This window comes from Zootoca vivipara, chromosome 2 (genome assembly GCF_963506605.1).
Source record: "Zootoca vivipara chromosome 2, rZooViv1.1, whole genome shotgun sequence".
Lineage (NCBI taxonomy): Eukaryota > Metazoa > Chordata > Lepidosauria > Squamata > Lacertidae > Zootoca > Zootoca vivipara.
In genome coordinates, this window is record NC_083277.1 from 71,425,775 (window position 1) to 71,569,953 (window position 144,179).

At 41.7% G+C, this 144,179-nt stretch overlaps 1 protein-coding gene across 2 annotated transcripts; it reads right to left on the reverse strand.

The window, feature by feature from the left end:
- Positions 1-578: 578 nt before the first annotated feature.
- On the reverse strand, positions 579-59,468 carry NR3C1 (nuclear receptor subfamily 3 group C member 1). 2 transcript variants are annotated; one of them, XM_060271693.1, is made up of 10 exons: positions 59,053-59,468; positions 58,092-58,265; positions 55,554-56,738; positions 29,182-29,345; positions 26,484-26,600; positions 22,596-22,874; positions 21,211-21,355; positions 12,170-12,300; positions 10,735-10,892; positions 579-10,250 (listed from the first exon to the last, which is right to left on the reverse strand). In XM_060271693.1, exons 3-10 carry the CDS (start codon positions 56,726-56,728, stop codon positions 10,098-10,100), a joined length of 2,322 nt encoding a protein of 773 aa, XP_060127676.1. In that variant the 5' UTR covers positions 56,729-56,738; positions 58,092-58,265; positions 59,053-59,468; the 3' UTR covers positions 579-10,097. The 2 variants fall into 2 exon arrangements, with proteins under 2 accessions (XP_060127676.1, XP_034961248.1); XM_035105357.2 differs by lacking the exon at positions 58,092-58,265.
- Positions 59,469-144,179: the final 84,711 nt, after the last annotated feature.

Sequence of the window (144,179 nt, forward strand, 5' to 3'; positions counted from 1 at the left end):
TTACACAGCAGTCCCCATACAAAATCTATTGAAGTTGAACAGTGTCCCCAGATTCATTTGTGACCTTCTTTTAAAGCAGTAATGGCGAACCTGCAACTCTCCCATCTTACCCAAACCAGCATGGCCAATAACCAGGGAAGATGCGAGTTTTAGGGCACAGTGAACACACTGGCAAAAACGACCTTGTTCCCAAATATTAAAAGAACCATGAAGCCCACTGCCTTATCAAGGGCTAATTATAATGATTGAATATTTATTTAGCATGGCAAAGGTGCATTAGTTGCTGTACTCAAAATGGAGCTGGCAGATTGCATCATAATTTAAGCAGCCTTCAGTTGCTTTTCACGGGGCCTGCAAAATTCAGGACCCAACTCCTCCAAAGAGTGGAATGAAAGAGCAGGGCTTGGGATGCCCTTTCTTCCAGCAGGCAGCCTCCCTTCCATCTCTAAACAAGCTGAGCCTGGTGGAAAATGTAACCGAAGAAGTACTGATGAGCTTATTTGTTGTCCTTAGTTTACGGTTAAGTATTTCCCCCCCCCAAAAAAATGCCCCTTGGTGGTTTTTTTTTTTGGGGGGGGGTAAGAGGATTTGAACTTAAATAAAAGTCAAAGTTCAGTAGCAGCCCCAGCTGTGCGAGGAAATGCAGTGTAGGAAGGGAGAGCGGAAAGGAACACACAGGTCATGCTTGCCTGGAGTAGCTTGTTGGACTCTGGCTTATTGTTGCTGAGGGTGTGGCCTTTTAGGATCATTGACACATGGATTGGATGAAGATTCTGCCTTGCCTCAAACAAGAGGCTTCAATTTAGGGCTGCAGCTTAGTGATAGGGCATCTGCATGGTATTCTGAAGGTCCTCAGTTCAATTCCTGGCATCTCCAGGTAGGACTCAAGAGAGCGTTGAGAGCTGCTTCTAGTCAGTGTAGACAAAACTGAGATAGATGGATTAATGGCTTGACTAATGTTGATACCCAATGAGCATATTTTTAAAATGTATGACTGGTCTCCTGGATGATTCTTATTTCAAAAATATTTTTTGTTTGTTTGTTAAATGACTGCAGCTCCAGTCAAAATATTCTAAAGATTGGACAATGCTCATGACCCGTATTCCAGAAAACCTGTTTTCAAAACTAGCCCTGACAAAGTGCCAAAATGCAGCTAAGAGGGCCAAGTACATGGAATTTGTTTTAAAAGGGTAAGGTTGAAGGCAGCTTTTTGTATTTTATACTTGTTTTTAGAACAGGAATGCGGTTTAGTTATGATTGTCTGGTTCATCTACTAGGGTGCAAGTCTTCGGCTTTTTAGACATACCATGCTAGGCAGAAGGCACATATTAGCTTGCATGTTAGCTGTACTATTCGTGTTTGGCTTAAATGCTCTATCAGCAGGCTTCTCTCAAACCATTCCATCTGGTTTTAGATAAAGAATCAACAAGTCGTCTTTTCCTGGAATGAGTCAGCTCTTCAGTTTGCATCTCCACACACCCTCCTCTCAAAGCCTAGTTAAGTTTTGAGAAACCACTCCTCTTATTGCAGCATGATGTTTGAATTTGTAGCATGCTCTACAAATATTTCAAGGATCACTAACAGTTCTTTAGCTGACCTGATAGTTTTTTCTGGGGAGGGGGGCATGACTCCAAAATATTACAAAAAGAAATTTAGAATTCAAAAGGAAGCATTCCAACAATAAAAACAGCCCCTCCGCTTATATCCTCTTCCACTAAAGACTTGCAAGATAAATATTTTTATCCGTTAAATGTATTTATATCCCACCCTTCCTGCAAAGCAGACAATGGTGGCCAACATATTGATAAGAAAACATTACAATTGAAACTTCTAAAAAGAGTTAGAAACTCATAAAAGCAATCGCCTACTATCATAACTCATCGTTTCAGGGTGACCAGGGTCTTTCAGCCTTCAAATGCCTAGCCCAGGCATAGGCAAACTCGGCCCTCCAGATGTTTTGGGACTATAACTCCCATCATCCCTAGCTAACAGGACCAGTGGTCAGGGATGATGGGAATTGTAGTCCCCAAACATCTGAAGGGCTGAGTTTGCCTATGCCTGGGCTAGGTTAACCGGAATGTTTTGAATTTATGGAAATAGCAAAAATTATGAAGGTGCCTCTAGGAAAGAAAGCAGCAAGATTTCAGGAGGTTGGATGTAGTGGTTAGGAAGTAATGGTGAATGGGAAAAATGGGACACAAGCGACTCATAATGCTGATTTGAGAGGAACAATTGTGGCACATGGGCAAAAGGATTTGAATGTCCAGCATTTTATAAACAAGCTGTACTTGCAAAGAACACAGAATAGACGAGAACAAGATGATACGTCACTTCAAGAATATTTCCACGAAGCATGGGGATTGCAGACCTGGTAGAATCATTCTAATAAAGAGCTAGATGGTCACCTCTTCACACCACCATGATGTTTGCCTAATAGGGCGATTTTTGCCAGCACACCTTTTGTTTAGATTTCGAAACATCTGAATTGGCCTGAATCACTTTAGAGGTCCCCAATTTCCGTTCTGGTGGTTTGGAGAGATCCCCCTTCAGCTCAGACAGGCCCGAAATTTGTCCAAAGTGCCCCCACTTTTTTTGGGGGGGGGGAAATCTGTCTGAATCTGCTGCACATGGCTGTCCTTTACATGTCATTGGGTCTGACTCCCAGGTAAATGAAAGCCACTGCAGAAATTTCTGTGGAGGATAAAGCGAGACTTAGGCTGCAGCCCCAAAATCTCACAAGTTAATAGAATTTTTCTCATTTCTTTTTCTGCATTTCAGTGCAGGTGCTGCACCCAATTTAAATGCAACATTAGCAAAGTTTAAGGCAACTGTTTTATAGATTTCACCAAACTATTTCATTAGAAGCGCAACTGCATTTGTCCACTTGTTTCTTTCTAAAACAAATTAAGTTGTTTTGCCAACTCACTTAGGTCATTAGCACGGTCTTTCAGCAGCTTTGGTTGCCTTGGTTCCAATCCATTAATTTAAAACTGTGGCTTCAGTGAGATTATCATTTGTGACTTAATGCTTTTTTTTAATCCAAGAAAGTCCTTTTTCTTATTCTGCAGTGAACCCCGCTGCTTTAACCCTGACCCGGAGGTTTTGTTTCACTTAGCTGGCAATGGAGCTCAGGTCCTGTCATTCACACACATTTCTTTTAAAATCCTGTTGCATGCCTTCCTCATTTAGTGAATTACTGAATTCTCAGGAGGCTATTTCAGGAGCAGAAAGCGCTCTATTTCTGTTCAATTTGGGCAATAAGCAGAATGGTTGTTCATCTTAATTCCTGGATTCTTCATCTGCCCCCATTGGGATAAAGAAGGGTGGGTCAGGTCACTGCCGTCATATTTAAAAGGTATTAACTGCTCTCAGGAGATATAAAACTGTTCTGTTCGTGCTTGTTCCCTCAACCCTTTTGGAAATTCCAAGAATCTGTCACCACCCTGATAATTCGGAGCGGGGAGGTGGGGAGAAGATGGTGGAGGGGTTTCGTGCGCAAGATAAAAATAAATTTTCAGTAAAGTTTTGGCATGCTTCTGCTTGTATTATTTTCACTGACAGTACTCTAATGCAATCACACACAAACTCCCAGATAAATGTGTATAGGATTGCAGCCTTAATTTTTGTAGGTTAATAGAAGGCTGAACTCTATCTGCGACACACTGTACAAGAAACAAAACAAAACGAAAAACCCTACTTCAAAAGGGTATTTGAACATGTAATGAAAAAGCAGGTTTTTATTATGTCATTTTGTCCATTATTCAGCATTGCTGTAAATGGCTTACATTTACTGCAACTTCTGTACAGACGTGTGGCTTCGAATTTAATAGAACAGCAAAATTTAAAATGAAAAATAAATGCTCAACAGTTCCACACAAGATTTTACAATCCAACATTTCACTGTGTAGGTGAAAAGACATGGTTACTACAGAGTTATTCGGCATGAATAAAAAACTACAACTTTTTATTTTTAAACAGGAGTCACTTGTTTTAATTTTTTTTACACTGTTTAAAATTACTGTGATAAAAATAACAAAAAAGCTTTTTAATAATGCCATACACCAGCATAATATAGGATTTGTCCCCATTATATATCTTTTGTATAATATACAAAATAGAACGTTGACACACTATTGAATCCGTGCTATTAAGCCTGGGCTTGTATGGTTTTGGGGGGGTTGGGGAGAAAGGAGGCTATTTTCACACACGCAGCCTTTTTACCAGCAAACAAAAGCCTCAAAAAGGGCCCTTCAATGTTTTCCAATAATATTTCTTGCTTGAAATTATGGTTCCTACATTGACAGCAGTAGCATAAAAATGTGTGTACATTCAGGGCAATTGTGCCCAATTAGTTTTAATATTGACCAGGCAGTGGTGGATGAGGCTCAATTCTGAAAGAGGCTGGAGACTCTGGTCCCTTTCCACAAAGTACTTAAGCACATACTTTATCTTGCAGTGGGTTCAAAATGGGCCTTGCCACCCATTCCCTTGGATGTCTCAACCCTCCTACACTTGAGGGGCCAGAATTGGCCCCGTGGGCTAGTCAAAACATGCAAAAGTCCCCCCCCCCGACATCTATTTCATTTGCCATGCATTTGCTGAAAATAAGGGGAGCCTGTTGTTCTGTGATGTCTAAATACCACCCCATGTTTCTATGTGCGTTCCAAAAGGATTCGCTGACATGTCACGGAGGGCATAAACAGCTCCATCATGATAAAAGCTTTATGTAAACACCACAACAGCAACTTAGTGCTGATGCAACAGTAAAGCTAAGGAGGCATGAACTACTCAAGTGCTTTTTAGGATTTTAACTCTTATGTCCCAAAGCTTACACAGCACCAGGGAAAGCATTTGTGTAACAGTATGTCAGGTAGGTTCTATAAAAGTTCTCAGGCTTCTGCTTGACGAAGCGGAAGAACATCTTTGGATTTATTTTCACTTTACTTTGGCACAAAAGTATATAACACTACTTGTCAACAGAGGACACCTTCTGCAGACACAACTGTAGCTCTGGGCCCAACTTTTCTGTTGGGGGGGAGGAATGCAACTCAAGAGAGATGTTAAGAGCTGTAGAAATTACAGACCTCCCCACCTCACCAGCTACCATCCACCTGTACTTATACCCCTGTATATTTAATATGGTTTCGTTAATAGTACTTTTTTTTTAAAGAGGTTTAATTAAAACGGGTTCTGCCTGACAGCATTTGATTTTGCTCATTTTTTGCAAGTGTAGAAGGGTTAAGTTCTTTGCATAATCAGCATCGGAATACACACTATGTTGAAGAATTAAGGCCCCACTGAGTTTCTGCATGCTGAACAAAATGAAAATGTGCTATCCTATCTTGTGAGCCTGCACATTTGTAATCGCCCCATATGATGTGCGTATATGAATATGGTAAATGGAACTAGCCTCGGTTTTCAGTTCTCCACCGTCTGCTTTCTTCCCACCTCCGTTCCTCATACACTGTTATTTTGTAAAGTTAAGTGGCTGTGTTTCTAAAGGTAGGCTGGCACTTGTTCCCCTAGTTGTGCGCACTTTCTCAGTCTCTGCTGTTTTCAAGGAAACTCAATGCTGTATTTTTGGTTTAATACGGTACGGCTGGCAAGATTGGCAAACCAATCCTAAGCACATTTGCCTGGAAGTCAGTCCCAAAGATTTTATAGGACTTACTTCAAAGTAAGTGTGCTCAGGCTTAAGGCTAAGGCTCTCAGTTACTTTAGTGGTGTATAAGTGATAAAATTTCCTCTCTCCGTTTGCATGCCCTAACATATCCTATGAAAGGCCATTCCTATTAGTTTCCAAGTGCAATTCTAACATACAGCATGCATATCTGGGGCTACCCATGTTATTTCTGTTAGCATGTTGTGGCAAGGCACTGAAGAGACAGAAGTCAGAATATTCCCTGCTTTATTTGAAGTGCTGATTTTCCCCAGCATGAAAAAAGACTAGCCAGACAAGAAACAACACACCTTTTGCTGATGCTTATGTACTTTAAATGGCTTGTACTTATATTCTTAACAGCACATTTAAATTGAAAGTTCTTTTTCCAGAATCAGCATTTTTAAAAAGTGAAATCAAAGTCCAAAAACTGAGCAAAAATACATGAAATCAAAAGAATTAGAGCCTCTTTTTTCACCGCTGAAGTACTTGTTTGCACATAGTCATAATATTGATTTTGGTATACCTCACTTGTATAGGTAAACCACCACACATACATTTGTCCATGGATGCAGTGCTAGCTTCCTTAAACTTGGACTAAAATGTATACTACACATCACTTCCCAAGTTCAACTTTCCAAATTTTCCTTTGAAATAAAGACAAGGTGTCATGATTTATCTTTTCAGGAACCTTTTTGAAACCAAATACTTGAGTCTCTTAGCATTAACTAAAATCAGGCAGAATACATTTTCATCCCAATGGTTTGCAAACTAATGTTAAAATACTCTCTGAAGCTTAGATTAACTGTTAAAACATACATACTTTAAAGAGCTTATTCAAGAAGAGAGACAGGTTTCTTACCTGTTTCTGGTATCCTTTGAGTGGTCATCTGTGCATAACACAACTGTATTCTATGCAGAACATGTTTAGAACCTTCTAGAGCCCTAGCCAGGGAGCTGGTGCTCCTGTGGAAAAACTTAGAGAGACGCAGGCAGCACATTCTCAAGGAGGTGGCGCTTGCCCTATCCCCACCCCCCACCCCAGATAATTGCAAAGAGGCTCACAGCACGAGAGGATGAGTTACTTGACAAAAGCTCTGTAAGGTTCTCAAGATGCTATGCATAGGCGCAGCACCCAATTGTAGGACTGCACAGAGATCAAAAAGAATGATTACTGTTATTAAAAGGTAGTATTTTACTTGAAAGTAGCTGGGGATTTCCATTTATAAACCTAAAGTTTGTTGTTGGTTTTTTTTAATAAAAAAAGATTTAAAAACAGATAGTTCAGGTAAAACTCCTATTTTACCAAGAACATTTTTGTTGAATAATTAGAAATGTATTTAGTAGACTGTGAACAACCTATGTTCTATTATTTACATATTGCTGGTACCTGTATGCATTTTAACTGCCAAATTTGTCTCACTGTTTTGTGGTGCTCTGTGAGGCTATATGTGAAAGTAACCCCATACATAGAGAAGTGTGGACATACGAACACACTACTTTATTTTTTGGGGAGTGGGGGTGGGATAGGGGGAAAGGTCAAATAAACCTGCACATCTGCTGCAGGTTTAGTCCTGGAATGTGATGGGACCAAGCGCATGGGCTGGGCACTTAAATTCAACCTCCAGCTCCCATGTTTTTCTTACAGTGGACTAATGGATTTAGGTTTCAGCCCGAGGAACTCCCACCGAATATGGGTAAGTGCCTTTAAAACAAAAAGGAAAGCAAAAGGAAAAGGATAAAAACAAACAAACGATAGAAACACACCAAGTAAAACTAGAGTACCTCTTTAGATACTTCTGAACAATGCTGCCAGGATTAATACTTCCAGACAAACCACAATTTGTATGGGTTACCATTTAACACATTTGTGACCCCTAGAAAAAATATATCACATGTCATGATAAAGCAATCTGTCATCTAAAAACCATTCTTATGATACACTATACAAGCTATTTTACAATAATTTGATAAATTCCTTTTAAAGCTGTAGTAGCCCTTCCTTCCTTTTCAAACTCTACCAAATGATATCTATTTGAAAATATAACTAAAAAAATATTAGTAGCATCATATTACATTTTGATTGTTAACTCCTGTTAAGTAAGTAAACCCCCATTAATTTCTTTTTACAGAAATATTCAGGCCACTTTGAACAAAAATATTTTTTCTTTCTTTCTTTCGAGTGGCATAGCATTTACAATTTTCTGAGAATTCCTAAGGTGCTCAGAGGATAGGCTACTACAGCTTGCAAATTGTTTTAAAATATAAATCAATGATGACAAGGAAAAATTCACAAGACTTACATGGTTGTAAATTCACAAGACTTATATGGTGGTTGTTTTTATGGCACACTAGTAGTTTGATGCAGAAGGGTTGGGCGACGTACAGAGACAAAGCTCTAGTCTACACCACTAAATCAGTAGCGGAATTTTCGTGTTCTCCAGGAAACAAGATAGGATTGTTTGGGTGACGAATGATGTGAAAATGGGTGTGTAACAACACAAGTTTAGGGTTTTTATTTTCCAGAAGAGATTTGTTTCTTCCTGTAGTTTGGTCTATTTTATTTTCTGCATAAAGGTAAAAATCTTACTTGAAGTAAAATCTTTTAAGAATCATTATAATACTAAACATAATATATACTGGGCATACTTATTTATTTTTTGTAATTCAATGATATTTATGTATATGTATTTATATAAAGTACGTATACGTGTATGTATATACACATATAGAGTTCCTGACTATTGAAGTCAACAGAAATTAACCATCAACTTAAAATAGAGTCAAGATTTTGCCCAATCCAGGGAGTGATCCACTAGCAGAAACTGTCTTCTTTCTACTTATTGTTCTGCTTTACTGGGGTACAAAAAGCTGTTGCAAAGGTAGGCTCGGGTGTGTATGTTCAGGACTCGGGGCACTACTGCACTGGTGAGGCATAAGCCACAGTACTATCATCTCATAAGGCAGCCTTGCCATCCTCCAACCCCTTCCCAATAGGTTATAAGAAGTGGCAGTGCCAATCACATCTTAGGTTGGAGGGAGCAGATTCTCTGGAATGGCAACACTGGCTGTAATCCAACAATTCTGAGAAACCCAGAGAGGCAATTGCACAGCTTTGCACTTGATGTGGAAAAAAAAGATGAACTGATCATCAATACTGTCCTCCAAATAATTTTAAAAAGCACAGGTTTTGCTACTTTCTCAGTTATGTCCAAGGAGAACAGCAGACATGCCAAGTTTGGTGCACATCAGTTTTGTTCTGCGTTATGACAGCTGCTCTGGATTGTGGCCACTGTATATATAATATACACTGATGCACACAGAAGTACACACTCATATGGCAATAGACTGAGTATGGGAAAAGTTAATTTTTCCCTGTAGAAGTAAACTTTTAAACAGTTATGCATATTTTCCTGAAGGTTTCCTGATGGGCAGTCAAGACTGATGATTTTACTGTCAATCCAGCCCAAGAATCTTACAATTATGGCTATCACATTAAATGTAAATATCTAGTATGCTTTGTTTTTTTTTTAAAAAAAGTTTGTGTTGACAAACCTGTTTAAGACAGAGCTAGTTTGCAAGTAGCTCACAGAATCTTTGACCAATATCAAAAGTATGCATGTCCAGTATTCAGGTTAGATTTGGATTACATTTCAATCCCTCCCACCCCACCCCCGCCACTGAAGAAAGCTGACTTTATAGGCCAAATTTAAAAGGTGACATCTAAAATGTGACTATGACAGTCTTGATCAGGTTAGAAAAGTCAACCTATATTCACATGAGTATACGTAAAAGATTAATATCTAGAGGTCATTAAGCTATGAGCTGCCCCACTTTAAAAAAAACAGCTGTACAATAGGCATCTTGACGTTTTACAAAAATTATGTAAGAAAAAAAATGAGCAAGCTTAGTTCACTGTATATAAAGTTAAAGGAAATTGCTAAAACCAGACAGTAATAGCTATAAAAGGCACAACTTCCCTTTTCCGATATACAGTTGTAAACTTTCTTCATGTTACATGCATAAACCAAAATGCTACCTTAACTATACAAAAAATCTATACCGAAACAAAAAACCTAGAAAATTTTATCCAGCCAACTGCAGAAATTCCTAGCAGAATGTTGACAATGTAGATTCTGAACTTGACACTGCTGTTTTGGTATATCCTATCCTGTCAATATGATGGTGTATCTGGAGGGAAAATCCCAAATCATATTTCCTTCTTTTCCTTCTTCCTGTAATCATTCAGTTTGAGGCATCTGCTTCTGAAACCTAGGTCTTGGCCCTCTGTAAACCACATGTAGTGCATAATTACAAAACAAAAACAAGAACACCCAATATAGTTGCAAGGACAAAATTAACAAGTCTTTTAGTTTGTAAAAAAAGAAGCTATAATTGACTTTTTTTTCCTTAAGGCATTATTTCTGTATTAAGGCAGTCACTTCTGATGAAATAGGAGTTTCTTGATATTCCCATTTGAATATTTTGGTAACTGATTGCTGATGATTTCTGCCAACATTTCTGGAAATTCAATACTCATGGATTTATCCAAAAACGTTTGGAAGCAAAAGCTTAGAAGATTCTCAACCACCTGCAAATGATAAGAGAATAATTTCTTAAAGGAAGCCTGAATTATCAATACAGTGTAGCATATATAAAATGCTGCAGGACGTTAAATATATCACAGCACAAATTAAACTGACAAAAGAATGCTGGCTTAATTCAGATTTCAAAGCTGCTTATGAGTAAAACTCTTGTTATAAAAATCCACAATGAGCAATATTGACATATAAAATGCCATCAGGATCCTTCCCACAGGGCAGTTGGTGGCAGAGTGGCCCTGTGAGGGAGGCACTGATGTCTTCTTTGCCTGCATCCCTATTTACTGGGATACTTTACAATCAATGGCCTAGCAAGGACAGTGGGAATCCAACCGGAGTAAGGTACCTTTCTGAAGAACCTTAGCTTTAGAATCAGGAAAGCTGTGCCTAGATGGCTTTTTCATTGGCCAGGTTTCATCCATATTGTTACTATCATCAAATTGCACAGAATCAATGTATGGAAGCAAAACTTACATCATGCATGGAGTCCAAAAGTTTCGTCAGTTGATAAAATCGCTGCCAGTTCTGGCTTGAGTTTCCCTCTCTCTTCACTATAGCTTTCCCCAGTTCTTTGATGTAGGTCATACGGATTTCATCAAACAGAGCCTGACTCCTTAAGCCCTCCTTAGGAACTGAAATATTGAGATTAGTTTTTAGATCACCTTAGTTTGTAAGCAACAGGATGTTTCTATTTACCATAAACCAAGACAGGAGAAGTTAGAATCATGGTTTTAAATCGGGGATATTTATACAGAGAACTGCAGAGAGTTCAGAGTCTCTGCATAAAATAAGTATTGTGAATAACACCATTAAAAGGCTGTTTTGGTTTTGTAGTCTGCGACAGTATGTAGCACAAGGAAAACCAGTACCCAGACTTGTACACAAACCTCTCAAATTACAGTGGTACCTCGGTTTAAGTACACAATTGGTTCTGGAAGTCTGTACTTAACCTGAAGCGAGCTTTCCCATTGGAAGTAATGGAAAGTGGATTAATCTGTTCCAGACGGTCCGCGGAGTACTTAAACTGAAAGTACTCAAACAGAAGCGTACTTAAACCGAGGTATGGCTGTATAGGAAATTCTAGTGACCTTGTCCATAGACATAGTATGGTTGCAAGATTTCGCACCATGGAGATAAGTTCGCATTTTTGTTTCCTGGATTCATCCATTTACCATGTCTCCATTTGATTGTATTTCCAGGAAGAAATAAATGGCTATTGATTCTCTGTTTATTCTTCTAGTGTACCTAGAAAAGTAAAATTCCCTTATACTGAAAAAGCTTCTGCAAATTTCTCTTCCATAGGACACTACTGGGCTTAGATCACATCAGAGACTCATACTTATTGTCAGAGTCAACTGAAGTCTGAACAGAGCTTCCTTGTCCAAGCATTTACCGTATATTCTGGCGTATAAGACGACTGGGTGTATAAGACAACCCCCAACTTTTCCAGTTAAAATAGAGTTTGGGATATACTCGCCGTATAAGAAATATGACCCACGTATAAGACGACCCCCGACTTTTGAGAAGATTTTCCTAGGTTAAAAAATAGTCTTATACGCAGGAATATACAGTATGTGCTAACCTCCACTTTCATCAGTTCTCCAGCTACCACAAAGCTTGAACCCCTTTAAGAATTGAACATTTTAGTTATTTCTGGTGGCAAAATTAGTTTGGTCCACTAGATGTTGTGACAAATTTTTAATTTCAAAATAATTTTAACATGCTTTTTGCACTATCAATTATGAGGTGCACAAATGCTGACCCAAGACTGGCAAAATGTGATGGCCACAGAACTCTCTAATAAAGTGGACCTGAGAGTTCTAAATTCAGCTCCCAGATCAGTGTTGAAGGAGAACTCTTTAAAAAGAAGTTGTTTTTTAAAAAAGAGGAATTGCCAATGTTCACGTACTTGTAGAGAGAAGCAGCAAGGTTTTCATGCAGAGATATTCCTCATATGAAACTTGAAGACGTGCTAACTCATTAGTAACCATCAGCAAACGCTTACATTGTTCATACATACAGGGTAAATTCATTCTCTGCCTGAGGAGTAAATAGAATATACACATCGGAATCAGTACAAAAGAAATCAATTTGTACCTTGTTTACCAGGAAGAAGATGCCTCTATTTACATGAATTCCAGAAATTATAGGCTGGTAAGATACGCATAAATTTTCCAAATGAAGTTGCAAAGCAATGCCTTTAAATAAACTGCAGTTTTAATACTAGTGTGAAAGGTAAAATGGTATTTTATCATGAAGGTAAAAATAGATATTTACAGAATTTCCCTTCTGATCTTTCTGCTGTATAAGTATACAATCTTTTCCTTTTAAAACTTACTGCACTTATGGATGCTCCTATATTCCATGCTTTACAAATTGTCTAGACCAGGCATCCCTGAACTTTGGCCCTCCAGATGTTCTGGACTACAATTCCCATCTTCCCCAACCACTGATCCTGTTAGCTAGGGATTATGGGAGTTGTAGGCCAAAACATCTGGAGGGCCGAAGTTTAGGGATGCCTGGTCTAGACATAAGTTATTAACAAGGCAACAAAATAAATACAACTAGGCTCGTAGTCATAGAGGACCAGGAAGGAATTCCATACTGATGACAGAGTGAGTTGGCAGAGGAGGAACAAAACCATCTACTCCTTCTCTTGACAATTCACGGGATTGGGGATGGCTTTGAAGGAAGGAAGCCAGTTTATTAGCGCTTTCCCTTATCTACTAGCCTGTTGAGAAGATATTTGAATTTCCAGGCTGGCCACAAAGGAGAAAGTAGGTTACTACTGTAAGCTTCTCTCCTTTGTCTCTAGAGAAAGTTTAAGCCAGGCCTCCCCAAACTTTGGCCCTCCAGATGTTTCGGACTACAATTCCCATCTTCCCAGACCACTAGTCCTGTTAGCTAGGGATCATGGGAGTTGTAGGCCAAAACATCTGGAGGGCCGCAGTTTGGGGATGCCTGGTTTAAGCCAATTCTTAGAACTTTATTTCACCTTATGAAATGTTTGGGCTGGTTATTTTATAAACTGGCTATTTTTAATGGCTAAGAAAAGAGCAAGATCAGTTCAATTTTAGAACTGTGTTTGTTGAATTAATATTGCTACTTTTTCCATTTTCAAATTTATATCCCCTTTTCACTTTGACAGCGGGGTGTAGCTAGCAGAAAGGCCCACACCCCGTGATGTGTTTCTGCTTGAAGATGATGTGGGGCGTAGCTTTGAGACTCAAGATGTGCTAAGCGGTAGGTCATATTTTAGATGCTCTGGAAGCCTGCAATTTTAGAAACCTGTATCATTACTTGCCACAATTATCATGCAGTGCACACTTTATGTGAGAGCTAGTATGACTCCTCCCCAATACAAATGAACAGGGTGTGGTACTAGCACTTCCAAAACATGGGGGTGATATCCATCCCAGTTAAACTGTTCCCACCATAGCTGCCAAGTTTCCCGTTTTTCACGGGAAACCCCCCGGATTTTAGTCTGTTTCCCGCAGTTATCCTGAATAGAAAAAAATCCCGGAAATCCCTCGGATTTCCTACCTGCCAGGGAGGCTCCATTTTGGGTGCCTCTCGAGGGTGGCGGCTGCGTTGAGAGACTCTTCTGGTCTCCCCCTTTCTAACAGGGCAGTTTTGCGGCCCCAGGGTGTGTGTGGCTGCGGAGGGAGGCCCTGCGGTCGCTGCCTGCTCCCCTTGAGATATGGCGGGCTCAGAGGCCGTTCCTGCTTTCACTGGCGCTCTGTTGTGGGAGGCACTGGGCCCACTGGCCATTTCCCGCTAACCGCGGGGGTGGCATAGCGGCAGAAATTGGTCTGGATATGCGTAGAAGCGACTTCTGGTACCGCTCTGCCCAATTCAGGTGCTCAGGCATGGGCAAAGCGGCACCGGAAGTCGCTTCCACACATGTCCAGACATGCGTAGAAATGACTTCCGGTGCTGCGCCGCTGCTGATCCCGCATTTTTCAGCGGGAGACTTGGCAGCTATGGTTCCCACTATACCTTTCCTTGGTTCAATCCACCCAAAGCTGCTCAGACCATTGAAGATCCTATCAGCCACAATAGCTAAATAGAACCTCTCTGTTCAGAGACAGCAGACCTATGAATACCAGGTGCCAGTGGCATCACTGCCATAATGCCTTGCTTGTAATCTGCCCAGGGGCAATTTTCTGGCCACTATTGGAAACAGACTGCTGGAGTAGATGGAGACAGGTAACTTGCATTGAACTTATTTAGTGGTCTTGGGCAGTTACCCGTAGATACTCAAGTATAAGCCAACCCGAATAAAAGCAGAGGCACCTAATTTTACCACAAAAAACTGAGAAAACTTATTGACTCGAGTATAAGCCTAGGGTGGGAAATGCAGTAGCTACTGGTAAATTTCAAAATGGCTGATGATATTCCAGAATGTGATGACATGACTGTTTGCATAGAGCAGCCTGTGTTAGGGCTTATAATATACACACTGCGTTGTGCACGCACTGTGTACTGCACACGCAGCGTTACCGCATATGTATGGGAAGTACTAATGGGTCCAGATAACGGTTAATCAGAAAATAAAAAATAAAAAATAGTAGACTAAGTACCGTAAATAAACGTACTGTATATCCAAGACCAGAGATATACTGGTACTTGTATTCAGCAATGCTTGGGCGGAGCAAGGGGGTGTGACCAAGCACGGGTAAGACTGTAATGGCTATGTCCTTGGTCACAGCCCTGGAGAAGAATGGGAGAAGAAGAGGGGCCGCATCCGACACAGAGGCTGCCGGCGTGCAGGAGAAAAGAAGAGCGGTGATATCAGCAATCATCAGACCACCCACAGAGGTCGCAGATGAGCAGGAGAGACCAGAGAACAGGTAAGCGGACCCCTCACTCGAGTATAAGCTGAGGGGGGCTTTTTCAGCATAAAAATGTGCTGAAAAACTCTACTTATACACGAGTATACACGGTACTTATTTCAGCATAGATCAGCTGTTTGGAGCATGGTGCTGATAACAACAATGCTGCTTATTCGATCTGTGTACGGGACAGCTGCATATTCCTGCATTGCAGGGGGTTGGACTAGATCCCTTGCAACTCTAAAATTATTTGACTCTGTGACCCCCCCATTTGCTGTGACAGGAGCTGCTGTGACCTCCCGATCCTGGACACATTTTCTGGCTCTGCCACATGGTTCCATCTGAGCCCCAAACATAAAATCCACAAATAATTTCCCTTTCCAAAGTTCCAACTACTGGCCCAACATACGTTGTACTTTGTGCTGAACTGTGTTTCTAATCTCAAATCAAAGTGCTCATTAATATATTTAAAGCCCCAAACAGATTAGGATAATATTACTCAAAGAACCACCTGCACCCATGTAGTGGTATCTTAAAATCTAGCTCAGAAGGCCTGCTTCAGCGCCCACCAGATGGGTGAGCGTATGAATTGATGGTAGTTAACTGGGGTAGGGCCAAATCATTTCTGTGTTGTGCTGGTGGTTTTAATGTTACTGTTTATTCTACTTTTATGTATTTTTGACTGCAAGAAGCTCCAGGTGGCATACATAACCACCAGAAGTCAGTTATAACCAAATTCACCCAGTAAGCTTCATGGCTGTTTACAGAAAACTGATATACCAGGTCCTAATCCGGCACTTTATCCACTACACCACACTTAACTGTTGCTTTTTAAAGAAAAACTTTTATGAAATATGTAAGCTGCTTTGTGGAGGATTGTCTCAAAAAGCAGAACAAGCATATCTCCAATAAAATAAATAAAATATCAGATGCTAAGGACAACCAACAGAGAAAGCCCATTTCCTTCATGACCATCTTATGAGTTTCCAGAGGCATCAGAATAGCTTGTCATCCTTTCCAAATCTGATGGTCTCCAGATCTTTGGCTCTCCCAACTCTCATCAGCTTCAGTCAGGATGGCCAATAGTCATGGATGATAGGCTCTGAAGTGCAAAATACGGGGAGGACATCAGCTTGGGAAAAGCTGGCAGCTAAATTTAATGGGTAGCTTTTGTTTTAATGAGTACTTTGAATTTGGGGATGTGTTTGATTATTGTTAAGTTTCATCAACTAATGTTTCCTAGCCAGTTGATATTGACCATTAATTGTGCAATTAAGGAGCACGGGGAATAGGGGCTGCTTGTAACTATGGCCTGAAACTGCAGAAGTGAGAATAATTATATAAAATAATCATGAACAGTAGTAACATTCCTACAACTAACTTTCCCTTCTAGGAAAATGAATAATTAGTAATGATATGGTGCGATAGCAAATCTGCAGTGTAATTACATTATAACTACCCTGCAATTACAATTCCCACTTCCTCCCTGTGGTATATGTTATGTGAATACACTTGCTCCTATTCAGAGTATGCATATTTATTTTTGAATCGCTCAGACTATGGGGTCCTAAGCAGAGCTATCTATTCAGAACATAAATATAATCTTGGTGGCCCAATTTTTCATTCTACAATTGCCTTTCATCTGCTTCAGCTAACTTGCTATAGCCACAGGTTGGTAACCTACCACTCAGATTACTGCAATGGATTCTACACAGATCTACCCTCGAAAACAGTCTAGAAGCTTCAGTTGCTCCAAAAAAGGTTGTCTAAGGTTGGGGAGCTGCCCAGAGTGGTTTGGGGCAACCCAGTCAGATGGGTGGCATATAAATGAAGTAGTAGTAAAAAAAAATATGAATGAGTGAGTGAATGAATGGTACTGGTAAATATAATTAAATCATACCAGTGGCTTGATCATCTATAGTACCTTGCAGTCAGTTTCCAGTTCCAATTCAAAGTGCTGGTTTTAAATTTTAATAACCTAAATGAGTTGGGGCAAAGCTACTTCTGAAATGCCTCATCAGAGGTCATTCTCCAGGTGCCCCTACGTAATGAACTGAGGCGGATGGCTACCATGCTGGCTCTTTGAGTAATTTTAGTTTATGCAGGCTGCAGCTTTTTTGGTAGAATAGGTTATATAAAGCCCTGTATATTCTTATTTTGCTAGGTATATTACCTGAAATTATTATTTGCTTAATAGATGAGAGGTAATAGATAATTTCCTTTAGTAAAGTTATTAGTTAACCAATAGTTATACATAGGTGTGAAATTAAATTAGCAAATGGGATGTGGAAAAGATTTATATCGCTACTAATGAGAAATTTATATTGTGCAATACAGAATTTATGCAAGTCAGGCTGCACTACATGCCATTTGTAAGTCTCATAGGATACAGTAGCCGACCAACTTGTATTTCCTGTTTCTCTTATACACAAACACATGCATAGAGCGAGCGCTTTGTTAAGGGATTTTAGCAAACAACACTTGGTTAGGAGATAAGTTCAGGTATTGCATCCATGACTGATTAAAGCAAGAACTATTATGGAGGAATTGGGAGTTCAGAAATAGCCACATTTTCATTGTGCAATTTATACCTTAAACCAGTAACACTGGTTAAGAAAACTGAAATGCTCAAACATTCAGGGAAATGATCAGCATTCCAAGGAGTAAAAATTACTGGAAAACTAGATTACTTCTTCCACAGAGGTCTGCCCCTCCTCCCAAGCTCAAATGGAAGTGCCAGCCAAAACACCTGAACTAGTGCCAATGCATTTATTCTGCTATCCCATTATAGTGAAAGTTTGAAAAGGCGGATACCCTCCCGTAATACACAAACTACTCTGAGAAGCACCTAGATTTCTCACAACTTCACTTATCAGATGTGTTTCATTTAACCTCATTAAATGAGACTGAAAGTGGTGAATCCTTAATTCATGGATCTCTCTCACTCATTCCCAGACCTTCACTTCAGAGAAATAGAAGTGCATAGATACCCATCAAGCTGCATAACAAGGACTATCTATGTGGAGTCAGCAAAACAGCACAGGGCACCATGGAGCTGACTAAGACTACAGTCTCTCTGCATGCAGTTTCCTGTCAGCTGGGTAAGCAGCACCTCATAGTCTCTTGTAAATGTAGATGCTGACTAAAAGGCTGCAGCAGTATTTTCTTGGAAATAATGTTAATGAAAGGTGGTGGTTATTTTTTGTAGAGTTCATTTATAGATAAATAAATGCCCCCCCCCATTTTATGATACTTCCTGTTATTTAACCTTTTATGTGTTTTTGTAGTATAATATATTCCTTTTTGTTTGAAGTTGCTACCTTATCAATTTTATATTGGTGAAATCCTTGGTATTTGCAGATGATCATGTACTTTAAAACTATATCCCTGTAGCATTAATGGGTGGGCAGAAAAAGTGGATTGTGTTAGCTCATATGGTGGCTAAGAGACTTCTACTTTGAGACTGCAAGGACAAAAACCCACCATCTATTACACTATGGTCTCCTTACAGGCATCACTCTTCTGTGGTTACCTATTTGGAGGGTTTATATTAACTTAGATGCTTTATTTAAATGGCATCTAAGTTATGAAGTTTATCCTCTGAACTGCCCTGAGCAGGTATATGGCGGTATATAATAATAATATAAATAAATATCATTTTGATTGGTATAGGCAGGTTCCTATATATGGAAGGGGACACCCGCCTAGCCAGCCAGATCAGCTGACTCAACCCTGGCGATCAATGGGGTGACAGATGTCACAGCCAGATCACCCTCACATATATGGTGGATTAACCAGAAAACCTCCTTTCATGAAATGCAACTAGAATAAAATAATCAGAAAGAGCACAGTATATCTCAGTAAGCTACTTTTCCAGCTTCCTTCCCAATCCACATAACAGAATAAAAAACAATAAATTTAGCTATGATGTTTTATCACTCAGGTTTTTTTTTATAAAAAAAATCACTGTTTGCATTCAATACAGGGACTGATATAGAATTTCCAAGTATACAGGTGGTTGTAAGCAATTTCAATCCGATGCATTATTTCTTTCAGGTCAAGATTGGGTTAAAAAAGGATAAAACAGTCAAAATGCACTGTAGCAAGAGAGAAGCAGCCTCATACTAGAAGAAATTATTTGTCCGCTAAAGCAAGTAATGAGCACAAAAGATTGTACATTATAGTGAATTCCAGGAGTATTTCAAAACTAAGCTTTACAGATGAGAACATAAAAGAAATCACAGTGCTAAGGTCAACATGCAAGACAGGCTTCTTCAGGGAAGAACAAAGTCATTAAGGATGAGATCATAGTCTATCTTTTTAGATTGTAGTTGCTCAATAGAACTTGATACAAGTTTTCTATTTGGGTGAATAGAATAACAAAACACTTGAGAAAGCTTTTATTTTTTTATATAGCCAGGTCAAGTTCTGTTCATCAAGATCCTTGTAGGGCATTGAGGTTTGCCGTAAACTGTATCTACCTATGTTGTTACAGTATGTAATCTTTTCATGAAACTGCAGAAAGTGGTGTGAACATCCTACAACTTCTGATATTCTGGCCCTGCTGCAGAAAATATCTACCAAGATCAGAAATGTTACAAAAACGCAAAAAGGCTTATTTTGAGGAATAAATATACAGACTCTCTGGAAAGCAACTGCTCTCGCACAATATTAAAATACAGAAATAATAGATGTGTTAAGATTTAGCACTTAGTTGCTTATTGATTCAGAGCTTTTTTTCAATTGTGCAATGTTACAGTGCCATGCAAATACCATTACTGTGTTACGAGGATTCTGTGCTACAGTATCACATGTATTAGCAGTGTCACCATTTATTATGTGAAACACAGTCTGTAAAGGGCATATGAAGGGAAGAGTTTATTTGAGTGGAAGGGACATTTAATGCTCTTAACATATTATGACAAAAGGATTCACATATGCAAAAACAAGGTCAATGTAGCCAACAAATAATGTTAGACAGAGGTATGATAATGAAACTATTTGTGCTGTCAGTAAGCTAGCATTTCAAAATTAGAATTAAACAAGACAAATCATGCACTATGAAAGATGGCAGTTTTAGAATGTGAGAAGCGGAGTCTGTGAAAAAATCTAATAGGTCAAAAGGGAAGAGAGAAATTAGTCTCCAGAGGAGTGTATCCTCTGTGGCATTCAGCCTTTATGAATTTGTATAATTTCAGTAAAAGGTCAATGTTATGCCACTGCAACCCGGCTATATTATCCGTTCTACTGTCTGCCTACCCAACCCCATTTTGGATTCTCAGCACAACTGTGCATAGCATCCCTACTTTAACCAATTATTTCATCTAATAGTGAAATGCAGGGTACCCAAATAGCATACTGCTATAACAAGCAAAAATAAAAGCCTAAACAGTAACAAACAAATCTAAATATATACTTTGCTTAGTTGAATATTAATAGTAGACAGGCACTCTAATAGATATATTTGACCAATCCATTGAATTGTGACCTAACCCTAGTATTTTCACAAAAGTAACCCTTTTAATATATTCAAAGCATCGTAATGTGGAGATGGATTGTGCATATATTCTAACAACTATTTTACCGGGAGACATATTTTGTGTAAAATATATTAACATATTTTGTGTGACCCTCCCACCCCAGACTACTACCATCTTGCTGCGGACACCATCACAATGCAAAACTAACCTAACTAACCCTACTCATCATTCCCCACCTCACCTTTGGCTTGCTTCTGATACAGTAATTTAAATTTAGCCAAATTAGGATGCCAACTAATATATGCACATTAGGGTCTCCTAATGAGCTTCACTGAACCTGGGTACGCCTTGTCGTAGTATGACACTTCCTAACTATTGCACCACAGTGGCTCTCATCCTGCCAACCTGTGTTGCACAGGAAGAACACCACTGTGATGTTATCATTTTCAACAGACAGATGTTATGCATTATTAAAGTAAAAGCAAAAAGAGCTGTTCAAGTTACTGAAATATTCAAAAATAAATAAGGAATTGTTTTAATTATAGTACTAATTGTGCACCTAGTTATAAGAACACATTTCTAGAAGTCTAGCTGAGCTTTAGAAACACAGAGAGAAGGACTTCAATACTACTTACTCATTAATGATCAAATCTGGTGCAAAACACAATAAACTTCCATTAGCTTGTTTATATGACCTCCATCCTAGGGCAAAAGCCATCAGAAACATCCACGAATACTGCAGAAGAGTCATTTGGTCATCCAGATGCAAGTTTCTGAAACCTGATTGGAAATAAAAGGTACAAGATCGAGGACATTTCCTGTTGTAATTAAAGTACAGCTTGTCCAAAATGTTATTTTGAATCTTAAAGTTCAGAATGACTTACTGAGAGGGTCCAGAGTCAAAATGCATCAAAAATTCAAAATAGTTTTATGTAATAGTAATGCTGAATGGCAAAAAAAGTTCTACAAATACATATGCAAATTACAGTTGATAGTGCAGTGAAATGTAACCAAGCGTTCTCCTTTGTATAACACTCTTTGGAAGAGGCGATTTCCACTGGAGAAGGAACATTAAGGGAAAAGAGTGTTTAATCTTTTCCCTGCCAGGGAAGATGTCGAGGAGACTTTCCAATCCTAGTATAAGTTCTTGTTTCATTTTTCCCCTTTCATGGCAAGCCACAACAATTAACAGTAAGGGAGTAATTTATCTCTGTGTCATTTTGGAGGTAGAAGTGCAACCGATATGCTGTTACAAAATGGGAACCAAGAAACCAAACCTTTCTCTATGGTGTAAGATAAGAAGCCCATGATTTAGGGCTGGGCGATGGTTTTGTTTTCAACATCGCAATCTGGCGATAAACCACAATTGTGAACTATGGTGCACCCACAGGGTGAAAACTGCTGCAGCTCTTGCCATGGGAGCCAAGGTACTTTCACCCCAGTGCCTCACGGGCAGGGACAACTCAGCTTGTTTGTGCTGCTCAGCTGGGCCCCCCACCCGTGCAAGCTGGAGGCCTCTTTCTCCTGCTTGCCCCAAGATGGAGGGAGCCTTACAGGCTCCGTTCGCAGGGCTCCCTCAAGTGTAACAGAGCCCCAACCTTGCCTCCAGCTTGTGCGAGCTGGAGGCTCCTTTAAACTTCTCCATTCAGGGGCAGACAGCCACTGAGTGGAGAAGTTTAAAGGAGCTGCCTACCTGCAAGGGGCAGCTGAGGGAAGAACAAGTTGCATGACGGCCAGAGCGCAATGGCTGATTCACCTGGCAGTATTTTGTAGGTGAAATCACCGCTGCTGCAGAGACCCGCTATGGCTTGTTCCTCCCTCTCACGCTGGGTGCTGATGGCAGAGGACTTGGCAGCAAAATATACCACTGGGTGAAGCAGCTATCGTGGTCTAGCCCTCATACCAGTCCTGAGCAATGTATTGATACATCGCCCAAGCCTACCATGATTAGGAGCAGAATGTGGCCTTGCAAAACACATTAAGAAAGTATAGTCTACATTCATGTAATACATATACAAACCTGGTATTGCCTTTGCCCATTTCACAGCAGCAACCACTTGCCTTCCTCCTAGCATATTGAGAGTTGACATAATACGCCAAGTTGTGTCCGGTACTGTGCTGTCATAGCCTGAAAACATCACTTCTGGTTCAATGACTTCCAGTAGGGAAACCAGAGTAGGAGTTAGCTGTGGCAGGGAGGCAGGAACAACAGCCTTATTTGTAGGACTTTCTGCAGTCTCTCTTCCTGCAGCCACACTAGATTGCTGGATTCCTTTTATCTTTTTCTTTGTCTTTCGTGCTAGAAATTTTTAAGAAAATAGTGTCAATATTAAAAAATAAAACCAGAAAGCGTTGCTAACACAATCAATGCAATCTTCTATGCTGCAGGCATACAACAGACTCCTTATGGCAGGGAATCCTGTAGCTTCCTAATCTTGTTGGAACTGCAACTCTCATCATTCCCAAACAATGGCCATGCTTGCTGGAACTGAGAGGAGTTGGGGGCCACAGAGATTTCCTGCCCTTTATGGTTTTATTTGTATGAACAGAAGATGAAACCTTGGATTAAATGTGAAAAGGGGGAAAAAAGCAGTAGTACACATGGGGGAAATTGCTAAAAAAACTTATTCCATCTACAGCTTTGGAATGGAATGGTTTCAATGAGCCCTTTGCATTGCACTTAAACCAAGACAACAGAACTTGGCAATGGATGAACAAATATACATATACACCATGGAATTATGCCTACATGCACATAGAATCATAGAATGCATTACTAGACATGAATCACCATTGCCAGGATTTTTTTTGTTTCTTCTACAGCTGCACCAAAAAAGATATTTTTTTCTGACAACTGCTTGCCATTATAATTAAAGTATGGAATACATATGCTAGATGAACTGCTTAAAATACACTTCTCCATATACTGTTTTTATTCATATTTCCACAGTATCTATGCTGCCTGCAAGCTTTTTTACTTATACGAACCATATATCCTGAAAATTTTGCAATACTGTATATAAAATCTTATCTTACAGTGGAGTTACAAAAATGGACAAAATAGAGTACCAAATCTATGAGTAGCAAAGAGCTGTAAAGCACTTAGCCAGCTGGGACTTTGAAAAGATAGCAAAGGGCCAGATCACTTGCATGCAGCAGTGCTTCCATGTGGTGCTGTACACTCGATGCCTCCAACTGCAACAGTGCTTTTGGCAGCGGCTGCCGTTATAGAAATCACAGCAAATGTAAATCATGGAGGCACTTGTGAGCTTACCAGTGATCCTGCCTACTCCACACCTGAGTCAGCACACAATTAGAGATGTTTTTGGAGACACATACATGCAATAACATACAAATCTTATTAGCTATTATAGTATTGGCTGCCTATTAGCTACTGAGATCGAGGTGATGTGATTGATATTTAAAGTACTAAACAACTTGGGACTATTATACCTAGCAGACTGCCTTCCCCAGTACAGACCAAGTTGATCTTCCAATGAGACTCTGCTAGTTGCTCCACAACCACCAAATTGTCATTTGGTGACAATGTGGAAGTGCTATCTTGGTGATAGCATCCACACTCTGGATTGCCCTTCCTTAGATATTTTGTAAGACAGAGACAATAACAACCATTAAAAGACAAGCAGCCAAGTATTTTAGTTGTTTGTCCAATTAAATTTGTTATCTGCAAAGGCCTAAAACATACTGCCTCTAAATTAAGTTTCTGGTAAAGACATTCTATTGTTAGACATAAGAGCTTAAAATAATCAAAACACATATTTCAGGAGCCTCTAGAACAGGCATCCCCAAACTGCAGCCCTCCAGATGTTTTAGCTTACAACTCCCATGATCCCTAGCTAACAGGACCAGTGGTCGGGGAAGATGGGAATTGTAGTCCAAAACATCTGGAGGGCCGAAGTTTGGGGATGCCTGCTCTAGAATTATATAGTCACAGCATTATTATGAAATTGCTATAATAATTAGCAATGTTTACAAAATTTGAATGTGAGGGGGGGGTTAAAAATGGAGCAGCAGAGACAGATCACAATGCAGGCTTGATTTCTACTGAGCTAGAAATCACAGAACTGCTGGGTTGGAAGGAATCCCGCGGATCATCTAGTCCAGGGGTCCCCAAACTACGGCCCCCGGGCCGGATGCGGCCCAATTGGCCTCCCAATCCGGCCCGCGACGACCCCCGCCGCCCGCTCTTACGGCGCACGGCGGCGATCTTCAAAATCGGCAAAAAAATCGCCGAAAATCCTTTGTGCGCATGCGTATGGGCCTCTCCCGACCCAGAAGAGGTCATTTCTGATGCACTTCCGGGTCGGGGGAGGCCCATACGCATGCGCACAAGCGATTTTCGGTGATTTTTTTCCGACCGTGTGCGTGTGCGCATGCGCACGGGCGCGCACTCCCCCGCCCTCCGGTCCGCTGCGCGCGCGGTTGACACAGCGGGCACCAGCCCAAAGGCCGGTAAGTCTGGGGACCCCTGATCTAGTCCAAGCCCAGCAATGCAGCACCTGCACTGTGTCTAATGGTAAGGCCAGGTCAGAGTTTTCCTATCACACAAGTGGAAGTCTTCATTCTGCCAAACACCACTAACATTGCCACTACAAGACTTCCTGGATTGCAATGACAAGCCTGCAGCAGTTACCCCTTCTCAGCCAGAAAGGAGCAAACATGTGAGTTTGCTCATTATGAATCTGCCATACAGTAAGCTGTTACTGAATGTTATCACCTATCCATACTTTAAATGTTTCATCTTGTTGACAATGGATTGCACTCATTCAGGTGCTACTCAGAGTAGACTCACTGAAATTAGTGAACGGAAGTTAGTGATGTTGATCAACTTCAATGGGTCTAACTCATAGCCGTCAACTCCTGGATTGAAAAATAAGGGATCAGCAGCGGTGTGGCACCAGAAGTCGCTTCTACGCATGTCCAGACATGAGTAGAAGCGACTTCCGGTGCCAGTGCTGCCCGATTTCCGGGGCCCAGACATGGGAAGAGCGGCCCCGGAAATTGGTTCTGCACATGTCCAGACATGCGCAGAAGGAGCCTCCCTGGCCGGTAGGAGCTGCTTTCTAAATCCGGGGGATTTACGGGATTTTTTTCAATTCGGGATAACAGCGGGAAACGGGTTTAAATACGGGGGTTTCCTGCGAAAAACGGGAGACTTGACAGCTATGGTCTAACTCTGAGTAGAATTGGTATAGAATACCGCCCGATGAGTCAACATTGTTATTTCTTCCTGATTTGCATTCAAGCTGTCGTACACTCCAAGTGTGGGGTTTTCCCAACCACAGTATTTACTGAAAAAAGGAGTGCACAAATATGTGAAATCGGAAAGTGAAAACACAAAGAGAAAGGAAAAAAAAAAGAAATTAGCATGCACACTTCAGTGCAAAATACAGTTCTTGTGAGAGTCTGGGAAAGATTTGGAAATGCATTTTGAAAGAAATCTAAGTTCTGCCAAGAAAGACGTGCATATGTTAAACAGTGATAAATAGTTATTCAGAAAACATTAGAGAACTGCATATATTGCCACTAACCCACTTCATGCATTATTCCAGTGATGGGATCAATGTGTAGAATGAAGCAGACGGACTAGGCCACTGGTCCTGCACTCAACATCATGCAGCTTCCCCCATCCCTGATGTTCACATATTAGGCATGGATTTCTGAGTCTAAGTGCAAATATATTTATGGGTACATGCTGCCATCACAGCTGCACATCATAGGAATGACCAAGAAAAAGATGTGTGGCATTGGATGCAACATGTCCCCACTGTCCTTTTCTATATTTGGGACATCTTCATATGAGTAATGTGTAAAGAGGCTTTCCATCTTTTAAATACGCAAAAATAAAGGGTTTTCTAGGTTTCAGCTTTAAAACATTTCAAGTTACCTTCCAGGTTCATGCCAGCTTGAAGACATTTCCTATAGCGGCAAGCTGGGCAGTTTTTTCTCCGAATTTTGTCAATAATGCAGTCATTTCTTCCAGCACAGAGATAATTGTGCTGCCCTGTATTTGCAAACAAAACACAACACCTTTATAATTATGAGCATTTAATTTCTATCATGCACTCATTGGGTTGGGAAAGAGAATAAACAAATGGACTTATCTATCCTATCCGTGTACATCAGGATGGTCTAACGCAGGCATTCCCAAACTTTGGCCCTCCAGATGTTTTGGACTACAATTCCCATCTTCCCCGACCATTGGTCCTGTTAGCTAGGGATCATGGAAGTTGTAGGCCAAAACATCTGGAGGGCCGCAGTTTGGGGATGCCTGGTCTAACGTGTGGTCTGAGAGCCACATGCAGCCCTCGAGGCCTTTTCCAGCAACATTTAATAAATAATAATAATAATAATAATAATTTATTTATACCCCACCCTCCCCAGTTAAAACCGGGCTCAGGGTGGCTCACACCAATACAATTACAATAAAACATAAAAAGCAATTAATTAAAATACAGTATTAAAATTTAAAATGCAGCCTCATTTTAAGTAGTCCATAAATCCAAGCCATGATGCCCCCGGCCCTTGTGCTGCCTTCCTAAAGCCAGGGAAGTGAGGTGCTGGGCTTTGGGAAGGAGGGATGAGAGCTCTGACAGGTTCCCACCTCTTTCCCAAAATGCAAACCCCCTCCTATTTCCCTTTTAAGACCCCAATATCAGTGAATTAAAAGGGAAGCAGGAAGAGGTTTTTTAAACCATCTACAAGTCTCCCACTCCCCTCTTTTTTGCTCTGAAAAGGGGGGGGGGTTATGCAAGCCTTCTGATCAATTTGAAGAGTCGGATGATAAGTATTGGAGAGGGAGTGGAGATAACATTCTATAGGTACATGTCCATGAAAATCTGAGACAAATGAGACGGAAAGAGGCTGAACATCTGCAGCAGAATGTCAGTTGCTAGGAAAATCAGTCTGGAACTTGAGTACTTTTTATGACCACTCACATTTTTATATCAATGTATATATCCAAGTAGCCATTTTATTGTACTGTATAATTTCTCCAACACAGAACTTTTTGAAAAAAGTAAACTGCTTTTTCAAAAACTCGCTATGGAATAGTTCACTATAAAATGTCTATCCATACTTTTTTCCTGGAACAGAATTACGTATTCTCTGCATTTTTTAGGTTAAAGTTGGTACCACCAGAGCAAGCAGCCAGTAATCCAGTTTGAGAAATTTTGTTTTGAAATACTGCTTTAGGATATATTGATTTTACCACTTTAAAAGAACAGGGAGGAAACTATTTGGTTTTTGGAGCTTGTGAAGTAGGCAAACTAAATCCTTTGGAATTTTTATGGAACCATAGATCCAAGTATAAGCAAACCTTGGAAGCAAAGTAAAGTCAACTATAACTTTCAAAGAGCAGATTCTTTCCATATTGAATTAAATAGCAGTGTTAAACATGAGGAACAATGGGAGAACAGTGAACCTTGGTAGATCTATTTACCAGGGTCTATTTACTAGAATCTATTTACCAATAAAATCAAACCCTGAAAACAACTTGACCTAAAACTTGTCAAGATATAAATGAAATCAGAAGTTTAAAGCAAACATACATAAAACAATGAAATAATAAGTTAGCATTACATGCCTGGCTTAGTTTGCTGTAAACCATACAGGAAAAGTTCCTGCTTAATATTAATCATGTGTGTTTGTGTGTGTGTGTGTGTGTGTGTGTGTGTGTGTGTGTGTGTGTGATTCCAATGCCTAGTGTGCAAGGATTGTAAACAACACTATGGTGTGGTATCTTGGAGGTTGGGGAAGCAGTTACACTGAGAATCTTCTGGCACAGAGTGGGGCCCTCTTTGTGTGGGCAGACAGAGGAGAGAGTGGACTACCATTAGTGAAAAACAGGGTGGGAACTTGCTAAAACCATTGGTTGTTTAAACTGTTTGAACATCTTGTGTTTGCTTTTACCTTGGTATTTGGTTAAATTGGAAATTTTTTATTATTATTAGTGTAGTTTTGCTTGTTTTTCTCATGACATAATTGTTGAGTTTCTATTTCTTGGGCCTGTTTATATGTTTGTTTGTTTTTGCAATATTGTATATTATTTTTCTCTGTTTATTTTTATTACTTTGCGCCATGCTCTGGGGATTGCAAATATTCAATGACGAGTGGGCTATACCATAAATGAAGAATGGGCTGTATTGTAAATAAAAATAAACAAAACAGCCCTCTTTGGCTGTTCTTTCTTTCATGTTAAGTAAATACATGAAGAAGAGTTAGGAGAGCAAGCTAGTTCTGGCTCCAAACACATCACCATCCATGATTTGGAGGGTGAAAATCTGAAGAAGGTAAGCTCCCACTTTAGAAGTCTGCCCTCCAACTTGTGAAAAGCAATGGAATGGGAACCGTAGGTAGAGCCAGAAAACTTATTCCCCCCAGCTGCTTTCACATGCTTACTTAACACACACACACACACAGAGAGAGAGAGAGAGAGAGAGAGAGAGAGAGAGAGAGAGAGAGAGAGAGAGAGAGAGAGAGAGAGAGAGAGAGAATGGAAATGAACACCAATAACCTTTGTAAAAACCCAAACATCTGAGGTGAGATATAGACTATACATTTTAAATAACTGTAATATATTCTACCTTCCACAGCTCTTTTGAAGAACACTTTGCAGCTGCCACAAGTTAGGACACCATAATGACACCCAGAAGCCTCATCTGAGCAAACAAGGCAGAGCTTGGGAGGTGGTCCCGTAGTTGTTGAAGAGGTAGATGGTGAAGTGCTTACATCAGATCTCACTCCAGGGCTAAGGAAACAACAAAACACAGACCAAACTAAAGAAAGGAATAAAAGTATAGAAATACCTAAGTTACTACAAACACAATGACTCTTACTCTGCTCTATTAACCGGAACCTAAGAAAAGCATCATGAGTTTTTGCTGAATTCATTATACTCACAGTAAAGTACTTCACATTTTAAAACCATAAAAAGAAAGTGCTATTACAGTAATACTGAAGGCAGAGCCTGGGATTTTAAAAGGCACAATATTTAAAAGTATGTTTTCACCCTATTTATTCCATAATTGTAAGAAAAAACAAGTAGGGAAATGCATTGTGGATGCATACTATGTACTTGTGTTTAATGTATGCGATTTTTATTTCAATAAATGGTGCTTGGATGTCAGCTGGAAGTCAGCCTAGATGCTCTTTAAAAGTATTATCTTGAGGCCATTAGGATCAACCATTTTTTAAATGCTTCATTTTGCACACATGATACTTTCAATGGGATAAAAAACACACAACACTTTCTGAGGGATAAATGATTGGCCTAGTCACAACTGGAACTAAGCTTGTTCCTGATGGAAGTTTGAATCTGTGATGCAATTGAATCTTAACATTTGAGCTTACACAGCAAAATTGAGCAAAACAAGGTGCACACTTTTGAGATCTGCTTAGGGTAACTGAATCCTAAGCTCAAAATGAAGACCTGATGCAGGGCTTGTTTGGACTGCAACCAAAAACAGAAGCCATTGTAGGTCTATCCCACTATGTGCTACATCCACGAGCCACAAAGTTGAGGCCCAGGCCAATGTGGATAACCAACTTTCACATAGGCACTTGGTCTCATGGGCGCAAACAAATCCATTTCATTTCCCCTTCCTTGGAGAAATTGGTATAAGTGCTCAAACCACCAGCAGAACACCCCTACAATCCAAGTATGAACTCCACCACTATCCTGCTTGTTGTCCTTCATATTTATATTTAGACTTTAGCTAAACCAACAGTCTTAGTTCTGTTTAGAGATGGTATTGCCTCTGTGCACTTTCAAGATCAAACTCCAGATACCCTCCTTCACTTAATTAATCTAACCCCCATAACGTGTAAAAATTTACTCAATTAACTTTCTTAGGGCACATGGTAAAGGTAAAGGGACCCCTGACCATTAGGTCCAGTCACAGACGACTCTGGGGTTGCGGTGCTCATCTCGCTTTACTGGCTGAGGGAGCCGGCATACAGCTTCTGGGTCATGTGGCCCGCATGACTAAGCCGCTTCTGGCGAACCAGAGCAGTGCACGGAAACACCGTTTACCTTCCTGCCGGAGCGGTACCTATTTATCTACTTGCACTTTGATGTGCTTTCGAACTGCTACGTTGGCAGGAGCAGGGACCGAGCAATGGGAGCTCACCCCGTCACGGGTACTGAAAGCTGTTGAGGTCCAGGAGAACTAACAAGGTTCCTCTGAATACTAAGGAACTGACACCAGATCTACAGATAGGCAGAAAGCATTTTGAAGTAGTTGTACTGATGACCTAAGTCATATCCTCATTCTAAGCAGAGACCTCGATAAGACTGCCAGTTAAGCCTGCAAGAAAATCCCCAAATGGCTTCAGCAAACCATCCAGATCCATCAACTTCCAGGGGGTAGACCAAACCAAATCTGATCAGTTAATGATCTGTACATACCAATGGAGTTGTTTCTCTCACACACCCACATATTATTTCCCTCTACTTCTGTAGAGAAACAAGATCCAAGGTACACCCTGCCAAGTACTGGTTCAGATCTTGAGACAGTCCATGGTTGACATGGCAGCTATGAAATCCTGAGCTGCCCCTGAGAAGACAGCATCAGCATGAACATTTAAGTCCCACAAGACTTGAAGTTGTCAACACAACACTCAAGACCACAAGTTCAGGGAGGGAGATAGGATGAGGGATTCTCTTAGCACACCGTCTTGAGAACCCAGCACCAGTTAGAGACACTCAAAGCTGATTGTTGGACTGATGACAGAGAATGTACCCCTAGAACAAAGTAACCCCTCCTCCAGTTGTCTGAAACTATACAGCAGGCATCTTTAGACTGCGTGTAAAAACTAGGCTACTGTGCAAAGGTGATATTTACTTTTTTTTTAAAAAAAAATATTTTTATTAATTTTCCAATTAAAACCAATTATATCACATTCAATATTTCAAATTATACACATATATATATCAATCAAACCGAATGTTATGCCAAATCATCTAAATAATTTATTTTTGGGTTCCCATGCTTCAAGAAATTGGGAATTCCTCGCAACTGTCCACTGCCGTCTTATTTCTAAAGTTCAAATCGTCCTCCAAGCTCATAATATTCCAAATCTTCCCCTTACAGTCACCTAGATGTTTTCCACTTTCATCCAATTGTTCCAGCTGCTGAGATAAATGTCAAACGAAGTTTCACAGATGTTCTTTCTCCTGTGTGAGTTAATCAGTCCAGCCTCCCCATAAATCTTCTTAGTGGAGCTCCCTGTTGCGACGGAGTAGCAGCGCCATCTTAAAAGGCTCAAATCACTTTCATTTTCTCTCATAGCCATGAAGATTTACGATTTATTTATCTTTATAGAATTTACAGCTTTTTCAGGCAGGAGACCCAAACATCCAACCATGAACTCTTGGTAAATTAATGGATCTCCTTGCCCTATAGCTGAACTTAGCTTCAGGTCGCTGCTCCAATTTAAAGTGCGTCACAGCTCATAAATCCTCCGAACGCGTCCAGAACTCCTTCCGTCTGACTAGGGGGGGGCTTTTCTCATCGGCAACTTCACATCTTTAAGAAATATGCTCGGTAACAACAGCTATAAAGTTCAACTCACACAGTCTTTTGCTTCTCTTTCACTCCAAACAAACCAGGACATCGCGTCCGGGAAGATACGAGGCAACAATATGAAGAAAAAATAAAAACTTGCTTCCCTTATCGCTCCGTCCCCATCAATCCTTCTTCCAGATGCCGTACATTCTTTGACTCCTCTCGCGCAAAGGTGATATTTACATTAATTGCTCCACCCACTTTTGCCTCTGTTCCCAACCCTCACTGGCATGTGTCCCAAGGATGCTATTCACAAGGGAATACAGCCCATGGTCTGAAAAGGTTCCTCATCTCTGAATAAGTTTTAGCTTTGCTTCACACCCTTTTAAAATGCAATTCAGCACAACAAAAATGCTTCACTGCAGTGATGCCCACTGCTAATACTTCCCTTACAGTCCATTTTTTATTTTAACAAGTTGAAGAGTAAAACTACTTTTGCAAACACAAAGTTAGAAGTGGGAGACACGATTTATCAGATTTACAGCCCATGGGTAGAGAACTAGGCAGATGAAAAAATGCAGCACTTATAAAATACAGGTGTGTCAGGTTGTTAAACGCCATAATTATTATCCAGTGTTTAAAATGGTTTTTACCTTTTATTCTCAAAAAGCAGGTTTATACCCCATTATAAAATAAGTGTATTTACTTCCAGAAGGCAAAGATAAGGGTCCTCTGAAAGTTCAGAGGACAATTTCTGTTGACAAACCATGTTACCCAACCTAATTTTGTTTATTAATGATTTGCCAAAGTCTTTCACTCAAGCACAAGGTCCAAACTTACATGTTCGGAATAAATTGTCTAATATTACACTAAAAGGTAGGATTCAAAAATGCTATTTTTCAGTGGAACACGCATGCATAAAATGAAAGGAGAAAGAACCGAAAGAACTCAGTACAACTGGGAGGAAGGTCTAAACAACAGATAACATTATAGCTAAAACATAGTGTGCAAGTTGTATTGAACATAGTTGCACGCTAACCTGATAACTCTGTATTAGCTTGGAAAGTTTTCAGGAAGTTGCAACAGAAGAAATTTCTCTCATCTACCAACAAGCCTTCAGCTTCACCATACTTTTGTGCTAACCATCATGTAATAAATTCTGCCCTTCTTGTTTTCTGTACCACCCTGCCCCTTTTAGTCAGTTACAAATATTGTGCTACAGATGCTTTATTCTGTATTTCAGAACACATTTTTGCATTGTTTTTAAAAACAAAAGCAAGCTTAGGATGCCTGTTTATAAAGTAAGTTGAAGGTCTGAAAGCTAAAGGTTAAGATTCACAAACTTTCTGTCGCAGCTCAAGGGTCTGACTGTATCAAGTTTCCAAGGCTTGGTGGAGAATATTTAAACATCTGTAGAAGAAAATATTCAAATTATTTTATTTCTGGGACAGCTGATATAAACGCTAAACTACAGGGTGGGAGAGGGGGTGGAGGAAGAAGAGAACTGCTCCTATTTTGGCATTATGAACTCTAATTGCTGGTTTATGAGTTCTTCCTGTTTCATTAAATGAGATGGCAATGCCTATGCAGAATTTGAACTGCAGTTCCACTTCAACTACAAGAAGAAACTGCCAGTCTTGTCCCTAATGCTCCTAACATCTACATGAATCTGATGGATATGTCTGCTAGAGTGGGGCTGGAGATCATATTCCTTTACCAATGATAAATGACAACCAATGGGAGAAAGAGGCATGCCCTTTCTAACAGTAATCAAAGGGTAGTGGCTGCATGGGGTCATGCAGTGCACAGAGATTAAGAAAGCTACTCTGAGTGGAGAAATGTCATTAGCATCATGTGTTTATTTGTATGCTACTCTTCCACAAGGGATGTGGGTGGCGCTGTGGGTTAAACCACAGAGCCTAGGGCTTGCCGATCAGAAGGTCGGTGGTTCGAATCCCTGCGACGGGGAGAGCTCCCATTGCTCGGTCCCAGCTCCTGCCAACCTAGCAGTTTGAAAGCACGTCAAAGTGCAAGTAGATAAATAGGTACCGCTACAGCGGGAAGGTAAACGCCGTTTCCGCGTGCTGCTCTGGTTCGCCAGAAGCGGCTTAGTCATGCTGGCCACATGACCTGGAAGCTGTATGCTGGCTCCCTCGACCAATAACGCGAGATGAGTGCCGCAACCCCAAAGTCGGTCATGACTGGACCTAATGGTCAGGGGTCCCTTTACCTTTACCTTCCACAAAACTATGCCCGCGGTGGCTCACAATATATCAAATGAGTAATAAAAAATATAACAAAAAAAGAACAATTTAAAATTATGTCAATAAAACCTAACCTGAACAGAAAATAATTGTGCCATACAATCTACAACATATTTTAGAAAATGCTTTGTCTCTCTGTTGTCTATGCGTTCAGACACCTCTCAAGATATCATAACCAAACTTGGCAGGAGGATTCCCAAGGTGGGAGTGGCAATCTCCGTTGATGTTTGGATGCTGGCCACGATTTTGAAACAAAGTAGTGGACCAAAACATCACTTTGGCCTGATTTTGGCTGTGTTTTTTGGTTGGCTTTCGTTCTAGCTCATTCTTCATTGACCTTCCCCTCCTTCAGTTGTGTTTTTTGACATACAGTAGGTTTGGCTGCCTTTGATATATCACTGCCAAATACAGCACAACAGAGAGACGGACATATTTAACTTTTGGATGCCAAGCAGAATCCTAAGTCATATGTTGGTCAACTAACAGTACTGAAAAACAACTGATACAGATACTAAAATTATTCACAAAGACTGAGGCATTAGCAGGGAAAATCTATTACTATCGATTTTAAAAATTCTAAACAAACATCCTTAAAATAAAAAGACTGGAAACTGAAGTTTTGAACTTCCTGTAAGATTCCAAAGAAATCTTATTTTTAATAACAATTGCACTCCAAACCAGTGTTTCTCAACCAGTGTGCCTCCAGATGTTTTGGGACTACAACTCCCATCATTCCTGACCACTGGTCTTGTTAGCTAGGGATGATGGGAGTTGTAGTCCCAAAACATCTGGAGGCACACTGGTTGAGAAACACTGCTCTAAACCACACCCCTGAAATGCCCAACTACATTTCTAACTCTTATCGGATTACGGTACATGCGAAGCAAAAAGAGTTGTGCTGCATAAATGTAAAATTCCAGGAATAACATTCCAGCAATTCTTAAGAGACTCACTTTTATTGTTCAAATCACTGTTTTAAAAAAATCACAGCAGCTTGTGAGGGAATTGTGAGCTAGTATTATAATATTGCTGCCAGAGAGAAAGTAATTTTGCTTCTACATTATTTTTAACTCTCATTTTTATAGATATTGCAAGAATATGATTATTTTGAGATTAGGTAAAATGATAGTTGAGCATTTCCTCAATGTTCAAATAACACCTCTTACTGCCCTGCCATAGGCAAATGACCAATTACTGTAATGGGGCTTTCCTCATCTAGGAATGTGGTATAAAGGAACACAAAGGGTCTATCATGCAGGTTGTGCTGCATGAACTGTAATTATTACTGTCTTAAGCACTCTGCGTATAGAGTCCCTGCAATAACGAAAGGCTCTTTCTACAGTACAGATGACTCCCCTATTATGGGAAGGTTATGTTCTGGGCCCCCACACACGTAAGTGAAATTGAGTAAAGTGGGGTGCACCTCTAAACACACTTTGTATCTTTATTTTAGATTACATAGAAATTGTTCAGTTTGGTTGTGTATTTTTTGATGTTTTATTTATTTATTGACTACTTTTGTTATGCTGAAGTTATGTATTTTTTTTCTTGTTGTAAGCCGTCATGAACATGGTTTGAACTGTGGAAAGGTGGCGTGCAAATAATATTATGTATGTATCCAGGTACTCAAGAAGGGACATTTCAGAAAAATGGAATAAAATATAAGAATGATAAATACTGTATACAATGCTTAGAATATGACAAGCAGACAAACTAATTTGCACCTTTCCTACTGACTGAAAGAAGACAGCTATGCCTGTAATTTAGTACGTATTAATAGCAGCTTCATGATTTATGCAATTGCTGCAGGTACACTGCTATTACACAATACATAAAGCAGGGGTCGGCAAAGTTTTTGTGGCTTGGGCCGGTTCACAGTCCTGCAGATGGTGGGCTGGAGTGCACACACACACACGCAAACACTATTTCTGGTGCTCCTTCCGGCATGCAGGAGGCGTGCGCAGCTTCCCATTGGCTGCAAGAGCTTCCGGCCAGCGTTGCAGAAGGCAGTCCCCACTCTGCTCCACGCCGGTTTAGAGCGGCGCACGGGAGCTGACCGGGCGGGCGGCGGGGGTCCATGGGCTGGTTAAACGAACCCCATGGGCCGCTTGTGGCCCATGGGCCTTAGGTTGCCGACCCCTGACCTAAAGTGTGAATGAGCAACATACACATTTTATAAAATTTACATACCACTTGATTGTACGTGGAACCTCTAAACAGTTTACATCATCTAACCTCCATCTGAAAATGGGAGTACAAAAATTAATTCTAATGCTAAGCAGGTATGCTACTGGTCTACTTCAAAGTATGATCAGTCTGTTCTATCAACCATGATCTCCTGCAAAGCCTCAAGGGTGAATTTCTTCAATTCTGTTCTTTTATCAGAGTTTAGGGCACTAGAACAAATGCAAATATTCAAAATGCCTCAAACACATGTCCAATGGCTTCTGTGTGTGCACCCAGGTCTGCACATATTTTAACTGCAATTCCTCATGCTGAAAGCAAATTTTCAGGGAGTGATTTTTGTGGAGGCACTGGGGAATGGGGAAGAGGAAGAGGTTTTGCCTATAGAGTGAAGCAGAGTTTATGTCACTGCCCATTCTAGATAAGGCAGGCATATGTCGGATAGTTAACTCTTTATTGACAAGAGAAACATATACAGTAGCTTCCATAGTACTCCGGATACACACACAAACACGCTTCTAGAATCTAGGCAGCTGTCAACAGGGTCTGGGCCCTATGGAGCAGTTGCAACAACAGGGAAACCCTGCCCCTCTGCCGACTTATGTACCCTCCCCTGACGGGCTGCACACCTGCAACCTAAGATTTCTCCTGTAGGTGCTACTGCTCTTCCTGCTTCAAGCCCCTCCTGGTTCGAGGAGGCAGCAGGGCAGAGGAAGGTGGGGTGTCTACTGACCCATCTGTCTGCTGAACAGCCTCTTCTTTCCACCACATACTCTCCACCTTCCTCCATCTCAATCTCCCTTGACTCTCCTCCTTTCCCTGGTTCCTGTATTGGTCCCATAAATCTCTGGTCCCCTCTTCTGGTTCCCTCCTCTGGTTCCATCACACACTCTTCAGAGCCCTGCCAGTCCCTGCCAGTTTACTACTTTTCAAACAAGGAAACCAACAGGTCTTTATTCATGAAGATCATTTATATAGAACTTGCTTAGGAGATCACTCTCTTATTATAAGATAGCCCACAGGAATCTTAGACATTGCACATTCTTTGTGCAAGTATGTAGAATGCATTTAATATAAAACTACTGTCTACTTGTGTTACCACAAATATTTAAAAGTGTAACAACTGAAAATGGGTGTGATTTAGTTTTATTAAAGCAGCTGTGTAGCATGTTTCTACACAATGCCCTTCTTTGCAAGATGCTAGAAGGGATGATTTTAAACTACAGAAATTCATACCAGCAGTCAAAAGTAGCAGCAGTGTTTTTGACAAAATAATATGTCTTTGAAGAAAATACAAGAGGTAAATGGCTGCATATCTCTTAGAGCAGCGTCGATCCCCGTAAGGCTGCAGTCGATCCCTGTTGGGCTCCTTTGCCTTTGCTTTTGTCTAAGAGCACCCGGCCCCGGCCCCTCTCCTCTCCCTGCATTTTATCCTGTTCCAAGGAATGAAGAACGGAGTTTTTTCAGTGATATTTTGGTGAGCAAGTAATCCCCTTGTCCCTGAAAGTTAGGTGGCCCCCCAAAACTGAAGTTTCTAACCTGCACCCCCAAAAGCAGGTTATAAAATGGGTCATTCCCCCTCTCTAAAAGAAGCTCAACAACTTTGACCCGAATCCCAATAAAACAGGGGTAGATCACCTCCAGTTTATAACTCTGCGAGTAGATCACAGTCTCCTGGAAGTTGGCCACCCCTGTCTTAGAGAAATGATTTTCTTTCTAGACACCTTTTTCCTTGTCTGGAAAAATCAGAACATTTGACTCATGCAAAGCCTTTCACAGGGTATTTTTACATTGCCCTGAACTGAACCACTAGTTCGATGTCCTTGACGTTTCATCACACTGGGGCAATATTATGATTTGTGATCTCTATTGACCCCGAGACCTGCTGCATCTTTTCCTAACTATATTTTGCCATAGAAGCTAGTAGACCATATTATTTTCAGACTGTACCGTCTCAAATATTTTCAGGAAATACTTTGAAGTTTTCAGTTACTAGTCTAGATTAGAGGGATTAGCATATTAAAGGGAAAGGATCAAAGTGAGAGGGGTAAAGATTGAAATTGGGAGTTGGAGTCAGGTCCAAAAAAACTATTCCAAGGTTATTCTATAAGGTTAGTAAAATTTGAATGAGGTGAGAATAATGGTTTTCTGCTGTGGTCTTCCACATCCAAAGCATTTGGAAACCCACTGAACTTTTATTGAGGAAAGTGATCAAACAATGTAGGAAGCTGTTAGTGTTGGAAAGCCTAATGCAGAAGATAAAGGATGGTTTCCAATTATGTCCCTCTAGTGACAGAATAGAGGGACGTGGATGGCACTGTGATCTAAACAACAGAGCCTAGGGCTTGCCAATCAGAAGGTTGGTAGTTCGAATCCCTGTGACGGGGTGAGCTCCCGTTGTTTGATCCCAGCTCCTACCCACCTAGCAGTTTGAAAGCACATCAAAGTGCAAGTAGATAAATAGGTACCACTCCAGCGGGAAGGTAAACGGGTTTGCCAGAAGTGGCTTAGTCATGCTGGCCACGTGACCCGGAAGCTGTCTGTGGACAAATGCCGGCTCCCTCGGCCTACAGAGCGAGATGAGCCCACAACCCCAGAGACATCCGCAACTGGACCTAACAGTCAGGGGTACCTTTACCTTTAGTGACAGAATGCTCTTCGATCCTGGTTGGGATTCCATGAGGAAAAACAAAGGATAGCTAGTTGTAACTAGTTTCCCCTTTTTTTTCTGCAACCACCTTGAAAGGTCCCAAAATTTGTCCCTGTGGAACAGCATGGTGGAGGGGGACTGCAAAAGGAAAGGACATTCTGCCATCTGTATTTGAAACTCCCATTGTTCTAGGCACATTCTACAAGAGGGCATTTCATTAGCGCAAACAGTTTCTGAGCTCTGGGTGCAGTACTGCACCTAAGATTTCAGATTAAAACTGTGGAATGGAAGGAACAGAGGACCTTTTCCTGCCTCCCTACTTCCATCTATTTTCTGAAGACTGGAGAAGAGACCCTCTCAAGAATATTAAGGGGGTGGGCAGGGGAAGGACTAGACCATGTGAAAAATGAACATAATATTTTAGCTGCAATTCATTCATTTTCAGCTTTGTATTCTAGTTATAAAAAAGTGTGCCTACACATTCCGTTGTTGTGCCCATAACCTAGGTTTAAGGTACCATTTAGCTCAGGCATCCCTAAACTGCGGCCCTCCAGTTTTGGCCTACAACTCCCATGATCCCTAGCTAAGAGGACCAGTGGCCAGGGATGATGGGAACTGTAGTCCAAAACATCTGGAGGGCCGAAGTTTGGGGATGCCTGATTTAGCTCTTAAATTTCATCTCTCAGTTTCTAGCACTACCTGCTAGCAGAAGGACATAATTGGATACAAACCCTTAGATAAAGTTAAAACAAAAAAACGTTTGTGCTTAGGCGGTTAAGAAATTCCTCATTCTCTCCTAAAAGCAAAATAACCTTTGTTCGCCTCAGACCTTATACAATCCCTTTAAGACTAATCTAGCTTTAAGAACACACAAGCACGTACAATTATGCCTGGTTTGTGTCAAATTTTGCTAAAAGGCACAGTCTTTGAAGTAATGACTTAGAAGCAAAGGTATGATGATTCTGTTGTACCACTAATTTTAAGTTTCATCTCAGAAATATTTAAAAAATGTCAAATTGATAAACGATAAAGCCTGTGGGTAAAGAACAAAGCAAACCATGCTACTAGGCTTAGCTCCTTGTTTCGGTAAGCTCTTATTAAAACCTGTGGTTAAATGCATGTTTCTAGAGGGATTAACACAGGAACAAAATTTATGGCTTGCTTTTAGCGCAATGGTAAATTATGTGAATATGTATTCCTTGTAAAACTCCTGTCCTGGTTATACCCACAAATAGCATTTCATCATGTAGGGTTCCACACTCAAATACACCAAATGTTTAATTTATGCAAGCATTTATTTACAAGTTCTTGCACCTTCTTTCAGGCACAAGCTCTCAGGGTGGCTTACAACGTTAAACAAAAATGGTAACAAGTTTTTAAAAATCAAAATATAAGCAATGATGTAAAACAGTATACAACAGAAGAGCAGTAAAGCACAAGATAAAACCAAAGAAAAGTGAAATATAGAAACAACAACAAAAGCAGCAATATAAGTATTCAAAGTGCTGGAAGTTCTGGAAAAATCAAAAGGTCTATATCATGCTTCCTCAATCTTGGCCCTCCAGATGTTTTTGGCCTACAACAGGCACCCCCAAACTGCGGCCCTCCAGATGTTTTGGCCTACAACTCCCATGATCCCTAGCTAACAGGACCAGTGTTCAGGGATGATGGGAATTGTAGTCCAAAACATCTGGAGGGCCGAAGTTTGGGGATGCCTGGCCTACAACTTCCATGATCCATAGCTAGCAGGACCAATAGTCAGGGATGCTGGGAAATGTAGTCTCAAAACATCTGGAGGACCAAGGTTGAGGAAGCCTGGGTCTATATTCTGGTGCTGAAAACCCAAAGCTAGTACCAGGCCAGCCTCCCTGGGAACATGAATTGGCATAAGGAGTGTTCCAACTAAGAAGGCTTTTTCTCTGGTCACCCCAACTTTTGAAGGGGGGGGGGACAACGACGACGACACAGAGAAGGTCATAAGGAATATAACACTTGGGCACATCCTTCCCAAAGGTGGTCCTTCAGATGTAATTAATTGAAATTCAAATAGAATAGAAATAGAAATTCAAAGTCCTCAAAATGTAAGGATTTTCTTGCTGGATTAAATTATGGTTCACATAGTCCAGCATTCTGATTCCAACAGCAGTCCAATACCACTGGAGAAACTCACAAACAGGATGCAAAAAAGATCCTGTTCCCTACTGTTTGTCCCTGGCATCTGGATCTAGTGTTATCTAACGCTTGGGTGCAAAGTTTTAGAGTCAGGGGTGAGGGTTGGGACTGTAAGTAGAAGGGTGTGTGTGAATACCCCCTGCATACAGCCCTACTGCATTCAAGTTTTGGTATGTTCAAGAAAGACAACTCTTACATCCTTCTAAACACAAATGCACAATTTCTGGCTAGCCTAAGCTGCAGGTCAAAACTATCTCTATGTTCCTGCCTCTTCTACCTTGTCTGAGGCTCAAAGAGGGGGTTCAGAGCACCCCTTTGTCAAGGAACAACTTTAGAAGCTCCTTACATTTGGTGCTATTATGGTGAAGGTTCCCCAGGCACCTTGGCCTTGCAGTTACTGAACCACCTCCCAAGTTTTCATCCAAGCTGGAGAGAAGGTATGGGCTGCTGAGTAACTGCTAGGACAATTCTCATCCCACTTTGGAATTTGAAAGTTGGTTGCTTATCATAGGACAAATGCATAGTTGGCAAGTCAAATAAAAAAGTGAAAGTAAATTCATAAGCACACCAACTACGTACACAGCATCATTACCATTTCTACATGCTTGGTTGGTATACAGCAGGCATCCCCAAACTTCGGCCCTCCAGATGTTTTGGACTACAATTCCCATCATCCCTGACCACTGGTCCTGTTAGCTAGGGATCATGGGAGTTGTAGGCCAAAACATCTGGAGGGCCGCAGTTTGGGGATGCCTGGTATACAGTATAAAGAAGAAGCAATGATACTAACCTGCACATTTTGGTGGTGTGATATTCACAAGTGTTTCTATGAAACTGATTATCTGAAAATAAACTAATCGCATCCGCATGTATGGTAGGCCTCACACACATTGCAAGAAGCATGGTGTTGATAATGGCAGGTATGTGTGCATCTCAACACGTAATTCAAAATACAAGATATATTATCATATATTCACATATTTTCTGCACACATACATATTATGATGAAATCTTGAATTACATCCTGATTTAACCACAATATAAACTGATTTTAAATGTTTTAAATATGTTTTATTGTATTTTTACTTATACTGTTTTACTTATATTTTGCTGCTCTGTTGTTTGATGCTCTGAGCTCCTTTGGAAGGAAAGGTGGGATTAAATTTAATGAACAAACAAATAAATAATCTGTTGTTTTTTTAAGTGTATGATATATTTTTGTGGTTGGTTTTTAATGTAGTTGTTTATGTTTGTCATTTAAGAGCTTTTTTATTTAAAAAGTGGTTTAGTAAATTTATAAAATAAAATTTTTTTATTATGTCATAACTGGTACTGTAGGAGACTGAATAAGTTTTTTATTTTAAGAAACCATGATCCAGAGGGAGGGTAGGGGAAAGAGAAAGACCCTTTTTTTTGGCAGACAAAATATGTAGCACCTGGGCAAGGTATACTTTTAAAGGTGTAGCAGATCAAGCGTTTTGACATAAAATAGCAAATTACCAGAGTATACACTATATAACCGATACATTTAACTGTACTGTAATTGAGATTTTTGCATGCATGACAAAGCAACTATAGCCAAAGCAAAAGAGCTTCTTTCTTGGAACCACCTTAAAGACTAGGTTAAAAAAAAAGACAAAGACATTTTTCTAACCCAAAGTACAAGTCACAAGTTCCAGGGTAGTTGCATGCCAGCTGGCACAAATCTTATTTACAAGTTCACTTGCTGTCCAGCGATGGATCCACAAACTATATGTCCAAGATTCTATGGCATGTAAAAGCCACTCATTAAAATGAGTCATGAAATTATTTTGACTTTCTAAAAATTAAAGCACTGAAGAAGCAGAATGTCAGAGTTTGCTAGAAAGTGAACATACGCAGACCCTCTAAGATGTTGAGCAAATTGCTGTCAAGTTCAGAACAGTACACTATTGAAACACAAGAACTTTAATAAAAGTTATCCATGTGCAAAAGTTACTTGTCTGAAGAAAATTAAAGGGCTGAGGAATTAACTCACATCTGTAAAAGATCTTATCCAATTCCCATATGCTTGCAACACTATCTTTATATTAAAGTAGAAATTTAATGGCAGGTGTTGTTATGCATGTTGTTTGCTCTTGGCTAGAACAAAAACAGCAAAGATGGACAGAACAGGGAAAGCAGATGCCACCACCTTTCTTTTATAATCTGATCAATCGGCCTCGGTCCAATATACCTGAAGGAGCATCTCCACCCCCATCGTTCTGCACAGACACTGAGGTCCAGTGCCGAGGGCCTTCTGGCGGTTCCCTCGTTGCGAGAAGCCAAGTTACAGGGAACCAGGCAGAGGGCCTTCTTGGTGGTGGTGCCCACCCTGTGGAACGCCCTCCCACCAGATGTCAAAGAGAAAAACATTTGCCTGACTTTTAGAAGACATCTGAAGGCAGCCTTGTTTAGGGAAGCTTTTAATGTTTAATAGATTATTGTATTTTAATATTCGGTTGAAAGCCGCCCAGAGTGGCTAGGGAAACCCAGCCAGATAGGCGGGGTATAAATAATAAATTATTATTATTATTATCATCATCATCATCATCTGAAGGGTCATATGAATTTCCAAAATGTGTTGTTCACAGAACAAATTTGTAAACAGTGTTTGTTACTATTATCCCATTTGGTAATTCACAATGTCTAACCATAGCAAACCATGCCCTCATTGCTTGCATTGATGAAACTATAAATTCTCTTACCCGGTTGGAAGGGGAAGAAAAAAAAGGGTTGCAATTTTGAACTGGGTCACTGGCCTGATCCAGCAGGGCTTTTCTTATGCTGCTTAGGCACTTTTATCACTGTTAATAAAACCAATCATTGTTAATAAAACCTCACTATATATAAGGGTCTGGTGACTTCTGTTTCAGTGTATCTGAAGAAGTGTGCATGCACACAAAAGCTCATACCAATGACAAACTTAGTTGGTCTCTAAGGTGCTACTTGAAGGAATTTTTTTATTTTGTTTCAAACAAAATATGGTATGATGTGACAAAATTCCATTCCTCAGAACAGCCATTTTCATGCAGAACTGAAGAAAACATCACAGACTAAAAAAATATATGTTTTAGTATGCCTCAAATTCTCCAAACCGATACACACTTTCAAAATGAAGATGCAAATTTAGAGATGTTTATGCCCATGACAATGCACTCACGTATATAGAAAAAAAACTAGAAGAATGATGTACAACAGTTTCCTGTGGCTGACCCAACTTGACTGATCAACATGTCCTAAAACCGGCCTTTGAGAAGTGACTGGTGTAACACCTTCAAAAGGGGGGGGGGAGAGGATACAGAGAGATTCAAGGAAAATACAGGCAGATTAGCTGAAAGCCTGTTCCAGGTAAATTGGTGCAAAGCACTGATTAAAGATAATAAGTTTGCTGAGGAATAATCAACATTGCTTCTGCAAATGCAGGTCCTATCTTATGAAACCTTTAGAATTTTTGTGCGTGCTGGGGTGATCCAGTAGATGCTGTTTATTTGGACTTTCAAAAAGCTTTTGACAAAGTCTCTTACCAAAGACTCCTACACAAACTTATGAGTAATAGGGTAAGAGAAGAACAGGAAGGAGAGTAGAAGAACTGTGTGAACATTATTCTCACAATGGAGGGATGTAATTAGTTAGGTCCACCAAGCATCTGTACTGGAAACAGTACTTTTTAATTTGTTTATACCTTAGTCAAATAAAAGGAAGTAATTTTCTTTGTATAAACAAGGTAGGTACTATAGTTGGAAAAAATGTCCTATCAGTCTCCCCCCCCCCACCTCAATTTTAAACAGTATGATATTGCCAGTATGATATAAAACAACCGTGTGTGTCTCCTCATGAAAACCTTGGATTGTAACATTACATGTTGTTTGGAAAGGTGAGCTAGTAAAGGTCTGGCAAACCAGGACAAAGGTGCCTTGGAAGTTTCCCATAAAAAGCATCTATTGAAATGGACAAAAAAAGACTCCACCCCTCTCCATACCAGGACTGGATCCCAAATACCCCCACTAGCCAATATTTGGGCTGGATGACCCATCTGTCAATTGTGTCATGTCATGACAGCAGCTGATTAATGGTGAAAGCAACTGGTGGTTACAAGGAATACCCTAGTGCACCTGATCCCAGCAGGACTCTGTCAATGCCGGTTAGCTCACTCTAAGCTCCCGGATTGTTCCTTTATATCTGCGCCTGCATCTGTCCTACACCTGATCTGTTTGGAAGGTGGGCATGATTTGGGTGGGCCAAATTAGAAGCAGCGGGCCTAATTGTTTTTGTTAAGCAGAAACAGGACCATAAGATTTTTTTTGTGCACCTAGAAATCTCAGTTCCATGACCACACTACTCTTTTTTGAATCTTTGTAATTGCCCCAGAACTAAGTGGAATGCCAGAATATCAAAGTCCTCCAAAAGTCAGACTTGTCCTTCCCAGGATTTCCCCTGCACATTTTTTGTTAGCCACAGTGTCTGCCAGCAAAACTAAACATTTATAGACCCTGGATAGATGTCCATTCTTAAATCTCTGAATCCCTAAATTCCAGGTGGTTCTGAATGTACACCCTACAAAGACAGACTCAACCTGACTAACCCTGGTCTCCCATCTGACTGTTCTTTGTCCACATCCCTACTCTGGATTATGTCCAGTAAAGTACTGGTATTGGCATAGCTGAGGGAAATCTATTATTTTGACCGTCTTTCTGGATATTACCCCAATGTTAGCATTCTTCATTCCCACTTCCAGTGTTTCTTTTTCTTTTCTTTTTTTACAGCGTTTAAAGAAGAAACGTTCTCTGTCTTATACTTCAGACTGCTTCCGAAGCCAAGCAGATCACTACACAGCCTCTGTGGCTGGCAGCCATTTTACTAATCCTCTGCTCTCTTCCCCCCAATCCCTGGATCAGCCTTAACAGTTAACTATTAAAGTGACATTGTTATAATGTACTTTCTCAATAAACCTCAACTTCTGAAAAGGCTGTGACTGCATCTCTCTTGCTCTGCAATGTATCTTGTGAAGGCATTTTGCTACTTCGACTAAACAATCTGAAGTTAGTCTGCTGTAAATGAAAGCCAGTACTGGCGTGAGAAACTGCTCCTCTAGCATAGCTGAGCTAAATTCTCTCAAACTATTCATATTTTGGAATGGCTTATTCCCTAAACGCAGAGAAATAGTTCGCAGATGTGTAGACACATGTTCCGAGTAAGTGTGGTAACAGTGAGTAATGACTGTAACTCTTCTGGAACAACCCTGCCCATATGAAGCAGGAAACAAACAAACAATATATTTGGGGGATCTTCACTACTTGCATTTTATGCAGGATGGTAATGCCAATCAGTTAACTCAAATCTATGCAATATACTGTAGTAGGTGAACAGATCAAGATCTATAGTGAAATAAAACACAGTGGAGTCTCACACATACTCTGTACTTGATGAAGCTGTCAGCAAAGAATAACTTTTGTGGGCGAATGAGCCAATATGTTGTCTCATGCTACATATAGAGATTTCACATCCCCTCAAACACAGAGCTTCTTTGATAATTTTGAGATATGTTCTTGCTACTACATGAAGAATGTAAGCTTTAAACCAGTATCATCTCAAAATTTATGAAGTTTTTAACTTTGAACTATGGATATTAGCTATGAAAGAATGACCAGAAGACAGAGGCTTAGTTGCACACTTTCTCCCTTAGAAATTGCTTGGCAGTTTAACTGGCACATTTGCCAACAGGGTTTGAAATTCTGAGAATTAAAACAAGTGTGCACAATCCACCAAAATGTTACTCATTAATTGCCTCAATCAAATGGAACGGTCAGCTGCAGCTATGCCCCACTCCACTGCCTTGACTGTGAGTCAGTCAAAATTTTGCTGGCTTATATTCAATGTCACTGATTTCTTCCTCCTTCCTGCAGAAATGTTTCTTATCCTTCTCAGTGCTTAAACATACCAAGGCAATGGGCAACAGAAGAATTCTCCCTTAGGTGACTGGCATTTTGCTTCACACCTTGCAGGAGATTTCCTTCAAATCTCAAACCATTTCCAATCATACTATTTTTGTACACCTCTGAATGTGTAGAATATTTCAATGCTAGAAATATTGTTGGCACCTGTCTGCTCCAGAGACAATGCAGTAAGCACTCTGGGGGTGAAGTCAAACAACTGTGTTAGCAGTATCAAAGTGACCTCCCCCCTGGGCAGTGTGTATGAAGGTCCTGGGCTACCCAGATGACAAAAACCCCTCCCTCTTGGCCTTGCTGATGTAGTCCAAAGGAAAGCAGGGCAATACATTTGGCAGGAGCTCAGCTGCAGGAGTTGCCAGAAGGAGGCTGTAGTCTGGTGACTCAAAATCTCACCAGAGTGCTGGAGCCTAGCTCTGATTGGTTCCCAAGACAGCTGGCTAGAGGGGGGTGGAGCAGCACTTTGGAGAGGGAGGAAAAGAGAAGCAGTTTCTAACGGAGTTTTTTAGATAGGGATAGAAAAGGGAAAGCTTTAGTTTGAGAGATAGGGCTTGATTTGAGATGGGAGACAGTGTGATTAGGATAGAGTTTGTCTGAGAGAATTGGATCTGATTTGAGTTGAACATATTCTCTGAGATTATCTATAGCAAGAGGAAGAGAGCCTTGCTGCTGAGATAGGAAGACCAGGTTGTATGTCTGGGGAAGGTATACAGACACGAGTTAACTGTAGAGCTGAATCTGAGTCAAGAGAAGTATGAAGCTGTTGGAATACAGATTACCTGGGTCTCATTCCAATCAGAAGGGGAGAATTGTTCTAGGAAAAGACGACTCCCAAGCCAGTAATGAGAGGTGAGATGTTAAACTAATTGAAATACCTCAGGAGTGGGATTGTTAAGAGAGTGGGTAACTGACAAAAAGTGCCCCTCGCTCATAAACCAAAGTATTAAGCTGGGAAGGAAGCTGTGCTGTGTCAGAAGTATTTAACTGTAACACTGTCATAATAACTAAGTAAAGGAATGAAAGTGAAGTACTGTAACAGAAACTGAATTAAGCATTTTACCACCTATTCTAGAAACCTGAACATCTACCTGAAACAAAACAAAAAAATCCTTCCAGCAGCACCTTAAAGACCAACTAAGTTTTTTTATTTTGGCATGAGCTTTCGTGTGCATGCACACTTCTTCAGATACACTGAAATAGAAGTCCCCAGACGCTTATATATAGAGAAAGGGTGGGGAGGGGTATCACTCAGAAGGGTGGTGGAAATGGGTGAGTGGAAATGGGTGACACGGCTACCTACCTGTAACATCTACCTGAAGTTTAACAACTGGTTTTTAGCAACGGAAGTTTAAGAAAAGCTGTGCATATACCACTGTGTTTAAGCCTGTGACATCTTTATATTTGTTTTAAGTAATAAACTGATTTCTACCTGAAAGAACACATCTCCTGACCCAACTTTGTTCCACTTTTGTAAATAATACTTTTCTTCATTGATCAACCCCTCCTGGGACTCCCTGAATAGAAGTTTCCCTCCCACAAGATAGCCTGTGGTAAATTGTATAAATTGGCTTAATTGGTGTACTGTGTAGGGGTCCACTATATTTAAGTTGGGGGCAGTTACAGGGCTGAGTCTGCTACAGACATACAAGGCGCCATCCAACCATCTTAGGGACTCCACTGCAGATTTGTGTAGGCTTTGCTTCTTAGCCTTATATTCCCCTGAAGATATCCCACAAGGCAGCAGAGGTTTAGGATCAGTTTTTTCCTTCTCCTAGATGGGCTACCCATTTGCCCCTCACTTCCCTTGCAGTGGTGTCCAAACTTTTTTCAAAGAGGGCCAGATTTGATGAAGTGAATGGCTGTGGGGGCTGACCAAAGTTGTTGACCCTTGAAGTTGTTGAGGTTTTTTATGATTTTACCCCAAAGTTGTTGAGTTTTTTTAGGATTGCAGTTGTTTCGTTGAGGGTTTTTTAGGATTTTACCCCAGGAAATAAACTGCCACAGGGGCTGGAATAAACCATCCGAAATGGACTTTGGGCATGCCTGCTCTAAAGCATGTGCAGAAACGTCTTCTTGACTATTCGACCCACTATTGGTGTCACCCAAACAATCTGCTGGAGCATGCAGGGGTTTGAGACCCATCGGCTACTCTCACCTGGTTTTATGTAAAATTAGTAAATGAGAATTTTTTTCTCAGTGTATGATGAACATGCCTGAAAGTCAATAAATCAATGGCTAGTGTCATGAAACATGTATCAACTTCACATCATTATTAAAAAGTATCAGAAAGAAAACTGTTAACTAAATTTATACCTAACTCTGGGTGAACAAACACTCTACCCTCCTGATTGTAATGATACACCCTTGCAATTTCTCAAAAACCTATGCTTCAGAGAAACAGATTAGTAGGTTGCTGATAAAAAGAAGCAGTGCTTTCTATTAGTTGTTATCAGAACAAACAAAACAATAACACAAAGTTATACTGTAGGCAGCTCCTACATATAACACATACCTCACTTATTTCAAAGGTAGAGCCATGGTAGAGCCTACAGGATTAAGTACAGTGGTACCTCGGGTTACAAACACCTTGGGTTACAGATGCTTCAGGTTACAAACTCCGCTAACCCAGAAGTAGTACCTCGGGTTAAGAACTTTGCCCCAGGATGAGAACAGAAATTGCATACCGGCGGTACAGTCGCCCCATTAGCTACAGTGGTACTTCAGGTTAAGAACAGTTTCAGGTTAAGAACAGACCTCCGGAATGAATTAAGTTCGTAACCAGAGGTACCACTGTATAAATGTTTGATTAAATGAATTTGGAAAATCCAGTCACAATCTCCAAACGAAAATTATTAAGTGCTTAGCTTTGACAGGCAAAAAGAATATTCCTTCATATCTCCAGATACCAGAATGGTGTTCCCCATAGTAAAACAAATAGTTTTAGTTTGTCTTTACACAGGAACCACTCTAGTATCCACTACAAACCTTCAGATTAGTTGAAGCCATTTTCAGGCAGTTGTCATGCATAGAATACTACCTTGGGAAAAGTTTGTGCCTCTTTCACATAGCAGTGCACATTCCATCTGCACTAATTTGTCTCTCTTGTGAATCCTTTTGTGAATTCCTGGCAAACAAAATAGCACATCTAGAATACAACACAAATAAAAGGCTAAATGCAAATCTGTACATCCTAGGACTTCCATGAAATAATTTTCAGCTGCTAAAACTAGGCAATACCAATCTGGTATTAAGCTTCGGGTATTAAATGGATATTAATGATACTGTTTTGAATATAAACACATATACTTGCTTATTCTTCCTAACTCTTTCTAAGTGGTATTGAATATTCTTCTCCCAACCCTGGTGCTCTTCAGTTATTTAGCCACCCAGAGTGGCTGGGGAAACCCAGCCAGATGGTCGGGGAATAACAACAACAACAACAAAATAAATAAATATTAACTACTGGGGCTTATGGAAGTTCTGGTTAAACAACATCTGAATGATGCTGGAATGGAAATGCATCTTGAATTTGAGTGTTCTATACAGCCCACTTCAGGCTTTATCATGCCATGGGGTAACATGGGTATAACACCGACAACTCTTAAAAGAGTTCAAATGGCTAACAACTGTCATGAAACCTACTATAGCAGTTACTCTTGTTGCTTTACCTACAGACTATGTAACAACTTCTCCTAGGGCACTCATGTCTGTAATAGCCTTTGCAGTATCAAAAGACTGTTGTTTTTGCTAAAAGATTTATTGTAGCATGCACACAGTCCATGAATCTGTATCATTTTTTTTTAAAAAAATTAGGCTTTAAGGTGCCACAAGAGTCTTCATTTAGATTTAGTTATGGCTGCACTTTTATTTGGGAGCAAGACTTAATTCAGTGACATGTGTATCGTGGTAGGAAAAGCTCCAGCAACTCTCAGGCTCATGCATGTTTCCTCCCCCTCCAGTACAACTGCAAAGAGGGCACTAGAAACTTGTGTCACAGTTTTAATTAACTGCTATTTGTTTTTTGTGCAAAACCAGCATGATGATGAAGCTATGGTTTGTATGAAACAAGTCAACGTCAGACTGTAGGTTAAGATTAACCATAGTCTAAAACACATTTTAGGGTTTAGACTGAATATTAAACTACAGTTAATCAAAAACACATACTGCAGCTCTCAGTCTCATCACAGCTGCACTGAAAGAGAAAAGAGTGTCAGAGACCCTAAGGGTTGTTGCAGTTTGTTTCTGCCTGAACTGGCCGGGTCTTCTGAGAAAGCATGCATCTGATCAGGTTTCACAAGGACTCCAAAATGAATCTGTCAAAGTGACTTTTACAAGAGAAATGAGATGTGGTTGGATAGGAAGTGAGAAGCGTAATGACAGACTAGTCACTAGAATGACTATTTTTAAAAAATTAAACAATACATGAAGAAGCAGGCGAGATATAAGAGCAGATATCAAATCATGAAACGTTAAGTCTAAATAATACATCACATGTGGCAGAAATCTACACAACTAGCAATTAGCAAGTTGGGGGGTACCTTCAGAAATCTTTTAAAATGAAAGCTGTATTTGAAATTAAAAAATATATATTTAATAATAGACAGATTAGCTATATACTTCCACAGTGATACTGGTTTATTCTTTCAGCTGACTGGCCTAGGTATGTTCCAAAATGCATATACAATCATTAGTATTTGCTGTATAGATCAGAAATGGGGAATCTGTGGTGTTCATATGAACTATAACTTCGATCATCCTTGCTCCAGGTGATGGGAACTGTACTCCAACCACCTCTGGAGAGCACTACCCTTGCTGCAGAACCTCATTCATGCACAACGTCAATCCATCATTTGAAGGCTTATTCTTTCCCCATTTCAATTATTTGCTTCCCCTCAGTACAAACTAAATTTTGCCATTATTTTGCAAGCCATGGTTTTTTATTTGGCTTGTAATCCTACCGTATGGCTTTCCCATTTCAACTAACAGACTAAGGCCTTAATATCATCCTTGCAACAATACACACAGAGATGAAATAATGTACAATTACCGTACTTAAACCTGAGACAGTTCAGAATAGGAAAGAGGGGAAACTGGAAAATAACAGCCCCTCTATTTTCCCCTAGGCCTTCATATTTCTGCTGAAATTCAGTTAAGAAAGATGCTAAACCACTGTTTCCAGCAACTGTTGTTTAAAACGAGGGTCACAGCTTAGTCTAAATCAGCAGTACCCAACTGGTGCCTTTCAGATATTGTTGGGACTCCTACTTCCATTAGTCGCAGTCAGCATGGTAAATGGTCTAGCATAATGGAAGTTCAACTCCTGCAACATCTTCAAGGCTTCATATTGGCTACCCCTGGTCTAAAGCTACTATAGGTTTTCTCTTTCCATTTGCTAAGTGTCCCTTTTCCGTGGTGGAACTGCCTTTAAAGGCAGGCTTACTGTTAAAACAGTTGTTAATTTGGACATCACACCAAACCATAACTACAGCTTCCTTAATGAGGGGTTGGCATGATGTCTGAAGTGTTTACATTTAAACCAATAAAATGCTCTGTAAGCTCTTAGGAATAAAACCATATTTAATATTTTCTTTTTCAATTTCCTAATAACACAATAACACAAATAATAACACAAACAAAATAGCGCTCCACCAAGTATCAAATCAAACTGTGCCCTTAACTTACAGTCTTGCCAATGAAAATGTGTGAGCAGTTAGTTAAAGACTGCCACTCCAGTAGACTATATTCCTAATCATGTAAGCCTATACTCAAAAGGATATTATATTAAATTTAATGTGATTTATTCCCAGGTAATTAGGACTAGGGTTGCAATTGTATCATGCTGAAAAACTTGAAAGTAGGAGTTACTAGCTCAATATGTGCGTCCCACTTGAAAAACAAGTTATTTATAAAAACACTGCTATTGATTTTGTATAACTCTTTAGTTCTTCTACCAATTGGAATAAACTTCTAATTGGAATAAACATCAACCAGTCAAGTACTGTTTCAACAATGTCCTACAAAAGAAACATTTTCATAATTTTACGTAATTAATTTTCACTTTGTTCTAAAGGTTGTATTAGTCAAGAGTTGAGCTATGCAGCATTAAAAAGTATAAATATTGTTAGCTATGTCAATTTTATCTGAGTTAGATGGCCATGTCATGAGCAAATCCTAGTCAAAGTTTCTGAATGATGAAATATATCCCAGCCTAGAAACACTCCTGCCGTCCTAAATTAGTCAGCCTTTAAAGTGCCATGAGGATCTTTGGCCTGGTTTGCATGTCATTTTAAATCATTAGGATTGAAGCGAGCATGTAGTGTGCTGGTGTACGCTGCTCAAAAGTACCATGGTGTTCCACCACCACGTGGAAGAGGAAACAAACTAGAGGCTGAGCTGTACACTTTTTTCCTAGCAATCTGATGGTGAACCAGTGTTCATACTTGAATCACTATCATGGTTTGTTAGGAGAGAAACAAACAATGAGTGCTGGTTCACATATATAAGCCAGGCTCTGCTTCATTTCCTATTCCATGCAGGAAAAAGGAAGGAAGGAAGAAGGAGCGCTATGGAGACCTGAGGAGCTTGCACAAGCAGTTTAGCATTTTCTGAAAAACAAAACATTGTTGCTTGAACTATGTATATATTAGTGCTGCTTTCCTATAAATATTTAAACTGCAGAACAATCTGAAATAAAAGCAACTTCTAAATATGTACACCGCTTAAATTAAATATCAGAAATAGATTGGGATGGCATAAAAAGGAGTCAGCAATCATTAGCTTTCATATTTCAAAGCTTAATATTTCACAAGCAAGAATTTCACACATGCCAGGAGGCACTGCCATCAGTTGGATAAATATTACCACTAACCCCCCCCCCAAACTCCTAGGTATAAGTTTACCATTTAATGCATATTTTATAAATTTTACATTGCATTAACGTTAAAATATATTGGAAAAATATATCTAATTCTCCCCTCCCCCATATTCTTATCAAAAGAAATAACTCAAATCACAGTATCTACAGTATTTAAGTCTTATAAGTTTCTCACCGTGTTTCTTGAGTGACATTTACTGTAGTAACTGTATAAGTAACTTAATGATGGAAAAAAGCAGCCTAGCAACAAGTCCCCTTTTTCTTCAGTAGAAATTCCTCATAAATGTTCCAAAAACATACAGTACAAACTGTTGCTTATTATTATATCGTAAAACAAATCATACTAGTTGCAAACATTCCATGTGTAGGGGTACAGTGTGGTGTTCACAATGAGATTCCCATGAGCAATGAGATTCCCTATCCATCCCTGCAGCATGAATCAATGGGCAAGACTGAAAATAGGACATTATAAGGAACAGGAGCTTGGTGCATGCCCCCAAATTCCTAGAATGTCTTACCGCTCCATGCATACCAGCATATGCACATCCAGGTGTAATAAGCCCCAGATCAAATGCAGAATAAAAACCTGTATATCATTTTGTTAAGCATAAAATGAACGTTTAAAAGAAAAGTGAGAGAGGCAACAATGAAAAAAATGCAAGTTGCTACCACCACATTTTACATTTCTAGGTTCTGGATAAATTTTCTCTTCATACAGACTGAGAATGAAAACATACTTTTAAAAAACTTCTGCTCCAAATATTTTCCACATTTAGCATTATCAAGAAAGACTCCTCCACATTTTTTATCCTACGATTCATTTCTCAATGGTAACCAAAATGTAGATTGAAACATAATGTATTATCTTTTCTCTTTTAAATACTGTTGATCAAGGGGAAGGCGGAGGGGAATCCTACTTTGAACACTAGAGCTGAAAGTTTCTAGGCTGCAGTTACTACACCAAAGCAGGCACAACATGACATGATGGGAATTCACCAAGCTGTGCATGTTGCACACACCATTTTAATGAAATGCCAATTGTTCTGCTAGTCGTAGAAAGCCTTCTGCATGAACTATTTGGATTTAAGATCTATTTGTGCTTAACATTCCTACTTTAACATTTCCCTGACATACATACATATATTAAATCATGATTCATCCTTTACTGCTGATGGTCGTTTTATTTATTAAAAGTAATTTCTTTATTGCAATGTGTTAATTCATGCACACAAGCACAACAAATTATTAATCTGTTTCTAACTACAGGAAGAGTCACAAAATGAACATTGCTGAATTAACTATCCTTGTAATAAGTTTAGAACAAAAACATCTCTTACCTTGAAAACCCATTAGAGAAGACAGGTCTGCCAGAATAATTCAAAGCCCCCATTGACGTAAGAGCATCATCTCCAGATCCCTGGCACCTATTCCAATTTTCTGAACCAGCAGTATGAGATGGAATGGCATTGAAAACTGGTTTCTGATCCTGCTGTTGAGTGACAGATGCTGTGTTCAAGTCATAGTGGTAGATTTGTCCTCCAGACGTGCTGACACCATGAACCGAAATAGCAGATGTCTTACTTCCAAGCATATTTGACCCAGAGAAGTTAGCCTGACAATAAACTGTGCCTATTTTCTCTTGTTTTATTACCCCAGGGGTGCACAGTTCAATAAAATCTTCTTTTTCAGTCTTCACTTGTGGCAACTTCACTGTGGAGCTGTGCAACAGATCCCCACACTCATTAATTTTAGGCTTAGTATCTGGTAAAATTGGAGGCTTGCAGTCCTCCATTTCAGTTCCCTCCAGGAGAAAACTCTCATCACCAAGAGGTGAAAGCAAGCTGCTGTCATCCAGCATGGGATCCATTCTCCAAGGGCTTCCATTTGTTTCTTTTCCTGGAGACACTGGTGGCAAATCAAAATCCTGCAAAATATCAAAGGTGCTTTGGTCTTCAGGAAACAGCTTCAAGTTGCCACCATTAGTACCAACCTGGCTTTGCGCTAAAGCCCCTTGCTCTAAAGTGAGATCATGACTAGCCATGCTTGGGAACTCTCGTTCTAGAGGGACATCCACAGATGCAGTACCCTTTGAGCCTTCTGCCAGACTAGAGGATTTATTCAAACTTGCAATGCTTTCTTCCAGGAGCCTAAAATCTGTTTCTGCTGAAGAGAGACTGATTTGGCCCTGCTGAGGAAATCCAAGTTCGTTTCCCATCACTTTTGCCTCTGTCTCCCCCATATACAGTCCCATGGAGAGCGACACTGCTTTAGAGAGATCGGGCTGCGGCACATTGCTTCCCAATCCCTTTGACAAGTCAGACACAGCAGGCGGTTGCTTGGAATCAGACTGAGAAGGGGTAGGCAAGGGAGACGTAGCTGCAGGAGTCTTGGCAGTAGCTCCTCCCCTAAAGGATGGATGGAAGTCCATCACAATTCCTCCTTTGTCACGGAAATGAGCACTTTTCCCTGCTTCCTCCCCTCCAGAGGACTTCAGTGACTCTTTGGGCTCCATTATTTTAATACTGGTTATAAAGAAAGAGAAATATTCACCATTAGCATAAAACTTGAATAGTGCAAATAAAAAGCCCTAGAAGCTCCAACACTGAAAGAACAGACACATATTCAAGAAAGTGGTAGACATTAGATTAACACTTTCCAATGCTGGAATGAATTTCTAACCCAATCCATCCAAAGGGCTGGACTTTTTCCAAGCTTTTCTCAATCTAGGTTATAGTAAACACATATTAAACTAATAAAAATAACATCAACTCATCACAACCGGAACATACCAGTAATATTTGTCACTGATGCAATAAATATTGTTTACTACTACATACATACTTGTAAAAAATCTATGTGACAACTTCCATTCCCATTCACTTAACACATCACCCAGGTTTTTCAATACTGCCTAATGTACCAACTTTGCCTAAGGGGGGAAATTCCCAGGTGATACCACTGACTTTCCAAATGGCTCTCTCTCTCCCACTTTCATCAGGTTTTTGTAAAAATCCAATTTTAGAAATATGTTGTTCCACTTTAGTCCAAGGCTACGGTCAGTTTCAAATAGTAGACTGTAAAATGTAGACATGTATATTTAAAAATAAGTGTGTGGGGAGGAAGTGGAACACACACAATTAATCCTCTACATTTTATATTATTCCCGGAGAACATAAAATAAAATGTAACCCATTTGTAGTGAAATCCTTAAGAGAAATGAGACAGTTTCCTTTTAAATTTTAAACCTTCCATATCTTGTACCATCTTGCATGGAGAAAAAGCTAAAGTCGGCATATGTTGATATATCTAAAAACTGCTGATGCTTGTGTAGAAAAAATTGCATTCCCATCAATAATTGATCAGGAGGTCAAATTAGGACAAAAATGACCAGGTGTCAAAAGGACATTGAAGCCAACATGGAAAAAAGTTTACTCTTAAAGTAACAGAGAAATTTAACAATGTGTATTTAGTTTCTTTTAAGTTCTCCTTTTCAGGGCATTGCATGGATTTTCCCAAAACAATGAGAGCTGTAAAAGGCGCTAAAAGGATAGGAAGCTTTCCTAACAGCTCTCTCCCAAGCCAAAACAAAAAGGCATAATGCAAAAGAGAAACAGCCTACTCTTGTCAAAAGTTGCATGAGACTCTTAAACAAAAAAAAAAAGAGCCGTGGGGCCATCATGTAATTAAAAAAAAAGCACAGTTGCATAGTTTTGAGGGGGAAAAGGGAAGGACAAGGGGAACAACTGGAGTTACCACATTTTCACAGGTTTCTCTTGCACAGACACAGAAGCCATTAAATGATAGGCAACGCCAAAGGGGAAAAATCTATCACGATACAGCTCCTCTCCGCCCCCTTGGGAAATATATCTAAGCACCTTCTTTCTGAGTTGAAATTCTCCTTTTCAAAACGTAGCTTTCGAAAAGAACGGAAAAATGTGTTGGGACCTGTTGAGCATTTTGCCTGGCACGCCCACCAGCCCTTTGCTTCAAAAACTCCAACTCCGAGTTTTCGACTTCTTCTTGGTTTCCAACCCCTTGGGCCCCGTGAACTAAACAAAAAACAAAAAAGCACGACGGTGGGGGGGGTGAGCGCCTTTCACCATTAACCCCCCCCAACAAAAACCCGATTCTCAACAACAGATGTTCATTTTAACACACACACAAATCAACTGGAAGCAAGTTGGGCGAGGAGGGCAATACATTATAGCACTTTTTATCATTAAACAAAATTTCATTTCTCAGAAAAGAGACACTATATTGGGCATATCATCCTTTTGGGATTGAAATTGGCCAGAGAAGGTTGTGAAATAGGATCGCGAACCAGTTTCCGCCCCCGCCCCCCATCCCACGCACGCACACACACGCATATTGTGTGTGCGAGAGAGAGAGACACGCATACACACGCACACCCCTTCTCTGACGTCCAAATTTAACGTGGACGACTTTAAAGTTGAGACGAGGAGCAGCGACTCCCCACCCCCCATCTTCCTTTCCTCATCTCTCTCCAACCCCCCCCCCCAAAAAAATGATATTTGGCCTCACGCCTCAGCAACAAATCGCCTGGTGTTAACGGCGGTGGGAAGCGGGTTGAAGGGGAGGGGGCGGTAAGGGGAAGCCGAAGAGCGCAGACATTGCTTAGAAAGGGAGGGACGGAGGGGGTGACCTCTACGGGGGGGGAGAGCAGGCCGCCGCCGCCCTCTCCCTCCCTCCCTCCCCCAGTCGCCCTCCGCCTCCCTTCGAGAATCCTAAAAGTAGAAGCCATTCCTTGCCCCCCACCCTCTCCCGCCGCGTCTCGACAGCCAGACAGCCAGGCATGGAAAAGAAGCCACCCCTTACCTTATCCAGTGGGGGCGCTGGGACTCCTCTAGCCGCCAACTTCCATGGCTCCGACACCACAGAGCCAAGCGAATAAACAACTTGGAAGGCGCGGGGCGGAGGTTGGGGGGGGGGGAGAGACTGGAAGGAAGGAGAGTTACGGGGCGATGGGATTGGGTGTGGGGCGGCGGCGAAAGCAGCCGCCCCTTTGCAGATGAGAATGCAGCCGCCCCCTCCCTTCGCCCCACACACGCACACAGGCGCCAGAAACAGCAGCAGAGGCGGCCCCCTCACCTGCTCTTCTCCCCCCCCCTTCTCTGTCTGCCTGTCTCTCACACACACTCCCACTCTCCTGTCCCCCCTCAATTAATTAAAGCCCCACTTTGCGCGCCCCGCTGCCTCTCCTCCAGCTTCTGCCCCCTCTGCATCCCCGCCTTCCCCCGTCTGCTCTTCACACCCACCCAGCGTCCCGCCCTCCCCCTTCTCCTTCTCCTCCCTTCCCTCCTCTCCTCCCAGCCGCCGCACCGTCCGCGCTCCCCTCTACGGCTTTGCCCCAGCCACAAAATGGAGGACGGCGGCGCTAGCAGCAGAGGCTGCTGCCTCCTCCCCCTTCTCTCTCTCTCTCTCTCTCCCTCCGTCCCCTCCCCCTCCCCCGCCCCGCAGACATGCAAAGAGCGCGAGCGAGAGAGACTGAAGGGAAGCGGCGCTCGCGCGCCCGGCCGCTCGCGGGCGCAGCGAGGCAGCGGCATAGCAGAGAGCGCGTGTCCAGGGAGAGAGAGAGCGCGCATTGCAGGGCAGCCGAGGGGGAACGGTGCAACCTGTTGACTGAGAGCGGCAACTGCAGCCCCGAACAAGGGCCTCCTTTTCGCCGCTGCCGCCGCCTCAATCTCCTGCTTTTCGCAATCCCCCCCCCCTTTTAGCCACGCCGGCTTGCTTGGTCGCTCGCTCGCTTTCTGTCTTCCACCCTCCATTTACCTACCAATACTTTGCTTGCTCTTTTCCCTCGACCCTTCCTGTGCTTGCTATCCCCGCGTTTGGCAGAGGGGGGAAAAAAGAGGAAGGAAAAAGAAAGTGGCGCTTGTTTTGCGAAGTAAGGCCCTCTCGTTTTGGCGGGGTTTACTCCCATGTAACTGCGCTGGGTGGCAGCCAGACGGCAGGTTTCAACTTGGAAACAAATCTCATTCAGCACAGTATGATGTGTATACATATAATAGATATAAATAGATATAGGTCCACCCTGTGTAGGATAGGTCTTCCTTTAGGAGAAGTGAAGGAGGGTTGCCCAGATGTGTGAGGAACAAGCCAAATTCCACTTTCCAGGGAGATCCAGTGGGAAATTATGACAAAAGATAATGTGAAATGGTTCAAATTATATTTTACTGCAGCTTAGAAAACACTTTCACATTTAGTAAAGGCAAAGGCTGCCATCCTAGGCACATTTGAATCAGGAGAAAGCCCTATTGGAAGATGGTGGGATTTACTTTATAGAAATGTGCCTATGGTTCGCACTGGAGCAGCACCTGGTATTGTCACAACATATATCCCCAAAGTAGCCACATTTTGAGAACGTCAAAGTTCACTGCAGATTGCTGTGAAGCTCCTCTTAGCATGGTAGCAACATGGAAAGGGTTAGTTGAAGCTCCAGAATCAAGAGGAACTTTGTCAAATGGAGACAAATGGAAATGAAGCCTTATGTGCTTCATCCCAAACTTCTGGGGTCTTAATAAATCTAATATCCGGGGTTATGTAGCATTACATATATGACTTTTTGCCAGCTTTGCTGGATACGTGTATATTTCAATAAGATTGCCATTGATCACACATAAATGATACAATGTACTTCCAGGAAAGCACAACTCAAGTTTTGAGGGCTGCTGTTAATTCTGTTCATTCAATAGAGCCACATCACTTGACTTCACAGAAAAGAAAATCTTTAATAAAAAAATCTTTAAAATTGGATGGGTGAGGGCAGTAGGGGCCAGCCTGCTAGCTCAAGCCTTGATTTTTATTCTCGTTGCCCCCTAAGTCGTGGAAGGTGGCTGTCTGAAGCAGGAAACCCCCACGACTACAGAAGGCTTCTTGATGCAGTCAGTCACCCTCCACATCCCCACTGGCCCCCCTCAACTGTTTACTCTAAATCATCATTGCCTGAAGAGGGCTTCAAGAGTGTTTTCTCCTCCACTTCTGTTCTGTCCCCATCCAATAGGAATCCATGCACCTCCGTTTCTCGTTGCCCATTCTTCTCCCACCCTCCATATATGCTTGATCTTAGCAACAGCACACAAGGTTTCCATTCTCTGCTCATTTCTCACACTGAAGGTGTCTCAGATGCAGGTTAACTGGTTAACAGCAGGTTAGAAAATGCACTCTGTGCCTCGGAGATGAGAAGCAATGCTGGTGTGTCTGGTCTGTACCATTTCAGACTGCAGGTGGTGGTTCGCTTGGTTAAATGCTTCCCCATATTTATTGTGTGTTTAAATCCTTGAGGCTTAAACATTTATTTTGTGGGAGGATATTTATTTATTTGTATGTAAGAAAATTCAGACATACAAGCCCTCACCTACAAACTGAAACAGTACAGCCAAGACCAGGCATCCCCAAACTTCGGCCCTCCAGATGTTTTGGACTACAGTTCCCATCCTCCCCGACCACTGGTCCTGTTAGCTAGGGATCATGGGAGTTGTAGGCCAAAACATCTGGAGGCCCGCAGTTTGGGGATGCCTGGCCAAGACAGTGGCTTCCTATCTCAGTGAGAACAGGTCTCTTGTGATCAGGGGTGTAAGAAGGCACCACTTTCCATTTTGCTTCGTATTTGTTGCATACAGCATTGCTTATCTTCTGCCCAACTACATTATTTGTCTTTCCGCTGTTGGTGAAATTGCATAATTACATTGACATTGCTTTATTCCACCCCATTCATTTCCATACAAAGGAGACGCAATGCAAATGGGTGGAAACTGTGTATCATTTGCTGACTGAAAGCAGCAACAATAGTGAATACTGATCTGATTCGCTGGATTGATTTCCGGAGATGGGACAAATAAATGAGCATCAGCAGTTCTTGTTCCTGTTTCCACTTTCATTGGAATCCTCCAGCATTTCTTTTCTTGTGTACCCAGCATTTTTTCTTCTGTACCCAGTTTTTAGTGATTATTGGATCTTCATAGAAAGAAACCTGAAACAGCTAGACAGGCAGCAAATACTTGGAATTCACCTAGGCCTTTAACAGATACACCAAGGTTTACCACATGTATGCTAGAACTGTATGCTAGAAGTGTGGTAATTTCCCTACTGCTTCTGTTCTAGAATCTAGTTGTATGAATCTAGTTGTGTTCATTCCACTCATGAAACTACAGTTACCAATATTCCAAGACTAAATAAGTTCTTTTCTGGTCTTTACTTTTCTGAAAACAGCAACTGAATTCAGAGCCTTAGATCTGCTGTGAATGGCCAAAGAATTATAAATGAAGAGTATGAATTCTATAGCAATTGCTCTTTTTGCCGTTACCTGTGTTGATATTTTAAGTATTTCCACTGATGTTAAGAGTCCAGCCCTACCTAGTACATCCAATGACCAGTGACGATGGGGTTTTTTACTTCAGTAACGTTTGGAAGGCCAAAGGTTCTAAAGCAATGGCTACACATTTATTTATTAAATTTGCCCCTCATATTTTAAGCAAATGATGCTCAAGGCAGCTAACAGTAAAATACAAAGTAAAAATGAAAACATAAAAACACGCAAAACATTAACAAAGCCAATAAGAACAGTCAGGTGATCAAATGGCAACATTTACAGTAATCCAAACATGAGGCCAAAAGTCTCACTGAATAAAAATGCATTCACTTGCCAGAAGATTATTATCAGGGATGAGGCTAGATGGGCCTGTCTTGGCTGGCAAGGAGCTCCAGAGCGTGGAAGCAGCCACTGAGAAGGCCCTGTCTTGGGCTCCTACCTAACATGCTTCAGACCTTGGGGTGAACAGACTCAAATGAAAGAGCATGGTTTTTCAGGTAAACCAATCCCAAATCATGTATTGTATTCTGAGTCATAGCCAGCACAGTGATTTGTGCCCAGAAACAATCTAGCAAGCCAGAGCAGGTGTTGAAACATGGACATCACACTGCAGTTGCCTATAAGCAAAATATTGCTGATATTTTTCAGGTGCAATATTTATTTTCACATTTTGGATATCTGAAAGGCAATGCAAATAAAAAAATGCTGAAAAGCATCATGGCAGGGTAGTTGTGAAACACACATTGAGTGATAGATTTTATTGGGATTATGCATTTTCCTAGGCTAGCATGTTCTAAGCCTGGATAAAGAGGAACTGTAGAATGAAACAGAACATCTTCCCACAGATCCCACAAAACTCTGCTGCATTTCAGCGGATTTTGGGAAGGAGCTCTACTTGGTAGATTGTATCCAAAATTATTTCCATTGGTAGTGCCGATGAATTATTCTAAGGTCTGATTGACCATATTTATTTACTTCACAGCCACAATGACTGCCAGAATTTTTTTTCCTTGTCTGGCAATCTTACCAGGGACATGTGGAAAAAGACACTTGCAAAAAAGTGGGGGGAGAAACACCCAACCCGTCCTGCTTTTACTATTACAATTTCTCTGGCATCTCATGCTACTGTTTATACTGATATGAGAACTTGGAGCTGACTCAGGGTTCCGACCGCCCTTTCCTGGTGAAGTAGCAGTGAGCCAAGCATACTTTTTCCACAATAGGAGAATTTTGTTTTATAGGAGTTTCTGCCTTTGCAGTATGAGCCTTCACCACCAACTCTCCTATGCTTATATTTTGGGACATCATTGCAGCCTCTTTACCTGTAGTGACCAGGAAAGGAGAGATTTGAAAATGGATCAGAGATGACACATCCAGCTTAAGTCACATTCTGTGTGAAGGCTGCAGACATTAAAACAAAGCCAAAATGGGCCCCAAAGCTCTGCATATCTGCCCAGTGTCCTACTTTTTAATCTATTAAAAATGTGTCCTTTGTTAAAGGCATTGCTCGCTTAGCTCACAGTTCACTAGAAAACTGCAAATCAGTAATTGCCATCTTTTGTATGTGTTTGTGTGTGTCCTTCCTGTTTTTTTTTCTTTTAGATAAGCCATTTGAAGTGTACATTTTGAGGTTTGGGGGGAAACTAGCAAAGGTAAAAATCAGATGACATATGATATTTGCTCAGACTTGTGAAGGGGTGAGGTGAGATATTTTTAGCTGGTGCTCCTCCCTCTACTATATTATGCTGCTGCAGCAGCTTTTAGTATGATTTTTATTCTGATTTTAGATTGCATGCTTTCATATAGATTATATTTTTTTAATTGTTTCTAACTTGCCTTGGAACCTTTGGGCAAATGAAAGTTTATTAATGTCATAACCAGTGTTATTTTTCTAGAAAAAGCAGTGCCAGAACTCACCATGAATGCTTCTCTTGTTCTCTTATAATGGCAATGGCACCCACCTGAGAGGTGCCGGAACTGAGTTCTGGTGTGTTCTGGCTGAATGAAAGCCCTGCTCATAACTAAATAACTAACTCCACAACATAACCTGCATAGTGTTTTATGTCAGAGATGGAGAACCTGTGACCCTCCAGAGGTTGTTGTGCTCCAAATCCCATAATCAATGGCTACTGGTCATGCTGGCTGGGGCTTGTGGGTGTTGGAGCCAAACAGTGTCAAGAAGGCCACAGTTTAGGTACCCCTCTTTTAGGTGTGTAGGTTGGAGACAAAGTTTGACAACTTCATTAGAGAGGCACAGGCAGTGCTTTTTTTCTGGGGGTACGCATACATTTTGGGAATCTTTGTACTTTTGTTCATTTACTGTATTTATTTCCCCCAATTTGAACTTTAAAATTGTGGTTTTCTTGAGTCAAAATGAGAATACCCCAGGGGCTTCTTACCCATAGATAGAGGCTAGTGGCGCGGGGTGCCAAGTTCTGGAGGGCGCCAGGGAAGAGGCGGAAGCTGGACGTGGCACCTCCCAGCATCAGCTTGCCGCTCTCGCCTGCCTCCGCCATGCTGCGCCGAAGCAGCATTGTGCCCAGAGCCTCCATCTGATGTGTCCACCATGGCACAAAGTGGCCAGCTGAGCCGGGAGATGCCGCGTCCAGCCACCACCTCTTCCCCGCCGGAGGAGCCGCCCGCCAGCCGCTGCCTGCCTCCAGTCCTGCCAGCAGTACCGTCCTCCCTAAAAAACTAGGAAATGGGGGGGGGTTCTTTGCACCATGGCACCAGATATGCTTAAGATGGCCCTGGAATACCCCTAAACATTTTTTAAAGAAATAAAGCACTGGGAACAGATATGCTGCTGATTGGATGATGCTTCAATGACTCCTGTTCTAATTATTATTTGGCTGATGCTATGAAAGTCATACATAGAATTAATTCTGAACTATCATAGGTGGGAAACTGCATCATTGATAGCTTGAAGGGCTACAGGCAATACATAGTAAATTGTGAATAAATAACTATAAAATTTTAAGAGTGATGGGCAAATGTAGAAAATCTGAAGAACCTCATTAAAAGCATGCGTCTGTGACTTCTGGATGTTGGCCAATGTGCTTCAGCAGACTGGCAGACCTAATCCTGAGAGATCTTAGTTGAAACCCCATTTCAGACATCTCTTAACCTCAGCTCCCCAGTTGATGATGGTAATTGTTTTGAAGCTGTATACAGGCAAGATGAAAATGAGCACCAAAAGAACAAACTAAAGGCAAAGTTATTAACACTGTCACACGGGGCTTCCCGCTTCTTGAGCTAGAAGTAAATCTGATGCTGAACAGAATGGTTGATTATTGATTAATTATTTAATTTCTATACCACTTAATACATTAAAAAATATATCTAAGCTTTGTGCAGGAAACAGAAGCAACAAACTTAAACAAAACATTACAAAAATGCAAAACTGGCACCCACCCCACATTCATTGCCAAGAACATGGCAATGCCATTGCACATGAATCTCAACTAGTCGGCCCACCAGAAGGAGCGCCTGTTTGTTTACCCAGTCCCCCACCTGCCTTGCCTGCTAAGCCTTTGGCAAAACTGGAGTTGCGAGTTTCTGATTTTCATTGGACAGGAAGAGCCAGGACACTTACGTTGGCAAAAGTGAGAGTGTTTCTTGAACCTTAGTCATTCTTAAAAGCGAGAGCGGTGTTGAAAAGCAGTACGTTGTGCTCACTATTGTAATGTATACACAGGATAGTTAGATCTAAACGATGTAATGCAAAAATTATGAAAGCCAGTAACTAATTTTAGAAGCTAAATAGTTTAAACCTGAAATTAGGTGTATTCATTTTGCAGGTGTGCTGTTTGTGATGATATAGAATACTTGGGTTGCATCCAGTTAAAGCCATTCTAATTAATGAATCTAAGTTTCTTGTGCTCATTGATCCCAGTGGCCATACTCTGAGTAGGACTGGCATTGGCTGCCACCTCTGGAATCCATACAGCTCTCAGGATTGCTGAAGAGAGCGCAATGAAAGAAGAGCCGACTGTGTCTCACATCCCGCTGGCCCAATTTGCACCGAGACAAATGCGTAACATCAGATCTTCTACATCCTGTTATCTAGGACAGAACCACAGTTGATATGGATGCTATAATATCCGAAGATTGCCCTGAAGAGTCAGTCTGCCTAGGATATCTCCGACTTCCTTTAATGTAGTGCCAACGGAAACCCTTGAAAATTTTCCTTTGGTGACACCAGTCCCAAGTTTCTAGAGCTGTACTGTCAAAACACTGCAGGTTTCTGTACTTCTTCTGTAGAAAAACCAAGACCTTTCCAGAGGGTCAGAGTGAGATCATGCTCAAAGGTGTTAAGCTTCATTGAAGAGAACCTGTCATAACACTATAAGATTCATGAATAGTTGAAATGCTGCGAGGAGGAAGACAATAGAATAGCTTTACAAAGGACACAGCAGAGTGCTAATTAGCTGAATTAAGGAGGAGGAGCCTCCTGAAATAGTCTTTAGGGATGAAGTCATGTATGCCAAAGCACACAAATAACTTCAGTGTTTTGAAGTGTTGTGGAAACATCTGGCAGCAACATGCAGCTTTGGAGAAACTTTTTTTTAGTGCTTCCAGAAAGGAAAATTCCTTGATCATGAACTGCATTCACAAAATGGGGGTGTAAGAGCATGTTTGTTTGTTTGTTTGTTTTTATACTGCCCTTATGTTCCTAATGTTGCACACCACCCTGATATCTTTAGATAAAAATATCAGGGTGGTATACAACATTAAGAACGTAATTTTAGCAGCATGATAAAAAAAAAGTAATACAGAGCATAATAATCATACTAACACAGTCCGTCCACCACATTTAACAGGCCACACATTTTTACTAAGATTCTCAGAATCTAGGGATGGTTTCTTAAGGAACTGCTTTTTTCAAACAGGCAGGAACTGTTGGAGGCCAGGAGATGAAGTCCAGGCAGCTGGCTCTTCCCTCCTGGATTTTTATCAGAGGGGTAAGGGCCCAGAGTGCAGGTAGTCACCCAGACTGATGAAAGTGCCTTGTCCACATCCTTGAGGTGCATGAACTGAAATTCATCCAACAAAACAGGACCAGACAGTGCCCTGCACATCTCTTAAGATCCAACCACTATAACTGCAGAGTCAAGGTCCTGATGAATGCAAGCGATTTTCTCTCTCAAAATGCTTGGCAAGCAAGTCGCAGCAAGCTACCATTGGTTCTACCACCTCTTTCAGGCCAGTCTGCGAAAGGCTCCACACTACCCGGAAAAGATGTGCTGGATGGCATAGTGAGGATGCAATGGAGGTAGTAAACTATGCCTTCTTTGCTGCCTCCACTGCCACTGAGTAAGCTTGAAAATGCGCTCTTTGGTTGTATTCAACTGGAATTTTCCTCCACTTGTATTCAGGGCCAGCCCTACGGCCAGGCTGGGTGGCACAGGGCGCCATGGCGCCGGCCCGCCAGGGGGGCGCATCGCAGCTGCGCCCGCTGCTCTTCCGCGCAGCAGCGCCCTCGGCAGTAGCGCTGCGCACTGAGCCCGCCCGCCTGCCCGCCGCGCAGCAGTGCCCTCGGCAGCCGCGCTGCGCCTGCCTGCCCATCACGCTGGGAAACGGGGCGGGGGGGGGGCGCTGGAGGGATCCGCCGCACCACAGCGCCAGGGCGCCAGAGGTGCTTAAGATGGCCCTGCTTGTATTCAAGCTGTCTCCCAGCTTGCTTCTTTGCCCTCAGTTTGGGATTATACCATGGAGCCAAAAGGGTTCCACAAAGCAGGAGAGGGTGCTTAAGGGTGACTGTGTCAACAGCCTGATCCATCTGGAGATCAATCAGGGCTTCAACAGGAGTGCCAGTCATATCAGCTGGAAAAACCCCCAGAGCCGTCTGGAAACCATTCAAACCCATCAACCTTCGAGGGTTGACCATCTTAATAGGTCCCCTGTCTCTGCAGAGGGGAAAAGGTGCTGAAAGCATAAAGCTCGACAGGAATCGATCTGACAATGACAAGGGGCTGATTTCAATATCCCTCACTTTCAGGTCATCGTCTTCGGGCCCAGCCAAAAGGACAAGATCCAGAGTGCGATATTGAGGGATGCCTGCGTCACAGACCCAGCGATACTTCAGTTCATGTAGGTGCAGGTACAAGGTCCTCCTCTCTTTGCTAAAGTAAGCATATACTGTACTGTATATTCATGCAGTGGGCAGGAGGACAGAGAGAATGGCAAGTAAAGAAAGAGGTAGGAATGTTTCAGAGCCTATGGCCTCACCCTCAAACAGCAACATAGGGAGTTTTGTGGGACACCGAAACTTAGTGCAGAATACCGGTAGGTAATAATGCACCACCTTTTCTTTCTCTGTCTCCTTGTTCTTCAGGGGGAGAAAGAACAAGAAGATCGAGTATAGTTTCTCACCCCATTCCCATTGCAAAGATAGCACAGCAAGTAATACATAAAAACCAGTCAGTGGAAAATAATGTGTAGAAGGCAATTTGTTCTGTGGCAAGCAGGTGATCCTCTCAAAGTCACTGCAGATTATACCCTCTGCCATTTCTGCTCTTTTGGTTAGCAAGGGGAATAATGTATAGTGCTGGAATTGGTATGTTTTTAAAAAAAAGGGGGGGGGAGAGATTGAATGAGGAAACATCAGGGGTCACATAACATAGCCTCTTGTCTTGTGCCTCTCATGAGTATTTATATCGGAGAGGTGCCTTAAAGCTTGTTTCAGGAGTGCTATTGGAGAAGTATAGAAAAAAGAAAATTGGGTTGCCAGTGGAAATGTCTCTGTGACTTCCTTGTTTGTTGCAAACTTTGTTCTTCCCACGATTTTATTTTCCCTATAGAATAGAATAGGCTTTATCTCTTCATGGACCTTAAAACTCAAGCTAGTGAAGACAGAATGTGCTGGATCCCATTTTGGCAGACAGCACTCATTGATGGTCCTTCCATTGTGTTTGGTGTAGTCTTGGGTCAGTGAAGGTCATCTTTCCCTCTCTATTACTTCAGCCCTCTCGGTTCCTGAGGTTCAGATGCTCGGTTCCTGAGGTTCAGACCTTGAGACTCAAGGAGAGGATCCTGTTGGGATAGGTAGAACCATTTCCTGTTGGAGAGAGTCAGCAAGCATAGTTGCCACTACCCTTGTGACCAAGGTTGCAAACGTCAATAACTGGAGATTTTAAGGGCTCTAGACACAAATATTTTCAGGTCTGCACTAACTTTTAGGGGAGTCAGTCCACATGCCGTGCCATTTCTATCTAGTGGCAATGATAAAGCCTAAACAACTAAAGCAAAATTCAATGGCCAGATTGCTCACCGGGGCAAGACGAGTGAAGCATTTAACACCAATCCTGACTCAACTGCACTGGCTGCCAGCTAGTTTCCAGGCCCAGTTCAAAGTGCTGGTGGTGACCTATAAAGTTTTACACGGCTCAGGACTGCAATACCTTAAGGACCACCTTTCCCCATATGAACCCACCTGGACCCTGCACTTGTCATCCAAGCAGAGGCGTAGCAAGCCCAGGTGGTACCCAGTGTGAAATTTTTCTCCCCCCCCCCATGGCTCTGGCGAAAAGTGAAAAACATGAATTGCAAAAAAAAAACACCCTAGAGCTTACAGAACAAAACCAACAGATATGAAATCAGCATTGAAAGAACATATAAGAACAGTTGAAAAATCTAATGCAACAGAAAATTAAAAAAAATGTTCCCCAGTGGGGGGGGCACCGAGTGTCACCCCCCCTCCAGGGTGGCACCCGGAGCAACCCGCCCCCATCACCCCCTTGCTACGCCACTGCATCCAAGGCCCTTCTCTATGTCCACTCTGTCCAAGAGCTTCCAAGGATGACAGCACAAGAATGGGCCTTTTCTGCAGTGCTTCTCCATCTGTGGAATGCTCTCCCCAGAAAGGCTCACCTGGCACCACCATTACATGTCTTCAGACACCAAGCGAAAACTTTCCTATTTACCCAGGCCTTTGGCCATTAAACAATGGCAAGGTTGCAGGTTCAATCCCCATACGGAACAGCTGCATATTCCTGCATTGCAGGAAGTTGGACTAGATGATCCACAGGATCCCTTCCAACTCTACAATTGAATGATTCTATGTCTGTCGTTGTGATTTCCCCTCTGTGATTGTTGTATTGTTTTTTTTATTATTTTGCTATATAAATTATGTTTATAATGTTGTACACTCCCTTGAGATATTTGGATAAAGGGCGGTATATACATTGAATAAAAATAAAAAATAAAAACTATAAGGAAGAGCGTTTTCCCCAGTTCCATTTCTTTATTGTTCGGTAAGGTCACGCTGCCCTGCAATCCACTCCAGCCGAATTCCAATCTAACTAGGTCAAGTTGTAAAATTAATTCTGGAATTGGAATGTGCAAAATTTGCTGCAGCTTTCAGTTCATTTGAATATTTTCTGTCCTGTATGTTACCAGTTCACAAATGCAGGCTGATAAAACACTGTGAAAATAAATACTGACGTGATTCCTTTCGTGGGGTGTTTTACCGATGCGCACATGCACATGGGATGCAATGATAAAATACTACACTAAAAAGGTATTTATGCTACTGATCATACTAGGGTTGCATTTTTGCTGCATTTTATCAATATGTGTATCGCATGTGCATCTATAGAACACAGTCAAACATAATACTCATACAATCACATGCATGCATCAGCACATGCTCAGAGTTAATGTAAAGGGAGGGAAGGGTGTAATGAAGAGAAAGATGTGGCAAACTGAATTCACATACAGCATTTTTACAAAATTCAGAATTTATAAAGAAAGAACAACAATGGTTTTCTAATGCATAAGAAAGAAAGAACTCTGGATATTAGGAATTCTGGATCATTATAGCATATACTCATGAATTATTCACTCGACTTTCAAAGGATTTCAAACACTATTTGTGGTGCCAATGGGAGCTTTAGTTCCATTTGCAATTTGTAGCAGCCGTGGTGGTGGTGGGGAAAGAGATTTCCATCAGGATCACTATTGGGGTGCAGGGTTAACCCCACTACCGCTGCCCGTGCACTGTAATCCTGAGAGAAATCATCTCCCTGCACCTAAGTTTATATAGTTTCAATCTCCTGGTGTGACTGCAGTCCACACAATTCATTCAGGGTGCAGTTAGGTTCAAAGTTAAATCCATGTAAGGGATGATGATGTCTGGAGTCAGACAAATGGTCCACGGTTAGATGTGGCTGGCTTGGTGAGGCAGAGTTGTGGAGCTGTCCTCAGGAGACCAGGTCAAGTTGTGTGAGGCAGAGTTGTGGAGCTGTCCTCATGAGACCAGGGTTGCTGCAGGGGCAGTGCAGGGCAGCAACTAGGTTGGGCCCGTGGTACACACCCATTTGCCTTGTCCCAGCATCTTCTCTTGTCAAACAGACATTGCAGGTTTGTGAAGCATTGCAAAATTTGTTTTAACTGAAAGCATTACTATTTTGTGAGGCAGTAGAAACATATACCACAGGCAACTCTAGCTCTGTTTTCTGTTTTCTGTTTGCCTGTCTCTAGCCTCTGTGTCCTGTCCACAAACAGTCTCAAATACTCTCAGGCTGAAGGAGTGGTCAAAGAGATCTGGCCACATGTTTAACAGGGACAATTTATACAATTACAACCCATGCACCTTGAATCTCTGGGTGCTGTGCTTCAAGAACAGGAGAACCTTGATGGCATTTACTTATCTATTTACAATGTTCTTTAGGAAGAAAGAAACAGCATACATTACCCTCTCCTGTTTCCCTCTCCTGTTATTTATGCAGCCAAATTCTTATGCAGGTACCTGGACGTACAAGCCTTATCTGTATGATACTCACAGTGCAATGCTGATGCAGTCTTCTGCTATCTCTCCTCTGCTGACACCCTACATTCCTTGCATCTCTCCTTTAACCCTTGACCCACTTAAAACCTCTTCATTCCTGCCTCGCATCTTCCATGTGCAACAAAACCGCTAAACAAAGGTACAGGTGATATTTTAGTTTTGCATTTTTAATTGTTTCTAGGGTGTTATAAGAGAGGACTGTTATCGAAGGGAAAAATTGAATTCAAAAGCAGCTGTCACCACTTCGCCAGAGTTGTTCTGTTTCTGTTCATTACAATAGAAGGGTTTTAAAATGTTAGAAAGGATTAGGGTGGTTGTTTCAGTGGTAGTCCTTCATAATAACTTGTATCTTTTCCCCACTGGAGGTCAAAGCAGCTTAAAGGAGGCAATTTTCAGCAGGAAAACAGCATGACAGGAAATAGTTAAGAAGCTCTACTCCTGCTCTGGTCTTCTGCTACAAATTGAAGTCTCAGCAGTTTCTCTCTCTCTCTCTCTCTCTCTCTCTCTCTCTCTCTCTCTCTCTCTCTCTCTCTCTCTCTCTCTCTCTCTCTCTCTCTCTGTCTCTCTCTGTGTGTGTAGTCCCTCCAATAGCAATTATATGTATAGTTCTGGCAGTGGGAAGTTGGGATGACAGACGAATTTGATTCAGTTTACATTTAAAGGAGAACTTAGCTAATTCACACTTTCCAAAACAAGATACCAGTATGAACTGAGACATAGCCACACTTTAAAAGTAACTTCTCCAAATTTCACAATGCAATGCAATTCTCCAGTATATATAGAAATTTGTGTGCTAGCACAGGGTTTCCCAAACTTGCGCCTCCAGCTGTTTTTGGACTACAACTCCCATCACCCCTAGCTAGCAGGACTAGTGGTCAGGGATGGTGGGAACTGTAGTCCAAAAACAGCTGGAAGCCTAAGTTTGGGAAACCCTATGCTAGGGTAAAGTGTGCATATAAATGCCTATATCAGCAAAAAAAAAAAAGCATACAAAAATGCATTATGTTAGGATAACTTGCTTTGCAAAAAATGTGTATAATAGACAACTTTGCATGCAAACATGTTTATAAGGAGAATTTTGCAGTAAAATACGGATTAATTTTCATGAGGGCTTTTGGAAAGAAAAGAAATCACAAACTGATATTGAAATATGAAGAACCGAATACAAGATTGGAAAAATGAGAAAATGAGAGAAATCAAAACCAACATATTCACCCATCCCTAGTGAAAAGGGGGACTTTTTTGTATAATTAGGATGCATGCCAAATATTAGAGGCATTTTTCTACACAAATTGCTCAACAGTAAATATGAGTCCACATTAATATCCAAGTCTTAAATGATCATAAAACATCCTGGCCGTGCACTCTGTGTCAATCCCCCAATTTATTGACCATCCTATATGCTAGATTATATTAAGGTATGTCACTGAGAGCCAGTGTGGTTTAGTGGTGAGTGCATCAGAATAGGGTCTGAATCCCCACTCAGCCATGAAGCTCAGCCTAACCTACCCCACAGGTAGGTTGGGATGAGAGGGTTATAAACAAATTATTAGGTTAATTATCCAGTTCAAGCCTTCATTGGTCTAGTGCAGGCTTCCTCAACCTCGGCCCACCAGATGTTTTGAGACTACAATTCCCACCATCCCTGACCACTGGTCCTGCTAGCTAGGGATCATTGGAGTTGTGGGCCAAAAACATCTGGAGGGCCGAGGTTGAGGAAGCCTGGTCTAGTGTCACCAAGATGTGTCACAGATATATGCAAGTCATGGGTATCTTACCATCCTTCATTCCTTTGCCATGCCAAAACATACATGTGATTTACAAGATATACTGAACTTACAAGTATTCCAGAGCCACTTGCTTCCTTTAATGTGAAGAGCAGCCTAAGGTCCTTGGGTCCTTCATACATCTGGCCTTCAGTGTAACGGTGAGATTTCCTGAACTTGTTTACACGGCTTTATTATCCAAGCACATTACATTGCCCAGTGGTGATTTATAACCAAAGCTGCAGATCAGAATACAAATTTGAAGGCGATAAAGATCTTGGCAAGGACACACATCCTCAGTTCAGTGTATTCAAGACAGAGATCCTGCTGTTCATCTATTTGGGTATCATATATTGCTGGGCTTCTCTTTGATCTTGCCTCACCTTCACCAACTTATATTACCAGTGCAGATATCAGGAAAAGCCAAGGGATTCCTGTACTAATGACTTCCTGTCTAAGATCCAGCCACTGTAATGCTGCCTTACAGAGATGGAGAATAGACTAGAAATACAGGTCTCTGTGATAGCAGACATAGCCAAGACTAACATTGACAGGTTGTAAATAGAGCTGAATACTAAGGCTGAAAATGCTTTTGAAAAAGTGACCATCCTGGTGTGTACAGTCATCTCACTTTCACCTCTTGAAAACAGGTTTTTGTACTTCTTTCAAAAGCCTACAAAGGCTATTTGATCAGAGGTGACAAAAGAACAAAAGCAGTCTGAGTGTACACCATGGGAAGCAGTTTCCAGAGGGGAAGTCATTGTATTGTTGCAGCAGAAACGAACAAGCTTTTGTGCACCAGAGTCTACTTCATCAGATGGATGGACTGTATCTCAGCCCAGCGATTCAGTTGGCAGGTATACACATGAGTGTAAAAGGAGAGGATGTGTGTGAAAAAGTTGGAATTAAATGGCAATGAAATGCAAAAGGTACAATCTTTGACAATGTAATTATGGTTGATGCATGATGTAACCGAAGGTTTGCATAAGACATTAAGAAAGGGAGAAAGGCACAGTTTCATTGTCCCTCACCCCAGAGTCAAACATAGTTTCCATTTAATATGCTCAGACTGCTATTTCAATTTATAAATGGCTCAGTGTGTAGAATTATGGTAAAGGTGGCCTTGAAAGAGTAAGGCGAGGTGATTTAGAAGAGGTTTTTATGGGCTATGAGGGGCCAGTGTTGGGTACCCATGGCACAGCAATTCAGTCTGGAACGGTTTCTAAAAAACCCTCTCTGTTTCCAACATATGCTGTGATCCAGAGGCATATTATACCACATGCTCCAGCACTGCCCCAATGCCTCTTTGCCAAATCAAGGAAGGAGACATCTTTGACAGCCTTACCTTCCTTCTAAATGCAATCCCCCCCACTGCATATATTCTATTACTGTAACAATGTGGGATAGGGGTGAAATTTGATGCAGCATTTAAAGGGGAACCTACCTAATTTGCACTTTTCAGTTCAGTTCAGTTCAGTATGCAAACCAAAACACAGCCATCTTTCAAAAATTCTCCTTTTATCAAACTTCACAATGCAGTATTGCAGTAAGCAGGGGATGTGCAGGAAAATGCATATAAAGTGTGTGTAAACATGCATTTATCTGGGAAAATAACACGCAACATGCATATTCCTAGGATAATGTGTCAAAAATGTTTATATTAGGTAAAAGTATATTCAAAACGTGCCTATTTAAAGAAATCCCTACAAAAATGCTGATGAATTATCATGGTGACTTTTTTAAAGGGCAAACTGATGTGGAAATGTGGAGAAATGAACCTAAATGATTACCCGGGCCCTGCCAACTGTGTAGTTGTGTTGGCATTGTGTGTAAGGAGAAGATCCAGTGTGAGAGATGTAGGGCATCACCTCGTGCCAGTAGCACCAGCTCCCAGGGAGAGGTGACATGAGCCTGACTAGAAGCCATGCCAAAGACCCCTCTGATGTGATTCTGTTGGTTGGGGAAATATTGGGGTTGCCAACTCCCCTGAGATCTGCGGATGAAGGGCAGCATACAATTTTTTACAAATAAAAAACAAAACAAAACAAAACAAAACTGGAGAGACAGAATGAGAAACCAAAGTTGCCAACTTTGCCAGTCCATGGTAGTAACACACATGGTGGCAACATATGCTTTGCAGAGTTATATGGCTGCACTGGGCTAGGGTAGGTTGGCTGTTAAAAAGACCTTTCATAGCACCATATGATTCATATGAATTGACATGAAAACATTTTACCAAGGCTCAGCATAGGCCAGTGAATTTGCTACATACAATGATGTATAACTAACCTTGAAGGGATGTTCTGCAGAAGGCAGATTCTTGGAACAATGCACTGGAAAATACAGATGAAAATCTCCAGTGATATGCGGATGTAATATCTGTTAGGAGTACTTGTATGTATATAAGACCAATATTGCCCTCCCCAATTATCCTTCTTTTCATGCTGAAATTCTCTCAGGAATATCATTCATCGGACCACTAACAATCTATGATTCATTCTTCTCCTTTCGGAGGCAATTAACTTCTTCATTTTTTATGCAACCAAATTTATTCTAAGGCCGCTCAAACCAATACAATAGAAAAGAGAAGGTAATAATTGTATGATGAAGGGTCCAGCCACACCTCAGCGGGGAGGGTATTCCACAACCTAGGAGCTGCCACAGAGAAGGCCCTCTCCTAGGCTACCTACTCTGCCACTCCACAATCCGGGCTGCCAGCGGGAAGAGGCCTCAACAGCTCAGTGGTCTCCTGACTCTCTGATGGTTACTGCAAGTATAAAAGGAACTCAGCAGTTGAGCTTCATGAAATGGAGGGTTGGAGGGAAGGTGGGTAGTAAGATGTGCTGGGACAATAACCCAGACAATCTTTCTCTTGAACATGGAGTTGCTGCCTGAGATGTCGGCTGATCAAAATTAAAGGCAACCTGCAGCAGGGCAGTTACCCGAGTGTCTCAATATGTACGCCACTCACCCACCTTACACTCTTGCATAGAGATGTGTATGGAACTCTTTCCCCAGGCAGCCTTTGGCTAGAGATTGCATGTGGGACCTTGTATATGCTAAGCCTGTATCTGCTGAGCCACAGAGATTGACTATATGTCTGGAGTCCCTGGGTATGTTGCATGGGGCAGGAAAGTGAGCGTGCCACATGCCTCATCCGTGTGAGACTACCAAGGTCCCACCATGGGCCTTTCTTTGTTTTTCTTGTAGCTGTAGTGTTGCTCCACATAGCATGGAATAACTGTTGCACACTGGCATTTTATTGTGATTGAATTCAAGAGGCATCCATCCTGCTCAACCTTTTGCAAACTTCCCCATCCCAAACTTTTGGAACCCTGGATGATACTTAAATGGTTAGCTTTGCTTGGTGGGCTTGATATTTTTATCTCTCCCACAGAAGAACCCGGACCTATATTCAGGAGTAACTGCCATGGCAGGGTGCTGCCGCCGCAGGGTTACCTTTCCAACACTCTCGTTGCACTGCTTACCAGGAGGGTGGGGGGGCAGGGTGAGGTCAGGGCTGCATGGATGCACCAGCGAATCCAATCCAGTGCTCCTGCCGGTGTACCTGATCTCACTGCCACCCTGCCCTATCCCAGTAAGCAGGAGTGATGCAGTGTGGCAGGGCATCACCCCACCTTGTTGGCTGCTCCTGCACTTCCTCCTGTGTTTCCTCAGAGCCAGCTCACCATATTCTTTCCTGTTGTAGTTTCCATTCTTCCTTACCCATGTGTCACCTTTCCCAAACATTTGTTCCCCTTCCATAGACACCAACACATACGTCTCGTGTGCAGGGTTCTTAAGCATTTCCTCTATGGAATCCTTTGCACCTGAGTAAGGTTGAAACCCTTCAATGTGGAAACATTTGGGTATTCTATCCATGCCCCGAATGAGAAAGACACTGCATATATATATATATTGCTGCTGCTTTATGGCTTATTGATTATGTAGTATTTTGTGACACAAAATGACCCACATTAGCCCTGACAAAACAGGCACTATGGCAGCAGGTCCATAATGGTTAGCTGACTAGGGCTGTAATGGTTAGTTGATCTCTGATTTTAAATGTTTACATGGTTTTCATAGAACCATAGAAGTCTGTTTCCCCCCCATTTAGGAGAGTGTGCACATGGGGTCCTATTAACTGGCCTGTCCAGCCCTATTGCCACCTGCCCCTTCATCTGTTAGCAGCTGGTACTTTTCTGTTGCTGATCTTCTAATTTTCACTCTCTGTGATGATTTTTAGATTGTGTTGTTGTGTTTTAGTTTTTAGGTTATGCTATGATTTGTAATGTTATAGTTGGTTCTTTAACATGTTGGGAGCTGCCTTGAGAGGGGAAACTCTGTAAGGTGGCCTGTAAATACACAATATAATACTAATAGCAATGATAACAATTACTGTATTAAATGCCTTACCCAGCAAAAAAGGGGGAAATAGCTACTTTTGCAGTATTTTGACTTGTCTCTATTAATTACGTTTCATTAACTGCTCTGGCATCCAAAGACATATGACAAACTTAATGATAATGAATAATGAGTAAGGCAAAATTAAAAGCTTCCTGTGGAATTTTTATTTGAAATTGCCCCAAGATGAAGAAAGGAATAGCTAGGGGGGGGGAGTGGAACATGAATTCTAATTTTTATGCAGAGGCCTTAAGAAAACAGTGGTATTTCAGATTTGAGTATTTGGCCACAGATGGACATTTCATGCTTTCTTGACAAGTCAGAACACTCCTGCCTTGTAACCATGTAATGGGGCACAAGGTTTGAGCCAAGCTGCAAATGAAAACAGTCGGCCATTCACCAAAGAGTTTCTTACCAGAGCATCATTTTAAGGCAGCCCTTTAATAGTATGGATGGATGAGAGGCAAGAAAATTAGAGACCCGGGGATGGCAAAATAGATTATCCCTCCTAGTTTCTAACTATAGCTTGCAAAGACTGTCTATTGCTCATTAAAGCCTTCAGCTCTAATAAGATAGACTCCCCTTCATCCTCTGTGCTAAACTGTAGTAATTAACATGTTCGAAAGAGGTCAAGTTTGGCTGTTGAAAGTAAGGAATCTCTTGAAAGATACCTTTGCCATTTGAAGCTCAATTTACAAAGATACATTGATAGAAATTGGATTGGAGCACTGCGAAAACTACAGCGGTCACAGGGTTTATAGAATTCAGTTCTTGCCGAAAACGGCAGCTTGAAATTAAAAGGAAACTGCTCTTTAGCATTGTATGTATATTTGTTGGTCAGCAACCATGTTTTGGGTCACAGTGAGGGTCTGGATCTAATCAAAACAGCATAATCAGAAAACTTCATGCAATGCCAATTAAAATGCTGTCCTCAAAGAGGGTAACACCACCCCCAATTAAAATGCTGTACTGGGTATGTCACAGGGCACCCAGTGTGTGAGAACGCTTTAAAACCTGATCAGCTGAGGACAGCCTATTTAGCAGCATCAAGCATGGAAACAGGAGGCAGCAGAGGGGAGCAAGAAGAAATAGAGGGTGCTGCAGGAGCACGGGTTCCAGAAATGGCTAGCCCTCCTTAAGAAAGTGAGTTCTGAAGCTACAGATTGCCTCAATGATAACCACAGCTAAAGAAATCAAACAGACAACTAATAAAACTTTGGGTGTCTGTATGAAACAAGGGGTAAGACCCTATTATAGCAGAAAGAGCTTCAATTAAACACATTGAACTGGGTGGATTGTTTTAGAAGGCAAAATACTCAGGTCAGTGGGTGCCCCTGATCATTCTGACTGTGATGACATGATTTGCTTCTTGGTGTCCTGGTGGAAGGGGATTTCCCGTGATCTGAACATACAGACTTTGGACACTGTTAAGATGCATGGTGGGAGAGGGGACCTAAGGCTTCCATGTTCCAAACCATGCAAGGCTTTATAGATTAAACTCATCACCTTGAATAGCTCTTACGTAGGAACAAAGCAGAAACTAACCAGATAAAAATACGGACCACAGGACACAAACAAGATCCTGCCACTAGTAAGGCCATAGGGTACCCCTTACCTTCACTTTCAGGTTTGATAGAATCTGTTTCAGGAATCCTTCTGCACTAACAACAGTAGTGTCCACATACTAGCATCAAACAAAATTGGGCAGAAATTGAGCTGTGGATTTAAGATTAAGATAAGAAATATAAATTATGTCAACATCATGGGGCAAAAGAGGCTTAGGCTGCATAGCTAAGAATGCTTGCAAATCACATCATGTGGTGTGCATCATTCCACTACTGACAGCTTGCATGACAACACTAACCAAACATGGACTATATTGATTGTTGAAGGATATGATCTATCCCTAGGCAAACTGCTGAGTGGGGAAGATTAATAAGGCTGTAATTCAGTAGCTTCATAAACCAGTGGAAAGCATTCAACTGCCATCTCTGGAGCTTTAAAAAAACCCCACTTGGCACAGGATTTTGCCAACCCCTTGTGTGATACTAACAGCCTAAAAACAATAATTGCTGCCCAGCAGTGCAGAAACATAATCAATGCACTTACAGTATTGAATTACAGAGGCAAAATAATATTATCATCCAAATTACTGAACTGGCTCCTAAATTTTCTGATCTTGATTTCAAATATAATTTAAGTGAAATTGAGAGGTATAATCAGATTTAAAGGCAGCTCTGCCTTTAAATGTAATAAGATGTATGAACAGAAAAGATAATGTTATCCATTCTAGATCGTGCCACCAAGGTTAAATATGGAAAGCCGGAGGTTAATGAAAACAGTTTGGTTAAGACAGGAAGACGAATGGCTTATGAAAAAAAATGTCTGTCTTACTTGGCAAAACAGTGAAAGAAGGAATTGCAATCAATGAAAAGGAATGCCGGGAAATTAGCGCATTTAGCTTTATTCCTGTATATGGAGGTAGGAGTGCCTTTCATCAGCTGCATGTTAACCAGACTCTGCCCTTTGTTAGAGTAGGGATCCCATGAGGCTGACCTATGCTTTCATAGCCCCAGGAACTTGTTATGTGCTCTGAAGCTGCACCTCAGAGTGCAGGACACTGTGGTTCACCTTCCGATCTGATGCATGGACATATTTATTTATTTCATTCCATGTTTGAATCGTTGCCTATGAAACATTTCAAAGCAGCTTTAACAAGAAAAACACCAACAGAAGAAGAAAAAACAAACAAACCACATATAAAGCAGTTTCATATATAAAAACAACTTAGAATCCAATACAGATATTGAATGTAGAAACAATTTTTTGCAACACTGAACAGGCTGCCCTTTGAGCTCCAGATTAGTGGAAGCTGCCTCATAGGTGCTCAGATCTTTGGTCCACCAGTATTGTTGACTCTGACTTGTGAGAGCTCACCGGGTTTCCAGACAGCAGCTGCTGCAAGCCCTACTTTGAAAGTCCTTCAAAGCCATAGGGCAGGGCCATGTCTCCCTTGATACACCTCTAGTTGTGGTCATCAAATCAGACCCTGCTTCATATTTCCCCATTGTGGGAACTGAAAATATTTGCAACTCGGAGCAAGCTGGTGATTGCCATTGTTTTAGAATTACCTCCTAAGTGGGTTGGGGAATGAGCCAGCTAATGAGCCAGAGTAGATTGGCTAGACGAGTGTAAGTTATTAAGAAACAACGATTGGTGATGGCCCACCAAGGAAAGCATCAAGAGAGAGTGAAAACTGCCATCCTCCAGCTGTGAGACCGAAGGAGTTTAAGATTTCAGGGTGGCTGATGTAAGAAAACAGGAAAAAAGTGTCCGTGCAAGCAGAGAAAGTGGGGGCCAGAGCATGAGGGGGGCGGTCTGCTTTATGCTGTAGAGAAGGTCAGGCATGATGTTTGGGGGGTTTCTTGGAAATGGAGGCTGCAACAATGGAAGGAACAGGGCCCTATTGGCATGTGAATGCTTTGCACTCTCTCCATCTAGACACAGATTGTACATATGTGCAAATAAACCATATATCATAAAGACACCACAGACTCTGCTGTGCCTCATTGTCTCAAAAGGGAACACAGACTCTGGTAAGCACTTGCAACCCCTGGAATCTCGCACCTCTCCTAGAGATTGTGGTGGTGTGTAACAATATTCACGGATCCAAATGAGAAGGGGCATGGGGTGGGTGGGGGAGAAGGTGCAGTGTGTGCTATGACATGCTGCGTGTTAATTTGAAAAACACCAGAGGGAAAGAAAGCAGTATGAAATGGCAAATAGATTTATTACACCCCACCCTCGCATTTGCAGCCGACCCTGAACAATTATTTTTATTTCTGCTTTTTCAACCCTGTGCACATCTGTTTAAAATATATGCACACATTTGGAGTGCATAGAACAGCAGCACATACAAAGCAGCTGTTTCAGAAGCTATTTGGGTAGGTCTGTTGCTTGCCTTTACCTCCTTGGGAACAAGAGATTTCCTGGTAAGCTGGTGGGCAGGTTACTAGGCCTGCAAAACAGGCATTCCTCTAACACTGTCAGCAAAATGCACAATAGGAGTAATGACAGTAACAGCAACAGGACCAGAGGAGGCTGGAGCCAGAAATATGAAAGAGAGAAAACAGGAGGTTAAAGAAGAATAACCTCAAATGTTTTGTTCCAGGAGTGACAGATCAGGATGACAGCCTTTCACAACTCAAGCAGGAAGCAGAAGCGGCTCTACTCACTGTGGTACTCTACTTCTGTTAGGGATGTAAGAAACCATTGTTTTTCATTAAGCCTTCTATTGGTTGCATGCTGTCCTGTTTCTGTTCTGCTGCAGTTCATCTTCTGCTAAAATAACTGACCACTGTGGCAAAATTATATAATTTACATAATTACATAAATTACCGGTACGTACATTATGTAAGCTATTATTCCACCCCATTCATTTCAGTGCAAAGTAAACTTAATGCAAATAGCAGTGGTGGGAATGCAATCAGTTGTGTATTGTTCATGGACTGAAAGCAACAACAACAGTGTTGTTCGTGGACTGAAAGCAACAACAACAGTGAATACTGATCATATTCACTGGATTGATTTCCATTCTGGTCAGAGGAGGAACAAGTGAACATCAGCAATCCGGCCCCCCACCCCCTTTTTGTTTTTGTCAGTATTCTCCAACAACTCTGATCTCTACTCTGAGTACCATTAGCCAAGCTGAAGCAGTGCCTTAGATATGGCATGCTTGGGATGGGGAGAAGTGGGAGATTTTGGAAAACAGAATTGTGCATGTTTCATAGATGCCCTGTTCCTCCATTGCCCCGAGGTATATGACACTGTCCCATTGCCATTGCTGGAATAGGATTCAGCTGCTGGTTGAGTTGGCTTCGGTTTGTGAAATTGGAGTGGAAGGGCACCATCTTGTTTTTTTTGCCTCGGGCAGTAAAATGTCTTGAACAAGTTCTACCTCAGCCACAGCTGCCCTTGCTCCCATCTAACACCTCTACAGCCACCAAACCACTTGGAATATCTCTCCTTGTGTACAAAAATGGGTGCTTACATTCCAAAACTGTTTTGTGGGAGATTTGGCATGAAATGTTTTTTCTTATGCTCTCTGATGTTTCAGTATCAGCCTAACACACAGTTTAAGTCAGTCCACTCAGGTGACATGTATTTAAGAATAGAAACAACTTTCCAGACCAGCAGTGTAAGGCAGTCGGCCAGCCCATCCTGGCAAAGAGCACACAAGCTCATTGGCATCAAACCAGAACTAGAACTGCTGACATAAGAGTCATATGCATTTTTCTTTATGTATGCAGCTCGGTGGTAGAGCTTCTGCTTTCCATGCAGATGGTGCCAGGTTCAATCCCTGGCATCTCCAGGTTGAGCTGGGTGTGCCCTTTGCTTGAAATGCTGGAGAGTCACTGCCAGTCAGTGCTGACAGTTCTGAGCTAGATGGACCAATGGTTTGGCTTAGTAGAAGGCAACTGCCTATCTTGTGTACAAAACGTCAAATAAGATGTGGCCCTCCATTAATGACCAGTGTTCCCCAAGTATCGCTTAGCTGAACGATAGGATAATTGTTTATTTCCCTTCTTAGCGGAATGCAGTATTTGCTAAGAAATCACCATTAAACAATAATTTTTAGTTTTATACCACACTTAGGCTGCAATCCGATATTTCCAATGGTGGGCTAACCCCCAGTTTAGGGGCCTAATCTCTCCCCACCCCCGCAGCAAATCCTTCACAATTAGCCCACTTATTTTGTCAGTGACTGTGGCAAAAATAAGTTAAAAATAGACACAACATTGAAGTAAGTGGAGCCCAGTGCCCCAATGGGATGCAGAGTCACACCTTCCTGGTCATCACATCAGTCATTTGATGAGTGGGAGCAGGTAACCTCTCTCCTCAGCTGAATTGCATGGATGAGCTAAGGAGAGGCAGGAAGCCTCTCTCTCTCTCTCTCTCTCTCTCTCTCTCTCTCTCTCTCTCTCTCTCTCTCTCTCTCTGTGTGTGTGTGTGTGTGTGTGTGTGTGTGTGAGAGAGAGAGAGAGAGAGAGAGAGAGAGAGAGAATGTAGGCTGGCCACCTCCAGCACAGACATGTAGCCCCTGGAGGGTTGGCGAAGAGTGAATGTGGGCCTCAGGCCAACAAACTTTAACCCACCCCCCTGGTATTCAGATTTTCCTGACAGTAAGCCCTATTGAATTTAATGAGACACGAGTAGACATATATAGTAGGGGTGGGGAGCTGCTGTTGGGCTCCGACTCCCATTATCCCTGACTGTTGGTCATCCTAGATAGGGCTGATGGGAGTTGGATTCCCACAAAATTTGGAGGGCCGCATATTCTCCAGCCCTTAATTGGGTTGTATGCTATTTTCATTGCTATCTGTTTGTGGTAATCCTATTTATTCACCTCTGTATCACAGGCTGAAGAAAAGAAGCTGGACAGGATCACTTCAAGACAACATATCATGCAAATCTAGTGAACCCACAACATGTGTTGACATGGTTAGCACAACACACAAAACCAAACTATGACTTAGCACAAATATGTGAGCTCCATGACCACTTTGCTCATCCTTCTGTTCTGCTGCCGCTGTGCCGCTGTGAGCTAAGCCATTGTTTGACTTAGCATGTCATCCAAACCCAGGCTTAGGGTTTATCTCCTGCAGGCAAACCACAAGCAGTAAGCCATAGGGCAAACCTTAGCTACAGTTCTTGGTTTGTCTGGAGTGAGACAAACCATGGGCCCGGGTTTGGATAATACAGTAAGTCAAACTATGAAGCACATTAGCAGCAGGACTGAGGAACAAAGCATTAATGAGTTGTTAGCATTACATGTGAAGTGGGGCATTGAAGTGGATTTTGGTAAGGAATTGGAGGAAAATAATATTAGCAGAGAGCACTAGATATGGCATATCTGTAGCTGGGTTTATTCCTTTTAACTCCAGCTGCTGATAATTCCTGAGTCTTCCAGCTTTTGAAATGAGCTGTCAGTAATCCCAGACATTTTCCTACCTGAGGCAAAAGACAAGGTGGCACCTCCCCGTCCACATCCAGAAGTCACCCAGATTGGACGCAGGTGGCACTGTGGTCTAAACCACTGAGTCGTGGGCTTGCCAATCGGAAGGTTGGCAGTTCGAATCCCCACGACAGGGTGAGCTCCCATTGTTCAGTCCCAGCTCCTGCCAACCTAGCAGTTTGAAAGCATGTCAAAGTGCAAGTAGATAAATAGGTACTGCTCCAGCAGGAAGGTAAACAGTGTTTCTGTGCGCTGCTCTGATTTTGCCAGAAGCGGCTTAGTCATGCTGGCCACATGACCCGGAGAAAATTTCTGCGGGCAAATGTCGGCTGCCTTGGCCTGTAAAACGAGATGAGCACCGCAACCCCAGTGTCGTTCGCGACTGGACTTAACGGCCAGGGGTCCTTTATTTTACTTTACTTTACTGGCAAAAGGACAGTGCCCTTCACTGCAGGCTAGCTAGCACATACAGCTCTGCCCACATCCATCAGCATCTGAGGCAGTTGTCTCATTCTTCCTAACGGTAGGGCCAGGTCCCTAATGGTCATTGGAGCCTTTTACAGTACAGTACAGTACAGTCCTATCTGTGTACACTCAGAGCTCATTTCAGCTTACTTCTAAGGAAATGGCTGTAGGATTGCTGCTTTACTTCCACACACAGAGAAATTTCAGATTGCGAGGCACAAACAACATAAAAAAGAACTATATTTATGCAAACAGCTCACATCCTTTTTTTTTTTTAAAAAAAGAAGAAACATATTTGCTGTTGTTCTTAGCTTTCTCAGACCCCCCCTTCCTGCCACACACACACATTTTTGAAACCAAACATAGCACCAAGTGAAGTTTGTTTCAATTTGTTTCAGGAAAACAAATTCTGTTATCACAGAAAATATGGTCAAAATTCTATTTATAATCTTTGCTACTTATTATGGACAGATCTCCCAGAATATTAACTGTACATAATAACTGTGAACAGATGGCAGCCTCAGCTCTTTCTTGTAAAAATTATTAATTCTTTTATCCCTACCATCCAATGATAAACCACCTGGCTCTTTATTGCTCTGACTCCTTCCTTCACCCTCCCAATTCCCATCCTCAGATGTGATATGACCACCTGCTGCAACTCCAATAGTTTGGGCATAACTCTAAAAAATAAGGTCTAGAGCAGGAATAGTCAAAGTGGTACCCTTTAGATGCTCTGGACTAAAACTCCCACCAGCCCTAGTCAGCATAGCTATTGATCATGGATGAAAGGAACTGTAGTTCAAAACATATGGTGGGTACCATGTTGGCTTTCCCGCTTCAAACTAAACACTGTTTCTGGTTACTCTTGAATTCTGCTTAGTTTAAACTGTGATTTGTTAAAACAAACCAGGAACAAGTGACCCTGACTTGTTCTTTAACCACAGTTAAAATGAAACCAAGTTCCCCAAGTTTACACATAATAGAGAACTTTGGTTAGCTCATGGTTTAGCATTACATTTGAATCTTTCCTCATTCTCACAGATACGTGAACATATGAGTGTTGATGCGACCATTTACATACATCTCAGGAAAAGTTTCTTCCTTTAGTTGGCAATGTTGCTAACTTGTCTGAATGCCAAATCGTTGCAAATTTCCTGAACTGCTTATACACAATAAAATTCGTAATCACATAAAATCGTTCGTGTAAATCTTTTCCCATCTCTTTTAATAAAGAAGAACATTATTTTCTGCCTCTTCCCATTTTGTGAAGATATAGTGTATATTCTTGTCGGTCACAGCTGTGCTGTAGCTGACTGAGTTGTCAAAGAGGCTCCTCTGTGGACTTAAATGAAGCTGGAATATGTTTAATGTTCAAGAGAATATGTTCTATTATGAATCCAGATAAAACAACTCTGCTTCCCAACTGAAATACATAATTTCCATCTGCCACTTGCCTTAATCAGTGACAAGCGCAAATGGAAGAAAACACAGAACTGCATACATAAGCTGTGCTAGCTCTAAAAAGGACATTTTTAAAAACCCAACTTATGGGCTATGTGATCTTCACTGCTAGGGAATGCACAACTAAAACAAACTTTGTGGGAGAGCGGGAAATGAAGAGAGAGAAACTAGTAGCTAGTTACTTTCCCTCCCTGGAGAATAAGCAGCCCAGACTCTCTCTATTTAGCAAGGCATGCATTTCCAAAGAAGACATAAGGAAGTGAGGTATCCAGTGTTTCCTGAATGTCAGTGAAATTAGATTTCATGGAATGTCTGAAATCTAGCTATAGCACAATACCCCAGGTGAGCACTCCAGTGTTTACCCAGGTGCAGCTGCTTTTGAATGAGGTCACTGGAGGCTTATGGCATTTTTGTGATTATATGGTTGAATTTAGTGATGGGTGAATCTGTTGGTTTCAGTGCCTCATTTTTCTCCACATTTCCAAATCAATCTGCATTTTTGTTTGTTTTTTAAAAAGTCCTGATGAAAATTCGTTAACAGTTTAGTACGGTATAAATTTATCCTTATACATACATTTCCACATGCAATTTTGCATAATATACCCCCTATTTTGCAAAGCAACTTCCCCTAATATAATACACTTTTGTATGTTATTGTTGCTGACATATGCATTGATATTACCACACATTTCTTGACAAATTACTTGGCTGACAAGACTCAGAGAAGTGCGAATCTTGAAGGATAGCAGTGTTTTGGTAAGTGCAAATTAAACGTGAATTGAATTTTTCCTCCATCCCTAGTGAAGATACAGCTTAACTCTAACAGATGCCCCAAATTCACTGAATTTGAAGAAGTGTATCTGTATCTGAAGAAGTGTGCATGCACACGAAAGCTCATACCAAAATAAAAACTTAGTTGGTCTTTAAGGTGCTACTGAAGGAATTTTTTTATTTTACCCAAATTCACTATTACTCATCAGAGTCGAAGGGAAACCACCAGCAGATTCTTACAAAGAACAACTCTCTCCTTCTCTTTCTCCTCCTCCTCCTCGACTAATTCAATCTGACCCCAAAACTGTCCTGCAGACACAGCTGGATGATGCCATCTGCCCTGGAGGATAGGAGATGGGAGTGGAAAGACATATCCCTTCTGCAAATGCCAGCCCCTGAAGTCCTTTGGTGCCAATCCCCTCAACACAACAGTACCGGCCAAGTTACTCTTGTTCAACTGGTTTGACACACTCCGCTAGCTTCTTTTTACAACCAGTGTTACAGGGTCAGGGCAGGAGGAAATCATTCGGACCAACCCCCATTGCATTTGCAGTGCAATTCATTGGCACTCCAGACACAGAATTATTCCTTTAAAAATAGCCAATAAGGAGTCCCTGATCTGGATCAGACTCTGGCATGGGAGAAAGGAGGGTTTAGATCTTTGCTCCCATTGTGGTCCTGGTCTTGACTGGGCCTCCTGAGTATATTGCACTAACCCTTGCTCCACCAGTCTTTTTGGCTACACTTCTCTTCTGCTCACTGCAGGAAGCACACAGCACCAGGATTCAATATGTAGTTTGTTAAGGGTGCTGGGAATTGTACATCCATGAGGGGTAAACTACAGTTCCCAGGATTCTTTGGGGTAAATGAACGCTCACACATCCCTTTGTGGGCTCCCTTTGCAGGACCGCACACAGCACCCCTGAGCCACATGGGCCTCACCAGCTGGTTGGGCTGGCCCACCTTCCTGTTGTCACAGTCATTGGCGGTTCCTGCCAAACCCCAGTTTAAACTATCAAATCAGTGGCTTACTCAGAGGCAGGGCCAGCCAAGGGGACTGCGTATGGGCGGGCTTCCCTCTGGTCCGCTTGAGATGTATATATGCGGGTGGGGGAGAGCCAGCAGCAAGCATGCAGTCGGCCCCGGAGCTTCACCCACCCAACCCTCCCTTTGTCTAATGCTTGATTGCAGGTTAACCATTTTCCTTTCAGGTCAGCAGACATTGCTATGGTCTTTTGATGGTTGCTGTTAAAGAGCCGGGAAGGAATTTCCCTGCTCCGCAATGTTTTGCCTTCCCCATAGCAATTGTCACAACTTGGGCAGTTTTAGGCCTTGGGCGGAATCCTTTAGTCTATCTTCCCTATATGGGGGGGGGGAGCGATTCCAGAGTTCCCCATTAAAGGGGTTTTGTGAAAAGGGAGTCACTGGCCATACACTGAAAGGTTGTCAGTGACCCCTCCTGCGTTGCATGGAAATGGGGTGGGCTGCCTGCGTACACAAGCATCTTGCAGTGCACCTTCCCCTATCCCATTAACCCCAAGGAGCCCCAGTTGCCTGGCTGCGGGGCTGGGAGGGATACACGCCCAATGCCTAAGCCAAGGTCTTCCTACATCTGAAAGGTTTAATAAAGTTGTGGCCAATTTTAATTCCATAACATGTTGTCACAAGTTATTATGCCTTCTGGTGGTCTCTCGGGGTCAGGGGGGTCTCTGCCTGGGCATGCAATGATGTGCTTTAAATGTGCAGTGTATATGCAGCTGCGCGCACGCGCGCACATGCACACACACACACTCACTCAGTCAGTCAGTCACACTGCACTTGCATGCAGACACACAAACAGACACATATAGAGTTTCAAGCCATGCATCTGTTTAGAGAGCATTTAAGTGATTGATTTACTACCAGTTCTGCTAACTCAGGGCTACAGTGCATAGTTTGAGACTGCGATCGCAGGCATACAGAACGGAGTTCCACTGAACTGAGCGAGGTTAATTTCTGAGCAAACATGCAAAGAATTGCACTGCACTGCTTCTGTGCTGGCAGGAATGGCTCGGTTTTGCATTTCTAATGCAGCTTTCCGTGATCGGGGATGCATTCATGTTGGGAGAGGGAGGGAACAGAGAGACGCAAAGGGGCAGTCCAACGTGCAGCAAATGCCACCACGCCCACAATCCTTTCAAGTTGGCTCAATTGTTAACGATCAAGTCGCACGCTGGCTGAACCGCAGTGTGGTGGGGTCAACCACTCCCATAGAAAACGGCACAATGATTTGCTCAAGAAACTGTGCATGAAAGGCTTGCCTCAGCTTAAAGGGAGGATTTACAGCTCAGGTCAGCATTACAACAGAGAGAGGCAGTGAAAAATGTCCTGTGGGTTAACCCTTCCGTTCAGAGGCTTGCTTGTTTGTAAGAATGATTTTCAGGAGTGCCTATAGGAAATAACTTGGCAGAACCTCCAGATCCAGAAGTCCTAAACAAGGGTCCTTCTCTAAAAGCATTTTCTGCAGCTGAGCAGAGCAAACTTTGTGTCCTGCAGAGTATGTTCCTCCTGAACCCTAACAGCCTCCTTAGCCCCGTGCTGTATCTTAAGTCCTCTGTGCATAGCCACTCTGGGTTCCCACTTCCTCTTCCTTCCTGGCACTTATCTTCAGACAACCACATGCTTCTCCACTCAGGCCCTCCAAGTGTCCCTGTTTTCCAGGGTCGTCCCTGACAGGGCCAGCTCTAAGGGAAGGCTGGGTGGCGCCCGCCCACCAGCCGCAGCGAGAAACGGGGCGGGTGGGGGGCGCCAGAGCGATCTCTGCACCACAGCGCCAGGGCGCCCGACATGCTAAAGACGGCCCTGGTCCCTGATTTAGAGAAACCATCCCGGTTTCTGATTTGATCCCAGAATGTCCCACTTTTCCTTAGGATGTCCCTATTTTACTTTGGAGAAATGTTGGAAAATATGGAGTCTGATCCCCGAGCTGTCTGAAGGCAATCCTGTATAGGGAAGTTTTTTAAAAAATGTTCATTATGTTTTTATATATGTTGGAAGCTGCCTAGAGTGGCTGGGGCAATCCAGTAAGATGTGGGGTATAAATAGTAAGTTCCCTAAGATTTTTAAAAGAGAAAACTACAGGTCCCCATATTAGAACATCACTTTGGTGAAGCTGAGTTCATTTGCATGCTTCGCTACAGAAAGAAAATCAATTACTGTATTTTTCTGTCTATAAGACGCCCCCATGTATAAAACGTCCCCTATTTTGGGGGACTCTGATTTAAGAAAATGGAGGAAGATCTATCTGTGTATAAGATGCCCCCAAATTTTGGACATTATTTTTAAGGGAAAAAACCTAGTCTTATGCATGGAAAAATACGGTATGTCTAATTTTGAACCAAATCTGTTACTCTTCTGAGACCCCACTCCTTTATAGTTCAATCTTGTGCAGGTCAGTTCAGAGGTAAATCCATCTGAGTTCATTCCCAGGTATGTGTATTCTAGGGTGGCAGCCTTACTCCTTTACAATGGATGAATGACAATCAGTTATTGGTATGGAGCCTCTGAATGCTTTTCCAAAATGATTTTGAACATCTCCCCAGCTCTGTCTGCCTACTGAGTGCATTAAAATCTGGGCATTTTAAATCAGTGTCCCGAAATACATTATTATCAGATTGAGGGAAAGGAAAACAGGTTAACACTGGAAAAAAGACCAATATCAAAACAACTGGCAGCTCCAGCTATAACTTTGATAAATCAACTCATTTTCTTTATGTACATTCATTCAAAAACAAAGGCAACCTATAATTTTCTTATAACAATAATTTTCTCATGCAATTTACTCATAACAAAAGATTCAATCTGAGTTCGTTTTTTAAAAAAAGCCAGATTCCTTGAGCCTCATTTTCTTTTAAAAAATTGATTGATTTACCTGCCTGTCATACATATTGTTTTGTTTTTATTTTGAAAAACTCATTATAAGCACCCCCTTTATTTTATTTTATACTACTTTCCCCCCATGTCCATAGGCTCATTTTCTATTTACCTAAAGAAAACAGAGGCATCCTGCTTTGAAACTCCTTCTAACCCTGGGCACACATTTAACAAAAGCATCATCAAAATGTAATCATGAGCAAATAGTCCAATCATTTTTCCTTTTGGGTTTATACTGAATGCCTTCAATTTCACCAGAGTACTGTCATTCAGCACGATCCCTGGCCATCACAAGATTTTCCAGTAAATCTGTTGTGTAGCCAATGCAATTACAACAATCCAAGCATGAGCAAAAGCCATCTGTCAAATCCCCTGATAGAATTTTTTTTTATTGGGGGACAAGTTCACATTTCCCATTAGTCCCCTACCCAGTTGCAACAAGCTCTTAGCGCCTGGATTCAAACAGAGCACAACTTAGATGACAGCATGCAAATATTAAGATTTATTTTATTTTAATCCTACCCCATAATTCAGAGAATTTTCAAGGTGATTCCCTACCAAAAATTAAATGGCTTTCTAAAGTCAACGTTAAAACAATGAAAGCAGAAGCTAAGCAGTAAAAGCAACAACAACAAAAACCATAGATAAGGTCACAAAACACAACCATATCAGATTAAATACCACAAACCTGGACAAATAAAAAAAAAAGCCTGGTCCCCTTAGATGTATGGAACTGGGTATGACAATATATCCCACAGCAGACTGTGGATATAAATCATGAAGAAATAAACTGAATAGCTTTGATATTAATATATCACTGCTATGTCAACTGCATATGCAGTGGAGCAAACAATCCAGCCTGGAGGTGCACTGCACGAAACACTTATATGCGTAATTTCTGCTCATTATAATTTTCTGAAGGGCAATGATAAAGAAAATTAGACTCAACACAGGCCATGACCTACCAGCAGACCCATTATAAAAGCTGTTTTCTCATTCATATATATGTCCGATATGGAAATGATAAGACTTTTGTTAACTGCTGCTGTTACATTGGGTAATAATATTCTTCAACTGGGTAATCACAGACCTACGTGTTAGAAGACCGGAAGAAAGTTGATTGGTATATTAAGATGTATTAAAATACTTACCTACAGTATGTATACTGTGGGAAACAACTTTAAGAATTATCAGAACAGAGTTATCCAGTAGCGGCCATCTACTTTTTCTATCTTTCTACTCAATAGCCAAGTGTACTATTTTATTTTATTTTATTCCTGCTCTGTGCCGCCCCCCCCCTTAATAGTCCATTGCCATAGTTGAAATTCTATAACCAGCTGGGGGAAAGCCCTATGAATCTCAGTGGGATTTGATTTTGAGTAGACATGCATTGGTTAGTGCTTCTCAGATCAAACTAAAGCAAGCCATTTCAGGTAATGTATTCTCAAAAAGGTCCTCTCTCTCCATTCATCTTCTGCCTGCCTTCTGGTGGTGGGGATACCTGGACATGGGCCTCTGAGATAGGTCTTAGGCCAACATGGAAGCAGGCAATCTTTTAGACACTTGGTCCCCAGTTTTCATCCATGTATCCTACCCTTGCTACACACAACAACACTGTATGCAGCCAGGGACTCTGATACATATATGGAACTTTGGGTGTACAATGATGGTGCTATGAACAAAGAGGATTAGGAGCCAGATAGGAGTCCAAGAGTATACAGTGATATCTGAGGGCTCACTAGTTGAACTAATTTAAGATACTTTGCTCCATCTGGAAGGACGGCAGGCATTCTTTGAGAGCCTACTTGACTGGATACATTAATATATTTGTGTGTGGCACTCAAAGGCTAGGTAAGTATTAGTAGCCCCAATTAGTGGTGTTACTTTCAATTTGCATATATAAAACTTGGCTTATTGTTTGTAAATTCATATCTGCTTTTATGTACATAGTACAGGGACCACTGAGGATGGCCAAGGTCAAAAAGAGTTCTGTTACACATTTTTTAACTTAAAAAGTATTTCTATACAAATTGCAAACATGCACTGGATTATGGAGAAAGCTAAAGAGTTCCAGAAAATACATCTACTTCTGCTTCATTGACTATGCAAAAGCATTTGACTGTGTCAACCACAGCAAACTATGGCAAGTTCTTAAAGAAATGGGAGTGCCTGATCACCTCATCTGTCTCCTGAGAAATCTCATTGTGGGACAAGAAGCTACAGTTAGAACTGGGTATGGAACAACTGATTGGCTCAAAATTGGGAAAGGAGTACGACAAGGCTGTATATTGTCTCCCTGCTTATTTAACTTATATGCAGAATTCATCATGCGAAAGGCTGGACTGGATGAATCCCAAAACGGAATTAAGATTGCCGGAAGAAATATCAACAACCTCAGATATGCTGATGACACAACCTTGATGGCAGAAAGTGAGGAGGAATTAAAGAACCTTTTAATGAGGGTGAAAGAGGAGAGCACAAAATATGGTCTGAAGCTCAATATCAAAAAAACCAAGATCATGGCCACTGGTCCCATCACCTCCTGGCAAATAGAAGGGGAAGAAATGGAGGCAGTGGGAGATTTTACTTTCTTGGGTCCCATGATCACTGAAGATGGTAACAGCAGTCATGAAATTAAAAGATGCCTGCTTCTTGGGAGAAAAGCAATGACGAACCTAGACAGCAGAGACATCACCTTACCGACAAAGGTCCATATAGTTAAAGCTATGGTTTTCCCAGGAGTGATGTATGGAAGTGAGAGCTGGACCATAAAGAAGGCTGATCACCGAAGAATTGGTGCTTTTGAAGTATGGTGCTGGAGGAGACTCTTGAGAGTCCCATGGACTGCAAGAAGATCAAACCTATTCATTCTTAAGGAAATCAGCCCTGAGTGCTCACTGGAAGGACAGATCCTGAAGCTGAGGCTCCAATACTTTGGCCACCTCATGAGAAGAGAAGACTCCCTGGAAAAGACCCTGATGTTGGGAAAGATTGAGGGCACAAGGAGAAGGGGACGACAGAGGACGAGATGGTTGGACAGTGTTCTCGAAGCTACGAACATGAGTTTGACCAAACTGCGAGAGGCAGTGGAAGACAGGAGTGCCTGGCATGCTCTGGTCCGTGGGGTCACGAAGAGTTGGACACACCTAAACTACTAAACAACAGCAACATTTCTATACTACTATTCCATTAAAAAAAATTGAAGTAGTTTACAACAAGAATTCAAAAAACCATATAGTAAGAACGATACAAAAAAAGTTAAAAACAGACATCAATTAACCATTGTTAATTTGGTGTACTCTTAATTGCCTGCATAGACCTGCCAAAATAGAAATTTTTTTCAACAGGCATTTAAAAGTTGAAACAGAAGGCACCTGCTGCATCTCTATTGGCAGATTATTTCACAGAACTGGGCTGATGACCACAAGGGCTCAATTTCTTGTTAGCAAGTGAGCCTTACCAACTTTGTGAGTTATATCTGTTTATATTGCTGATATTTTGTCCGTATGCACTGTTGGTGTTTGGATCCTTTTGCTTTGGCAATAAATCCCAATTTATTTGTTTATTCTCCCAAGTGCGCACTGGAGCTCCACAGAACTTTGCGCTGTGCTCTGCGTCTCGGAACCAGCAATACTCTTTGTTCCCACAACAGTCAAAGAAACTTTTCCAAAGTAAGGCTTATACAACCTGAGCTGCAAATCTTTAGTGTTATTCCAGAGACAAATAAGATAAGTGGAATAGTTGAGCCAATATAATTCCTCTCCGTCATCCAATGTAATACCATTGGTTCACAGCCAAAACCAACTAATTTGCTTTCTGCTGGTTTATGAATAGATGGCATTGTTTACAGAAAATGCCTAAATCCTTTTAGTAGCCATCGTGAGCTAAGGGAGATTTAAGACAAAATAATGATATTGTCTGGGCACAGCCTATCTGAAGCTCACAGATCTGAAGAGAAATAACGTATACCATTTAGATTTATTATAAGTTCCTTTCAACAAAAGTGAAGAATAAAAGAAAACATTCAGGCAACCTTGAGGGCCCCTTTTACAGTCAGAAATATGATGTTATTGCTCAAAGGTAATCAACTATTCACAGTACTTTTGAATGCTCAGTAGTATCTGGAATGGTGTTTGAAACATCTGAGATGGATCAGTTCTTGTCCCATTCCTAACTCTGTTCATCTGCCACCATGTACATTATGAATGAACTACTGGAATGTAGCTTCCAGAAGGGAAGTCATGAGGCAATGCAACCATTAGGCTGATTTTTGTTGTTGCTGCTGCTAAAGGTCAGGGCCCCCTGACCATTAGGTCCAGTCGTGGATGACTCTGGGGTTGCAGTGCTCATCTCGCATTATTGGCCGAGGGAACCGGCGTACAGCTTCCAGGTCATGTGGCCAGCATGACAAAGCCGCTTCTGGCGAACCAGAGCAGCACACGGAAACGCCGTTTACCTTCCCGCTGTAGCGGTCCCTATTTATCTACCTGCACTTTGACGTGCTTTCGAACTGTTAGGTTGGCAGGAGCAGGGACCAAGCAACGGGAGCTCACCCGTTAACTTAACCCACAGCGCCACCTGCGTCCCTAGTTGCTGCTAGGATAGGCCTTAAGGAAGGTATACTTGCTTCATAAGCCTCAGCTCACCTCCAGCATAGATCCAGCAAGAAGATCAAACCTATCCATTCTTAAGGAAATCAGCCCTGAGTGCTCCCTGGAAGGACAGATCGTGAAGCTGAGGCTCCAATCCTTTGGCCACCTCATGAGAAGAGAAGAATCCTTGGAAAAGACCCTGATGTTGGGAAAGATTGAGGGCACTAGGAGAAGGGGACGTCAGAGGACAAGATGGTTGGACAGTGTTCTCGAGGCTACGAACATGAGTTTGACCAAACTGCGGGAGGCAGTGCAAGACAGGAGTGCCTGGCGTGCTGTGGTCCATGGGGTCATGAAGAGTCGGACACGACTAAACGACTAAACAACAACAACATTGTCTTCTTGCATTTACTTTGTACGAGTTTGTTTTCCTTTTTGTTCTCATTTGGGCAAGATCTACGATTTCCAAAGTCTTTCCTCCCCCCCCCACTCCTTCAATAGCTTTCTTGATACTGCTTCTTAACCCGACTGGCAACCTCTTTTTACTTGGTGCTATCTTTCCTGACTGGAAGGTATTCTAGATGAGCTTCTAACCTTGTGGTTTTATAGAATCCTTGAGTGTTCTGAAAAGATTTGACCTCTTTTGGTTTTCTTTTAAAATTCTTTTTACCAATTCCCTCATTTTTGAGAAGTTTCCTCTTTTGAAATAACATGTTACAGTCTGAAACTTCATTGGCCTCAATAAAGATGCCCATTTGATGAATTCTAATATGATGCGGGTGGCGCTGTGGTCTAAACTACTGAACCTAGGGCTTGCCATTCAGAAGGTCAGCAGTTCGAATCCCCGCGACGGGGTGAGCTCCCGTTGTTCGATCGCAGCTCCTGCCAACCTAGCAGTTTGAAAGCACATCAAAGTGCAAGTAGATAAATAGGAACCGCTACAGCGGGAAGGTAAACGGCATTTCCATGCGCTGCTCTGGTTCACTAGAAGCGGCTTAGTCATGCTGGCCACATGACCTGAAAGCTGTCTTCGGACAAACGCCAGCTCCCTCGGCCTATAGAGCGAGATGAGCGCCTTTACCTTTAATATGACATAACATTTGTCTCTTCCATCATTTTGTGAAATTTCAAGTTAACAGTCATTTGGGTACAGCCATTTAAATGTTTTTCTTCATTATTCCATACAACTGTAACATAACAGAACCAAGATAGCCTCAGAAATAAACAGTCTCAACAATCAGCCCATACTGATAAATGGAATGCTACAATGGCCAAGGAGATAAGACTTTTGATAGGAAGGGTAACTTTAAGAGGAATTTTTACATCAGTAAATCGGTAAATTTGGGAAAGCAAATAGAAGGACAAGTAATCTTTCTTCTAACAAATGAAAAAATGTGTGTGAAGAAGGCACCAGGTGGAAGATATAGCTGCAATTTTTGGCTTTGTTTCGGTGACACTAATTGCTAAAAACTGGAAATGTGATATGCACATCACAGGACAGTGAAATAATTGAACAGTATTTTATTACAGAGATACGAGAACTTACAATGTGTTTCATTAACTGGGAAGTCATTTGTTCAGCTGAGCATAACTAAAACTTTATAAGCAGTTAGATAGAGGCTGTATAACTTTATAAGCACTGAAAGAGAAACAAAAATGGCAGAATAAGCAATCTGTTGGCTTAATAGCTATGGAATGTAATTACTGAAAACATGCCCCACGAAAGAAGTCGATGCAGGTTTAGAACTGATGACGAAGCAGGAGAAATAAAGTTACCAAACCTCATTAAGGAGAATGCTGTATGCAACAAACTTCAGGTAAGCTAAAAATAGGTTTTCTTGAATAAGCAATACAGCCAGTGACCTGCAGACATTGCTGGATCTATAAAAGGACAATGATGAAACATGCAGTAATTGCATGCAAAGCCCCCCCCCCATTTTTCTATCCTGAGAGAGCATGAGCCAAATGTAAAGGCTTTTACTACAGGGGACATTGGAAAAGCTGACGTTCCATCTCTAAATTCTAGGGTGGGAAAATGTTTGTGTTAATGGGACCTTAAAGTTAATGGGCTCTTAAGGTGAAGGGCGCGAAATAAATAAATAATTAAATAAATAATCATTAGATTCAATGGACATACAAGCAAAATTCACAGGGTAGAAGATACGATGTGCTTCCTCTGATGTCTCCTGCAGTGTATTTTGTATAAGCCAAATTTGAAGTTGCATCTTATACTGAAAAATACTATCGTGTGAACCTTGGCCACCCAGAGCACCCACTTATCTAAAATCCTTTTTCATGCAGTGAAAGAACACTTCCCCATCATTTAAGATACTACAGCAGCATCAGAGTGGTTTTCCCTTTTCCCGTTTCTAAAAAAAATACGAGGTCCTCGTGAAAATTCATCACAACTGTAGTGAGAATTTATCCCAATATACACACTTTTGTATGCAACTTTGCCTACTATACACATTTTTGCAAGACAGTTTCCACTAATATATTTGTGCATGTTGTTTTCATGAACACATACACACTTTACCCTAGAATATGCATTTTCTCTTCTATTTTGAAGTTAAAGGTCAGAGCAAGATTCCTGTCTTCCTGCCATTCATGGAAAATCCCATAGTCTGGATTCTTAAGAAACAGATTTTATATATATATATGAGTGAGAAACACTAATACCATACAGTGGTACCTCGGTTTATGAACTTAATCCGTTCTGGAAGTCCGTTCTTAAACTGAAACCATTCTTAAACCGAGGTGCACTTTCCCTAACTAGGCCTCCCGCCGCTGGTGCCCTTCCACCGTTCGGATTCCGTTCTTAGACCGAGGTAAAGTTCGCAAACCGGGACACTACTTCCGGTTTTGAGGACTTCGTAAACTGAATAGTTCGTAAACAGGGCAGTTCTTAAACAGAGGTACCACTGTATATGCCAACCACATATGCAGCTTGTCTTCTAATCTATTGTATTTATTCCTCTAGTCCAAAAAAAGGGGAACTAAAGCAACCGGGGCTGTTGGACTCAATGGGACCTCCTTCTGAGTAGAAAAGCAATAGATGGAATTGCAGTGCTCTGAGTCTCTCATCCCCACGCCAACAGCTAATTGGTGGGTTCTGTGGCCTTCCGAAGGCTATACAAGTACAGCTCTGCTTATCGGATCAAGCTGGGGGAATTGCACCCAGTTGTGCCAGGTGAATTCCTATCCTTGCAGAGGGTCCTCTAGTTAAATCTCATATAACAAATACATTCATGGGGTGTGTAGGTGGGGTTTGACGCTTCCACTGTAGTAACATCAAATTTAAAGTCATGCAAATCATGTGGCAAAGCTACCAATGCTTATATAGCATGCAATAATATGTACATTAAGGGACCCAGGTGGCACTGTGGGTTAAACCACAGAGTCTAGGGCTTGCTGATCAGAAGGTCGGCGGTTCGAATCCCTGCAACGGGGTGAGCTCCCGTTGCTCGGTCCCAGCTCCTGCCCACCTAGCAGTTCGAAAGCACGAAAGTGCAAGTAGATAAATAGGGACCGCTCCGGCGGGAAGGTAAACGGCGTTTCCGTGCGCTGCTCTGGTTTGCCAGAAGCAGCTTTGTCATGCTGGCCACATGACCCGGAAGCTGTCTGCGGACAAACGCATACTCCCTCAGTCTATAGAGCGAGATGAGCGCCGCAACCCCAGAGTCGGACACGACTGGACCTGATGGTCAGGGGCCCCTTTACCTTTTAATATGTACATTAAAGCAAATGAGCAGCTGGATGCACAAAGAAAGATTTTGGAGGGAGGTGGGATATAGGGGGCGCATATGTGTATCTGAGAAAGAATGAGTCTCCTTGTTTTGAAAGTATATATATATCCATTCTGTTCACCATCCATATGATATAATGAATTTTTATGAAAACACTGCAGGTAAAACTGTAAATGGATATTTGAGATTATTACAGTTTTTACGGTCTCTCAAAATTTCAGCACAAATGTAGTTTGGAGGTAGTATTTTTGTCAGAAAGAAGTCCCATTGATTTCACTGGGGCTTACTCTCAAGTAGATGTGTTTAGGATTGCAACTGAAAGCAACCAGGGAGCTGCATTTTTACGATTGCACTAAATTGAATATTTTAAAAAGATGCTCCTTTTGAAAACCCAGCTGCAGGAGAAGGTTGCAAAGGGTTAAGAGATTTTTAATACAGCAAATCTGCAAGTAAGTCATGACAGCTTAGACCTCTGGCAAAACAATTCACTGCTGTTAGAGTAAAATTAGGTAAGCAGATTAAGGAGATTTATACAGAAGCACCAAATGGAAGAGGCTCATGAACTATAGCAGAAAAAACAGTTGTGCAGCTCTTCAAAATTGTCCACAGTTCATATAAGAGACTAATCCAAATAATATCTGGGGGTAGTATGTAAATATATGCAATTGCATCCCTTTGCTGTTAAGTGGAAAACATTTTGTTTTTTAAAACAGCAAGTAAAGAGAATCACTTCTAAAGAGCCATGTCTAAATTTAGTGCATAATCAAAAATGACTTTTCCACTTAAAGGAATGACAAAGTCTTATCTGCAAAGAGAAGAAGCCATTGTCTTTTGAAATAGCAATAAGTCATGAATTGGTGGTTTACATGCTTCTTTATGCACATGTTTCCTTTGAAATTACATATGTTTGCATGCAAGTGTGTTTTGCCATGGCAACCTTACACCACAATGCATCATTTGAAAGACAGAACCCCTCTGCTTTGAAAGGTCATTGGAAAGGTTTTTAATCTTTGGGGTGGGGGGTGGGAATGTCAATTTGGTTTTTTGAGAGAAGGAGGATTGAAAGAGTGACAGCAAAAAAGAGCCAAAATAGAACGCAGTACAGTGGTGCCTTGGTTCTCAAGCACTTTGGTTCTCAAAGAAATGGGTTTGCTTGAAATTGCTGAAAGTATAACAATACTTTAAAAAACAACAACCCCACTAGTCCAATCTAAATTCTCAATGCACAAAATAAACATATAAACCTCCCTCTCCAGCTCAGGAAATCAAAGCAACAGTAATAATAACTTCGTAGTGCTAAATATTGGGCTGTGCAACCTCCACCTGATCCAATTTGGAGCCCAATTCAACGGTCTGGATCTGGTCCCCAGCTGACATATAAATTAGGATATTGTACCTGCATTCGTTTCATTGGGAAACCAAAACAGCAAAAACATTTTTGGTTTCTATTTTATTTTTTAATATAAGTATGGGGCTGGGATAAACTGGAAGAATAAGAAATATGAACAGGTATAATTCTGAAGGGGAAAAAATTAGAAAAATCACCCAGTAGCACCTTAGAAACCAACTAAGTTTGTTTGGGGTATAAGCTTTTGTGTGCATGCACACTTCTTCAGATACTCAAAGGTGCTCCTGGACAATTTAAAAGAAAGAAAGAAATTTCAACTGCGTCAAACCAACACGACTATCTACATGAATCAGGGTATAAATCTGGGTGGGGTGCTGTGAAGGAAGCGGAATGCATACTGAACAATTGCCACAAACCCCACCAAACACTTTCTAAGAAACAGCACATATAAAATACAGTGGTACCTCGGGTTACAAACACCTCAGGTTACAAACACTTCGGGTTACAAACTCCACTAACCTGGAAGTAGTACCTCGGGTTAAGAAATTTGCCCCAGGATGAGAACAGAAATTGTGTGGCAGCGGTGCGGCGGCAGCAGGAGGCCCCATTAGCTAAAGTGGTATCTCAGGTTAAGAATGGTTTCAGGTTGAGAACGGACCTCCAGAACGAATTAAGTTCGTAACCCGAGGTACCACTATAGTGAAAGCAGTGGGAGCTTGCTGCATTTTAAGACCATCTCCCCCCAACCCAAGCATAGTAGAGAATGTTGGGTGAGATTCTAGCTCTGGGTTGGAAGCTAGAGCTCTCATATCTAGTTCCCCTGCCCCTCCTCTCCCCACCCTGGCCTCCTCTTTCTATGATGTTGCAATTGCAACACTTTGGAGACAGTCTTTCCACCAGACAGCAATTTGTAGCTGCCTTGAGCTCATCCAAATTTGGCACAAATTGGCTCAATTTGGTTTGAGATTAGGACAGATCATTTGCACAGTCTACCAAATGTGTTACGGGCAATCACATTTATTTATTTCATAATAAGGGTGAACAGGTGCTTTCACTGGGACCAGGGAGGGAAGTTTTATGTCATCCCTCCACAGTCATGAATTCACTGAAAATTGCTTCACTCCACCCTGCACTACAGTTAGCAATGCCGAGTTATTTATCTATAATGAGTTATTGGAACTGGAAATTACTATAGTTCATTCAGTGCTCTGCATTTAGAGTAATCTATGGTGTTGTTCAGCAGTTGCCTAAACACATGACAAGTAAAACTGAAGCTGAGGGAAGGGTGCACACGTGCGTACACACACACACACACACACACACACACACACACACACACACACACACTAGCGGGCTGCTCTTCAAATCTATTTGCTACTTGTGCAAAGATTTGAAGACGGCTTCATAGCACATTAACTGCATGAGCTTGGAAACCTCCCTAAGAGCAGGAGCCCTGGTTTATTGTGGCTTCTATTACTGGAACAGAGCTGTAAGAGACAAACAAGACAGCAATGACAGCTGAAACCTCATAGAGCAGGGAAAGGGAACAGACCTGATTCTGAAACTCTGCTGTCCTTTTGCATTGCAGCTCCATCACAGTCCTTCAGAAAACTGAACACACTATCAAATGAGCTGTGACATCTAGCTGCCCTATCTGAAGTCCATTGTTTTCAACAGTTTAACGGACAGTCACCCCAGTATTACAGGCCTTTTGAGGATAAAGCAACATTTTTTATTTTATTTTTTAAAAAAACTCTTTGGAAACTTTGGTAGACATTCCATTCTCGTTCCACATGTTGAATATCCACCGAGGAGATTTTGAGCAAATATTATTGCTTTCCCTGTACACCGTGAACTTGAACATCTCTTTGCATTTGTACCTTGTGGATATCCAGTAGGCATTTGCTTGAAATGGTTCATTAGCAGATAAACTGTCCTGGTGCCAGAACCAAGCTATTTTAATAATAATCAGGTTAGATTGAGGGGGTGCTAATGGTAGTGGAAGAAAGACAGGCAAGACATCCATTAGAATTAAGCTATGGCCAATTAAGCTGGTGTTAGAGGGATATACAGCTTTGATGCTCTACAGTTACTTATAGTAAGATAGATGACAAATTGGGTGGAGATGTGTTGTCCGCAGGCCATAATAAAAAATACACTCTATAAGAACTTATACTGAATCAAAGTGCTTACTGTAACTCAGTCTACACTGACTGGCAGTAGCTCTCTAGAGCTTGAGGCCGCATGCCAGGATCTACCACGGAGGTCCATACTGAGAAAGAAAAAAGTAGCAATACAGAAAGCTTCATTATTAATAAAACTTGAGTGTGAGTAGGATTGAGGCTGGTTGCAGCCTCCTGAAAGCAGAGCTGTGCCTGCCTTGATCTTTCAAGCTGCTGCCCTTGCCCTAAGAGGAAGAAGTTTACCTTGGGGCAAGCGAAGGCAGCAAGCTGACTCCTGGCCCCTGGTAGGGCACCGTTGGAACAGCATCTTTTACCGCTTTGGTCAGCTGTGCTTGTTGGCAACATCATGTGATTCATGTGTTCATGGAAAGGCTGCTAGCACCTTGTATGGCCATAAATAAAGAAAATCTGCTGGTGCTACAGTAAATCTTTTGGTGTTTATGGTGTCCCAGAATGCCTAGTGGGAAACTAATGCATTCTTGCTGAGAACCTCCCCCGCCCCACCCAGTACATAGCTGCCAAGTTTTCCCTTTTCTCGTGAGGAAGCCTATTCAGCATAAGGGAATTTCCCTTAAAAAAAGGGAGAACTTGGCAGCTATGACCCAGTATTGGCACAGCTGTCTGTAGTACAAGAACACGTGCACCTTGATCCTCATCAATATTTTCAGCTGAAAAGACAGACAATGGAAGAATTAAATTAGAGAACTGTAGACAAGGAGGTTCAGAAAAGAGAAGATAGGAAATGGTCCCAATAACTTTAAATTAGTTGAGGAAGCTTTCATTTTCCAAGAAGGTAACTACCACTGCTTCCAACACATATTTCCACCCAGCTCTGCTGGACTCTCTGCTAACATTCTGGATGTGGCCAACTCATCTGCCTTACTCAGCACAAAGGAGAAGTAGACTGTTAGACCACATTCTACTTGAAACAAAGATAACCAGTGCTAATTTTCTAGAAAAGCAGGTGCTGGAACTCACCATGAACACCTCTCTTGTTCTCGTATCATGGCAATGGCGCCCACCTGAGTTCCGGCTGAAAAAAAGCCCTGGGGATAACGGTGGAGTCAGGGGACATGACAGTGACAAGAGAAAGGGGATTTTTTTTCTTTCCCATGGCACCTGTCAGCAATGACTGCTTGGGTGAAGATTATGAAGCTCTGTGCTATGAAGATATGGCTTTCAGATTATATAAATTCATAAGAGACAGCTGACGAAAAACAACAACAACTAATAAATGAAAACAGCTCTGCATGTAGTTTCTACCGAAATCAATGGCAGTTATGTATAGGCACCCTTATGCAGGATTTCAGCCAATGCAAGCGAAAACAGTAGAATCGCATACGATCAGAATAACATTTGTGGTGAGTTTATACTCTCGGCAGAAGCATACTGATCCTGTTAGCAATGCAGTAAACATACAGACAGGATTTTGTGTAGGTGTCAAGTGTGTTTCTTTGAAGTGCCACCCAAAACAGAAGCAGGGCCTTCAGTGTTTTTTTAAGTCACCCTGCAGTTGTTTTTTCTCTGTACAATGATACCATTTTAGTATTTTGTTTAGACATGTCAACCCAGCCGAACATTCCTGGAAAATAAATATTGCTGCTAGAGCTTCTCTAATGACTTAAAGATGTATGTGTTTGTAGGTAAGTCAGTAGCAGGGAAAGGATAAATTCAAGTAAAGAATATAAATAAATTACTCAAATGGAGTGATGGACTTTGCTGTCTGTTTCTTGTAGATGCTACATCCCCCCCATTGCTTTAAATTGGTTCTGGAATGTTGGGGGGGGGGCCGGAGGAATCTGTTTTCTTACATGTCACTCACCAGTGTGTTCATGTACATCTGCACATACACATATACACAGGCTTAAAATACATGCTCACAAAGGTGTTAACGTCCGTACATATGAATACTTTATGCTACCTTTATATTTCTGAGTTACATGCAATTAAAGGTAAAGGTACACCTGACCGTTAGGTCCAGTCGCAGACGACTCTGGGGTTGCGGTGCTCATCTTGCTCTATAAGCCGAGGGAGCCGGCATTTGTCCGCAGACAGCTTCCAGGTCATGTGGCCAGCATGACTAAGTGGCTTCTGGCAAACCAGAGCAGCACACGGGAATGCCGTTTACCTTTCCGCTGGAACGGTACCTTTTTATCTACTTGCACTTTGACATGCTTTCGAACTGCTAGGTGGGCAGGAGCTGGGACCGAACAATGGGAGCTCACCCCATTGCGGGGATTCGAACCACCGACTTTCTGATCGGCAAGCCCTAGGCTCTGTGGTTTAGACCACACCAATTACTAGTGGATAATTTAGGACACAATCTGCTGAAGCACTTTTAAGGTCCATTGATTCCAGCTAGACAGAGATTTAAGTGCATGCTTAATAGGAAGACTTAGTTCTTCAGTAGCCTAACTTTATACAGTGGTACAAAGGCTTTCCGCCTATCCAGGTGTTCACCCTAGGCTGACCTATGATAGAGCCCTGGGTCAGCGCTACCTGCAACGGTGCAGAGAGCTAGTTGAACCAGAGCCTATGCAACCACTCACCTGATGTAATCAATAAATTTGTTGCCTAATTTTTGCCAAAAACCAAACCAAAATTTGAGTCTTGTCTGAATTTATTTGTAGGGTGAGGTTTAAAGTTCTAAACACGCAAATGGGCATTTTGTGAATCAAGCTTTGCTTAAGCAACAATATCTTCCTGGGATCTGGTGCATTTCTATGCTTTGTCCCCTGATTCTTCCTTCTTTGTTTGCTGGACTTCTGTTTGACACTGACCCCTACTTTTCCTTCAGCTCTGATGTCTAATTGTGACCTTGGCTTTGAGTCCAGACTTGTTCCCTCACCTGGAGCTCCTTGCTCAACTTCTAGTTCGTGCCTCATGGTTCATGAGGCCTATTGAACAGCATCCACATTCTGCCTTATGGTGGCGGCGGCGGCAGCAGCAGCAGCAGCAGAAGCAGAGGAGAGCTATGAGAGCATCAACATAATGTAATATGCTCTTGGACAGTGCCAGCGTATTTAAACATTTGTTTATTGAGTAATTTATCTCTGGCACATTAGGAGGTCTTTAAAGAGATCTCTGCAAGAGGGGAATAATTGCTGTTCCTCTGATTAAGCTGAAATGCATACAGATGTATGATTAACAGGACAGGGTATTTATATAATATTATCATATCATATAAATAGAGTGGCCGTGTACAAGACTAAGGACAGAGCTTATGAATCATTCATACAGTTTATGTGGCTGAGTGAAATTTGGCTCCTTCTCCAGTGTTTTTATCATCCCTAACCAAATCGAGAAAAGAAAGGGAATAGTGCTGGACTTTTGCAATCACAAGCACATTGCGGGAAGATCTAATTAATATTTCCCACTGAGAAGCTAGGACCATCTTTTTTTAAAAAAGTTATTCAAATTATGTCGCAAGAGTGGCTGTTTATAACAGACACGAAATAATGACAAGTGGCTTTAATTTCACCTTGATGCATTTCACTCCAAATACGTACAATAGGACCAGCTCTCTCAGATTTTGCTTTGCAAGAGTAACAAGTCCTTCTGATTTGTGTGGGAGTATCCTTTTACATTTTGAAATATCACATTTTACATTCTGAAAGACCACACATCCCTTGATTTATGGTGGTAGGTGGCAAGACTCAATGAGGAAAGCAGGATAAATTCCAGAAGGATGTTGCTATGTTGCAAGATGCAAAGAACAGGGAATCCTTGGGTACCTTAAGAGGCTATGAATTGTTTTGTGTGACATGAGCTTCAGTAAGCAAGCACCTACGCCATCAGTTGCTGAAATATCTAGCTTACATCTGGCAGAACAGGTCCTTGCCTACCAAAGCTTATGCTGTAAGAAATATCAATCTCTAAACTTTCATGAGGATTTGCATTATGTATTATTCCTCATGAGAAATCTGCCCCAAGGAGCTCACAATTTAAGTTTCACCAGTGTGTGATGTAATGATTTTGGGTCAAAGAATATATATTACAGAATGAGCACCGAGAGATGAACACCTGCTCCTTCATGGAGGATACAATCAGGATCATTTCCCTAACACAGACCTACTTTTATTTAGAAAAATATATAAATGCAGATGGTCTTTATTGGATCCCAAGCCCCGTGCACTTGGTCCAGCCAGGATTCAAAGCCCACCACTCCCCAGGAGCTGGTCTAGGAGTTTCCCAACAGCTGACCACCTAACCTAGGCATTGCTCCCAGGGGCTACTAGGTCTTTGGAGTGATGGGCTACAACAGCTGCCTACCCTGTAACTGGTTAAGCATCCAGTTCCCAAACATAGACCTAGATGACCTTTGGAATCCCATCCAATTCTACAATTCTGAAATTCTGTGACATATATGCCAATAAAGATTTGAGGTTCAACTGGATTCTGTGACATCAGGCAAGTGCCTTCACTGTATGCACTCTTTAAGGCACCTGCTAAAAACATTTTCATTTAGGCAAGTGTACCCAGATATGTTTTTCCAGTAGTGATGTATGGAAATGAGAGCTGGACCACAAAGAAGGCTGACCGCCGAAGAATTGATGCTTTTGAATTATGGTGCTGGAGGAGACTCTTGAGAGTCCCATGGACTACAAGAAGATAAAATCTATCCATTCTGAAGGAAATCAGCCCTGAGTGCTCACTGGAAGGAGAGATCCTGAAGCTGAGGCTCCAGTACTTTGGCCACCTCATGAGAAGAGAAGACTCCCTGGAAAAGACCCTGATGTTGGGAAAGATGGAGGGCACAAGGAGAAGGGGACGACAGAGGACGAGATGGCTGGACAGTGTTCTTGAAGCTACGAACATGAGTCTGACCAAACTGCGGGAGGCAGTGGAAGACAGGAATGCCTGGCATGCTCTGGCCATGGGGTCACAAAGAGTCGGACACGACTAAACGACAACAAGCCAGATATGTGGGGACGTGGGTGGCGCTGTGGGTTAAACCACAGAGCCTAGGGCTTGCTGATCAGAAGGTCGGCGGTTCGAATCCCCACGACGAGGTGAGCTCCCGTTGCTCGGTCCCAGCTCCTGCCCACCTAGCAGTTCGAAAGCACGTCAAAGTGCAAGTAGATAAATAGGTACCACTACAGCGGGAAGGTAAATGGCGTTTCCGTGTGCTGCTCTGGTTCACCAGAAGCAGCTTTGTCATGCTGGCCACATGACCTGGAAGCTGTACGCTGTCTCCGTCGTCCAATAATGCGAGATGAGTGCTGCAACCCCAGAGTCGGTCACAACTGGACCTAATGGCCAGGGGTTCCTTTACCTTTACCCAGATCTGTGTAGAACACTGATGTGTGTTTTAGTCTGCTGATTTTAATTCTTATTGTTTTTAACTTTTACCTTTTTTTTGTTTTTTTGTCATTGTAAGCTGCTTTGAGGTCCCCCCTTTTTTACAATCAAGCAGTGTCTAAATTTTATGAAATAAATAATTAGATAAATTAGAAACGGATCCGAATCTGTACCCTTTTCGCTCCTTCTCTGTGTGAAAAGCAGTTGCAGGTGAAATGATGACACCATTCCACGATAAGGCCTTTGTTTCAGCAAAGCGTCATCTTCACTTCCTGGGCTCAGTCTGTTTTCATCCCCTGCACAGTGGTGCATTATAGCCTGATTTCATACATACTCCAACTCAATACTTTCAGCAGCTGCTTTTCTTCTGATTAACAGGTCGTGGGTTGGTTCAACTGTAGATCAAAGTCCCTTCAGCAGCAGACATGGAGAATTATCCCAAAGCACCAGATTTATTATGCTGTCCGTGTACACTGAGACGGCTGTGTAGGAGAAAGGGCACACCATGTATTTTCATGCTGTTTCTCTGGCTAAAGACCTGCACCTTTTATTGCTGGACCTATTTATGCATTGCTTCTTTCCTGCTGGTGATTATGCAATTCTTCTTGTTTACAGAGCACAAACTGTTCTAACAAACAATTAAAATAGACTATAACGCATGGTTAAAAATTGCTGAATATTCTTCTTCACGGAAAGACCTACAGTTATGGAAAAGGAGCGCTGTGTCAATGGAGGAAAAGTATCTCAATGAAACAAATACATCTAATAGAGTCCATGAACTCCGTCTCTTTTACGCTGTTTGAACTGCATTGACCTAAACTACCTGTTAATTCACTGGAATTCTCTGGAACTAGTAGTCTAAGGATTGTACCCCAAGTGTGATTTCCACTCAGTTTGTATGGTGCTTTAGTACAGCATCATGTTGCAGAACTATGAGGCAAGGGGATGTTTGTGTATTCAGTCGAAAGTATATGGAAACGAAGGGTGAATCAAGGACATTAAAAACATGATTTTCTCAATAAACACAAATAACAAACAAAATATACAAACCCTGTGAAGTGACAAATCGAGGACATTTAACTGAGGTGCTCACTAGGGATAGATGGATCTGTTAAAATCTAGGCTGTCCCAATACTATACAGGGAACTATGTCGGTCCCATTCCATTTCTGGGCAGATCTTTCATGGTTGTTGTTGTTTAGTCGTTTAGTCATGTCCGACTCTTCGTGACCCCATGAACCATAGCACGCCAGGTACTCCTGTCTTCCACTGCCTCCCGCAGTTTGGTCAAACTCATGTTGGTAGCTTCGAGAACACTGTCCAACCATCTCATCCTCTGTCGTCCCCTTCTCCTTGTGCCCTCAATCTTTCCCAACATCAGGGTCTCTTCTAGGGAGTCTTCTCTTCTCATGAGGTGGCCAATGTATTGGAGCCTCAGCTTCACGATCTGTCCTTCCAGTGAGCATCTTTCATGGAAGATCCTATAAAATCCATTCAGATGCAGGCTTTTTATTTTATTAAAAATAAGTTATTAAGAGATGGTCTGAGGGTTGTGTGCTGCCTCAATTCCTTTTCAGAACAGGACACCCAATTGACCACAATCTGGAGCAGCTGGCACATTTGCTCTGAGTGCAAACACAGCAAGTTCCCCTGCGAGCAGTGGAGCTTGATGATGCTCCATTGTTCTCAGAGGGAATTGTATGGAAAAATAATTATGACTATAACCAGAAGGATAGACATTTTCTTCCCCCATCTTCCCCCAGAGAACAATAGAACAGCGTCAAGTTCCATCACCCTGCAGCCCTTGCTTCTCTGCTGTTGATGCTCCAGTGGTGAAGAGAGGGAGAGAAAGGGGTGTTCTGCAGCTGATATCTGAACCCAAAACATACCCTTTCCTGCAACATGTCCCCAAAATGGGGGGTAGTGAGGCAAAGGGTAAACACATCCCTGACCTCCCCCATGAGGCTGTCAGAGCTCTGGATATGGGCCTCAAGTTTCCCCTCCCTGTAGGATTGCCCTTCCCATTACAGTAGTTTGAAGAAATCTCACTGAGTAAATTCATAGTCATGGGCTGGGATGCTCAGTGAGATATCGAGTTCATAAGTCACGCCGACGGGACCTTCTTCTTCCAGACAGTCTGTGATACGGATCTCCATGTGAAGCAATGGAGGCAAGGCGCATTATGAATGAAAATTAGAGGAAATGTAGTTGCATATTTGAAAAGCAGCCTCTCTTGACCAAAATATGAAACTACTGTGAAATACGCAAGTTGCTATACATAGGCTTGGATGGTTAGTCCTATACATAGGATGTATGAGAGAGTGATGCCACTGGCAATTTTTCAAGGTGATGTCTTTGATATCATAAAGTGGGCAGGGAGGAGAAAAAAGGATCTCTGTTTTGCGTTGTTTCCTTTCTTTTTGTTGTTTGTTTTTAATAATTTCTTCCTGTTTGTGCCCCCCTCTCTTTTACATCACTTCTGCTTTTGTTTAGCTTTACTTATGCTGTGAGAATCCTCATACTGTTTCATATAGCATTGACTTGACCTTTGCCTCAATTGCGCAGCTGTCTGTGAGGCTAAGACTGAAACCTGCTTGCCTCTTGAAGCCCAGGCTGCTTCTGAAGATCAAATCTTTATGAGAGTTTGTGGGACAGATATGAGAATAAAAGCGTGTAGGAGCACATACGTGCACACCTGCATTTTGCTAAAAGATGAAGTCAATTTGGGAGTAATTTTATTTATTCAAGGCAACATTCATGGAAATAGTTACAGGTCAGAGTAGAGGTTTGACTTCTCTGACCAAACAAAGGGGGAAGAAAGAGGCAGGGAGGGGGGGAAGAACTTGCATGAGGCCCTGGTCTTGAACGACTTTGCAAACATTTCTTCAGCAATTCCACACCCAGTTAGCTTTTAATATGCTCTCTGAAATGACACAAGAGGAGATAATGTCTTCAAGCAAATGAGAAGCCTGGGAATTACACCTGCAGCTGGCATGTGCCCCTGACGGATGGGAAACTCTATTTGTCTAAAGCAAACTCCAAAGATAGTTTAGCTCAGGCATCCCCAAACTGCGACCCTCCAGATGTTTTGGCCTTACAACCCCCATGATCCCTAGCTAATAGGACCAGTGGTTGGGGAAGATGGGAATTGTAGTCCAAAACATCTGGAGGGCTGAAGTTTGGGGATGCCTGGTTTAGCTGATTCAGATCCCTAGGTATCCATTAATAGAAACTAGCCATTTTGAGCCACATGGCTATTAGAGGAGTAAAAAATTTCAGGTGTGCAACAGGACCAGCCCAAGACATTTTGTTGCCTGAAGCAAATGTGCCACCTACCTTCCTTCTATAGGCAAAAGTCAGCCAGGCTAGCAGCTAAATCTAGCTTTGACACTGGTGACAGGATAGCCTCCTCCACTGCAACCGAGCTATATAAACTAGTTCTGGTGGGCAGACATAACTCTGTTCATTCTCCACTTCTCAGAATCTGCCACCTGAAGCAGCTGCCTCACAGTCATGATAGGACTGGCTCCCATAGGCAAAGACATTAGTCCTAAATCTGGATCGGAGAATCTGTTAATGCTCGTTTCTCTCAGTTTCTCATTTTTTCCAATCTTAAATTTATTCTCTAGATTCCCCCCCCCAATAGTTTTTATTGAATTTCATGTTGAGAAGTGAAAATGTAACAAAAAGAAAGAAAATGAAGAATTGAATATGTCAACCAGTGCAACAGGAATAACAAAGTACCACCTGATACAAGGATTCCCTTCAAAATAACAAAGGTATTTAAAAATGAAAGTATTCCCTGCCTGTGAGTTCCATCATTATTGAAAATAAAGGGTTATAAAATCTTAGATGAACCAGACGTTTGTGTATACTGGTGACACTGAGTGACTGTGTGCCTCAATATTTGTATAAGAAATAAAATCATGTCATATAGCACAAAAGTGATCATTTGAGCATTACTGTTTAGATACTTTTAGTTTATGAGAGGTCTTTTCAAGGAGGGCAATTTGCCAAACTCTGGAGTACCAGCAATCCAAATTATTAAGACTGAATGTCTTCCAGGATTTGGCAATGGAGTTCTCCATATTTCCTCTTTTTTAAAAGCCTCATCAAAATTCAGCATTTTGTGTAAATTTCCCCTAATACACACTTTTATTGTGTGCAGTTTTGCCTAATCCTCGCAAAGCATATTTCCCCTAATATGAAGCATTTCTGTATGCTATTTTAACTAATAATGCATTTATAGGCACACTCATTTTGTACACGCAACTTGGTTGGAGAACTGCACTGTGAAGTTGGGAGAAGTGCAGATTTTGAAGGATGGCTGGCTGTGTTTCACTTCATTTATTGTTTCAGAAAGTACGAATTAGGTAAATTTTCCCTTAAATGTGGGTTGAATTGAGTTCCGCTTCCATCCCTAGTCCCAGATTAGGGAACTGCTACATTGTGAAGCGTATCAGTAAATGCACAATAACTAGGCTGCTGAGTTAGAAAAGGAAGATCCACTGAGCACAGCAATCTATCTCCAGTGATGGCCTTGGACATTCACAGGCAAGACATGATCTAAGAACAATGCAGTGCTGTCATTTATCCCAGGCAGCCAGCAATCGGAAGCATGCATTGGCCCCCAATGGAAATGAATGGTTCAGGGTCACTAGGGGACTTCCAGTTGTTGACCCCGACGTTAGATTCACTACTTCCCATGTTGGCAAATGTTGCGGTTATGTTTGACAGCACAAAGCTGGCTCTTCGAGTGACCCCTTTCAAGCAAACCTCCTCTAGTGAACGTTGGAACATTTCCCTGTTTAACCTCTGCACTCAAGAATGAATTGCAGTGGGATTCTTTTCTTGGGATGTGTGTTGTTTTCTTGGCTGAAGCATGCTACTTAAACAACCTCACTCGTTCAGCTGCTCTCTTCTTTAAAACCCACTAGAAGCTACGCATCTTCTGGAGGAATAAATTCATACTTGGTAGGCCTATGTAGATTTCTTTTCCAGTTATCCCACCAGCTCCATATATTCCATACACTGCAGTTCTAGCAACATAGCATTTCCCCGTGTATTTCATTGTTTTCACTTATTTATACAAGAAGCAGCCACCCATATTCAACAATCCCACCCACTCCCAGCAGAAACACCAAATATCTATTTAATTACATATCACTTTGGTCATTTCAGTTTTGAAACGAAGGTCTCATCCCGCCAGTTGCCATGCGTTCTATTACAACCATGTTCCATTGATGTTGCTTATGTGATAAAACTATGCCAGGTTGATTGAAAAGTAGTGGTTTTCTTGTCTGTTTGACTCTCTTGGACATGGGTTGTCAAGTTTCCTGCCCATTAAAATTAAGTTCCCGAGTTGTGAGATCCCGATCTCAGAGGCGTCTGCATTTGGAGTATTCCAATACAGTAAGTTGTGCTGCTGGCCGATTTCAAAATAATGGTGTCCTCCCTGTCAACCACCATTGTTAGTTGCATGATGTGCCTATGTCCTACCCTTGTAAATCTGGATGATCTCAACACCACTCTTGTGTTTTATCAATTACCTTGAGTACTGTATTGTGTTTCCATTAGGCTGAAAGCTACTCAGGGCATGAACTCAGTCTTCTTACAAGTTGTGTAACGTGCTATGTATACTCAAGATGCTCCATAAATAATTATAACGAGCCAGCAGCAGAATGGTTTTATTAATAAAAAACTGTCTCAGTATAAATGTCTCTTGGAGGGCTCCATTTCCTGCTTCTCCTTTATCTTTGCCTGATCTTTGGAGCCCTAAATACATTCATGCAAAGGGTCACCGACTTGAGCGACAGGCAAACCAGGGCAAAAACTCACTGTGTATTATTCCTGTGGAACTGGAATTTAAAAGGATGAACTTTGGGATGAGCAGGCTAAGCTAACGCCACAACTGTTGTCATTTGATTAAATCAGTCTCAGAAGATTGGAATAGCAAGACAACTATGGTGCAAAATTAAAATCTTTTCATTTACAAGGGGAAAAAATGTTCCAGGCACACAGACAACTAGTTATGCAGGAGTGTAATACATACAAACCACAACGTTAGAAGGCCCTCTAGAGAGCCAATAATGCTGCAAATGTAATTTAATCAGTGTATTCAGGTGAAAATACACCACATTTAACCACATTTCTCAGACATTCATTTACATATCTTTCTTTACAGGGACCCCCCCCCCCCGGCTAGCATCCTTCTCAGATTGCCTACTTTGGCACCTTGGTGTATAAAGGATCATATGGGGATATGGGGTAAGGTTGGCTGTCTGCGTGGCTGTAAATAAATATAAGTGCAACTTAGGCATAATGCTAAATCAGATGGCACACTGGAGTACAAAACAATGAGAAATAGGTAGTACATTTAGTGCCACAGGAGCAGGGGTAGACAGGAAAGACTTAAGCATTTCCTCTGCACACCTCCTCTCCAATTGTGAAGTGCTTTTCCCAGTCAAAAAGGAAACAAAGGAAAAAGAGGGAGGGGTTTACTTTAGACTCTACTCACATTCAGCTGGATGTAAGTTGGTTGCTACTTGTTGGTTCTTACTTGAGAGTGCAAATAATGGATTTCAGTACTGACGTGTACTCTGTCCTGAAACTGGGATATCCAGTTCAACTAAAGTTAGCTGCCTTCGCAAATCAAACAACTTAACTTAAACCCCATTGCGTGTTTAGACCCTTTAACCTTCCCCCAAATAAATTCAGACAAGACTCAAATTTTTGGTTTGGTTTTTGGCAGAATTTAGGGCAAAACTTTATTGATTACAATCAAGTGAGTGGTTGCATAGGCTCTGGTTTGACTAGCTCCCTGCACCCTTGCAGGCAGCGCTGACCCAGGGCACACCGTAGGTCAGCCTTGGGTAAACACCCGACATAGTGGAAGGCGGTGTCCAACCAGTCCATCAGCCAGATGCCCCCCCCCCCCGGTCTCTGGCTCCAGGCACAACCCCTCTCAGGGAAGACCAACCAAGAGTTCCAGGATTCCTTTAACAGACTACCCATTACATAGGGATGGCCAGACCGCTCTGCCACCCCTATCCGCAACCTTCCAAGTTGTGATGATTTGCTATGCGGCAGGTGAAACGCAAATGGCACCAGCCAATAAGCCAAGTGGGGAAAATTCCTGCCCTGCTCCTGTCCAAACAACAGACAACACACAATGGCATAGCAAGGTCATGCGTGCAAGCCCTAAATATAGGGGGAGGTGGGCGGGTGTTCCGACGCACTGGCCCCAAAGAGGATGCTCAGGGACACATGTATAGGCTTAAATAGAGGTCCCTCGATACAAATTTGCTGGCACCCCATTGGTCAGATTGTACCCAGCATCGAGGGACCTCCAATAGGGTGTTGTGTCCATCCAAACGTTCCCACCCACAACACAGGGTCTGGTTGCCAAGTCATACCCTCTTGTTAGGGAGGACCCGATTTGTTGATTTCGTGGGAATTAAGTCCAATTAACTTTAGTTGGATCAAGAGTTGTATGTGAAAGTAGCTCTCATATAAATGTATTGTCTTTAGGGCCGATGTGCAAGCAGGTGTATGATTATTCCAAACAGATACCTGTATGGGGATCCACCTTTTGTTGGATTGCTGTAGCTAAACTTGTATGGCTGTTATCCTTATTTAAAAAAAAAAAAACGGGGAAAAATATCATTTGAAAACAGATGAATGGTTTCAAAATTCCCAAAAGTTATTTCAAAAGTTATTTCAACTGGGATGTTGTGAATGGGTTGTGCTCTGTGAAATTAAAAATGGGGCCATTTCTTCTTTATCTAAAGGAAATATGAATTTATCAGCTGGTAATATTCACAGAAATATTGACTGCATTGTAGAAGCAGTTGAAACCCTCCAATGAAATACAGATTTTAGTAATGGAGCTTAAAGCAGACAGAGGACAGCCAGCTATGTTGACAAATTTAATTCATGCTGCCAAACTCGGAAAGGAAAGTTTGTTTAAGGACTCTTTGAAGCTCTCCTAAAAGATAGCCAAGCGAGTCTGGGAAAAGCCAAGTTCCATGAATTGACTAATGTGCTGCTGCAATTCTAGAGCTCCTCTTAGATACACATAATTAGAAGGGGAAATGCAAATACTGCATGTGCATATTGAGGTTGTCATTAACATATCTGGGAAAGGAACCAACATAAATTATTTGTGTAACAGGGAATCTTTATATAAAATTAAGCCCGTTTTATGTACTCAGTATAAAAATTGCGGATACTATCAGATCACTTGATGAAGGCAAAATGCAAGCCGATTCTCATGAATCATATTAGCCCTTACTATTGATGGCTCAGATGGAGATCTTTTGGGACCATTTTATAGAAATAGTCAACATTTCATCTGCCTTTTACTTTCTAAATACCTTCCACATATTTTAAAAGAGGCAGGACCAGCCAATCCATGAGGCCAGGTGAGGCAACCACCTCTAGTGGAAGTATCAACAGGGACAGCAGATCCTGATGTCTGTCTATCTTCACCCCTTGTTCCTGATGGAGATCTTCACTCTTTCTTTCCTGGCCAGGGCAGGCAGGTGGTGGAGGAGGAGGCACTCTTATCTGGTTTGCTTCAAGTGTTGCCTTGAATTTAGGTGTCCATGACACAAGGCACAAACCATTAAAGGCTGCAGGTGATAAAATGTGTGCGGCTGGGGGAGAGGGGAGCAGCGGTTGCTGTACTACAGCTCCCATAATCCCCGACCACTGGTCCTGTTTGCAACATCTAGGGCTACATAATCTTCACCATCCAACAGGTTTGAAAAATGGCATCTTTCATTCTTGATCACCAGCTGTCTGTGCCAAGCAGTCGCTCAGCTCCAAATGCTAAAACTTTGGGAGAGCAATTGCATATGACAAATAATAACCGCCAATAGCACCAAACTATCATGAGATTTCCTGAAGTGTCTAGACTGGTGCTACCTGAATTCTGAGTTAATGGTCATGCCTCAGTCTCACTGGTTGCAGGGACTGTGAACATCCCCATCTCCTTCCCCTTGGCAATTGTACAATGTGCACAGGAACAGTTTGTTCTGCTGCGATGCATCCAGGATGTGTTCCTGCATGACAAAATCACTCCTGAGTGTTTGGCGAGCAGTGGCAATGGTTGGAGTGGAAGGTTTGGCATTTGCCAACATCAGGTAGAATTCAACTTGGTGCTAAAAAGATTGTTTCATCAATGCATTTATTAATAAAATAAGCTTTTTAGCACCAATCTGAAAAAAATCAAGCTTTATGATCAAAATAGATATTATTACAGTACTGTATTACAATTTATGAATCACCTTCTAAACCACTATCTTCTTGTATTCTTCAGCTGACAAACATTTGAAACAATCAAACATCAGAAGGGAATCTCCCAATGACCTCAAAGTCCAGGCACTAACTTCAACATCCAAACCCAACCCAAAGGCAGCAACATACCGAGTGAATAGCAGTAATCTAGCCATTAAATTACTACATCTACCTGTCCAGGGAGTGTGTATGTGTTGCCTCAGACAGCAAAATATATTGGGAGGCCCTGATAGTAATGTTGTTGTTGTTTAGTCATTTTGTTGTGTCCGACTCTTCGTGACCCCATGGACTAGAGCATCTGCAGTGATCATGGAGCCCAAGACAGTAAAATCTCACACTCCTGATAGTAATACACAAAACAAAAGACATAAACAGCAATTTTCTCTTCAATAAGCTTTAAATGTGGATCTGGGTGGTGCACAGCAAAACGTGACTCAAAATAGTAACTAAGCAACCTTTTGCTTTAGCGATGCACCCCATCAACCTCTGGAAGAAGCAGAACTTGTCAATAACCAAGGAGCAGCAGCTGACTGGTTGCTGTAAGCTGGTTTGTAAAGCTACACAGTCAATTCCCGTGTTCCTATTAAATTCTTTGCCTATCATTGTTAGTTTGCTTACGTCAGCCATGCATCTGCAGTCCCTAATTTTACACTACTTCTAGATCTCAGTAATTTATTTTTCAGCCAACTGCTTAAGTGACTCATCATGGTGGAAAGGGAACATGTGTGTGTGTTTGTGTGTGTGTGTTTTGCATTTGTATTGGGGAGTAGAAGGGATGTTTACCCACATTTTCTCCTCTGCTAAGGTAATTGAAAGAGATTACCTGCTGTTTTGTTTTTAATCAAACCTTTTAGCATTAATCCCAGCTTAGATATTGGCTTTCTTCTTCTTCATGAATATTAAGGAATGCATGTATGTGAGACACCATCTTCTATTCACTGCAGAGCCCAGGAGTCCCTCTCCAGAAACTACCATGCTCTCTGCGTGCACTAACTACAGCATGCTCTTAATTTTTCAGAAAAGGAAACGACAAACTGACCCCAAGTACTCTACACTTTCCAATTGCATAGGCCACAATCCAGCTGGGACCAAACAGAAAAGGTGCAGGCTATCTGTGACCAGATCTCTCATTTCCCTTTTCTTTTAAAGGAAGGAACTGCAGCAGGGGTATGTGTGTGGCTGCTGTACAGGTCTTAATCATCCTTCCAAGTGTTCTTCACCAGATCCAATTTGTGTCTCTCCCCATGGCTTTTTATTTTTAAAGGAAAATGTTGGGAGATCAATGGCTTACAGTGGAATACTCTTACTTCCGCTGTCTAAGGCAGTATGCCTCTGAATACTAGTCACTGGGAGTCACAAGTGGGGAGAGTGGTCTGCACTTGGGTTCTGATTGCAGCCTTCCCAAGGGATTCTGGTTGGTCACTGTGAGAACAGGAGATAGATAGATAGATAGATAGATGATAGATAGATAGATAGATAGATAGAAAGATAGATACCGGTAGATAGATAGATAATCTTTATTGTCATTGTCCCATACAGAACAACGAAATTGAAAAAAACTCTACATCAGATATTCAAAACCAACAAGCCAGACTAAATCCTGGACTAAATGGACTGCTAGTCTGATCCAGAATGGCTCTTCTTATGTTCTCATGTATCTGATCACTAATCTCTAACTTGCTCCTATGTCACAACAAAGCAGGACCATGATCATTGAAAAAGAAGAGGAGGAGTTTGGATTTGATATCCCGCTTTATCACTACCTGAAGGAGTCTCAAAGCGGCTAACAATCTTCTTTCCCTTCCTCCCCCACAACAAACATTCTGTGAGGTGAGTGAGGCTGAGAGACTTGAGAGAAGTGTGACTAGCCCAAGGTCACCCAGCAGCTGCATGTGGAGGAGCGGAGACGCGAACCCAGTTCCCCAGATTATGAGTCTACCACTCTTAACCACTACACCACATTGGCTCTCACATTGCTCCAATCCTTGATGTTGCCATGCCCCATGGGTCCTGTCCCTGACTTCTGAAAGTCTGACAACAGCACATACACGCAGAGGCACTCCACATCCTTGGGAACCTTGTGTAACCTGGGTCAGCACCAGTTTCAGGGTGTTGCGGGTGGTTCACCTGCCCTGAGCATAGAGCCGAGTTTGCGCAAAATCATCATCATCATCATCAAACCTATATTTATATGGGTACTGTCAGAGGGTCGTCGTGGCTACTCTAGAGTAACTCCGCTTGAGTCCAGTTTGTCTTCAAAGACATTTATTGTGCTAATTATTTACAGTGTAGAGACAGCTTAAAAACATGACCTCTCATTCTGAATCAGAATCCGGCAATGGCGTACGTCTGTTCCTACACCAGCAAAGTAGTCTGGGCACCCCAAAACGCCTCCCCCTTGACCTGTGTTGCGGTGCTCTCATCATTTCTGGTGCCGGAAGGAGCAATGCCCTTTCAGTTTCCTCTCTCAGCAGTCGGTTCCCTAGCTCTGCAGTATTACCAAACATCTGCCTGCCTCCCTCCGCCTCTGAGCTTTCCCATTGTCCTTCACTCTGATTTCTCTCCCTCTCCGAGTCTCCTCCCCCCCCCTCTGGCTGCTTCAGAACCACTGGTGCTCTCTGTACTTGATGAGGTGGACGTTAGGATGATGGGGGCTGGCTCCCTGTAGGGAGTCCCCCTTACAGGTACTTACTGAGAAGTACCAAAAAAAGCAACTGTACCAAAATGAATTATTGTGAAAATAAGAAATATTTGGAGAGGGGGTGAGTGCCAAATTTTTTCCTTGCTCAGAATACCATATTACCAAAGTCCACCCCTGCCAGGTTCTTGTACATATTCTTGTGCATATTCATTCAATATTAAGAACCACTGGGTTTCCCCATGCTGTTTCCCTGCCTAAATCTCACATCCTTGTTGGGGATAGGGACAGAGACAGATGCAAGAAGACATCACATTATGCACTGTGTTACACAACTACACATTATCAGGAAAAAGACACAGAGCAGTGGCAACTTCACCTTTCTGGCAACATCCAAAGGGAGCTGATAGAGGATAGACAGTTACTAATGTTGGGGCATTGGTAGAGATGAGAAGTTAGGATGAGAAGTGCTTAGGGAAGAGCTATAGTTCAGTGGCAGAGCAGTTGCTTTGCAGGCAAAGGTTCAATCTCCAGCCTCTCCAGGTAGGGCTGGGAGAGAACCCTGCCTCAAACCTGGACAGCTGCTGTGTGCTAGAAGATACTGAACTACATGGATACTGACTCAGTATAAGGAAGCTTCCTATCTTCTCATGTTTTAATTCTGCTGTTATCTTGCCCCAGCCCTTGGACAACCCTTTTCAGCCCCGGGAAACCTGCACATAGCATCCACTTTGGTGCATGTTTCCTCCTGGCTAGAACAAGGCTAATGTCAATGAACCAAAAAATGAAACAGAACCCATAATGATGATTTTAATTTGTAAAAATAAATAAATCACAGTTTAGAGATAGGCCATTGGATTGGGAAGAAGATGAATGGGAGAATAGTGTTGGAGAAATCTTTAACTGTAAGAGAAATAAAGTAGCTCTAAAAAGTTGTTTTCATGAAGAAAATCAAAATGTGTGGATCAGAATATGCTATTAGGGGTACCTGAGAACACTTGGAGGTAGAAATAAGCTGGGCTTTTGTGCAGGTGTTGTAACTTATTTATGCTTTTCAGGTCAACAAATGGCTAACAGAATAAATCATATGTATGAACTAAGGTGTCTGTTCCATGCATCAGGGGTATTCAAAAATAAGGAATGAAAGAACCACTTATAATGGGATTCCTGGCAACATCGGACCAGCCTTACATACAGCTGAGCCATGTTCCTTTCCCTTCTGATGCCTGAAGGCAGAATTCCTCTAAATCTCTAAATGGCTTGGGACCAGGGATCTGAAAGACCGCCTTGTCCTGCAAGATCTTTTAAAAGATCGTTTTCAGAGGTCCTGCCTTTGGAAATTAGGGGGGTAGCACCCCATTTCATGACACCTTTCTTAGAAATAGTCATTGGTGTCTTTTAGACTGCAAACCTTTCCCCAATTACTAGGGATTGAGCTCCACAGGACACTCTGTGGCACTTTACTTCTGAGTAGATGTGCACAGGATTGTGCTTCCAAGTCAAAGGTGTGTCCCCCCCCCCGGAACTTAATGGATGATTGTTTTCTTATTACAGCCCTATTGAGGCTGTTATTTCTTTTAAATTGGATAGCAAACTTTGACTGGTTTTTAAATAGCTTCATCCGGACTATATTGTTCATGTTTGATTGTTATTTTATAAGCTACTTTTATAGTTTGTTTAAAACAGTTATACTCCCATTTTTATAATGACAAACAGGCAAAATGTTTGACTCAGGGAATAAATCTCCTCATGAGACTATATTGTTGCACACCACCCCAGTCGCCAAGTGGAGTGAGATGTTGGGGTTCTAGTTGCCTACCCAGGGTTTGTATTTACTTTTGGAATGATGCACAGCAGAGACTGTGGTGTCTTTAGGATATATGGTTTATTTACACACATATAAAACCTGAACCTAGAATGGAGGGGCTCGCAGCATTAACACCCCCAAATGGTCTCGCTTTCCCCATAGCCACAGCCTCAGATTTCAGTAGAAATCAAACATTGCTCTCTAGTACTACTCTCCCTCTCTTACTCCAGCTTGCAGCTTTCCTTCCTAGGTCACATCCCTGCCAACTCTCAATTCTCAAGGCTTTTGTCCTTCTCATTATCTGCGAGTTGCCACCCATTTGCCATCTCCCACAGAGCCCCTTCCTTTGTTCTCCTTACAACCTCACCAGGAGGCTAGCCCAGCTACTCCAAAAATTAGAAGCTTTGATTAGATTTTAACACTTGCTGGATACAAGAGTTAGAGTCTGGCACACAGCCTAACACCCAAATTCATAACAATATTATGCCTTGAATACTAGACAGGTAGCAACATAATTTGTGTCGATACAGAGCAGCCTTCCACAAGCTAGTGCCCTCCAAATGTTTTCGTCTGCAACTTTCATTATGTCCAACAAATAGACGTTTGCTGGGTCTGACACTGTAGTCTGAAACATTTGGGGGAAAGCTGATACACCGCAATACAGATTCTATGCAGGTTATCAACAAAGTTGACTGAAGACCACCTAGATGCAGGTACACCTACTGTTACATTTGGAAAGAGAGCTCAGTGCAAATCTTACACTATTGGAGTTTTATTCTCAGACAGCATCTAATATAGCCCTTGAAGAAGAATGCTAAGCTCTTAAATAGTGTGTGTCAATATTGTAGGGTTGTGTATAGATGCTAGGAAAGGATATATTTATTAGATATCATCCTTCCTTCCTCACATTTGTGAGTTCAGCAGAGTGCATTCCTTTGCAGCTTAAAAGGATGCTTAGATAGACTCGTTTCATCCTTTTGGTTTAAGTAATCCAGGATGCTTTAATGAAGACTGGATTCTCCTAATATTTCCCCCTTTTCTCTCCCTGAAAACAACAATCACATGAACTGTCTTGTAAAAATAAAATAAAATAACATTTACTCACTCAGTATTTCTTGTTGAAGAAAAACAGATAACAGCAGCTTTGTTCAAGCAGGCTTAAAATGGTCATTCTGTTACACAAACATGCTTGCATCTAGTTTAAGATGGTGTCTGAGCAAAAGAGCTTCTAGGTTGCTAAAATGAGGTGAAAGGTAAAGGTCAAAGAACAAAGAGGAAGTGCCTGACCAGGTGAGATTATATATGGACACGCCCTCCCCCTGTCAGGGCACAGTGGGAGGGGCTCTCAGAGTTCTCTCTAGCAAATTTACAGAAAAACTCTGTGAGCTTCAGCTCCTATCATGTGCCTATCTAGCAGACATGTGTGGTTGGTTTGACTGCATGGTAAATATCCCACAAATATAAGCCACATTGGATTCAATGGGACCTAGAGGTAGTCAGATCTTTTGACTGAAGTCTAAAGGTCTTTGGGCAGCCAGCTAATTGCATTCACAGCATTTATTAAATATAATCCATAGTTTTGATTCCTGTACACTTTACTCACTTAAGGATGGGGCACATGATAATGGAACTGTTCACCATCACTACCTCTCTAGAATGTTCTTCTCATTTCTTTTGGTCATTTTCACTTCTTAAACTTGGTGTGCTTTTCTGAGGGATGCCATGATGACATTTTCCCCTGTAGTAGCTTTATCGTTGGATTATATGGGTTTCCTCATTCTAACTGCACTAAGTAACTCATCTGTGAAACACAGCTACATCTGTTGGAAACCACTTGTAAAACAATTAGACAAGATGCAGGAGGGCCACCCCCACCAATCCCTCCCCATGGGGCCAGGGAAGTGGAGACTTTCCACAACTCTGTCTCTTATGGGGGAGAGAGAATGGGAAAGCCCTGGGGCTGATCGATGCTTTGTGTTTGTTGGCTGATGACTGCATACCTGTAGACATTACTCCAAGCCAGCCCTCAATAAGCCTTAAGCAAATTTGTTCTCTTTCATACTGAGGTGTGCTCTGGGAGCTGATGAGGGTCTTTTGCTGGAAAGCAAGTTGGGACAGGCCTGGCTTCCCCAGCTTCGAAACTCTCAAGTGACTTTCTCTCCTAACAAGTTGCTGCACATTTCAGAGCTCTCAAACCACCCCACCTCCCCTTCCCTGAAGCAAAAATGCAGTATGACCATAACACAGCAATATGTCGTAAGATATTGTTTTGCTAAAGATGATTTCAGAGCCATTTATGTATATGTATACTGTATAGAGGTACGCCCTTAGCCAGATATTGTTAGCTAATATTTGTTGACTCTAGAGATTATGAAGACAGGGTCAGCCACCTGTTTATGACAGGCCCTTACATTGAGATAGCTAAATATATGTATTGCATAAAGTACTGGGGATTTGTGTTGCCTATAAATCAGTGAGTTGGAAGCTGTGATCCTCCAGATGTTGTTGAACTCACCAGTCTCAGCCAGCATGGCCAGTGGTCAGGGATGATGGGAACTGTAGTCCAACAAATATGTAGATAGCCACAGTTTTCTCATTCCCGCTATAAATTAGGCTGTAATCTTTTACCAACCTAGCAGTTCGAAATCATGTCAAAGTGCAAGTAGATAAATAGGTACCACTCTGGCGGGAAGGTAAACGGTGTTTCCGTGCGCTGCTTTGGTTTCGCCAGAAGCAGCTTAGTCATGCTGGCCACATGACCCAGAAAAACTGTCTGCAGACAAACGTTGGCTCCCTCGGCCAGTAAAGCGAGATGAGCGCCACAACTCCAGAGTCGTTCATGAGTGGACTTAACTGTCAGGGCTCCTTTACCTTTTTTAAAAGTCCCATTGACCTTCTGGGTTGACATGCATAGAATTGCACTGCTAATTATAGTTAAGCCATGTCAATATTTTTTAGGATGTGCTTATCATCATGTGCAATTGTGAGTAGAATTGCAGAACTGAGATGCTCAGAAATATATCAAACAGTGGATATGATGCTCTTATTGTTCCTTCTTTTTATAGCTCTTTCAGAATCCTTTGGTTGGTAAAACAGACTATGACTTTGTGCCCTTCCTTTCCAGGTTATGTTCCCTCTGTGGGCTGCTTCACATGGTATCTTTTTGAGGTGCATACCACTCTATGTGCAAACATAAAAATATAAAGTTTGAATATGACAAAATCAGGATTGCTACATGCATATCATACAGATCCACACATTTGGGAACCAGGATTTGCACCAGGAGTCTGGTGATGGCGTTGCTGACTAGGACATTGCCATTCTCTGATTGCAGACCAGCTGTGTACTGGCTGTAGCATTAGCAGCTGTGGCACCAATAGTCCCAAACCTGTCGAAGACGATAACAGAAGTATCATTCAGCATCATCCACTGATTCTGAGGTCTCAGGAATATTTGTTAAGAGTGCAATCAAAGAAAATCTGTGAACAGCAAAGGGGGCATCACCTGCATTAAATCAAGATTGCAAAGCAATGTTCCTTCCATGTTTTTTGTAGTACCGTGTTTCTCCAAAAATAAGACACTGTCTTATATTTATTTTTCCTCAAAAAACACCACAGTGGCTTATTTTCAGGGGGTGTCTTATTTTTTTAAATGACATGTCCAGCCTAGCCTCTTCCTTGGCGCCCTCCAGAACTGCGCCTATCACTATGTCTTATTTTTGGGGTATGGCTTATATTGCACAGCTGCTTAGAAATCCTGCTACAGCTTATTTTATGGGTATGTCTTATTTTAGGAGAAACAGGGTATACAGGGTCATAGCCCTGAGACAGCAGCACCCGTAACATGAGAAACTTAAAAGGCATAGTAGGCAACTTAAGACTTTCTCCACTCACATCAGTGGTAGTGACAGGGTTATTTGTAAGTCATTAATGCCTCTCAATTCTTTTTCAAAAGCTTTCTTGGGAACTATTAGGCACAGTTGTTACATGCAAAATAATTGTCAAACCATCAAGTTATCACAATAGTTCCATAATTGAGAATCTGTTTTAGGAGGCCAAAAATACTTATTTTAGTATAATTTATTGACAACCTTAGAAGGCCAGCTGGTTACTGCACTGCTTTATTTTATTTTATTTCTGCTTTTGCTACTTGAACCATTTTGTTATTCGGCCATTATTGACATGCCGTGACTAAATGTATTTGCATTGATAAGTACACTTTACAGGTGGAAGCAAGCTTTCATTTGCTTGGGGTTGATTAGAAAACAGTACACACGGAAAATGTTGGATTTCATAACTTCAGTATGTAAAGACTAGGTGCAGAAGGGACAGAGGACCCCCCTGTCCCCAGTAAATGTTTATTTGCCTGTTTGGCAAGTGGAGAGATGCTATAGGAGACAACCTTTGCAAACTGTGCTTTGTAGGTGTCATCCCTGTACAGGAAAGGAAACATTTTCAGTTAGGCAACCAACTACAGTGTCAAGATCTGGCAAGGGAAAGCAGCTTTTCAGAATGCCAACACTTTTTTTTTTTTTTTTTTTAAATCTGATAATGATTCACTTCTTCCTTTTTTTTCTTGGAGTAAGTTGCATGTGGACAAGTAGCAGATGGCAAAAAGATAAAAAGCCAAATAATATTGGTGGAAATTGCTTCTCCAGAACAGAAAAGTGATAAAGGCTGAGCAATGAGAAGAATAAGAAAAATGTGTCAGGGGCATGAATCATTTGCTGCATTCAGTGCACCTCAGCCAGAGGTCGCCCATAAGAAACAGTGGGAGGAATCAGTGTGAAACTGAGTTACTAGCAAAGCTGGAGGTACAGCTGGTCAAACATAGATTTTTTTTATAAAAAAGATATAAAATGTTTCCCTTTCTCAACATTTATGATTTAATTAAATGTCTAGTTGAACAATTGTCCATACACCATGCGTTTTGTTTTTAGTGTGTGCATTTTCTAAAATCAGATAAGAATGTCTGTATTTTTATCTATGGATAAAATATTGTAGGTTTCTCTCTTTCTCTATTTCCAGCCCACAGAAGGTGGTGGCTCACAACTACGTGACAGACAGTGGTTGCAGGAAAGGAAAAACAACGAGGAGGAGGAGAAGAGGAAGGAAAAGAAGAGGAGGACACTTGACAACATGTGTCCTGCACAGGGGACGTGTGTTCATGGCCAAACGCATCTCAGAATCAAAACCTACCTGAAGCAGAGTCTTTGAGGTGAGTATTAGCAGTAGCATTAAGCTGCATTTATGAAAGGAAGAACTGTTCTGTGGGATTCCCAGTAAAAGTCCATTTTGTTTCCATCCATGAGAGGCCAACCTTAGGCCTGTGAAAGTCCACATCAGCCCTCTCCTATTATCTCTCAGGACTCAATGAAAATATTGCTAGGAAATCTAGGATGTCCCATTTCGTGACTAATAGCTATGTTTCTATTTTTTAAAAATTAAATGAGAAGGACATGACACTACACCACCACCTGTTTGTGACTCTCTAGCAACCAAGCATTTCTGATTTGGGTTGCAGATTCTCCCATGTTTTCATCAGTTTTAGGGTTTATTTCCAATGAGTGCATCTCCCATAGCTTCCTGCTAAAATCATGCAACTTCTCATACCACAGGTGTTTCTTTGGTCCAACTTGGTGGCACAATTATGCAAATCTGCCTCTTCAGAGGCAAATAATATGGTATCGTTCTACAGTATAAACATGGCAGAACAACTAATAAAGCAGAATGATATGCCGTCAATCCAGTGTTAATTCACCACAAGTGCACTATTATTACATCTTTGACATGTTGCGGAACAAACCCACGAGAAAGCACCACTGGAGGGGCCCTTAATGTTTCTTTGTTGTTATTTTTACGCTGGGTAAAATATTGCCCTCTCCTTCTGCACTGGACATGGCAGATTATCCAGTCTGTTGTCCCCTTCCCCACCAGACCTTACTTTCACAACCCAATAAAAAGTTACACAGCTGCCTCTGTAAAATAAGACATTTTGCTGCCTTACTCTGATTCAGCCTTGAAGGCAAACATTGATTAGTACATTAATTTCATGAGGCAGCATTTTAGAGGGTGTGAATGGCTAAAATGTTTTGAACGGTCTAGTAAACTTTTCAAGTTCGCCTCAAAGATAAGAAATATTGCGAAAAGTCTTTGTATGAGCCACCTTCTCCCAAATCACCAGAACATGAATTCCCTACAAGTAAGATTTTTTAATTTACTTATTTCTCAACTGTCTTCCCAAACTGCAAAGGGTTGCCATACATCTGAAACTTCCCAGACATAGCTGGCAACCCATGTTGGCAGTATCGTTTTGGGGTGATTTTCCTTAAAAAAAGCTCAAAACTTCATTTTTTTGAGATTTTGCAAAAAAAACCCTGACAACTCAACAAGTTTGGGCAAAACTAAAAAAAAGTGTTTGCATTAGAAAAGTGTGCAATAAAATAAACATGCAATTCAGATGACAATAAAACCGTTAGTTCTTACAATCAAACTAAATGCATACAGAGGAAAACCCCAGAGGCAGCCTATACAACAAAAGTGGCAATCCTGTGATCCTCCAATTGTAGTTTGTCTCCAGTTCCCATCAGCCCTAGCCAGCATGGCCAATGGTTGGGGTGATGGGAGTTGTAGTCCAGCAACACCTGGCATTTCACAGGTAAAAATAAAACAATAAGAAAAAAAGAACTTCAGCCTGACTACAACAACCCATAACTGAAAGCACATTTCTCTCTCCCTCCTTCTTAGTTAGGGCCCATCCCCCAGCAGCATGGATACATCAATGCAAGCTTGAGCAGTGTATGTGATGCTTGGGATCTCATAACACTAGAACTCGCCCTCTTTAAAATGGGGGTTTCAAAAGTAGTACTAGCACAAACTTAGTATATTTTAACAGAATTCTGCAAGACTGCCCATTGAGTACAATCCCTTTAGATCCTTGCTTTTCTTTAAAAGAAGCATCTATTTTCTCAGGCTTCCCCTCTCTTCCTTTTTCCACCTGTTAGAAACTTACACAGATTCATCAGATTTTAACATCTTTTCTTGGAAAACTTCCCTTTTAAAAAATCATTTCAGGCTCACTAGGAGTTTGTGTAACCTCATCTCTTATTAAGGCTAAACAAAATTTAAAAATTCCTTCCAGTAGCACCTTAGAGACCAACTAAGTTTGTTATTGGTATGAGCTTTTGTGCGCATGCACACTTCTTCAGGTACCTGGTGCTACTGGAAGGAATTTTTTTTTTTTGTTTCAACTACGGCAGACCAACCTGTAACTCTTATTAAGGCTGTATACTTTTGGGCCCACCAACAGATAAACCTTACTTGTTTACAATTTCCTGGTTCCTTTTCCAGTTCTTTATTAAAGATTTGGGTTAGATACTTGCTTTCCTAGTGTTCCACAACACTGTTACAAGCCACTCCAATCTCTGCTGAGCAGTGTGAGATTCCAGGGGTCTTGTGTTTCCTTTGGGAAAATGAGGCATGTGGGGATGGCAGTGTCTTTAAGATATTTGGTTTTATTTACACACAAATACACTTGGGTCTACTGTGGAGAGAGCTCAGAGCATTCACATCTCAAGAAGGGCTTGCTTCCTGCTGGAGTGCAGCATGGCCAATGGGCAGGGATGTTACTTGTGGTCCAGCACAGCTTCCCTACCCCTGCATGATACTTCAAGTGAAACTCAACATAATGCTAAGTGGGATATGCATGCATGGAAAGAGGGCTGCTTGTGCAATGAGACTTTCCTCCCATGCCCACCCTAAACCTGTTTTTGGTGTTCCCTCAGCCCACCAGAGCAGATTTATGTGGCACAGACATCACACAGGGGGGAGAGTGGGGGATCTCCCTTGCATAGGCAGATTTTGTTCTGTGCAAGTAACAACTTAGAATGGGAAAGGTGGGATTCAGTTAATGACCTATGCCATGCTAAGATTATAGGATCTCATGCCCTACTCTTCTCTCAGTAATGGTACTGATAGCGTTGCTATGTTTTTGCTATTACAAAAACAACAAAACAAATCCTTAGTACTTTCTGTAGCAGGCAGGACTTGCATTTCATTGACTTTTTGTTTTAATATTAATCAGCCAGCTGAAATCTCAGTAGTATGAATTGCTAAATAGTCCACCTCTAATGATGCTCTAGCAACAGTTATGGCTAGTTGGTGGCTTGAGTAAGTGTCATGTTTCATAATAAACCATATAGTAATAGGGGACGGACAGACACTGAGCTAACAGAACCATCACAACATGTTAAAGAACAACATAGTGTTTAGCAGCTTTCTCTCCAACTGAATTATCAATGCTTACTCTAGTCAATCTCACTGAGGGACCATGATTCCAGAGAAATAGAGAACCGACTACGCTCATGTTTTGTTTTGCTGTTGACTTGACTACAGTAAGCCTGCAACTTACGCACATTTAACTTGTGCACATTCAGCTTTACATGCTTGGCAATTAAAAAAATAAAATATAAAGAAGGGTGTAGAAAGGGGGTGGGCGACTGGGGGGGAAAAGGACTTTGGAAATTCCACCTGCCACCCCAACCAATGTTTTTTGACTATACACGATTTTGGCTTTAGGCACGACCCCCAGAATGTAACCCTCATGTAAGTTGTGGGTTTACTGGAGATATTTCTGTGCATTTCTGTCAGTGACTTGGAACATAGGTCCACTAAATCAGCTTGCAACAGCACGGCAAACTGTTGACTTTCAGATGTCTCATCACAGAACTTTCCAAACTTTTCATGTTGGTGACACACTTTTTAGACAAGCATCATTTCACGACACAGTAATTTAGTTTTACTAGCAAACCAGAGGTTAAACCAACCCCCTTCCAGCCCTGGGAGGAGTGCAGGGAGCGTTCACATGACACCTACACACTGCAGCTGACACACTAACTTGTTGTGACACGCAGTTTGGAAAGCTCTGACTTATCAGATCTTCCTTAAGGATGATGCTTTGATCAATGGTGGAAGTGTTTGCATCAAGGGTCAGCATGGTCAGGCACCTGCTAAAGGTCCACACCCTAACAGGGTACCATGGACAGCACCTGCATCCTGACTTGCTCCTCCTATTCACCATTGTTGCCTGTTTATGCACCCATCTGTTGCTCTGGCCAAGATAGCAGTTGTGGTTAGAAGGAGCAGCAATAGGTGCTACTGCTTCCTTGTTCACTGGCTCTCTGCCAAGTTGGTAGCAATGCTGAGTAAGAGGAGGACCGTAAGCTTTCTATAATGGCACCAAGGAGGTAGACTCCCTGAGGGAGGGAAGTCCATGGAGGGGGCCTTGCTCAAGGGTCCTCCAAAATCTGGAGCCAGCACTGAATGGTAGAATAGCTAAGTCCAGAGCCATGGTCCTTCTTTGTGTTTATCAGAAATGTGTGTCCTTGTGCTGAAACAAATTACCCTGTGGAAGACCACCTTGTAAGTATTACTGAAGGGCATATAAGCTTCCTTTATATCAAATAATCAATCAAAGCAGGATTCCAAAGTGTGGTATGGGGGAGGGGGGGAAGAGAATCTGGAATTCATGTTAGACACCTGCCTTCTTCATCCCACATTTGTGGGGGTTGGCTGCAATTACTCAGTCAGAAAACAACCATTCTACACATACATCTTTAACAAATCAAACAAAAACAAAACAATGGACTAGAGAGAGAAAGAGCCAATTACACTGTCAATGCACAGAAGTGACACAATGCACAAAGCTGACATAGCAACACCGACAGTTCTCATGTACAATCCTTACTAAAATGGAGAAACATTCTTTATTCTTTGATATAGTACAGCAGATTTTCCGTTTATTTGGGGAAAGTTTTCCAGAGAAGCGGACACGGAGCAACGGATTCAAACTACAAGAAAGAAAATTCCACCTAAACATTAGGAAGAACTTCCTGACAGTAAGAGCTGTTCGACAGTGGAATTTGCTGCCAAGAAGTGTGGTGGAGTCTCCTTCTTTGGAGGTCTTTAAGCAGAGGCTTGACAGCCATCTGTCAGGAATGCTTTGATGATGTTTCCTGCTTGGCAGGGGGTTGGACTGGATGGCCCTTGTGGTCTCTTCCAACTCTATGATTCTATGATTCTATGATTCTATGAAATGTGAATTGAAGCTGATCTAATTGAGTACATAGTTGCTGCTCCAGCAGTTCCTACTGTCCTACAGGAGGTCTGACTTTAACACCGCTCTTCGCCAAATGGTGTTTAAATGTGGGAGGTGCAGTACATCTAGATCAAATTGTATGAAAACCTCCTTACACCTTGGCTAGTTCCTCAGTTCAGATGAATTGGCTCATTCAGGCCAGTGGGAATATTTACAGGAACTCCGCTTCAGCCAAACACTTTCTTTTGGCACATGGAAGACTGAATGTCTCACTCTGTAGGTATTTTGGCAGGGCCTGTCCATGGCGTGTATTTGTATGCTGGCCTGTGCGTAATAAAAATACAGAGGAGATGGATGAATAACTGAGAGGAAAAACAAAACAGAATGATGGCCGCATTGCATCAGCTTTGTAGCAACGGGTCTGAAAATTGTGGTGGTGATTTATGGGGAGCCTTGTGCCTTAAAAAAGCAGCCCGTCTCGGAAAAGAATGAAACAGGTCATTCCAACGGCAGATCAAAATGGATGATAAAAGAGTAACGTTTAACGGGAGCAAAGTGGCATTCTCTAGGGCTAATATTAGCATATTTCACACATGAGTGTCACAAAATGATCCATTTATACAGCTCAGCCAGACATTAGCCCCTAATTTTAGCATACAAAACAACCAGGGAGGCAGCCTGAGTCAAGCAACTGGAAACTCTCTTGCCTGTACTGAAATCACAAGGGTGATGCAGCTGACTCTGTAAACCCTCGCTTGTTGACCAGACTAAGAAAGGTATAAGACAAGAGCCCACAGAGGGTGTAGAGCACTCCAGCACCGGTGGAATTTCATTCATAGGGACTGGTGCAACAATCCTTAGGCTTCCGTGATGGGGTTCTCAACAGGGCATTATTTTGCATGTTTCCTCAGCAATATACAGTATGTCCCACTGACTTCTTGCTCCCTAGCCAAGCTTATTTAGAACCAGATTTCTAAGCACCACTAATTAAATAAATATCTATGAATATCTATTTCTCCTTTCCACCAGTGTGTTATGCATAGTCCAGCAGCCGCCATCTCATTCAACCAGAAGGCTGGTGATTCAAGCCCACCCAGGGATGGCTGTGGCAGGATTCCTGCATTGCAGGGGGTTGGACTAGATGACTCTCAAGGTCCCTTCCGACTCTATGATTCTCTGATTCTCTTTAATCCTAGGCTATTTTTTATATTGACACCAGCTTTTCAGCCTCTGTGGTGTGGACTGCCTTTTCTGAAAATTGGTTGGTTCCTTAGCTGTGGACATTCCAGGACAGGGTAGGCTAACAATTGTTATCCAACCTCCACACTGGACTACTTTATGGATTATTTATTTAATTGAATTATTTAGGTCATGTCCTTTATGTGGGGTTGCCCTTGCAGATGGTTCAGAAGCTTTAGCTATTCCAAAATGCAGTAACTAGGTTCTTGACTGGTTCAGCTGCTATGGGTTCTATTACACCAATCCTGAGACAATTGCATTGCCTGAAAGTTTGCTGCCAAGCCAATTTGCTACTTAAAAAGCCTTGAACAACTTGGGACCTAGGTATCTGAAAGAGTCCTTTCTTCCATACCAACCTGCCTGTGTATTATGATCAGTTGGTTGTTGTGTTATGCGACAACCAGGGAGAGATGACATGCCACTTTTAGAATGTCCCTCCTGCTATACCACTTGTGTTGGCTCTGATGAGGTCTTGGTGCCAGATGAAACTCTCCTAGTCCATCGGGCTTTTATGGGGGTTTAAATACACTGGCCACATTTTTAACCATTACTGCTGCAAACTGTAGTTACAGGTAGGTAGCCGTGTTGGTCTTGCGTAGTCGAAACAAAATAAAAAAATTGATTATTTGTGGATTTCACCTTCAAACCTGTAATTGTGTTTTTGTTGATTATAGAGTCCGGTTTAGCTTTCTTTTTCTGTATACCACCCCAAGATCACATTCTGATGGTGGGGGGATAAAATATTTTAAATACATCTCCGCTAATGTGTCTTTGGACTCAGAAAGTCTGGGTTAAATGCAGTTCCAATCAACGCACCTTACTGAAGGCTGGTGCAAGCTGGTGTTCTCTAAAGAAAACATCTTATTCTTTCCACCTCACTCCCCCAAAAGCCTCGCTATATATTCTAATTTGGCAGGAGCCAAAATTAAATGATTTAATTAACAAGATTTATCCAGCTTTTATTGGAGAATAATAGTGTTGGCATGCAGCTTATTCAAGGGGACAATAAATGTGAAAATATTTGCATTCTTTAATTGAAAGATCATTTGGGCTGAATTTCAATGGGCCCCCTTTCCCGCTTTCCTCTGAAGAGGAGCTGCCTGCTTAACTGCTTTTATGTGTATTACTAAGCATCTAATACATAATCTCTTAGTCTGGTCACACCACTGGAACTTTGCAAGGAAGCATCTTTAATGCGCTGCTCCCCTTTTTACTTTAAGATACTAGAAATTTACAATAACCTGTAAGAAAGGTGGTCTTGAGGACTGTTGAGTCATTCAACCATTTTGTACTGAATTTTAAAATGGATATATCCAAATCACTGTGAGACCTTGCGAGAACATAATTGGGATCTTAAATTCAGAAAAGCAGAATTTAGGTAGTAAGTAAAACAGCAGCTAACTAATGTACCGGTAAGTGTTGAACATAAAGTAAATCGTCTTATCTTAAGTAGAATTTGAATAAACTGTCAGTGTAGGCAGTGGAACTGACTTTCAGAGAGAAGTGGATGAAAAGAGAGGCTCCATTTAGAGAATGCAAGGGATCTTGAGAACTGTAGCTTGTTAAGGGTGCTGGGAATTCTTATTCTGTGAGGGGTAAACTACAGTTTTCAGGATTCTTTGGGTGAATCCATATCCTTTAAATGTATGGTGTGGCTATGGCCTGATTCTACAAATTAAGAGGGTGTAATCTCCCCCCCTACCCCTTAGCTGCTTCCTTCTTATCGTCCCCTTCTGGCTTACTACTGGGGTTACAAAGCCCCAGACACCTTGTGAAACTTATCTTCAATTTCCGTGACTTTCTCAGTCCCCACAAGATTCCTCCCTCCTGGGTTGGTAAATGCACTCACAAGAGAATGCAATGGTGTAAGGAAGCTCCCAGCCTTCCCTTCAAATTCACTTGTGAGCAGAATTGACTGGTGCTGATGGCATTGCTATCAAGGCTTGGGGATGGATTCTTAAGAGAAAGTTGCACTTAAATGTTGAATCATTCCCGTGAGTTTTGCTTCTTAAGTTGTAAATTGCTGCAGAAATGCGAATAAATGGATTTAAGACTGGAGAAATGAGAAACTGAAAAGACGAAACGTGACAGATCCTTCCATTCCTGCTTGTGGGCATCTAGTTGTCTACAGTCAGAAAAGGATGCTGGATGGGCTTTTGCTGCATCCCAGGTGGTGCTGTGGTTAAACCACTGAGCCTAGGGCTTGCTGATCAGAAGGTCGGCGGTTCGAATCCCTGTGACGGGGTGAGCTCCCGTTGCTTGGTCCCAGCTCCTGCCAACCTAGCAGTTCGAAAGCACGTCAAAATGCAAGTAGATAAATAGGAACTGCTACAGCGGGAAGGTAAACGGTGTTTCCATGTGCTGCTCTGGTTTGCCAGAAGCGGCTTTGTCATGCTGGCCACATGACCTGGAAGCTATATGCCGGCTCCCTTGGCCAATAATGCGAGATGAGCGCCACAACCCCAGAGTCGGTCATGACAACCTAATGGTCAGGGGTCCTTTTACCTTTACCTTTACCAAGGCTTTTCTTATTTCTTATGTTGTTTTCCTCGGTCATACATTTATTTGTTAGCAAAACATTTCTATACCATCCTTTCGCTCTTAGAAAGGGCACTTTACAACAATGAAATATCAACAATTTTTTTAAAAAGCAATCAAAGCAAAAATCTAACAGGTGAGCAGAAGCATAGCTTGGTAAAAGTCTGGAGGAAGAGAAAACATTTCAACACCTTGTCTAAAGGACAACAGAAAAAGGGTCAGTCTAACCTCCCTTGAAAATGAGTTCCTCAGGCACAAAAGGTGCCCCTCCCCCACTCCGCTTTCAGACATGTGTCCTAATCACATTCCTCCCTGGTGGTTGAATGCAGAGCAGGGCTTTGGAGATGAACACAAGCAACAGGTAGATTCATTTGGGAAGAGGTGTTTGTTTTTTCAAATAGTCCTGCTCACCAGCCTACTATAGCTTTCTAGCTAATAACTTGCCCTTTGAGATGGCCTGAAAACAAACTGGAAGTAAGTGTAATTCTCATAAGACTGGTGTCATATGGTCTGAAAAATAAGCACCAAATTATTCTGGTCACAGCCTTTTTTTACCAGCTGTAGGTTTCAGACACATTTCAAGGGAATTTTCACACAGTGCTATGCAATAGTCTAATCTAGAGTGCATGAATGAATCTGCAATTGTGGGCAGATCTGCTTTCTTTAGAAAGGAGTGCAGCTTGCCACACCAATAGAAACTGGTCAAAGGCACTCCTGGTCACAATGGTCACCTGGCCATCAAAGACCAATCCTGGGGCTCCCACACACCGACAGCCTAGTTTTTCAGAGGGTGTGCAGTCCCACCCAGAACAACTTGTACTTTCAATCCATTTTTATGACCAATAGTACTTCTATCTGGTCTCAGTTAAGTGCTAGCTTGTTAGCTCATATCTAGTCCATCACAGGACCCAGAAGCTGGTTAAAGATCTCCACAGCCTCCTTGTGATCAGCTGAAATGAGAGAGAGAGAGCTGGGCACCATCAGCATATTGATGGCACCCAGCTCCTAATCCAGATGCTCTCTCCATGTCAATGTTAAAAACTACTGGGGAGAAGACAGAGTCCTGAGGGATCCAAAAAGCCGATGACCATGGGCTTGAACAATAGGGGTTTTTTTTTTGCCTGCACCTCTTCAATTTCTGATGCACAGGCTGTTTTGTTTGAAAAGGTAGATAAAGGTCTGCATGTTGCCCTGGTGATTTTGTTAAATTATGAAAAGTTGGGAAATTTGGAATGTCATATTTATAAAATAAGATAAGATAAAATAAAATAATAAAAAGGCAACCATTGGTTAAATAAAAACAGCATTTGAGGCTGCTTCTTGTGCTCTGAATGCAATCAGGGTAGCAGCATAGTATCCCTAGACTATTGTTTAATCCTGTGAGATGAACCTCTAGCTAGTAGATTCAATAAACCTTGTAATAGTGACCAGATGTTTCAAACTTGGCTTAAATAAATGATTGGAGGGAGAACAGCCAGTCCTCCTTCACGGATAAAAATTTGAGGCCAACTAGTAATGAAGAATAATGATGAAAAAGCAAATCATTTTAGTTTATCTCAAGCATAAAAAATTAAGCAGCAACCTCAAATGTGTGGAATATGCATTTTGTGTGTGTTCCTTTTAAGTATATGGCATTCCTTGATTTTTAAAAATTCACTTCTAATCACATTTTCTCCATTGCCCCTGACAGATGGGAGAAGAAACTAGTGATGGGAAAACTCCCCTTGGTGTGATATGAAATTGGCTTCATAGGTAACAAACTCTCCCCTGGAATGATGAGACCAAAACCATCTACTTTTTCAGAGGCTCATATTGCTGATGGTGCAGTATGAGCAACCCTTAATGTATTTCATCTTCGGAATTGTAGTTCCGGACTGCAGCCATGACAGAGCACACCTTAAATATCAACCGCCACCACCTGAAACCTATATACAAAGAAGGGGGTTAGATGTGGCTGGAGGACAACAGATACATACAACCTTTCCAATAAGTCATTGGGAGGATGCTTGTTTGAGAGGTCAGTTCAATCTGGATTGAGTGGAATAAAGAAAACTTTTGCTACACTTCAACAATAATTGAAAATGGCAGCTTGTCCCAAACCGCAGTCACTGGTTGTTTGAAGGTTGACTGACTCTTTTCAAAGGATTTTGATGTGTGTTCCGATGTGACTACCCCAATACATCCCCACTCTCAATGTTGGTGAACATCAGAAGCAGCCTGGGATGCCATGTGAGGTGCTGCCGCAGAATTAAGAAAGGGAAAGCAACCCCATTTTGCACATGAACACAGACTTATTTGGGACAGATTTATAACCATAATACTATGCTGAGAAAGTCTCAGTGAAAAGAAGAGCTTCTTCGTGCCAAGAGACCAAGATCATAGGCACCTGGCCTATTTCAAGAGGAAGGGATTTCCAAAGAACTGATCCCAGAATGTCACTTTAAGGATACAAAATTAAATGCTGATCATTTCATCACTGACTGCACTAAAAATAAGAGTCCTGTCAAACTACCCATTTGGTTTCACACACTTATTTAGCATTCTGCCCATTGGTCTGAAAACCCCAAAGTGTTAAAGCAGGATACAAATACCTGGAAGGAAGTTAATGAATTCATTGAAAAGCCTTGGTTGAACATTTTGATATCAGAAAACAGACACTGTTCTACGTCCAAATACCAGCATGATGTTTGCATCCATTTTTTAAAAAGGGGAGTATAACATAGCAAATGTTGGGACATGATCTGAGATATTAGGATAAACGTTGGTATGCCAATGATTCTTATTTTAAAGTTCAAAAAATAAGCTGGAGCCCTACATTCACTGTTGAGAAGGCCAAGAAAGAGATACAAGATCTTACAATGCAATATTTGCCTTGGAGATTTGAGATCTCAGAATAAACGTTGGTGTGTGTATTTAGGACAACACTTTATGTTTTATGTATGAGCCCAAGCTTGTCTCTGGCACCCATTATCAAGGCAGCCAGAAAATATATACAACATGATGCCATTCATCTGAGCTGAAGACTAAGATAGAAGAATGAAAGTTCATGTGTATTGTGTATATATTAAGAATGACATTTTTGGTTCAGATCCCAGCTTGATCTCCCATACCATTTTCAATAGGTGGGGGAGAAGATGTTCCAAAGATCAGCCTTTCCCATCTGGTGCCCACCAGATATTTTGGACTACAACTCCCATCGGACTCAGATGGCATGACCACTGGTAAGGAATGATGGGAGTTGTAATTTAAAATATTAGGAGGATTTATTAGTGGTATTTATGCTAGGTGATATGACTGTGTGTCAACCAAGAAGACAGGAATGATCATTAGGAACTTTCATCCTTTAACATGAAGTTCAAAATGCTTGAGGCCATTAAATGTTGACAACCCACTTTAGATATCATATGCATGAAAGGTGAATAATAGATGGCGCAATTCAACCCCGAGCTGTAAAATTATTATGCTTATTAATAAAGGCCTTGAATATTATTCAAAATGGGAGATGTGGGCCTGTAATTCTTTAAGGATTAAAAAGATAAAATGTTCAGTTGCTAAGGAAGAGGACATTGAAGTATCCTGTGTAGCACCGTTGCAAATGGATTAGTCTCCTTTCTTTGTACTGGTGACATGCATATCACAATAACAAGATGTTAGCCTGCCAGAAGAATATTAACTTCATTAATGTGATATGAGAGTGGGTTTCTTCAGTGTTATAAATTACTACCTGAATGATTTCTTTATTTACAAAAGACCAGTTTCCTAATAGGAGTCAAATGCAAAAAAGGTCAATCCTACATTACAGGGGAAGGTAAGGTCAAACTAGAATGTGATTAGATTAATTTAAATCTATCAATCATTTTATTTGTATTCTGCCTTTCCAAGGCTAAAACCATGCTCAAGGTGGCTTACAATATATAAAAACCTACAAATGTAACAAAAAAGGCATAAGCAATAAACAAAATATCAAATGTGCACAACCAAACTGAACAATCATGAAATCCCCCCCCCCAAAAAAACTCACACACATAAAAATCAACAACAGCGGCAACCCTACCCCTAACAATAGCCTGCCCAAGATTATCTTCAGCAGACTCAGCTTTCATAGCTGCCAAGTTTCCCCTTTTCTCACGAGGAAGCCTATTCAGCATAAGGGAATTTCCCTTAAAAAAGGGAGAACTTTGCAGCTATGAGCTTTTATAGCTGGAGTCAGTCAGGGCTCCGCCCTCCTAGACTAGGTGGAAAAAGGCCTACAAGGCAGGAAGCCGGACTTCCAGGACTCAGACACAAGATGACACTTCGGCTAAGAGATTAGACAGATCACTATTATGGGTCACCAAAACTGCCCTGCTTTAGAATGCTGATTGATAGTGTTGATTTTAGTTGACTTATGAAAATGAATCTCTTCATGCAATTCCTTTTATGATCCTTGAACTTGCCAGATGCTAACTCTGTGTGGTTCTTAGCAGTTTCAGATTTTGCCACTTTAATTGTTTATTGTTGTTATGATTTGATTGGTTGGTTGGGTGTGTAATCCACCATTATTGACAGAAAGGGGGCTTGGATAACTTATATATATATATATATATATATATGTATAAATGAAACACAAAACCCCCACATTTTCACATGTGTACCCTGTGCTTCTTACAAGGCTCTCCTTGGTTCAAGTCTAGCTCTTGATTCAGTATCCCACCCTGCAGAAGTTGCCCTGGAACAAACTAAGTCCTACACAAACGGAGTCCTCCTTCCTTACAGCCCTTGTCATGTGTTAAGATGGGCAGAGATGGGCTCTTGGTAATTGCACTGCCCTCAGAAGGTTGGGGAGGGGTGTGGAGACTTGGGAGAGGGCCTTCTCTGTGGCAGCCCCTAAGCCGTGGAATGCCCTCCAAACAGAGGTGCATCTGGCTTCTTCATTATATAGTTTTTGTTGCAGGCTGAAGATGTACTTCTTTACCCAGGCTTTTGAGACCGAGATATATATTGCAGAACCTACTCTATTTTTTTTAAAACTGAAAAAATAAAAGGTGAGAAACAACAACAACAACAACAAACAACAGAGCTTATTCTCTTGTCAGTGTCCTTGTATTGCACCCTGAAAGAGTCTTCTCTCTTTCTCTCCCCTTTAACTTAAATAGAAGGAATGATTCCAGTTTCAATCCATCAGTAAGGGTATAAAGGCAACACTTAAGCAAGTATAAAGTCTACATTCATACAGAAAGCAAATATTGTAACACAAAAGAGCTGCGAGAGTAACAGCTGCAACTCTGCTTCAAAATGTATTAAAGGGGTGGGTGGGACCCAGCTGCTTGGACTTGCTTCTTTCTCAGATGGAAATAGGATGCAAGTGCATTTTTACAGTTTTGACGGTATAGCAGTGAAGTGTGGCCAGATAATCAAAGAAAGACACCGAATGCACTAAATTTTTTATGACTCATAGTTGTCACCAAGAAATCCAATGGAATTGAAATCAGGGAGGGGAATTAGTTGATCATTTGGTTATCTCCCCCCCCCCCAAAAAAAGATTAAATACGTGCCATCCCAAAATAGCAAGTGTACATAAATTGCCCAGAAAAAATGAAGTCAACTTCCAAAGGAGAACGTGTTGGCCAGGCATGAGATTGATACTGCCAAGGCAGTGGAGTCAATGGAAGCGTACACACTTTTCTTTTCTTTTTTTTGGTAACAAAGCTATTGCCAAAACAAATAGGGCTTTCCCCAATAATAAATAACATTTGAAAATTAGGTCATTTTGAATTCATATAACACTCTTTGAGAACTTTGTGTCCAAATCTTGGTAGCTTCATTCATCTTCCATGTTATTTTCCCTGGCATACTTTGATCTCTATTTCTCCTTGACACATTGCAAGTTAAAAAAAAGGGGGGGGAGGCATCCTTGTGACTTCACTTTCTACCTTAACATTAACCTTGGAGGTGGAGATGTTGCTTAATTACAGTTTCCATCAGCCCTAGCAAGCATGGCTAATGGCCAGGAATTGTGTGAGTTGCAGTTCAGAACCAGCAACATCTGGAGGGTTAAAGGTTTCGCCACACCTGGTTTAGCTATTCTAATGGCATGCCCCAAGCGTGTATTGTCTGTGTATGTTTATTGGATTCTTGTTGTATAACATCTCACTTCCCCTTAATGTACAATGTGTTGCTTTGATGTGATATCAAATCCCTTTTAGGCAATAAGGAGTGCTTTTTAAATATTTGACTTAGCTTTCAACAAAACCCAGGTGAAACTTCTTCTCCTTTTGCTTTTGAATTAGTTGAATGCCACAGATTCTCTTAAAAGGCTTGGACCAGCCTTGAAAGATTTAACTGCCCATTAGAGATTATGGCATAACAAAGTACCAGTAAAATGTCGTTTGAGAGGGGGAGGGAGGGGGGGAGGGAGAGACAGACAGTCAGACAGACAGACAGACTACATTGCAGCATTATGCCTGAACAGAAAATATCAACCTGAGCAATATCAACATTGTGGTTTCAGTCCCTTGGACTTGGAGAGCAGATACCATTATCTAAAAGTGTTAACTAGAGAGGAGACTGCTAATAGTCAACTCTATGGTATATGGGCAGCCATCCAGTAGCAGCAGGTCGTCAGCAAGCCTGACTACACACAATGCACACTTACAGCACATTCATTACTACATTCCCCAGGATGCTTTGGAGGATGTTAAGGGTGCTGGGAATTGTAGAGGCAAAAGGAATGTGCTTCAAATATATGGCGTATATAACCTAGGAATATATTATCCTCTTCCTTTCTTCTTCTCATTTCTTTTATTAAATATTTTCTTTTAAAACTTGTTTTTTACTGTTTAAAGAATTGCTGGTCTCAGTCCAGTATACCTGAAGGAGCGTCTTGACCCCCATCTTTCTGCCCGGACACTGAGGTCCAGTACCAAGGGCCTTCTGGCGGTTCCCTCGTTGCAAGAAGCCAAGTTACAGGGAACCAGGCAGAAGGCTTTCTCAGTGGTGGCACCCGCCCTGTGGAACGCCCTCCCATCAGATGTCAAAGAGAAAAACAGCTACCAGATTTTTAGAAGACATCTGAAGGCAGCCCTGTTTAGGGAGGCTTTTAATGTTTAATACATTATTTTATATCCTTTTTCTGTTGGAAGCCGCCCAGAGTGGCTGGGGAAACCCAGCCAGATGGGCGGGGTATAAATAAATTATTATTATTATTATTATTATTATTATTATTATTATTATTATTGTGCAAATAATTTTTATTGGCTCTTCCCTTGCCTTTACACTCTATGTT

Excerpts from the sequence above, each read along its gene's own strand:
- NR3C1 (XM_035105357.2), bottom strand. The coding sequence starts at position 56,728 with ATGGAGCCCAAAGAGTCACTGAAGTCCTCTGGAGGGGAGGAAGCAGGG. Across the intron at positions 10,893-12,169 it reads CTTGCTGCTTCTCTCTACAA|TTCCTAAGGAGGGCTTAAGG; the intron begins GTACGTGAACAT and ends TCAATATTTCAG. Across the intron at positions 10,251-10,734 it reads TTTTGGACTCCATGCATGAT|GTGGTTGAGAATCTTCTAAG; the intron begins GTAAGTTTTGCT and ends TATCATTTGCAG.